This window comes from Lygodium microphyllum, chromosome 17 (genome assembly GCF_053477565.2).
Source record: "Lygodium microphyllum isolate KBCC chromosome 17, Lygodium_microphyllum_v1.1.10, whole genome shotgun sequence".
In the NCBI taxonomy this organism is placed as follows: Eukaryota; Viridiplantae; Streptophyta; class Polypodiopsida; order Schizaeales; family Lygodiaceae; genus Lygodium; species Lygodium microphyllum.
Window position 1 is genome coordinate 131,600,155 of NC_141151.1, and position 144,179 is coordinate 131,744,333.

Below are 144,179 nucleotides of genomic sequence, written 5' to 3' on the forward strand. Positions count from 1 at the left end.
TGATCCTTACGAATTGGAACTTTTGCCCACTGGCACTTGTCACAATGCTTGACAAATCGCTTGGCGTCGCGGAAAAGTGCGGGCCACCATAGTTGGGACTGCAATATATTCCGTGATGTCGTGTCCCCGCTAAAGTGTCCACTTGCAATGCCGCTATGCGCTTCTGAGAGCACATCATGCATCTCGTATTCACACACACACCTACACAGCAATCCGTCTTGCCCCAACCTATAGAGTTGGCATGCAATCAGCTGGTAGGGCTGGAGCTTCAAGATTAAGCGCCTAAGTCGTGCCTTTTCTATTGGTCGCTCAGGTAGTCCGTGCTCAAGCACTTGGACTATGTCATCTGCCCAGTATGGCGTCAGATCAGCCTTAAATAGGTCTCTCTCTCTGGACAGGTGGAATAAGTGGGCGTCAGGTAACTCGTCAATGATGCCTTGTCCAGCTGCTTCTCCTATGGGTATACAGGACATGTGATCATCCATGTAATGTTGTTTTCCCTTTCGTACCACCACAGAGAAATCGAACTCCAGGAGTAGGAGGAGCCATCGAGCTATGCATCCTGTAGCACAAGGTTTGTTCACTAAGTAGAGCAGGGCTTGATGGTCCACGAAGAAAATGAAAGGTGTGGCCAATAGATAGTGCCGGAATTTCTTCACGGCAAACACCATGGCTAGTCCCTCCCTTTCTGTTGTTGAATAATTCATCTCCGTCTCAGCGAGTTGTCTGCTAGCAAAGCTTACTGGGTAGTCCAAGTTATGCTCACCCGGTTGGCACAACACTACTCCCACGGCAAACTTAGAGGCGTCAATGTGTACGTGGAAGGTAATGGTCCAGTCCGGGGCTCGTAGAATCGGTGCCATTGTTAGAGCCTTTTTCAATTGTTCGTACGCCCGTTGGCATGCTTCTGTCCACTCGAAGACGATTAGTAGCTTGTAGTATGGCCTAGCGATCAGTGCGTAGTTCAGTACAAACCACCGATAGTATCCTATGTGACCTAAGAAGCATTGAACTCCCTTGTAATTACTTGGGGGTGGAAGGTCAACGATAACCCTGACCTTCAAGAAGTCCGTGGCAATGCCATTCTTTGACACCACGTGTCCTAAGATGCATCCGTGCTTCACCCAAAACTGACATTTCAAGGGGTTCAGGGAGAGGTGATATAAGCGACACTGTTCAAAGACCGTGCGGAGTTTGTCTAGGTGTTCAATCTAGGTCGAATGGACACACAGATCATCGACAAAGACCTCTAACTCCTTGCGAAGCATGTCCTTGAATATGGTGCACATGAGGCGTTGAAAGGTGGCGGGGGCATTGGTTAACCCAAAGGGCATGACTACGTACACAAAGACGCCCCACTCAGTGGCAAAGGCGGTCTTGTTCCTGTCTGCCGGATGCACTTGCACCTGGTTGTACCCTGAGAAGCCATCCAGAAAACTGTAAGCTTCCTTGCATGCCACCCTCTCAAGCATGTGCTCGGTGTACGGCAAGGGGTAGTTGTCTCTCTTCATAGCAGCATTCACCTTCTTGTAATTGACGCACACTCGAATCTTGCCGTTCTTCTTCATCACAATGACTATGGGTGACACCCAGTCTGTGTGCTCAATTTCGTAAATGAATCCAGCTCTCATCAGCTTGTCGATTTTCTCTTTGACAACATGAGCGTGCTTTGGATTCATGGGGTACGGTCGCTGCTTGATCGGTGTTGCATCCGACATCATGGGTATGTTGTGAGTCACAACACTTGAATCTACCCCTCGTAGCTCTTCTAAGGACCAAGCAAATACGTCTATGTACTCCCGCAAGAGAGCGACAAGACTCAACTCTTCTTCACTAGTCAAGTCCTCGGCAATGAACACTGGTCGGGGTACTTTCCCTTCCAGGGCTAGGTTTACCTCCTTAACCTTGGCTGGCCCTTTGATTGGTTCGCTTGTTTGCCCTTGGCGCTTGGCACCTAGCAGAACCACTACCCTATCCCCTTTTTTGAATTTAGTGAAGCGTTTAGGAAGGTCCTGTGGCTTTCGTTGTTCCTCTAATCGTGTATCCTTGGGACGCTTTGCCTTATCATGCCTTAACCGTCTGCACCTCGGGTGGACGGGTAAGTCCCCCTTGGTGCGTCTGGTCATGGGCGGCCTGGGGATTTCTGGGTCGCTATCAAAAGTAACTTTCGATTTAGAGTCAAACCCTCCATTTTCACTAGAAGAGGTGGTCTCCCCTGGTGGCCGTAGTTCAGATGGCGATTCGGTTCTAAGTATTGATGTCGTTCCTGGTTGGGCTAGGCCGGCTTGCTCAAGGTCTATGGCTCCTATGCATTCCAACCAAGCACGATCACATTTCATGCACACGACTCCTTGGTCCATTCTAAGGGCCTGTTTTTTCTGCGGCTTGTTGGCGTCTGCCCGTATCTGCTCAATTTCTCATCCTTTAGTGTCGTACTCTATGGTATCCACTTCACCCTCGCTTTCATCGCCGAAGGATTGGCAGTCTTCGTATTCATCACATGAATCTTTGTCACTCGATTGCTCATCGTCTCCCAAGGCTTGCTCTGCCTCGTCTCGTTGGTCGGGAACCAAGGCCTAATTATACATGAGGTTCAGCTCGTTCACCCTGGTCCACTGCCACTCGGAATCCTCCATGAGGTCCTGGAGCGGCTTGAAGTTGCCGGCTGAGTTGCCCGCTAGTTGGTCCGTTAAGTATTCCAGTATTCCTTGGAGTTTCCTTTTGTTGGAAGGAACTTGGAAGGTAACAGGCTTAGGCCCTCCATGGAGGCTTGCTGCCATCATGTAGAGTGGCGCAGGAAGTGTTCCGTTTGTCTTGCCGACCATTTTGATGGCCTGCTCGTATGCCTCCTGGTCAGAGAACGGCAGGTCAATTGTAGCGAGAACGTGCATCCAATCCTGCTCATCCTCTGGGTACGGGATATACTTGGTCAAGGACTCATAGGGCTTCTTGACCTGAGTGTTCCCTTTGAGCATAGCAAAGATGGCGTCCAGGTCGACTGGTGAGGTCTTCCAAGTGTCCATCTCTATTCGTACAGCGTTAGTTCTATTGCCAAGGAAGATCAAGCCGTTACCCCAATCTTCGATGGCTCTAGCGTTGCGCATCCAGGGTCGGCCTAACAGGACATCATAGTCCACTCCCTTCATGACTATAAAGTCAACGGAGAACTGGACACCTGCGATCTTCACTGGCCAATTTTTCAGGACCCCGAATGGTTTCACTCTCATGCCGTTTACTAGCATGACGTTAAACCTAGCAGCTTCAACAGGCGGGTTTCCCCAAGTTTGCAGCACCACGTGGCTAAGCACACTAACCCCGGCTCCCGTGTCTACGATTCCCTTCCTTGTTGCGTCAGCCAGGGTTAGGACTGGCAGGACTGCGTGCATCTCAGAGTCTTCCCAAAAGGCGTTGATGTGCAAAGATTTAGGCACAGAGTGCAGCGTTAGACTGGGCAATTGTGTTTCTGCGTACTGGTCTTGAGGGTCTACCGTGACCTGCTCTTGTGAGCCCTCGACCCACTGCCTAAGGTCTTGCCATAGGGCAGGGTGCTGCTTAAGCAGATCTCCTAGGCCAAATGTTACATGGGTGGTCACTAGTGTGGTCAGGAGATTGCTAAATACTCGTCCTTCCTTTAGCCTAGACTGTCTGGGCCAATGGCCGCGGCTGATCTGTGGCTCTGTTGCATCTAGGCTTGGTCTCAGTGGCACTGCTTGTGGCATAGTAGCCTCGGCCGACTTAGGTTGAGGCGGTGACATTGGCGTGCTTATGCTGGAGAGATCATCGATCTCATCCTCCGTGATGGGTTCAGCATCTTTGAGGTGCTGTTGAGCCTCTCTCACCCATTCCTTCACCTTTTCTATGGCCTCCAATTGTCGCTTGGGGTGCGGGTATTCCCCTATCTTAGCGCTTCCCTTTTCGGCTGTCTTAGGGGCTGAAGTCTCCGCTTCCGCATCTGAGACTTTCTTCCCAGTAGGTAAAGTCGTAGCACTCTCGGTCTTCAATGCGACCTTAGCGTCCGATCTCTTCTTTTTCCGCCTGCGGCTTTTCTTTCCTATTGAGGCTGCGTCTAGATTACTAGGTCATGGTAGAGAGATGCCGGCCTGCTTGGTTTGGGCTCGGGTCATAACTCGTAAGGGAATAGGTGTGGCCTCCCCATCGGGGTTTTTGACACCAAACAGCCCTAATGGGATGGATGGCAAATTAGCTGCGCTAGAGGGCGGCTTCCGCTTTGGGCAATCAATGAAAAGATGGGTGATTCCGCACTCTGCGCACCTTTGGTTAGCCTTGTCCCTATTTTGCTGCTCTCTTTCAGGGCAGTGTGATGAGACATGACTGGGGTGTCCGTAAGTCCAACAAGTGACTGGATCCTGTGGCTGCCCTCCTAGGCCTCTACCCTGTCCTCGTCCTAACGCCATCACCGGCACGGATCGATAATCCATGAGGACCGCGTTACCCTCGTCGTCATGTGAGACGTAAGGGTATATGTAGGTCTCTTCATCATTTGGCTCCTCCACGTAATGGATTAGAGCGTTGCTCGGTGGGTGGGTCACATAAGGACCAGGCGGTCTAGGAATGCCGGTGGGATTTATGTCCATTCTAGGGACGGCTGGTTTCATATCGTTAGGCACGGGTAGAGCCAATGGGGCTCCCCTTCTGAAGAATGGCTGCGGCCTGTTAGCTAGATAAGGCTAGCCGTAGGGTTGCGAGTATGGAAACCTTCTTGGTAGTTTGCATTGTGTGGCATCGTGGCCAAACCTCCCGCAGTTAGCGCAAGGTCTTGACCTAGGGTCTTGACACTCGGTCGGCAAGTGGTTTCCGCCACAGTACACGCACTGGATGTGCGGACGCGTTGGTCGTCTCAGCATGTCTTGTATCTTGGCTAATTCCATCTTGACCTCTGCCAGGCCTTGGTCTGTCTCGGTGGCTTTCCCCTTATCTTGGGATGATGGGTTCGATTGCTCACTAGAGGCTGGCGTTCTCTCTAAACTCCGCGGGTTGGTTTCTTCTAGATTTGAGCTCCTAGAGCTCCGCTCTTTCAGCTGGTCATCGACTCTGATGGCTTCCTCAAAAACCCTAGCCACCACGTCTCGCTGCAAGCTTAAATTGCCTGCCAATGCCTTATATAACTGCTCATCTCTAATTCTGCTGATGAATACAGTTGACACTGCTATGTCAGTCGGTCGCTCGCTTAAGGAAATTCTCTTAAAGAGACTTTTCACGTGGGTCACATAGTTGCGGATGCCCTCCTTCTCCTTCTATTTGACATTCATCAAGCGTACTAGCAGGTTGTCGGAGTATCCGGGCTCGACAAACCTCTTGACGAAGAGATCCTTGAGGTTATTGAAGTTAGCTCGTTCTATGGCATCCAGGCTTGTATACCACGTCCTACCCTTATCGCTTAAGCAAAGTCCGAATGCTTGTGAACGTTGAGTCTGGTCGTTGAGGCCATTGGCTTCGCAGACTTGCTCAAACTGCTCAACAAAGCTGTACGGATCGTCATGTGGCTGGTACTTGTCGAGTTACTTGGCCACAATCGGTATTTTGGCCTAGCTCTTTGAGCCCTGGTTTGCCCCTAATCCTGTAAGCAACGACGTTGCTAGTGTAGTGGCACTTTGCTCTACTGCGGTGTTAAAAAGCAGCCGTTTCATGAGGAGCTTGCTCAGCGTCAGGTCTCCCTCTAGTGCTATTTCCTGGTCTGTTCGGTTCCGGCCAGCCAAGTTCAGCACTCACTGCACCTCATGCAGCTCCATGCTTTGCCTTAAGCTCATGGCTTGTTGATCCCTATTATACTCGGCTATGCCTTGCAATGCCTTGCGGGCCAGCCTTCTCTCCTCCTCTAGGTCTGCAATGATTGCATTTGCCATCCTGCCACGGTGCTCGTACCGGGCATGCGTATCGTAATTGCTCACCATCTGCTGTATAGCGTCTGGAAATGCGCTCACATCGAGCTTCTCGGTAAACCGATGGTCTGAGCCTTCCTTCATCATGATCGAATTCTTGCGCCTCACTGTGCTATCGATTAGGTTGACTAGTCGTGACAGGTTCTTGTCGTTGGCGCTCCTCGCTTGGTTCTCTCCTGCACTTCACGTATTTGTTTACATCCTGGGTCCTCTCCTATTGGTGGGTTCCTTGAGCGATTTATCTGAGTGAGTCCCTTAATTACTGAATACAACTCTTAATTCATAGCCACTCTCGGTGAGTGTGTTATTCCTCGTGCACTTGTGCCCAATCAGGCTTTCAATTTCCTTAATTGTACTTCAAGTGCAAAATTCAATGTGAGTGTAGCAAGCAAGCCCTCGGCGCCTCACTCACTCTTGCTCGTTTTTGGCCTGATAGGCTTGTAGGTCCATTTTCCAGTCATTTAGTCAGGGTTTAGGACTCTTTGTATGTTTCCTTGTTTGCTTCCGATCAATCAGGTCTTCGTGGCTCAACGGCTTGCGTCCTAGTCCGTGGATCCCTCAACTGTCTACTATCCACCGCTAAGCGATTGTGTACTACAATTTCTCTTATCCCGTGTGCCAGAATCAAGTTCTGAACACCCGAAGGGTTTCGACAAGTTGCGCTAATGCGCGTTTGCCGAGTCGGGTCAAATTTCTGACAACTTTGACAAAAAGTTGCATTCGGACCAAGTGGTCCGAATTGCAGGGTTTGAGTGGGTCACTCGGACGGGCCAAATAGCACAGGGTCAAGGGCCGAATCTCCAAATCTGGCTCAGACGATTTTTACTCGGACGGGCCGAATGGCAGGTTCGACAGATTCGGACAGGATAATTCGGACGGGTCGAACTGCAGTTGACCGAGGGTCGCCGAATCCCGGGTGTGGCCGAGTTCCGATTTTGGAACTCGGATGGGTCGCTCGGACGGGCCGAATGGCACAAGGCCGAATGTGCCACGTGGTCAAAAAGTTCTGGCTCGGACGGTTTGAGTAGGGTTACTTGGACGGTTTGAGTGCCGACTAGGGTTCCGGCCGAGTGGCCGAATGGCAAGGGGCCGAAGGCCAATTCTGGGACTCGGCCCAGAAGCAATGGCTCGGACGGGCCGAAAGCGGCGCTACGGAAATAGCGCGATGTCGATCTTGCCCAGTTCTTATGATCTACTCAACCATTCCAAGCACAAACCTCCAGATCCTATCTAGGGGGTTTGAGGGAGGGATTCATATACCTGAATGGGTCGGTGAGTGCGTCGGTGATGCGATCGAATCACACGGCCTGGGGCTTTCTAGCTCTCTCTCTCTCTCTTTCCCTCACACTGAAATGGCACAAATGAGTTCTCTTTTGGCCTCCCGGTTCTTATATGCCCTCCTAGCTGTGGCGTTGACACCCTTGATCACTCTTTTGTCGATCTTAGTCCTCATTAGCGAGCATTTTGCACATTTGCATGATTTTCTCCTTGTTTTTACCCGGTTTTGAAACAATGAACCCTACCCTTTTCCGGTTCGATCTCCTAACTCTAACCTACGCTAAATGCAACAAAAATCGAAGGCAAAAAACTGGAATAGATTCTCCATGCTTTCCAATCATCAAACAACCAAAATATCCCAAAATACTTACTTGTTCCGAAGTTTAAAAGCACCCAACTTCCTACCTATCTCAAGCTCCGTTTCGGGGATGAATACCCTACTTCGATGCTCGATGTGAGGCGCGCAAGTGCTCAAGCTTGAATCCGTTGGTGGGCGTAGGATGAGATGACATCTTTCCTCATCTTGTTGTACTCTATGTACACGTGTTTTTTTTTTCCCTTTTACTCGTTACTAAGGCACATTTGTCTTCAAGTGGGAGGTTGTTGGGGGTACAAGCACCTGTGCCTAGCCACCCATATTTACTTACTATACACTGTACCTACACACTTGTATACTATAGGTGGCATGTGCATATCACTATTCACTTCATTCTTTATTCTTTCAACAACTATTGAATAATGGAAAATCGATCACATATTATGATTGTTGGAGCTCTTACATATGGTATCTCTCTCTCTCTTACTCTCTTGCTCCATCCACCATAGCTTTTGCTTCCACTTGTGTGCTTCGACTAGGGCTCTACCTTTCACTCATGCATGTCCTTGACGTTCGTGATTTCAAAGCCAAAATTGCCACCCAACTAGGTAGTGTATGGCATACACATACACACACTACATACCCAACAAGTTCGGTTGCGCTTCAGGGGTATTGAAACATCTCCTTGACATTAGTGATTTCAGAGCAATTTTGATACTCACATTTCTTGTATGTGGCTGGTGGCGGCCATGGGAAAGGCTGTGGTGAGGAAAGGAAAAGCTGGGACCCACAAGTTAGTACCGGGAAAGATGACAAAAAGCGAGGGAAAGGAACCTGGGGAAAGGGGGGGAGGGAGAGAGAGAGAGAGTCGCAAAGATGAACTCGTAGGCTAGAGAGAGAAAGACAGAGAAAAGAGAGGGGAAAGAAGAAGAGAAGGATATGGTGGCTTTATCCTTGGGTCTCGATATTCTCCGTCATTGATATACGAGGAATAGCTTAGTTGGGCTCATCATTCCTGTTACTTGCACAGCGAGATAATTTGGCCTTGAAACAGAGGAAAGCAGCAAGACAGTCTCTCTCTTTCTGGCATAAGGGTTAGCTTGCCCTGTTCCCCCTTTGACTGGGCGGGAAGCTGATATCTGTTGCATCGCCCGAAAATCTTGCCTTTCGAAAGGTGCTCGTTTTTCCTTTTCTCTTCCCCTGTTCCCTTTGAATATACCTTCATTGAGCTTTGCATCCTCAGTCTCATCCCCCAAGCTGTTGGTGGTTCCCGTCCTATCTTCATAGCAATGCCAGGGCCACTTAATTATATCGACACAGTGTGTTGGTGCCATACTTCCGCTGTTCTCAGCTCAATCCAAGTCTTGAAGTCCCATCTTCAGAGCTTTGCTCTGTGTCTGCTGCTGTCTTGAGAGCTCAGTTGGACATATCACAAACGAAGCACGTTCTCCATTTCGTCCGAGTTGATCCACTAGCAGGCTGGGGAAGATCTTGGCTTGGGAGTGCTTTGCAGGCAAACATTTCATCTAATTGGATTTCTAAAGAAGCAGCCACCGAGCGAGGATGGCTGATACACCTGTTAAAGGGTCTTGGGGCTGGGAAATGCCCAGTTATGATCCCAGAAAATCTCTGGATGCTGGTGGACTATTTCCCAAGAATGCAGATGCTGATGTTGATGAAGATGACGAAGATGCTGCTGCCATGCTTGACCAGGCTGCAGTTGCTGCTGCAACAGTGAGCCCTGCGAGCGTCATGTCCAGAAGGCTTTCCCTCCCTATTCTGCATCCTCAATCCAATCACACAGTACAGAGGACTGCAATCTCTCCTGCGATTGCAAGCAAAGTGTTAAGACTCCAAGAACAAGTTTCGGTAAGCAGTCTGGATCATGCAGTGTTTTAACACTATCTAGATAATGAACAGAAAGACACACCTTTTTAATCGTAAACTGTGGTCATATGAACCACAATCTATACAACAGAGAACCATCACGCTTTTAGCACTTTAGTGGTTAGTGGATAGTGCGACTCATTCATCTGATCATGCGAGTGCCGAATTGTTTTTCGTGCCATCAATAGATTCAGTACTTTGTTTACTCTTGTTTGTGGCATTGGCTCAACAAGACCCATGTACCTGATTGCTGGCCACATTATGGTCCTTATGACTGGTCCATCCACAGAACCAAATATATATTTGGACTTTATTTACTGAATTTGTGTGTTTTTACATGCTTACACTGTTATTCCTTGTCGACTGGTTAATTGCATGTGTGCTGCATGGTTTTATACTGGAAAAAGGTTTTCTTGTTGCCGTAGAAGAAATCTTCTGTACACAGAGACCTCTCGACATCATTACTGACAGACTCGGACGCTTAGCAGATCAAAAGGTGTTGTTGAATCTTAGTTTCATACATCTGACCAGGAGGTGCAGAAAGGCTAATGGTTTCTTGATGTAGTAGAAGGTGTCAGTTATTTGGAGTTTGAGCTTCAAAGTCACAGATCCATTGATAATGTTGTGGTATAGACATTGAAAGTAAACACCATCGATAATGACCACCTATGCAACACCAGGTTACTGAGAAACCGAGTGTAGTTTTGAGATATTTAAGTGTCTAAGTTTTGGACATTCAGTTGTATTCTAAGCAGGTTGACTTTTGTGCCATGAGTGTAAGGCATGTAGATGTTAAATTACAATCAGCTGATTGGAAAGGTCGCCTAGCTGGCTGATGATGCCACCCAGCAAAAATGCAGCTTGGAAAAGACTCCTTTTCAACAAACTCCGGCTCCCACCAAGGTGAATGATAACATTTGAGAGTGGACAGCAGAAAGGGAACAGAGCACGGAGTGAATAGAGAAGACAGAGACAGAAGAAATGCAAAAAACTGAAGGAGCAAACTGACCAATATCTGAATGATACAGGGCCAGCCTCAGTCAGACCCAATATGCTGTTCAACGTGTCAGTTTGGGCACCAAATGGGAGGCAAGAGGAAGATGAACAAAATGATGAGGAGGGCTGGCTTAGAATGAAAGTGACTAAATGAGACAGTGAGCAAAGGGCAGCCATAAATAGACTCTGACCAGCAAATTGGCAAACCTGCATTAAATGCAGGTCAGACTGATCAAATCAGTGGCTTGGAGAAAATGAGGCTGCCCGGCACTTGTTGGCAATGCATATATCTTGGGTGCCAGATCAGTGTGCATTTCACTTTTATAGTAGTGTCATTTTTAGGGCCCTGACTTTTATGGTGCATATTGTTGCTGGCTGATCAGTATGATTGAGATTGACATCAATGTAGTTTTGAGGCACCTTGGTGGTGGTTTGATCACTAACTGTTTGGGTATCGATGGTCCTATCCAACTGTCATTGCTAGTTGCACACTCAACCCATGCCATTGCATTGTTCTTGTGCCCTAGTATATGGATTGCACTTCCTGAGTCTATTCTCTGTGAGTTCTTGTGTTCTTGGTGTTCTTCGTTTTCATTGTAGTCTCTATGGAAAATGTCTCTTTGCTTTTGCTGCTCCACACTTTGAACAAAGAGAAACAGGTTGCCTTGACAATGCAAGTGTGGACCTCCATCCAAAGATGTCAGAGCTCCCTATGTCCTCATTTGACTTGGATTGAGGCTCATAGGTAGGAGATGACCACACCTGATGCATGACGGCCGTGAACACCTATTGTAGGTGGCTGAGAACATGCCACATTTTGCATGCCAACATTGGTAGTTGTAGTGGCATTCGTAGCCTTGAACATTGATCCACCCCCAAAATATCTTGGTTGCACTATATGGTTGAGGAATAGTTTGCATGTCCATAAGGAAGGTGTTGCACATAAGGAATTGTTTGCATGTCCATAAGAAACGTGCTGCACATTATTATTAATGGATGAACATGTTATTGAACTAGAGTTCCTTGTACATTTGGCATTACATGTGCTGGTATATGGAACACTTTGTTAGAGATCATAGCCAGGCAGGCAGGCAGTCTGCACAGTCGACCTGTCCTGGTTGCGCCCTATTTTCTGGCGCCCTCTTTTGCCCCGGCTGTCGGCTATTTATACCCGACGTTCCCAGCAGTCTACACACTTCTCTGCTCGCAGATTACAGACCGGTGACGTGCAGATTCTGTCTCTGTTCACAGATTTCAGACAGCAGACAGTGCAGACTGCAGCGGACTTCGAGGTGGACAGTAGGTTGCATCGTCGAGGTGGAGATACGCAGTCCAGCGCACTGCGCCCGTGTATATATCAGCATATCTTTGTATTCAGCATTCTTTATACAGCAGATCTTCATCGTCCACTGTCTCTTTCTCTCCCTTCTCTCTCTGCGTTCTCTCTCTCTCAGTCCTACGCTTCCGCACCGCTGCACTCTGACATGGTATCAGAGCAGTGTTTGAGGGCTGACTGAGCGCAGAATCAACCTGAAGAGGAGTTTCCATCGCGACACAAATTTGCGTTTTTTGCGTTTAAGGGCAGACAGGAGGGCTGCGCCTTGGAACAAGGCTGAAATGAGTGTGGGCGCACAGGAAAGGAGTACAGGTGGTGGATTTGCTGCTGTTTGATGCGGAGGAAGTTTGAGTTTTCAGCCTACAAGTGCAGGTTTTGCTTTTTCATCGCCTCCGGCGGGTGAAGAAGGTTCAGGACACGGAAGAGCCTTAGCAGGCTGAGTTTACCCAGTCAGAGGGGGCTGCTTTTGCGTTTGTGCAGGCATTGCAGGTGAAGATGTCTACAGAGATTGACTTGGAGTTCCGGGCGATTATGGACCGGAAGGTGCCTGTCTTACCGGCTCTTCCTACAGATCAGAAGCTCGACGGCGACAACTACCGCATTTGGCGCGTCATGATGTTGGCTATTCTTGAGTCCTATGATTTGGCGGAGTTGGTACAGGAGGAGATTGACCGGCCCTTGGTAAGAGATGAGTCCAAACTCTCTTCCGATGCTCGTGCGGAGTTGGCCAAGGCCCAGTCTCATTGGGACAAACTGAATGCCAGGATTCGATCCTTTCTCTTTCTATCATGCACTACAGCCGTGATCGCTCACATCGAGCACTTGACGGTGGCTCGGGAGATATGGCTGGAGCTTGATCAGATGTACAATCGGATGACCCTAATGAAGCGGGTTTCTTTGGAGGTACAGATGCGGACCTTGTCCGTAAATAAGTCTTCTTCGCTACGGGAGCACATTAACAAGCTAAGGCAGCTACAGATGCAGGTTCAGAATGCGGGGAAGCCGATTTCCTCCGAAGACATGGCAATTACACTATTGTCCCAGTTGCCGCCACGATTCGGTACATTTTACTCTGCCCTCATTGCTTCTGGGCGAGAGTCTACTCTTCGGTGGGAAGAGTTGGTTCCTATGGTCTTGGACCAAGAGTAACAGTTAAAGGGACAGAATGCTTCCAAGTCGGAGGCGCTGACAGGTCAAGCCTCTCAGAAGAAGGGGAAGGACCAAAAGAAGAAGAAGGGGGATAACAAGTCCAAGAAGGACAAGGAGAAGGACAAGGACAAAGACTCCACATGCCATATTTGTGGAAAGACCGGCCATTGGAAGAAGGATTGCCCTGACAAAGACATGAAGGATACCAAGGATTCTGTAGCGGTGGCTGCACCCTCATCAGCTGCATTTCTTCATCTAGCTGTCATTGAGGACGCTTCACCGAATGCTTCTGATGCTGCGATGACGGCTCCCCAGGCTCGAGAGTGGTTTGTTGATAGTGGTGCCTCACGGCACATGACTCCTTCATCAGATGGTGTTGCCCAGTTGCGACCCTCGCGTGGGCAGATTCTCATTGGAGACAGCTCTTCAGTTTTTGTTGCAGGTCGGGGTAAGATGCAGCTTATTCCGGATGGACGAGGTGGTATCCATACCTCAGAGGTTTTGCATGTACCAGGATTAGGGTACCATCTCCTTTCAGTTCATAACATTTGCTCCCTTGGTCTCTTGGTGGAGTTTGACAGTACTACCGTGCGAGTCCTTGATCGTGGATCGAGGAAGGTTCTCTCATCCGGATATGAGGAGAACGGCATTTACAAACTGAAGTCTTCCACCGCCCTCTCTACTCTTCTTCTTACCTCACAGTCACAGTCGGAGTTATGGCATGCGCGGTTTGGTCACCTAAACTATGACTATCTTCGGAGGGCGTCAGGTGGACAGCTTGTTCGAGGGTTGCCGGATATAGTGGTGAGCCAGCAGCCATGTGTCTCCTGCATCCGGGGGAAGCAGCATCGGGATGTCACTTCACCGATGGAGCTAGTATCTACGGATCTATGTGGCCCTATGAGGAATGAGTCCCTGCGTGGGAGCTCGTACTTCATGTTGATCGTGGATGACTACAGCAGGATGACATGGGCCTATTTTTTGGCACTAAAGTCAGAAGCTTTCTCGCACTTCAAGGATTGGCTTCTCTTTGAGGAGAACCGATCAGGCCGGAAGTTGAAGACCTTGCGATCCGACAAGGGAGGTGAATTTGTGTCTAATGAGTTTGCTCGGTTTTGTGTAGATAGAGGAATTCACCAGGAGTTTGCCAATACCAATACTCCTCAAGAAAATGGTATTCTTGAACGGAAGAACCGCAGTGTGATCGAGATGGCGCGCACCATGATGGAGCACCGACAGACCCCTCAGGTTCTGTGGGCCGAGGCTGTGGCTACTGCAGTCCACATCCTTAATCGATCCCCTACTTCGGCCGTGGAAGGAATGACCCCATTTGAGGCTTATTTTGGGGTGAAGCCAGATGTTTCTTACTTTCAGGTCTTTGGGTGTGATGCCTATGTTCACATCCCCAAGGCTCACCGTGATAAATTTGAAGCAGCTTCCCGCAAACAGGTATTTGTTGGCTACAGCTCCCAGTCCCAAGGCTACCGACTGCATGATCCCGTCAAGCGGGATGTGTACACTAGCCGTGATGTGCGGTTTGTGGAGGTTCCGGCTACTTCAACGGGTGAGGAGCATCCCGTTCTTGGAGATCCAGGGGAGAGTTGGGCTCCTTCTACAGTACCACTAGAGCCCGTGCCTTTTGATTATGATTCTGTTTCTGACACAGAGTCTACTGTTCCACCGGACACATCTGAGGAGTTACCGCCGGTGGATATTCCAGAGTCTTCTGCTGATGGAGAAAGACGAGAGGAGGTTCGGCCTCCTCCTCGCTGGGCCCGTGACACACTCCGTGATTCAGGGATCGAGGGGGTTCTTGAGGAGTGGGGACCGCAGGATGGTCCGCGGCGGTCACGGAGGCACCAGGCACATTCAACGGAGCTTGTTTGCTCCAACTATTGTTTGATGACCCGTGTTATGTAAGATCAAGAGCCCACCTCCGTGAAGGAGGCTTTACAGTCCGCACCATGGAAGAAAGCTATAGAAGCTGAGTTGGAGGCTATTGAGAGGAATGGCACTTGGTCACTCGTGCCTCGCCCCCCGAAGAAGAAGGTGATTGGAGTCAAGTGGGTCTTCAAGACCAAATACCTCAGTGATGGTACTTTGGATAAGCACAAGGCTTGCCTTGTTGCTAAAGGTTTTGCACAGCGCCCCTGTATTGACTGTCATGACACTTTTGCCCCCACAGCTCGTATGGCGACCATTAGAGCTGTTCTTGCTTTGGCTGGCCATAGGAGATGGCCTGTTTATCAGTTGGATGTGAAGTCGGCCTTCCTGAATGGTGATTTGAAGGAGGAGATCTATGCTGAGCAACCTCCTGGCTTTGGTTCTTCAGATGGGAAAGTCTACAGGTTGAAGAAGGCCTTGTATGGCCTCAAGCAGGCCCCGCGTGCATGGAATGAGAAGATTGATTCGTTCCTCCAATCTCAGTTGGGATATCGGCGGTCCAAGGCCGATCCGCAGCTGTACGTACACACTTCCGAGGATGGTTGTGTGCTGTTTGTATTATATGTTGATGATTTGATTGTCACAGGTGATGCTGCACAACAGGTCCAGGAGACGAAGTCAGCTTTACATCGGACGTTCGAGATGATGGATTTGGGTCTACTCCATTTCTTTTTAGGCCATGAGATTTATCAGTCTCAGAGGGGGATCTTTATCTCTCAACAGAGATATGTACAGGAGCTCTTGGTGTCTTTTGAGATGGAAGATTGTCGGGCCCTATCTACTCCTATGGATCCGAATTGGAAGGCCACTTCTCATTCAGCTTCTCCTTTGGCGGATGCGTCCCGCTATCGCCAGTTGGTTGGATTCTTGATTTGGCTTCTCAACACGAGGGTTGATCTATGTTTTGCTGTTGGGCTCTTGGCAGGGTTCATGAGTGAACCTAAGACGGTGCATTGGCAGGCTGCTCAGAGGATACTTCGGTATCTGAGGGGGACGTCTGATTTAGGGATTCATTACCCCGCAGGGATAGATGGGTCAGATCTTGTACTTGCAGGTTGGAGCGACTTGGATTGGGCCGGGGACGTGGACCACAGGCGGTCTACTACAGGTTACTGTTTTACTTTGGGTGCATGTGTTATTTCATGGAGTAGCAAGAAGCAGCCCACGGTAGCCCTTTCGTCTACTGAGGTGGAGTATCGGGCCGCGTCTTCCACCACATGCGAGGTTGTGTGGCTTCGGAGATTATTGGAGGAGCTTGGGTGCCCCCAGACTCGTCCTACATTGCTGCGATGTGACAATGAGAGTTGCATTGCCTTGGCAAGGAATCTTGTTTTTCATGCCCGGACGAAGCACATTGAGATCCAGTACCACTTCATCCGAGAAAAGCTTCTGGATGAGACCATCACTGTGGAGTATTGCAAGACGGAGGACAATCTTGCGGATTTGTTTACGAAGGCACTTCCTCAGGCTCTACTTCGGAGACATTCCAAATCCCTCAGGCTTCTGCCGTGCCCAGGCTCTGAGAGGGGGTGGTAGAGATCATAGCCAGGCAGGCAGGCAGTCTGCACAGTCGGACTGTGTAGTCGGACTGCCACGTGGCAGTCCGACTGCCTGCAGCCCAGTCGGCTGCATTTAATGCAGCCGACCTGTCCTGGTTGCGCCCTATTTTCTGGCGCCCTCTTTTGCCCCGGCTGTCGGCTATTTATACCCGACGTTCCCAGCAGTCTACACACTTCTCTGCTCGCAGATTACAGACCGGTGACGCGCAGATTCTGTCTCTGTTCACAGATTTCAGACAGCAGACAGTGCAGACTGCAGTGGACTTCGAGGTGGACAGCAGGTTGCATCGTCGAGGTGGGGACACGCAGTCCAGCGCACTGCGCCCGTGCATATATCTGCATATCTTTGTATTCAGCATTCTTTATACAGCAGATCTTCATCTTTCTCTCCCTTCTCTCTCTGCGTTCTCTCTCTCTCAGTCCTACGCTTCCGCACCGCTGCACTCTGACATACTTTTGATCGGAAAGATTGCCCGTGAGCCTCAATTGGCTGTCTAGAATGTGAAGTGACCTTTTTCCCTTTCACATCATGAACTAAATGCATAAATTCAGCAAATCGAGGTTGCTGAATCAACCACTGAAGGTTCATGATAGTACTTGCCCATTGAATACTTCATTTGCTTCCCAAACACCTTGTATTTGTGGATTTGCATGTGATTGAACTGCATGCTTACCAATCATATTTCTTGCTTGCTGTCCTAAAGTATTTTCAACATTTGGTGACTCCAAACCATGTGTTGAGTGCCTTTTAGGAGGGGATTCTTGTTCCTCACTCCTAGTACCAGTGTTAGACTATTTTACAATTTGCCCTTTGCTGTACACTGCTTTCAGCATGTAAAAACCTCGCTGAAACTGAATTACAGCAAGCCAAAATGCGCATGTTTGCTCCTCAAGACAACCACAAGCTCACCTACTTTAGAAAGATGGTGATGTCTCTATGATGAAACCATGAAATTGGTCTTCGGAAACCCAAAGGGCAGTGAACCACATTTTAGCAAACTCTTATTTCAAGTTTAGCAAGACAAATCGATACACAGTTGGAGCTAGAGTGCTCTTGCATTGCACATGACTCTGCTTGGTCCCGAAGCTTGGTGCCCCTTTTTATATTTCTTTAGTTTAGTTATTATTGATGTCATGGGCACATGTATTTTTATGCTTACCTTTGTCATTATCTTAGCATTATTTAATTGTGCACATGTGAGGTGCACTTTTGGGCACGGTGATGGTCCAAACCATAAGAGATGCATTGGTGTACATTGGCAAAAGCTGTGATAAGTTACATGTGGCCTAGGCAAAAAGATAAACATTTAATGCTAGATTAAGGCCAACCAAAAGTTTAAATCAAAGGGCTTAGCACACTGAATGTGGATGGGAATAGGCCAATAAATGGGTGGGACAATAGGATAATTAATTTTCAGCCATTTACAAATTTCTGAAAATTAAGTCTGGAGGTAGATTTGTGATTTAGAAGCTGTGCCCCTTGTTAGAAAGGGAAAGAACTTGCCATGTAAGCTGGCTTGGGACTGACTGGGGCTGCTTGAGGCTGGGAGAGGGCTATTTTGTAGGTGGTGAAAGTAATCTAGGGAGATTCCAGTCATCAGCCATCAATTCTCTAGCATTTGATAGTATCAGGCTCCTAGGAAGGCCCTACAACGTAGGCGATAGCTATAGAAGGGCTTGGGCAGTAGGCAACAACAGGGTCATGACCTGATTCATTGGCTGATAGCAGTTTGGGGACTTCTTGGGCTGAAATTTGATCATTTTCTCAACAATTTGTAGTGCTATAGTAACTTGTTTTTATGATATTTACATAACAAACAACGATATATCTTGTTGTACATGGAGCTAAAGAAGCTACCCAATGGATTTTCTTTTGCTGAGGGGAGAAGGTATGCTGCTGTCCTCACTCCATAAATCTATTAGCTCATGTTTTGTGGCTGAAACTTGCAATTTTTGCAGCAAAGAAGAGAAGGATGATCGTCTCCAAACTTGGGTTGCTCAAATGAAGAAGGAGAATCCAAATAGCCAAGATCAACTTTTTAAATGAGTAGGCTGTCACAAAAGCGTGGGGCAATGGAAGCAAAGAGACACTGTTGATAGAAATTGCTATGAACACAAAGAACACAAAATGACAGTAAAAACACAAATGAACTCAAAGAGGGTAGGCTCAAGAAATAGAAACTATATACCAAGGCTCCAGAGTAGTACAATTGTATGCGTTAAGAATAGCCAAAAGAGTGCACTAGTCTTCCTCTTTGCAATGGAAGTAGTGTGCTCGTATTTTAGATGATAATGACAATGGAGGAGAAGTTGCCTTCAAATAGACAATAATAATACAACATTGATGACTTATCGGCCAAAAATAAATGTAGCCCAAAATACTAGTTGGCTAGCATTTAAGCCGCTGACTAAAAAATGAAATGCACTCAGACATGAGGTCTTGACACCTAGGATATGTACTTTGCTAATACCCATTTTCAGATTGTGGACGATACAAAAGAATAAAATATACAATGATAAAGGACTCATCATAGCACATACAACAAATGACAATTAGATGGGACCATGGACATCCAAGTAGTGAGTGATCAAGTCACCACCAAGTGTGAGAGTATGCAACGAAAAGAGGAAAGTGAACATGAGAGAGAAGGAACAATGTGGCTACAGTGGCTAAAGGTACAAGGCTACAATGGTCAGCCCCAACACGTAGCTCTACGCGTCAGTGTGGGCATCAAATGGTAGCAAGGGGATGAGAGAATGAGGAGGGTTTGTTCATCACGAAGGATCAATAATGGATAATGAAAGTGGGAGGCCATGTTGCCTATATATAGGTGAAAAAGAGGAAAAACCCTAAATGTGGCCAAACCCCAAAAAAAGCCAGAAGTGCATAAAAAGAAATGCACTAATGTGCCCTCCATCTAAAGTGTCTAAAACACATAATGATAGACGAAGACAATGTTAGAGCTCTTATAATTCTTGTCTGACTCAGAGTGAGGCTCACATGTAGGAGATGACCACTCAAGACATACATGGCTGCTAACCTCCCCTCTCAAATCTAGGATGTAGGAAGAGTACTAATGCCGATGAAGAAAGCCAGCCAAGGAGCAAGGCCTTCTCTAAGAGTGCTAATGCCGATGAAGAAAGCCAGCCAAGGAGCAAGGCCCCCTCCATATAGACAACCGATCAAACAAAGGCTGCCAAAGGGTAAAGAAAGTAGAAAACTTCAGTCGGGGATGGGTGAGCCAAGCCTTGAACTCAATTTTGAGACGATAGCGAGAAACTATAAAAGGCGCCATAAGTTGTATAGAAATAGTAGAGACCAAGGGCCAAGTGGCAGGGGAGGAGGGCTCAATGACCAAGAAAAGGGGTAGCTACATAAAAGAGAGGCCCAAAAGAGAGTGGAAACCTTGAAGAAACTCCTCACGATCTTGGGAAGTCCCCTTTAAAACACAAAGGGCGAGGAAATCCACAATCGCATCACCAATATCGTCCCCCTTTGAAAAGGATGGGAGGTACGAGGGAACCACTAGAGGAGATGGTAGGGGATGGGAAGGAACCAATGGGATAAATGGTGCACAATGGGGATTAGGTGTGGCAATAGAAGGTTGCCTTGGAGAGCCCTGTGCAATGGAAAGGGAATGGAGCATATGTAGCCCCCTTTCCTACCGACTTGTCACAAGAGTGGCTATTGTAGAAGAATCCTCAATAAAGATAGTTGACTCAGTAAAGACAACGCGGGTCTTTGAGTCTAGGAAGACTAGAAATTGAGAGGAGAGTTTAGCCCAAGCTCGAAACAGGTAGGGCCTCGGGAACGAGCTCAATGGATGGCTAGACAATAGAGACAAGGTGCCAACACTACTAACAAGCATAGAAAAAGTGTCACTAGTAGTGACGATACCGGATACCCTTTGATGGACAAAGAATTTATAACAAATCACCTCAGGGAGTCATAAGACTCGATGCACCACTATTAATGAGCCAAGGTTGCTCAGAAGGGAAAACAATCATAGAAGGCTCCTCCACTTGACAAATGTGTAGAAACATGGACTCGGTGGTAATAGTGGGTGATGAAGGAGAGGTAGACAAAGGCTTCAATGGAGATCCACCCTTCTCTCTTGGATGAAGGTGAGGGTGGGGTGTGAGGTCTTCCCACAATGAGGACATGTGGGATATCCTGAACAATTCCCCACAAAATCTGTATCAAGATTGAAAGATGACTCCAACTTCTTTCTCTTTCGTTTCATCTACTTGGCTTGTCCTATACTTGTAGATAGCCACATAAGCATGGCCATGTGCACTGCTCTGAAAGAATCTTTCTCACTGTGATGTGCATCTTGCTCAAGTACCAATGCGACTAGCTTCTCCCAAGTAAAAGTCTCTGAGCTATGAGAAGTGAGAAGATTGGTATAGAACACATCGTATATTGGTGATAGAAGATGTGAGAGAAGTGTCATAGCTAGGTCCTCCGAAGAACGTTTGTACCAAGGAATGAAAGCTCATCTCGAATCTCCTCCACCTTGTGGATGTGATCCCTCATTGTAGGGGAATTTGTGACAAAAAGTTGTTGTAGCTGTTAGTAGTCGTGTTTTTCATGCCTTGTCATCTCCTGCTTGTGAGCCTAAGTCTGAGTTAGATGAGGACGTTTGGAGCTCTGACAAGTCTGTTATGTGCTTTGATGGGAGAGACTACTCATTTTAAGTGGCTATTTGGGTGCATTTCTTTTGTTTGTTTGGTTCTAGTGTGTTTTCCATGGGTAGTTTTTGCATTTTTTAGGCATTTATTGTGCCACAACTAGCATTAGCTACGGGCCAACATTTATGGCATTTTCAGATTTTAGTAGGCCAATTTAGGGGTTTTGTGGCTATTTATAGCCATTTTCCACTTGAGAGTCATTCATATCATCATCTTCATTCTTTCCTTGGTAGGTGCACACTTTGATCCTGAATCTCCTCCTTGTAGATGTGATCCCTCATTGTAGGGAAATTTGTGACAAAAAGTTGTTATAGCTGTTAGCAGTCGTGTTTATCATGCCTTGTCATCTCCTTCTTGTGAGCCTAAGTTTGAGTCAGATGAGGACTTTTGGAGTTCAGATAGGTCTGTCATGTGCTTTGATGGGGGAGGCTACTCATTTTAGAGTGGCTATGTGGGTGTATTTATTTTGTTTGTTGGGTTCCAGCGTGTTTTCCGTGGGTAGTTTTTACATTTTTTAGGCATTTGTTGTGCCACGACCGGCATTAACTGTTGGCAGGCATTTATGGCATTTTTAGATTTTAGTAGGCCAATTTAGGGGTTTTGTGGCTATTTATAGCCATTTCCCAACTTGGTAGTCATTCATATCATCATCTTCCTTCTTTCCTTGGTAGGTGCACACACTGATTCCATCATGTTCCTGCATCTCCATTGTTGCCGTCATCATCAGCCTGATTTGGTGCCCTCACTCTTCTCTCATCTTTTGCTTCCTCTCTCTCTCTACTTTTCTTTGTAGGAAAGAAGAGGTAGCACAATGAATGTGCCATAACCAAGGATAGACTATGTGGATGTAGTCCAGCTATAGAATCATTGGCGTATCCTTATGTCAGTCACCTAACATGCTAATGAGTAATATTCTACCACATCACCAAGGTTAGTGGATGCCAAAGCTCCACATCTCAACAAGGAGGAGGGGAGTTAGCTCTACTTAAACTTTGCAAATTGATCATTTCCTTGATATGCAAAAATTTCAAGAGACTATGAGAGTGCGCAATGGAAGAAGGAACACACACACACACACACACACACACACACACACACACACACACAGAGAACAGAGGATGCAGGAAGAAATACTGCACTGATTGAAGAAGAATGCTGGATACAATGATAAGGATTGATTAGTCCCCGCCCACAGCCCTAAGTGTTAGTGAGGGCACTAGATTAGGCTGAGATGATGATGGCAGCACCGATGTTGGAGTGTCAGTGACGGAGAGTACAAAGCCTTTAAAAGACAAGTGATCAGCCAAGTGTGGGCTGTGGCTATAAATAGCCAAACTCCTCAAAAACTTGCCGTTGATTGGTGTTAGGGCCTCTAAATTTGGCAGATCTATACCAGATGGTGGTACAGCTGCAATAGATGCAGTCTGATTGCTAGAAAAAATAGGAAAATGATGATAAAATATGCTAGGTGATCGTGGAGCAGATGGGCACTGGCAGGGGTTGGAGTCTAATGATAGATTAGGAAAATGCACAAGAAATGTGCATAAAATGGAAGAAATGCACGCTAAATTGTTAGAGCTCCAATGTCTCTGTTAGACTCTGATAGGAACTCACAACCAAGAGATGACCAGTTGACATGACTAAAGAAGGTAGGCTAACACCCCCTCTCAAATCTTGGGAGAGTCTGAAGATTTGCATTGTCCTTTGTGGGACAGTAGGTCACCGCCAACTTAGAATCTACAATCCGCTCTCGAGCATAGTGGTACTGAACCTTGATGTGGTACGTGCAAGCATGAAACACAAGGTTCTTGGCTAGAGCTAGAGCACTCTAGTTGTCCACATGTAACTTTGTAGGTCTTGGTTGAGGAAAGCCAAGCTCTACCAACATAAGACGAAGCCAAACCACCTCCATAGTTGTAGAACATAAGGCATGATACTCTGCCTTTGTAGAAGAAAGGGCCATAGTAGGTTGCTTCTTGTTACTCCATGAGATAACGCCAGATCCAAGGGAGAAGGCATAGCTTGTAGTGGACCTCCTTGAATCCACATCACCTACCTAGGTAGAATCACTTCAACTAGAGAGAGTAACCCCCTCTCCATACATGATCTTGTAGGATTGAGTTCCCTGTAAATAATGAAGAATGTGCTAGGCCGTGCTCCAATGCCCTTGAGTGGGAGTCTTCATGAAAGAAGACAACAAAGCCACAACAGAAGAAATGTTCGGTCGAGTGTGAATAAGCTAGCTGAGGGAGCCAACAAGACATCTGTAATGAGTGGCATCTACAAGGAAAACACTGGCTGCTAAAAGCTTGGACTCTGGTCCATGGGGCATGAAATAGGCCGATAATTGGCCATACCAAACTTTGAGAGAAACTCGGAAATGTACTTGTGCCACGAAACAAAAATGCCATGTGCCATTTGATAAATCTCCAATCCAAGGAAGAAGTGAAGGATCTCGAGATCTGTTATGTCAAAATCATGTTACAAAGTCTCCCAAGTACAATCAACTGCTTGAGTATGGCTCTCTGTAATGATAAGTTCGTCCACATACAAGATGAGCAAAACACACCTCTCACTCTCAACTTGGAAGTATAGGTTGGGATCATGAGCTGATCGATGGAAGCCACTTTGAAGAAAGAAGCGATCAATCTTGTGGTACCAAGCTTTGGGAGCTTGCTTTAGACCATAGAGGGCCTTCTACAATCTATAGACATGGTCCTCCTGTCCTTGCATAAGAAAACAAGGAGGCTAGGAAACATAAATCTCCTCAAGGACACCTTTCTAGAAGGAAAACTTTACGTCCATTTGATAAACAAGCCAGCAATGGTGGGCTGCAAGAGCTAAAATAACCAAATAGTAGACATTGGAGCCGTAGGTGCGAAAGTCTCAAAATAGTCCAACCCTGCCCTCTGAACAAAACCCTTGGCAACAAGCCTAGCTTTGTGCTTGTCCAAGGAACCATCTGCAAGAAGGTACTTGGTCTTATAGACCCACTTAACACCTATCACCTTTTGCTTCGGGTGATGCAAAACCAACTTCCAAGTTTGGTTATGCTTGATTGAATTGAGCTTCTCCTGTATGGCTTGACGCCAAATATCCTGTGCAAGAATCTCCTCAATTGTAGTAGGTTCAGTCATGAAGAAGTTGTGACATAAGAGCATAGTTTACACGAAGTGAACTATTTCACTAGGCTTTGTAAGCGAGTTGATTTGCGTGGATTTGTAGGAGAAGCATGAAAGTGAGAAACATTTGAATCTTGCATGAGGTGTCGGTACCAATGGGAAATTTGAATAGGCTCATCTTGGGGCGAGGGAGATTGTGGAGCCTTCATACTTGCAATGCACCTGTCTGGAGTAGGGACTTCCCCTCACCAAGGGAAGGTATCTCCTCATGTGAAGAAGGCTCCCCTTTTGATAACTAGGCATCCCTAGAAGACTCTGGGGGGGAGGCAAAAGGGGTGGAAGTATGCGACGAAGTAAAAGTAGTAGTCACATTCGTTAGAGGTGGTAGTGAAGCTAGAGTAGAGGATGGAAAAGGAGGAGGGGAGGAGCTAAATATGAAGAAGGGGTGCGAAGAGGCAACCTGGAAGGGAGAAGTGGAATTGAGGGTGGGGGAGGGTCAGTTGATGACAAAGAATTGCCTGTAATAGAACCATCAATAGGATCCTTGGAGGTTGAAGCCTCATCAAAGATCACATCCTTGCTTACTTTAAGCTTTTGTGTCGTCGGGTTGTAGAGGCGATAGCCCTTTGTGGTAGTGCTATAGCCCATGAAGATAAGGGTCAATCGATGACAAAGAATCACCTACAATAGAACCATCAATAGGATCCTCAGAGGTTGAAGCCTCATTGAAGATCACATCCTCGCTCACCTCAAGCTTTTGTGTCATCGAGTCATAGAGGTGATAGCCCTTCGTGGTAGTGCTGTGGCTCACAAAGATAAGCTTCCTGAACTTCGAGTCAACTTGTCTTCCTCTTCTTCTTGTCCACATGGACAAATGTATCACAACCAAAGATGCGAAAATGAGACACGGAAGGCTTTCAACCAAAGAAAGCCTCATTAGGAGTCATGTCCTATAACACGGAAGTTGGGGAGTGGTTGTGGATGTGAACCGTAGTAGCTAGTACCTCACCCCGAAGGGTATGAGGAAGACCCCAATGCCCCAGTGGGCCATCTTTAGCAAGGTCGGATTCGCATGCTCCACCACACCATTCTCTGAAGGTGTGTTCAGATGGGTATACTCCACAGAATGCCGTGATTCTTGTAAAACTAAGAAAAGAGTTAGAAGTAAACTCGCCACCATGATCTGCTTATATGCAACGAACTTTGGAAGTAGTTTGTGTCTCCACAAACACTTTCCACTTGCAGAAATGGGAGTACGTTTTGCTCTCGTACTCCAAGAAATAAGGCTACCCATAATGATTGAAGTGGTCTATAATCGGCATCAAATACTTGGTCTTCCCAAGGGAGATTGTGCCCATTGGTCCGCAAAGGTGATGTGAACCAACTCAAGTAGGGTAGAAGCCCTCCTAGTGGCAACCTAGGGATGAGACTGCCTATGCTGTTTGCCCCTCAAACAACTAGGGCACAAAGTGTGAATAGGAGGGAAATGAGGAAGTCCCTTCACCATCTTCTTTCGAGAAGCCTCTGATCGCATCAAAGTGAAGATGACCATAACAAGCATGTCAAAGCAGCCCAAGCTCGTGGGAAGACTGCGCGGCTAAGGCTGTGAGCTTATAAAGTCCATCCTCTTGGGAGCCTGTCCAAAGAATGGAACTTGTAGAAGCATCCTCCAATGTCACTGCATCCTGTGTAAAGACCACGCGGGTATCAAGTTGTGTAAGACCATGAAAAGACAACAGGTTAAAACCTAAATTCCGTACATATAGAACTTTGGCCAAAGAAGACTGCCTGTTGGGCAATAAAGGAATAGTCCCCACTCCTTAAATCGGAACTATAGAGTTGTCACTAATGGCGACTATATCCCCTTTGGCACTTAGGTCTTGAAGCCAATCTTGTCTATAGGTCATGTGAGAAGAGGCCCCACTATCAATGAGCTAAGGCTTCTCCTAAGTGGAAGAAGCATTTGTTGTATCCTCCTCGGAAAATACATGCACAAAGACAGACTTTGTTGTTGCCAGGGCAGCCTTCGAATCCTTCTCCTTTGGCTTCAAATGGGGGTACTTTTGCCAACACTTCTCCTTGGGACGAGTGCCCTTCCCACAATGTGGTCACTTGGGTTGCTTCTCCTTCTTCTCATCCTTCTTGTCCTCTTGCTTCTTATCCTTGGCTTGTGCCTTCCTCTTTTCTCCACTTGTACCTATTGTAAATGCCTTGGTGGAGCTAGAACCACGGGCCCTAACCTCACCGAGTCACTAGTCATGCTCCAAGACAAGTGATGAAAGCTCCTCCCATAAGAGGATCTTGCGGGTCCTTGATGTGATAAGGCTAGTGTAGTAGACATCGAACCTAGGAGATGGCAACTGAGTCAAAAGGATCATAGCCATGACTTGAGAGGATATCATTCGACCAAGAGAGGTCAACTCACCTCCCATGTTCTCCATCTTTGTGATGTGCTCCTTCATAGAGGAGAAATCATGAAGGCTGAGCATCCACAATTACTTCTCTAGGGAAATTTTGTGGGCAAACGTCTTATGTTGATACAGAGGCACAAGCTTCTTCCACCCTTTCGCCACAGTCTTTAACCTGTGAACATGCACAAGGAGAGAGTCTTGCAATCTCATAAAGAGGAAGGATCGACCTTGAGAGTTGAACCGATCCCACAAGGTTACACGGTCCATAGAAGTTCCATCTGTGGGATCCTTCTTAGGACGAGGGATGTAATATGAAACAAGAGCCCAAAGATCGAAGGTGTTGAGTATGCACTCCACCTTACACTACCACAAGAGCCCAAAGACCGATGGTGTTGAGTATGCACTCCACCATACACGACCACAATGAATAGTTTGAACCGTCAAGTTTGTCTTCTTTGGGTAATGAAGGTAAAACAGGCACTTGTACCGAGGGTATCAAGGATGGCATCTTCAGTGAGGATAGAGCTTTCACATTAGATGGGGCCCGTCGTGAAAGATGAGCAAAGGATGGATGGGTGTGAGGAGACTCCTCTCAACAATGAAACTCGTGATAATCATGTCTCCACTCAGAAGAGCGGCTAGATAGAAGCTCCTCATCTGAGTCTTCAAAGCCTTGAAACTGGTAAGATATCTTCCAAATCTGCAATCACCCATAAAATCGTATTTTGATTGAAATAGTAGGTATGTGAGAAAGCAATCAGCCACATGATGTGTAGATGTGCCACATGCATAAGTAAAGACTGTTGCCTGCAACTATAGAAGTGCTGCTATCTCCAAAAGATGATGATTAGCAACGGAAGCTGACATGGCAGCAATAAATGCTACCGATTGGGTAGGAAAAGGGCTGTGTAGCTGAAAATGCAGGTGTTGACCACCCAGATGCTACTGCCATCCTCCTTAGATGGCTGTGTTTGCAGCAAATGCAATGGCTAATGGCTGCATTTGATGGCTGGTATGCCCCTCTGCAACAAATTTGCACTTTGTGCTCTCTCTTAGGCAACGATACCATGTGAGAGTGCTCAACGGAAGAAGGAACACGAACACAAAGAGAGAGAGAGGAAGCAGAGGATGAAGGAAGAAATATTGCATTGATTGAAGAAGAATGCTGAATACAATGATGAAGACTGATCAGTCCTTGCATGCAGCCCTAAATGTCAGTGAGGGCATTGGATCAAGTTGAGATGATGATGGCAGCACCGATGTAAGAGAGTGCCAAGCTTGCAAAAGACAAGTGATCAGCCAAGTGTGGGCTGTGGCTATAAATAGCCAAACTCCTCCAAAACTGGCTGCTGATTGCTGTCAGGGCCTCTAAATTTGGCCGACTTGCTCCAAATGGTGGTACAACTGCAATAAATGCAGTCCGATTGTTAGAAAAAATGGGAAAATGATGATAAAATATGCCAGGCAATTGTGGAGCAAATAAGCATTGGCAAGGGGTGGAATGTAATTGGCAAACTAGGAAAATGCACAAGAAATGTGCATAAAATGGAAGAAATGCACACTAAATTTCCATAGCTCCAATATCTCTGTCAGACTCTGATAGGAGCTCACAACCAGGAGATGATAGACTGACATGACTAAAGAGAAGGGAGGCTAACAGAGACAATGTGCAAGATGCAACCAGGAATAGGAATCCACTATGACAAGAGTACAATGTTTGAGCGTTGGCTCACACACTCCACAAGCTCCCTCTCTCCACACTAAGAATTTGCAAGTACATAAATGGATAGATAATGGACAGTGGCCACACTCCCTCCTTTTATAGAGAGAAATAAAGGAGTCGTCCTACCACAAAATAGGTTGGCCAATTACCAAATAAAGAATAAAAAGAGCGCCCATAAATTAGGCCATGGGCATTGTGAACATGTGATATGATCACTTCTAACACCCTCTCTCAGAGTATAGGTGAACAAGCAATAAACAAGAATACTAAGGATGCACCATGGATACTCTGACAGCATGCACTCTGTTGCACCTTCCACCTCCTATAGCCATGCAAGCTCCATGGATAGCTCACCATGACACCAAGATTCCTCCACTAGAGCATTAGCATGCCCTTTGGGTCCCTTGATGTGAGACCACACGAACACATCATGTCACTTGTCCTAGCATGAACTTGGTGTTAGACATACCAATCCAAGGTTTGGATTGCCAGAAGATGTGAAATTGACAACACACATCAAACCTACTAATAACGAAAGATCATCAGCATGCGCTCTCTCCACTCGTACACTTGCCTCTTTTGGCTAGGAGCATGTGAGGGCATACTATATCACTAGAGCCAAGAAGAACCATCCACTCGAGCCATCGGTAGGCATTGAGCAAACCAAGAGGATGTAGACATGTACGTGGTCTCTTGCTTTGCCAAGCACGACCATGATATCCATCACACGAAGTAGCAGCATGTCTTTTGTATCTTCCTTCTCTACAAATGTGACACTATGCCACACCATTCCATCTCTTCACCTTCATATGCATGATCACAAATGTGCCACATCGTGATAGAAGTAGAGATGCCTCCAAAGACTCTAGTAATCCAACACCCTCGCTGAAAAGCATTGATTAGCATCGCAACACTAAACCATAGCTTCATGATATATGTTAGAAGAATGAATCATGCAATCACAAGGGTAGCGACACGATCATAATGAAGTGGAATTTGAAGGGAAAATTACTTACACATTACCTTGATAGGGAGAGAGATTGTGAAGAGCTTGCAAAAGATCTCAATTGATAGAACATGAACAAACTCTATAAATGTATCAAAAGACATGAGTATGCAAAGGAATAGCCTATAAACATTATCCAAAGGATTGCATATGAACCAGCCCTTTAGCGTATTTGCCACAATTGCGAGCCACCCATAGAACGCTAGTGGAAGTATGATCATTCAGTATGGCATATGTAGGTCAACACAAGTACAAAACACACTAGTAGATCACAGCTCATCAAGCACTTGGAAACCGGCTAGCAACAAACTTGGTGCCAAGGGATAGAGCTCACAATACCGTCGAGGGACTGCCAATGTAACACCAGGCACTTCAAAGATAGCCTATCATACAGTGCTAGTAAAGTGCCACTCAAAGCTGCACGAGTGAACCTGATAGGGCACGAAAACAACTAGAGGTCAATGCAAGTCAAATGTCGCAAGCAATACCTTATTGGAATAAAGGCAGGCTAGGCATGTCTATAGATGTACAAGTCAATGGTACGTTAGTCAATCAAACACAAAGAGCACAAGTGAACAAACAATTGCCACATCCACCACACACAAAGACCTCAGTGTCAACAACCCCACCTATGTTAAGGGTCAGCCTACGCAACACTCAAATGACCGCAAGTAGGTCAAATCAACACCTAGCCAAGTCAATGAAGAATAACAGCCAGCATGCCGGTCACAAAACGCAAGGCCAATCCAACGGAAGCAGCCAGTAGTTATACACACAACCAATCCCACATCTAGGCCAATGATAAGAACTCCTTCAAGGAAACCTAAACATCTGATACAATGTTAGAAGAGCAAAACACGTAACAGAATAATGAAAGGCACAAGATCAATGAAAGATACAATGTGTAAGATGTAACCAGGAATAGGAATCCACTATGGCAAGAGTACAATGGTTGAGTGCCGGCTCACATGCTCCACAAGATCCCTCTCTCCACACCCAAGGACCACACTCCCTCCTTTTATAGAGAAAAATAAAGGAGTTGTCCTACCACAAAATAGGCTGGCCAATTACCAAATAAAAAATAGGGTGCCCATAAATTAGGCTGTGGGCATTGTGAATGTGTGATATGACCACTTCTAACAATATCTACAAGAAAACAAAGAAGATGCTGCAACTGGGATGTCCTCCACCTGTACGGGGCCCATCGATATGTTGATCAGATTGCAAGGTAGACAGGGAGTATTTGAGGTGTGAGAGACAACTCGATGTTGAGCAGGAGGGGCAGATCTGCAAAAAGAAAATATGGGGCAATAAATGTTGTCAAAGCAGGTCTAAAACTTGTCGCCCAGCCAAGAAAGAGGCCATGTGGCATAGAGAGAGTTTGTCTAGTAGAAAACACAGTAGACAAGAGTTAATTTGTCCGCCTTATAGAGGCCGCCCAACTTGTAAAGGTGCTTCCCAGCAGAGAGGAAACAGTCCAAATGCAAAACACAGATTGGAATAGAGCTGATCTTGAGAATCCTGCTGAAAATGCAGGTCTGCAATGGGGGAAAACAATCGCCATAGAGGACATGGGCTTGTAGAACCCTCCTGCACATGAAACATTGCAAATAGGAGGGTGTGATCACTTGTTGAACAGGTAATCCAGCTTGTAGAAGGCCGCCCAACAAGGTAGAGACTGCCCAATTTCGGGAAGAAGAGCCTGTTTGCAAAATGCAAGCGGGGTATGGACTTGAGGCTGCTCGAAATGTAGATCTATTGGAACAAACATGTGGTGACCGAGGGGCAGTGAAGGTTCGATATTGAGCAATGGCAAGGGCGAAGAGAAAGAGAGGAGGAGTGAGCAACAATAGAGAGAGAGATGCACGGCGTGTGGGTACAAAGAGTTGTATCTCTTTTAGATCTTTGTTATAGTTATATGTAAAAGTACTAAAGTACAATTGCTAAGGGCGTATTCACACCCGAGCACGTATAAAAGGCACGGTGGCCCTTTATTCCCAACAACCTCTCTTCTAAAGGTAGCATGCCCTAAAGTTGAAAAAGAATCAACTAAGTCTAAGTATGTACAAAGTTGAAATACATATACTATCCAACTTCCATCATTTGCCGGCAATGAGCTAACCGCTTTGTTGGAAGACCTTTCGTGAGAAGATCTGCATGATTATCATTTGTATATACCTTCATAAGCTCAATGCTTTTGTTGTCAAGTATATCCGTGATAAAGTGATACTTCACTTGTATGTGCTTCGTCTATGCATGAAAAATGGGATTCCATGCTAGCATGATGGCACTCTAGCTATCGCAATGGAGGATAGGGATCTTAGTAATGCCAAGCTTTCCCATGAGATATGAGAGCCATAAAGCGTCCTTGCATGCCTTAGTGGTAGACAAGGCAACACACTTTTGTAGCCTGGAGGTCCTGGAAACTACTTCCCACGTGAAGATGAATACATACCTTGAAGTAGGCTTTCTGCAGTCAGCATGACCGGCATAGTTTGCATCCATAAAGCCAACGATAGATGCCTTTTGCTTTCCAAAGCAGATGCACAAATTCTTTGTGCCCTTAAGATATCTCATGGTATCTTTCATTGCTTTTCAATGCTTTTTACTAGGATGTGCCTTGTACCTGCTAACCACTCCCACCGCAAATGCTATGTTAGGACGTGTAGCAATCCTAGCACACATCAAGCTACTCACAGTTGAAGCATACTGAATCTTGGCTCTATTTTAGCCTTTTCATCATCAGATGTAGGCTGTCCTCTACACAGAGTTTCGCATACGGAGGCAATGGTACACAAATTGCTTTCCCCCCCTCCATATTGAAACACTACAAAATCTTGGATACATACTCTTGTTGTGATAGACAAAGAAGATTGTTTGATCTATCCCCGAGTATATGCATGCCAAGGATGTGATTTGGTTTACCAAGACTTTCATATCAAAATTGCTATGTAGGTTGTGCTTCAATTCATCCAAAGCATGAACATCTCTACCACCAATCAATATGTTGTCCACATACAAAATCAGTATGATAAGGTTGCCATGTGCCGCCTTTTTGGTATATAAGTAGTGATCCACTTGACTATATAAGTAGTGATCCACTCGACTTCTTTTAAACCCTTGAGATTGCATGAATGCATCAAACTTATGATACCATTCACGTGGCGTCTGTTTCACCCCATACAAGCTTTTGTTGAGTTTACATACCATCTTTTCTTGCCCCTTAGCCACAAAACCTTCTGACTGTTGCATGCAGATCACCAAAAGAAGGCAATCTTTACATCCATCTGTATGAGTTTCATATCTTCACATGCAACCAAGCCCAATATGGTTCGCAAAGTAGTCATTTTTGACTATAGGAGAAAAAATCTCATCAAAGTCAATCCCATGTCCTTGCTTGTACCCTTTTGCAACAAGTCGTGCTTTGTACTTGTTGGGAATAAAGGCCTTCTGCCTTTTAAATGTGCTTGGTTGTGAACACACGCTTAGCACTTGTACTTACACATATATATCTATCTAAAAACCTTAGGTACTCACTTGTCATTTGTACTTGAAAACGTGCTCACTCTCTACTCCGCGCTCTCTCTCTCTCTCTCTGTCTCTCACTAAGTGCAGCGACAGTCTCTCTCGATCTGCGTGCCTAACTGGTTCCTACAAATTGGTATCCGAGCTACGGTTGAGGCGTTCGTGCCTCTCGCAGTTCGAATAGGACAAGCGAGCAAGTTGTGAGCTGCAGAAGGTCTAGCGTGGACCATGGTGTGTGATAGGGTGGGCGAGTAGGCAACGGGAGCAACAGTTGACTGCAGTTGACGTGGACCAAGTGCGCGACGGGCAGCAGTCGACGGGCGACCTGCTGACAGCGACTGCAGCGGACTGGACGTCTCCAGCGGGGTGGGACCAGCGAGCGCTGACGAGTGCGACCAGCACAGACGGAACCGGCAGCAGGGCTCACGATGCTCGACCGATGGGTCAACGTACCTGTCATCTATTCCTTTTTCAATTTTTTTTTTTGGAAAAGTCCTCTCCCTTCTAACCAAGGTTCGTGCGCATAAGCACAAAATTCAGATTTGTGCATATTTTGGCCCGAAAATTTGGGGCTTTTCCCAGATTTGGGGAATGTGATGCATGACAAACAAATTTGTCTTAGAAATTGCAGGAATTTGTGACATTTTGCATCCGACATTTGGGGCTTTTCATGTACAAGCACAATTGGGCTGAAATTTACCCAATTTCTCGACATTGATGCACATTGGACCCTATGCAATTTGGGGCTTTTGCAGTTTGGGAAAATTTTGTGCAGCATTTGGTCATTTTATGTACATGCGGGTTGAATTCCACGCAATTTGGACATCAACACTTGGTAAAATTTAGGGGTTTTTTGTGAAATTGCTCTATTTTGCCAAAATTGGACTGTCCTATGCATGATAGAGGAAATGCAAATGTGTGTTTGATGCTTTGAGCACAAAATTTTGGGGCTTTTGACCGTTCGTGTCAAATTTTATGCCCGTGGGTACATGTACAACAGAAATTGCAACTGAAATTTTTGGATTCCTCATGTAATGTGATGCATATGCCCTTGAAACAGCTGTAATCAGTTGGATAATGCTGTAGCACATGGTTTGGTGCTTCTGAAAATTTAATTACAGATCTGAAATCTGTGTTTCTGTGTGGTCATTTATTGCTGAGTGGTACTTGTTTGTACCTTGGTCACTTGGGTGACAGTTTTGGGCCTGCATTTGCTGGTTTTTTGGTCACATTTGGGCTGAAAATCATGGCTGACAGCAGTAATCTGATACACATAAAGAAGCTTGAAGGCGCACATAACTTTGCAATTTGGCAAAAGCAGTGCTACAATATTGTGTTACTGAAGAAGGCAAAGCCGATCAAAACCAAAGGGGCAAAGCCCGCGGACATGGATCAGGATGATTGGGATGAGTTAAATGAGCTTGCACGCTCAACCATAGAGCTATCGATTTCTAATGCCTTGCTCTTCAACATTGAAGGTTTGGATTCTACATATGCTATATGGACTAGACTGGAAGAACTGTATGCACAAAAGAGTGCTGCAAGCAAAGTGTATTGGCTGAAAAAGCTTATGGATTTACGTATGAAAAAAGGTACAACAATGTCTACTCACTTGAGTGAGTTTAACTCCATTTTCAGTCAGTTGGTTGCCTTGAAGTTCATGATTGATGAATAATTTAAGGCCACTTTCTTACTTTGCACTCTACCAGAGAGTTGGGATACATTCGGGACTGCTATGAGCAATTCTAATGTAATCCTTTTGTATGCTGATATAGAGAGTGCTCTACTTATGGAAGAGATGAATCAATAGAATAAAGCATCCAGTAAGTCTTCCAGTGCTTTGCATACTAGGGGCAGATCACAGCAAAATGGCAAATATCATGGCAAGGGACGTAGTAAATCACGTGGCAAAGATGTTGAATGCCATCATTGTGGCAAGAAGGGTCACTTTAAACGTGATTGCTACAAATGGAAGAAAGAGAAAGGAAAAGGCAAGAAGACAGATGATAGCAAGGAAGAGAAGAAGGACAGCCAGCCTAAGAAGAGCAGTGTAAAAATTGAAGAGGTGAATGTAGTCACTCATGACAGTGGTAGTGGGAGTGACGTACTCTTTATCTCTTCACACTTTCGTGCACATGCTTTACTTGCAGATACAGATGATGACATGCATATCTGGATTCTTGATTCAGGTGCTTCCTTTCATGTCACTCCTCATCGTGAGTGGTTCTTCACCTATACAGGGGGTCGATATGGTGTTGACCATCTTGGGGACAACTATGCATGTGAGATTGCAGGTATTGGCAGTGTGCAGTTACAGTTTTAGTATGGCTCTATCTTTACACTTCAGGATTTTACGCATGTACCTTAGCTCAAGAAAAGCTTGATTAGCACAGGGCAGCTAGATGATGATGGTTTTCATACCACCTTTGGTGATGGAAAATGAAAGATCTGTAAGGGATCAAGAGTGATTGTCAGAGGTTGCAAGAGTGATACTTTGTATCCACTTCATGTATATCTAGTGTGCGTGACGATGTTGTTGCCGTGATCGAGCAGCCAAGCGTTTCTTTGTGGCATGGTCAGTTGGGACACATGAGTCAAACAAGAATGAAAGTGCTTTCTCGTTTGGGTTACTTGCCTTGTCTTCGTTATGCTGATTTTGAGCATTGTTATCATTGTATTTATGGCAAACATGCACATACGTCTCACAAAAAGTCTCTTTCTTTGAGATCTTCTCCTCTAGAGTTAGTACATTTGGATGTATGTCAAATGCCAAGATTATCTTTAGGGAAAAATAAATATTTTATCACCTTTGTTGATGATGTTACACGGAAAGTATGGGTTTATTCTATTTGTAGCAAGGATGAAGTGCTTGACAAGTTTAAAAAATTCTTAGCATTGGCTGAAAATCAGACAGATAAGACACGTAAGTGTCTTCTCTCTGATAATGGTGGGGAATATGTGTCCAAGGCCTTTCAGGCATTTTGTGATAGCAAAGGGATAAAGAGGGAGCTCACTGCCCCTCATAATCCACCCCAAAATGGAGTTGTAGAGCGTATGGATTGGACCATACAGGATAAGGTCCGACCGTACGATGCTGTCTCATGCTGCATTATCCCATGGTTTTTTGGCAAAGACTGTTATGACAGCCGCTCACTTAATTAATCGGTTACCAAACAGGTCTTTGGGGGAAGGGGAGTTTCCCAAGAAGCGTGGTCGGGCAAGCCACCTTCATATGCTCATGTGAAAGTGTTTGGCTGTAAGGCTTTTGTGCATATTCGTAAAGAAAAATGCAGCAAACTTGAGCCAAAGTCCTGTAAATGCATTTTCCTAGGATATGGTGATGAGGATGAAATGTGGTATAGATTGTGGGATCTCGAGAAAAGGAAAGTAGTACGCAGCAATGATGTTATCTTCCGGGAAGATCGCATGCACAAACAGTCCTGAAAAGACTGAGGAGGTCTGTAGGGTGGTTGTATTTCGGGAAGAAATACCTTTTGGACAGCAAAATGTGCCCTCTGTACAGCAGCAAATACCTGCTGTAAATGAATCTGTAAATGCAGGAAATGATACTGGAAATGATCAGCCAGCTATTGCCCATGAAAATGAGCCATTACGTGTGTAGGAACAGCCAGGACAATAAGTTGTTAATGCTGATTTGCAGGCTGAAATGCCAAGACAGTATGCTGAAAATGGAAATGTGCAAGAACGGCCAGCAAACAATGACCATTGGGTTAGGATATTGTCTAGGGTTACTAGACAACCTGACATATTTGTTCCTGGTGCAATTAATGTGGCTGATTATGTCATGTTGACAAACTGTGGTGAACTGTCTTGCTTCAAGGAAGCAATGGAGAGACATGACAATAAGAAATGGTATAAAGCCATGTTGTCAGAGATGGAATCTCTTGAAAAAAATGGCACTTGGGACTTGGTACAGTTGCCTAAAGGGTAGAAAACCCTTCCATGCAAATGGTTTTACAAGATGAAGGTCACTTCTGGTTCCTCACCAAAGTACAAAGCAAGATTGGTTGCAAAGGGGTACAAGCAGGAGCATGGAATTGACTTTGATGAGATTTTCTCTCCTGTAGTTAAGATGACTACATTGAGAACCATTTTGGGCTTGGTTGCAGTTGAGGATATGGAGCATCATACAGATGCATATAAAGGTTGCGTTTTTACATGGTGATTTGCATGAAGACATATATATGCAGTAGCTTGAAGGGTTTGTTGAACAAGGGAAAGAAAAAATGGTATGTAAACTCAAAAGGAGTTTGTATGGGCTGAAACAAGCACCAAAAGAATGGTATCATAAGTTTAATACATTCATGCAATCCCAAGGCTTTCATAGAAGTTAAGTGGATCATTGCTTTTACACCAAGAAGGCAGTAGATGGCAGCCTGATTATCTTGGTTTTGTATGTTGATGACATGTTGATTGCTGGCAGGGATACTCATGCCTTGGATTCATTGAAGCAAAGTCTTCATGGCAGCTTTGACATGAAGAATCTTGGTGATGCAAATCACATTTTTGGAATGCGAATACTTAGAGAGAGATCGAAAGGCTTACTATATCTATCTCAGTAGGAGTACATCTCGAAAGTTTTGCAGCGTTTCAATATGGAGGGGGAGAAACTTAGTGTAGAGGACAACCCTGCATTTGATGATGAGAAGGTTGAAATGGCCAAGATACCATATGCTTCAGTTGTTGGCAGTTTGATGTATGATATGGTTGCTACATGTCCTGACATTGCCTTTGCAGTGGGAGTGGTAAGCAAATACATGGCAACCCTTGGCAAGAAGCATTGGGATGTAGTGAAATGTATTATGAGATACCTCAAAGGCACAAAGGAGTTGTGCATCTGCTTTGGAAAGCAGAAGGCATCTGTTGTTGGCTTTACGAATGCAGACTATGCTGGTCATGCGGACTGCAGGAAGTCCACTTCTAGGTATGTGTTTACTTTCATAGGAGGAGCAGTCTCTTGGATCTCCAGGCTACAAAAGTATGTTGCATTGTCTACTACAGAGGCAGAGTATGTGGCTGCTACTGAGGCATGCAAGGAGGCTTTTTGCCTTTCACGTTTAGTGGGAGAGCTTGGCATCACAGAGTTACCCGTTCTCCATTGTGATAGTCAGCTACAGGTGAAGTACCACTTCATTAGAGATGTACCTGACATCAAGAGCATTGAGCTTATCAAAGTACATATAGATGATAATCCTGCAGACCTTCTCACGAAGGGTCTTTCAGCAGAGCGGTTTGCTCATTGCAAACAGATGATGGGAGTTGGATAGATATATGTATTTCAGCTTTGTACATACCTAGATTTAGCTGATTCTTTTCTCCTCTTAAGGCCCATTGCCTTTAGGTGGGAGGTTGTTGGGAATAAAGGCTTTAAGCGTTTTAAATGTGCTCAGGTGTGAACATATCCTTAAGACTTGTATTTACACATACATATCTATCTAAAAACCTAAAGGTACACACTCATCATTTGTACTTGAAAATGTGTTCACTCTCTACTCCGCTCTCTCTCACTCTCTCTGTCTCTCACTGAGCACAGCGACAGTCTCTCGATCTCCGTGCCCAACCGGTCCCTACAGTACTTTGGCGAGGAATCGTAAGTGACCTTCATCTTGTAAATCCATTTGTATGGTAGGACTTTCTGCCCCTTGGGCAAATGCATCAAATCCCAAGTACCATTTTCTTTAGAGATTCCATCTTTGACAGCATAGCTTTATGCCATTTCTTGCTATCCTCTCTGTCCATTGCTTCCTTGAAGCACAATGGTTCACCACAATTTGTCAACATGATATAATTTGCAACGTAATTTGCACCAGGAACAAACTAATCTGGTTGTTTGGTATTTTGGGTCAACCTTTGGGACCCAATGATTAGTGTTTGCTGGTTGTTCAGCCTGCAAATCTGCATTAACAGCTTACTGTTTAAAGGGTTCAGTATGTTGTCTTGCTTGTTCCAACTGTTCCAATGGCACATTTTCTTGCTAAAACTATGGTATATAGTGGGCAACCTCTTGCTGATCAAATTCAGCATCATTTCGTGCATTTATAGTCATTTACAACATGTATTTGCTGCTGTACAACGGACACTCTTTGCTGTCCTACATGTATTTCTTCTCGGAAAACAAACCTTTTGACTTTCTCTGTCTGTTCGAGCTATTTATGGATGCCATCTTCCTGGAAGATAACATCATTGTTACGTACAATTTTCATTTTCTTGGCATCCCATAATTTATATCCCATTTCACCCTCGTCACAATTTCTTAGGAAATTGCATTTACAAGACTTTGCCTCCAATTTGCTGTGTCGTTTTTTATGTATGTGTACAAATGTCTTGCAGCCAAACACTTTCAAGTGTGTATATGAAGGTGGCTTTCCTAACCACACTCTTGAGGAACTATCCCTTCCAAAGACTTGTTCGGTGATTGATTTATTAGTATATGGCTGCCATAACAACCCTTGCCCAAAATCCATGAGATAATGTAGCATGAGATAGCATGGTACGGACCTCTTGAATAATTCTATTCATAAGCTCTGCGACACTATTTTAGGGAGGATTATAAGGGGCAGTGAGCTCCCTTTTATCCCTTTGTTGTAACAAAGAGCGTAAAAGGCTTTTGATACATTCACCATCATTGTCAGAGAGAATACACTTTAATGCCTTGCTGGTCATATTTTCATTAAGTGCTAGGAATTTTTTAAACTTATCCAAAGCTCTGTCTTTACGACGGATCAGATAAACCCATACTTTGCATGTGGCATCATCAACAAAAGTGATAAAATATTTCTTTTTCCCTAAAGACAATCCTAGTAACTCACATACATTTGAATGTACCAACTCTAAGGGTGAAAATTTTAATAAAAGAAACTTTTTATGTGATGTTTGAGCATGCTTGCTAAAAATACAATGATCACAATGGTCAAAATCAGCATACATCAAACACGGCAAATAACCCAAACAAGAAAGCACTTTCATTTCACTTTGACTCATGTGTCCCAACCAGCTATGCCACAAAGATACACTTGACTGCTCGGTTATGGCGACAACATGATCACTCACACTGGATACATATAATGGATATAGAGTATCACTTTTAGAGCCTTTAGCAACAATTCTAGAGCCTTTACATATTTTTCATTTGCTATTGCTAAAAGTGGTGTGATAGCCTTCATCATCTAGATGCCTTGTGCTTATCAAGCTCTTCTTGAGTTGAGGTATGTGCCTTATATTATGCATAGTGAACACTGAACCATGTTGAAATACCAATTGCACACTGTCAATCGCTGCAATGTCACATGCATAATTGTCCCCCAAGTGGACAACACACTGTCTACTACCATTGTAGTCAGAAAGCCACTCACGGTGTGGTGTCATATGGAATGAAGCACCCAAATCAAGAATCCAAGTGTGCATTTCATCATTAGAATTTGCAATCAGTGAGTGTGCACTAAAAGAAGAAGCAAAGAGTACATGACTGCCACTGTCACTCTTGTGATTAACTACATTGACTTCCTCTATTTTCACACTGGTCTTCTTTGCATGTTGGCTGTCCTTTTTCTCATCTTTGTTATCATCAATGTTTTTGCCTTTAGGCTTGTTTTTTTAATTCCACTTAAAGCAATCCGGCTTGAAGTATCCTTTCTTGCCACAATGATGACACTCCACATTTTTTCCATGAGACTTGTTGCATGCTTTGTTGTCAGAGTTGCCCTTCTGTTGGGATTTGCCTCTAGGTTGCAGTGCATTGGAAGACTTGTTTGCTGAAATATTTTGTCTATTGAGCTCCTCCATGAGTAAAGAGTTCTCCATATTTGACTATAACAACATAGGATTAGAATTACTCATTGTTGTCCTAAAAGTGTCCCAACTTTCAGACAAAGCGCATAGTAAGAATGTTGCCTTGAACTCCTCATCAAGGTGAAACTCCCAAGCAATCAGCGGGCTGAAAATAGAGTTAAACTCATTCAAATGTATAGACATGGCTGTACCTTCTTTCATACGAAGGTCCATCAAAATTTTCAACCAATAAGTATTGTTGGTTGCATTTTCTGAGCATATAACTCATCAAGTCATTGCCACATATCATAGGCAGATTTCAATTTCTCTATGTTGAAGAGCAAGGTGGTTGACATTGAAAGCTCTATGGTAGAGCGTGCAAGCTCATCTAAATCATCTACTCGTATGGATCCATGGTTGCTGGTTTTACCCCTTTTGTCTTTATGGGCTTCACTTGTTTCTTTTGCACCAAGGCATTATAACATTGCTTCTGCCATATAGCAAAGTTGTGTGCACCCTCAAGCTTCCTAATGTGCAAAAGGTTGCTACTATCATTGCTGCCAGCCATGATTTACAGCTCAAAAGTGACTCAAAAGTCAACAAAATGAGCCCAATTGTCACACAAATGACCAAGGTACAAAGCAAGTATCAACCCGCAATGGAAATTCAAGTTTTTGCAGAAATTTCAGATGTGCAACCCAATTTTCAAAGGTTTAAAATGTGTGCTACAGCACACCACAAGCAATTGCAGTTGTGTCATAGGCTAATATATCAATTTCATGAGAAAGCCCCAAATTTTAGCTGTAATTTCTGCTCCCAATGCACCCATGGGCACAAATTTGACTCCCACGGTCAAAAGCCTCTCTGCTCAAACTGCTCAAATTACATAAAACATAACTCTTGAGTGGATTGCATAAGTCAATTTTGCCAAACTTTCACAAATTTTGCAAAAGCCCCAAATTTGTCCGAGGTCCAAAATGCTCAATTTGCATAGAAATTGCACTAAAAGTACACACCAAGACCAAATTTGACCCAAATTTTGCAAAAGCCCCCAAATTGTATGGTGTCTAATGTGTCAAAATTTCAAGAAATTGTACTTGTTCCATTGCAAATTTTGCAATTATATGAAAAGCCCCAATTTTTGAGACCCATGAGTGTGCAAAATTCCACAAATTTTAGTCAGACGAGTAATATCTTCAAGCATATGACAAAATCCCCAAATTTCAGGAGTAAATGTGTGCGAGATCTTTGAGATTTGTCAAGTTGTGCTTAGCGTGCGTGATAGCCCATAGAGCCCCCCCCAAAAAAAAAAAAAAAAAAACTTAAAAAGAAAAGATTTGTCAGCAGGTCGGGTAACACAGCACTTGTGTTGACTTGTCGACAACTGCTTGGCGACTGTTTGCCAATTGCGGCCCACCTACGTGTCGCTTGCTTGGATTACCTATACTTGCCTGTCGCCTACCTGCTTGCTGACGTGACCCTCTGCCTGCACTTGCTTGACGTGAGATGCTTGTCAACTGCTGACTGCCTGCGCTTGACTGCTGGATAGTCCTGTGACTTGACTCAGACTGATGACTTGCTGTGTCACAGCTCGGACAAGCTCGGGAAGCGCAGTCGAGATGGCCTTCAGCTTTGATACCAATTTGTGGTGATCGAGGCATAGTGAAGTTCAATATTCAGCAATGGCAATGGTGAAGAGAAAGAGAGAAAGAGTGAGCCATAGTAGAGAGTGAGAGAGAGTGAGATGCACAATGTGTGGGTACAAAGAGTTGTACCTCTTTTAGGTTTTTGTGATAGTTATATGTAAAGTACTAAAGTACAAGGGTGTGTTTACACCTGAGCACATACAAAAACACAAATAGGATGGGACTTAACGGCATCCAGGCCTTTCAAGGTTGCCCAGGCACATCAAGCAAGAACAAAATCTGCACTAAACGCAGGTGTGGCTGCCTGTAAACAGGCTGCCCAGGCTGCTATAATGCTGCCCAGCTTAGGGAGAGACTCCCAGGTGTCAAATACAGGGCATATACGTGGTTAACCACTTGGAAATGAACCGCCTGCACTTGGAAACTGGCTATCTACACCTAGAAAGAACCGGCCAGCTGTTAGGAGCTGCTGTCTACTTGAAACGGGTGCTGGACACTTGGGCTGCTAGCAAAACACATATGAAGATGGTTTGAATTGCGAACAGAGTGCTCCTCATCAAGATTTGTGGCTCCCACGTGTGGCTTTGATACCATGTGACAGTGCGGAATGGAAAGAGGAAAGTGAACATGGAGAGGAGATAGAGAACATAGGAGAGAGAAGGAACAATGTGATTGCAATGGCTGCAAGTACAAGGCTACAGCAGTCAGCCCCAACATGCGGCTCTGTGGGTTAGTGTGGGCACTAGATAGTAGTGGATGAGAGAATGAGGATGGCTAGCTAAGCACAAAAGATGAATGATGGATAATGAAAGTGAGAGGGCAAGCCGCCTATATATAGGCATAAAATAGAACAAATCTTGAATGTGATCAAACCCCTAAAAAAGAGCTAAAAGTGCACAAAAAGAAATGCACTAATGTGCCCTCCATCTAAAGTGTCTAAAAGACATAAAATGATTGACAAAGATAATGTCAGAGCTCCTTATGTCCTCATTCGACTCAGATTGAGGCTCACAGGTAGGAGATGACTACACAAGACACAAGAGTGCTAATAAGTGCGAGAGTGCACAATGGAAGAAAAGAGAATAGGGAGCAAATAGAGAAGGGGATTGAATGAAAAGCAAGAGATAAAAGATTAAATTGACAAGAAGATTGAATGCTTAACGTTGCAACGGTTAGCCCTAGCATGCTGTATGGAATGTTAGTGTGGGTGCTAGATGGAAACTGGGGGATGAGAAAACAATGAGAGGGCTGGTTGGTTTGATGGATAGGTGAGTGGATGGAGTGAGGGGGATAGGCTGCCTAAAAATAGGCAAACTGAGGCCACAATTGGCATGCAAACTAGCAGTGTGTAAAATGTAGGCGCCCAGGTCAGCCCACTCATGTGATTGAAATGGTCACTTCACCAAAAACAAAATACACTAGTACCATGTCCACTACAAGTATCTAAAACACATGAAATTGTCGAGAAAAGCGACGTACCAGAGAGCAAATAGGGTTTGCGGGGTGAAACATAGAGTGTGCATGGCAAACACTGAGAAAGAAAAGAAATTCAGAAGAACACAATGATGATGCACTGAATCATGCTTTAACGAGAAAAGCTGATATAGTGGAGCCGAAGCTCAGAAGATAACTACACTGTCCTGTTTGAATCTGGCGGCAACACGTTAGGGAATCTACATAGTGAAGGGAGGAAAACGCAGTCCTCCGGTAGTAGGGATATCAAAGATGTATGCTGAAGGTGAAGGACAACTGTCGAGGGAGCAAAGCGCAATCCTTTGATGTTATTTGAGTGAAGGAGAGTGATCACCAACTCAAGTCGGTCTCCCGAGGACATTAGATAGTAGGACAACCACTAGAAAGCTGAAACGCCAGGTGTAGAAGCCCAGTAATTGCAAAACACAGTGCCCTGCAAGGTGTGGAGTGTTTGCCGAAGCCGATCCGATGCCAGGGGAAGATCTAGCTGCCAAACGCAAGGTGCACAGCCAAAAGAGATGATGCCAAGTGTAGAAGGTTGACACTTGATGATGATGGAGATGACACCAGCTGGGAGAAGCAATGCTAGGTATGAGGAAGGCTCGAGAAGGTGTTCGACAAGGAAGGGGAGTTGGTCTCACAAGAGCTAACTCGTGTTTGTGTAGATTGTGGGATACACTAGGAGTTTGCCAACATGAATACCCCTCAGGAGAATGGCATATTGGAGCGGAAGAATCACAGTGTGATCAAGATGGCGCAATCTACGGACTATGATGGAGCATTGGTAGACACCTTAGTGTCCATGGGTTGAAGGAGTGGCCATTGCTGTCCACGTCCTTGATCGATCTCCTACATCGATCGTAATTGATATCACCCCTTTTGAGGCTTGCTTTGGTCAAAAGAGAGGTCTTTCTTATTTTGGGGTGTTTGAGTGTGATGCTTGTGTTCACATCTCGAAGAAGAATGAGGGACAAGATTGAGCTGAATTTCAAGAAGTAGGTGTTTGTGGGTTATAGCTTGCAGTCCCAAGGATATAGGCTTTATGACCCGGCTTCTTGGGAGGTATACACAAGTTGAGATGTTCGGTTCGTGGGGTTTTCAACAACAGAGGGGGGTGTTGAATCTTGTTCTTGGAGATCCAAGTGACAATTGAGCACTTGCTCAAGTGCCTTTAGAGCCCCTACCTATTGAGGCTTCATCCTCAGTGGAGGAGGAGATTGCTTCCCCACTAGATTCACCCGTTGAGTTGGCCTTGGTAGATTTTTTAGAGATTTTGGCAGAAGCAGAGTGGTGAGGGGAGTATTGACTTGCTCCTCATTAGGCTAGTGATACACTTCGTGACTCAGGGACTAAGGGAGTCCTTGAGGAGTGGTAGACGCAGGATGGCACACGATGCTTTCGGAGGAACCATACATATTCCATCAAGCTTGTTTGTACTAACTATTGTTTGATAACTTGTGCCATACAAGATAGGGGGCCCACCTCTGTGAAGGAGGCTTTATAGTCACAACATTGGAAGAAGGCAATGGAGCAAGATTTAATGCTATTGAGTAGAATGGCACTTGGAATCTATTGAGCAAAAGGCACTGAAGCAGGATTTGATACTATTGAGTAGAATGGCACTTGGAATCTTATGCCTTGTTAAATGGGTCTTTAAGACAAAATGCCACAATGATGGCACTCTCCATAAGTACAAGGTGTGTCTTGTTACAAATGGCTTCGCAACGGCCAAGGGTGGATTTTCATGATACCTTTGCATCTACGATTCAGATGGCTACCATTAGGACCATTCTTGCCTTGGCCAACTATAGGCGATGGCCAATTTATCAGCTTGATGTGAAGTCTGCCATCCTTAATGGTGATCTAAAGGAGGAGATTTATGTCGAGCAACCTCTTGGCTTTTCCTCATCTAATGGATAGGTGTACATGTCGAAGAAGGCCCTTTACAACCTCAAATAGGCTCCATGTGCTTGGAACAAGAAGATAGACTCGTTCCTCCAAGGGAAGTTAGAGTATCGGTGTTCCTCTTTTAATCCCCGATTGTATGTCCACACCTCAAATAGAGGGCATGCATTGTTCATGCTTTATCTGGATGATCTCATCATTTTGCAAGTGACCATGCCCAAAAGGTCAAGTAAACAAAGGAGGCACTATACGAGGTGTTCAAGATAATAGATATGAGCCTTCTCCATTTCTTTTTAGGTCATGTGATTTGGCAGATTCCAAGGGGGATTTTGATTTTCCAATAGCTGTATGTGTAGGAGCTTTTGGCTACCTTTGAGATGGAGGGATGTAAGGCCATTTCTACTCCTTTGCATCCAAATTGGAAGGCTATAGCCCTTGTAGATTCATTGGCGTTTGATGCTACCCGCTACAAGTAGTTGATTGGGTCATTGATATGGCTTCTTAACACTCGGATTGATTCATGCTTTCTTGTAGGTTTGCTTGTAGTGTTCATGAGTGAATCCAAGGTGGTTCATTGGCATTGCTATGAGGATTTGCTGTTCCTGAGGCGGACCCTTGATCTAGCTATTCATTATCTGGTAGGTATTGGAGATTTGGCTTCGGTTCTTACAGGCTAGATGGATTCAGAACTTCATTGCAGATTTTTGCGTTCTACTATCTCTTTTTCTCTCTCTCTTCTCTCCATGTTCACTTGTTTCTCTCAGTCCGGTCATATGCTTCCACATTCCCTGCACACTAATGCTTTGTTGTGAATGGTTGACTGATTGCAGCTCACCATCAATAGGAGCCCCACATGCAGTCGCCTACTCTTGTGGGCCTCAAAATTGCTGTTATCTGCCTGTAGACAGCCTACAAGGGCTGATGCTTGCCTCCAATGGCCTCTTGATTAGTTGGGGATAACTCGTTGATAGCCGTTATTGGCTGGGCTGATCACCAATGGCTTGGAAATTACGGCAGCAGCTCTTTGTTCTCCTCTCCCAACCTCCACAATACTGAAATGAGGCTCCACCAGCCTCTCATAGCCTTTCCCTTACTTGCACAACAAGTTTTGCCAAGTGACAGCCTTCTAATTGCATTCTTCAACTATTTTCAGCCCAATTAAACTAATTTTCAGAATATTAATTCTGGAAATTAGTATAATTATTAATTTTTAATGAGAAAAATAATAGTGCCAGCTAACAATTAAATTGGCTAGGCCAATTTGTCATCCAAGCAATCCTCTGCAATTATTAGCTCCTAAGTTGACATTAATTTATTAATTGATGCCAAATTCTTAATGTTGCTATTGACATTAATCGCTAATAAAATGATCTAGGCCACAATTTGTCACAAGGTACCATGTAATGCCTAACTAATATAACTTTTTCCAACTTTTGCCTTTGACACCCACCACTAACATCTCGGGGTCCTTCGCTTTGTGACTTAATTGACTTGCACATCACATGTGTAGCTCGCATTTGTACATTTGATTAAAAACTTAATCAAATGCTAAGCAAAGCATTAAATCTTCACATCCTCGTGACAGACCTCTTGCTTGAAATCCTTGCAATTGCCCTTGATTATACTGCAATTTGTCAAGTGTCACTTTTGGAAATAAATGTTGGCATCTTAGTCAAACAACATGTGCATCTATTTCTTAACCATGTTCATACCCTTTGCATATCTGAAATTCGAGCCACCAAACTAGTTGCGATCCATCCACATGAATCATAACCCATGTTAGAACCACACTACTTTGATCACCAAGGCATTGTAGTGTATGAACAGAGCATAAACAACACCTCATAACAATGATGCATCACGTGATAGTTGTGTATGGCATACATCAACTACAAACTAGATGTAACTTATGCAATTATACTTCTCTTGCATCACTTGCCAATGTACATTGCATACCATCTACATGTCCCATACATGCCTTACAAATGCACATCATATCCAAATATACATTCCATGTATTCCATACATACTAGTAGCTTTGTAGATATAATTCTAGAGCCTTGGTGTAAACCATACATATCTACATACCAACTCATAGTGACTAGTATATTAAATAGTGATCCCGATTGCAAAAATGCTGTAAGCACATCATCAAAATGGCTAGCCTTTTGACAATGTTGGCAGGACCTATTTTTCTTACTTGCATTCCTTGATTGGGTGTTCTTGTGTGTGATTAATTGTTTTGATTTTGGTTTTGTGCTTTCTTTTCCTTCCCTTGTTGCTCTTTTTGAGAAGTGGTATCAAGAGTCCCTTGTAAAGAGTGAGAAACATTGTTATGAAATTGCTATAATTATTAGGCATAATGCAATACTTATTGACGGCTCTGGTTGGTTCCCTTAACCAAGCGATTGCCTATAAGTTGCCGACTAATTCTTCAATAGGCATGTGGTTAGAATAAAATTGAATTATTTCTTTGAAAGTTTATTCAAGAATAATGTGAGCTCGTCACCAAGGGACTTAGGAGCCTCATAGTGGAAAATGTAGTGAGTAATCGCCAATATTCAGCCAACTTGATCTTAAGGTTATCCCGGTGAGAAGTCTTGAATTCTTGGAGCTCATGGTTAAGATTGATACAATAGGTTCTATCTCGAGCCACATAGCAATCAATCAAGTGTTCCCATGGCTCAAATGCAAATTCAAAATACTAAAGTTGTGAGTGGAATTTTGGAAGCAAACTTTGCATTAACTCAACAGTGGCAGAGAGACATTCGTGCCTTCCAAGAACAAACAACATCAGATGGAGCAAGGCAAGGGTTTGGTTGCGGTTCGAGCCCTTGCATGATGTCCCACAAGTTTTGGGAGTCAAGTACTTGTCTCATTAGGTTTGACCAAGTGGTGTAGTTAGACCCATTAAAATGAGTATTTACAGCCAGCTAGTTTGGGGCATATGATCATCATCTCTTTCTTTGCAGATTGCACACTTTGACATTCGTCTCTGTCTCCATCTTTGGTGCTGGCATCATCTTCAGCCTGGTCCAGGGCCCTCATTGACACTTTGGGCTATGTGCAAGGACCGATCGGTCCATCATTGTATTCAACATTCATTTCAGATTTAGTGCAGATTTCTCTTTCCTTCTTGCTATCTTTTTCTTCTGCTTTCTCTTCATGCTGGTGTTTCTCTTCTTACGCACTCACAGGGTATCATTGCCTAAGTGAGGATGAAACCAGCCTTCCTTCTTGGAATGGGTGGTGATAACCTGATTTAAGAGTTAATTACAACAATAAATAAATGCATTTAAAATGAAACACACACTTTACCATAACATTCTTGGATAGTAGACACCTTGTTGGCCCCAAAATTGGTGCCCCTTGCGATATTTCTTTAGCTTTCATTCAATTGGAAGGAGTACAACTTGAGATTCTTCAATCTCCTCTTGCTAACCAATTGCTCTTGCTGTCATAAATGACCAGCAAGCCTTTTGGGTCATTTGCCCCTTGATTCACCCAGGACTTCTTCTCCAGTTTGACCCTTGGCTAACCAAATGCTGCCCCAAATCAATTCGGGATGGGCTGGCTCCTGAAATCTCTTGATGATCTTCAATTATCAGTTGCTGATTTCAGTCCCTTGAGCCTTCAATCTCTGGCACGGCTCTCAAGGTGGTTGCTAAACCATAATTTTTGCTGTAAATTAGGGTTTATTGCAGAAATTACAGATCAGCCCACCAAAAATGACTGAGATCTCCGAATGGCTAAGAATTGTTGAGAATGGCTGAGCATAGGCTGAAGGAGATGAGAGAAGAGAGAGAATTTTGAGATTTGTCGCAAAGAACTGATCAAAATCAGCTGCTGCCCTACTGTACCAGCCCCAAACGGATGCACCAACAACAATAGGAGCATCAGAGACTCTGATCTTCAGGAGAAAGTGCATTAGCAGCAATTGCTAGCTTTCCAAGGTCAAGAATATGCAATCTCCATCACCAAAATAGTCTCCAATGGCTGGGAAATGGCCCCAAAAGCCGGCAGATAGTCCAACACCTCTTCCCAACAGCTCCAAAATGAAAAAACGAGATTTCCCTCTCCCTTCAGCCCTATTTAGCCTCTCCCCCACTTGCATGGGAAAGTTTTGCCAAGTGGCAGCTTTCTTAGTCCATTTTCAGCAATTTTCAGCCATTTAATTAATTTTCAGAATTAATTAATTCTGAAAATTAATTTAGCCCTTAATCCATGCCCAAAAAATTGACCTTGCCCATCCAAAAATTAATTCGCTAGGCCATTTGCAACCCAAAGTGGTCCCATGCATTAATTGACCCTTGGACAAGCATTAATCCATTAATTAATGCCTAGTCCCTAGTGTCACCACTGACACTTGATGGCCAATTAATGGTCCTAGGGGCAAACTGACACCAAAATTCACCTAGAATCTAACAAGTGTAACTTGTTACAACTTTTGCCTTTGATACCCATCTTTTTCACAGGGTCCTTTGGCCTTCAACTGTGAAAAAGTAGCTTGCATCTCACATGTGCATCTTTTAATTGCACATTTGATTAATCCTTTAATCAAATGTCAATTAAGCATAAGCAAAGCATCAAATTTTCACGTCCTCGTGACAGAGGACGTAGAGATTGTAGTGGGAAGCTAAAGTGGGTGAAGAGGGTGGTTCGCAAAGCTACATCAGTTGTCACCTTCTTTACGATAAAGGTAAAGGTGCTTGCGATTTATCATGAGCATAGCACATTGGAGTTGAAGAAGCCTTCTTCAACTCGCTTTGCTTAGATGCGGTTATTGTTGGAGCACCTTTATGAGGTGTGGTCTCCTTGAGCCAGATAATGGTGTCTACTCTATGGAATGAGTGGGATGAGCATGAGACAGAGAAGGCCAAAGCCATGCAGCACTTGTGCTTTAATGAGCAGTTTTGGCAAAAAGTCCATGCCATTGTCATTGTTGTGACTCCCTTTTATAGGGTGTTATGTTTGAGTGATTGCGAGGGGTCCACCATGGGCCTTCTCATTCACTTCTTTAGAGTGGCATTGGTGGAGGCACGCGCTTGTACGGTGGTCACAGAGACACAACGTGCACATGTTTTAGAGATAGTAGAGAGGAGATGGATATGGATGCATAAGTCCATCCATGGTTTTGCTGCATTGGTACATTTGGCCTCCAAGTTGTTGGCGGTCATGGATGATAGAGTTCCGTTCGGACCAGCTTGCTTATTTGACTTGTGTGGTCCCTGTGGATGACCACAATGCAGTGCTGGAGCTAGAATGCTATGTAGAGCAGAGAGGGCATGTGGCTTTTGCTTCTCTTACTTGTTGGAGGAGAGAGTTACTTGTGAAGCCTTTATTTTGGTGGCAAAACTTTGGATACGCATTGGAGACACTTGAGCGCTTAGCCATGAGGGTCCTTGCCGAGGATTGCTCTTTTGATGCATGTGAGAGAAACTAGAGTGCCTATTCTCTCATTCACATAAAGATTCGCAATCGGCTTAACACGACGGTTAGAGTGGCTAGTCTATGCGCTTAGCCATGAGGGTCATCCTTGCCCAGAATTGCTCTTTGGATGCATGTGAGAGAAATTAGAGTGCCTATTTTCTCATTCACATAAAGATTCGCAATCGGCTTAACATGACAGTTAGAGTGGCTAGTCTATTGCCGCATGAACTTACGCATGATGAGGGCTATGATGAGCATGGATAGTCCGAAGTAGGTAAAGTTTAAATACTTAACCATAAAATTTAAAATTTGTTGTTTTAAACTCTGAACTTGGAAGTTTATACTTTAGAATTTAGACTTTAGCATTTACAATCTTACATGCATTGTGTAGGTGAATGTTGATACATTCAAGTTGACGGGTGATACTCTTTTGAGTGTACATTAGGAGGTGGAGGAGGAGGAGGAGATGTTTTTTGCAGAGCTCTATAGAGAGCTTATAGCAGCAGATACTCGTGACATTCACAATCAGTACGCTCGTGGGCGAGGAGTTTGAGTAGGTGGTAGCAGGGGCATGGTCCTTCGACGCCCTCCAACATCGAGGAGGGGTGGTTCGAGTGGCTTGCAGACGTATGTAAGGCAAGGCTCTGGTAGCTCACATCTTGTGCCTCATGATGACATCTCCCCGTTGCCTACATAGCCGCCACCTAGGAAGCCATCATTTGATGATGTGGTAACCTCATCAGTGAGGATGAGTATGAGTGTGTCTCATCATCTGATGTCGAGGAGTCATCTTTAGACTCTCTTGATGAGCACTTAGATGGTTTTGATGATGATAATGATAGTGATGTCTCATCATAGATTCATAGGCTTCTCTCTTTTTTGTATCTACTATCACTGTATCCACATGTACGTTGCCACTATGACACTAGAGTCTAGATTGTAGTTGTATTGTATGTTTTGCGTAGCCCATGCGATCGGGATGGTCACTCTCATGTATTCATATTATTTTGTAATGAAATGGCCATTTTCACTTTAAACATGTATTTTATCATTTAATGATTTATGGTTTTGAAGAAAATCATGTTATTTTTTTTCGTACTAACATTGTACTGTACCTTATAAAATCATAAGGTACCATTTAGTACCGTATTTTATTATACCGTACCATATCATACCTTTCGTACATGACAACTATGCTCTCTCTCATGAACATCGCAAAAATTGGAGGTTAGACTCCTGTTCTAAATGGAAACCATTGCTTGAAGATTGCGAAGATTGAAGTACCCTTCTCCTTCTCTCTGTTTCTTCATGTCTTCCAAAGAGCTTGCCTATTGGCTTGAGGATGCCTAGGATTGCACCTTTTATACAGGTGCCTGTTCTTCCTTCTTTACCCAAATAAGATTGGTTGGATGGACTTGATTACTCCTTTTGGTTGTGCAAAGTGGAGTGTGTTCTTGACACATTTGATCTTTAGGCTTTTGTGACTATCCCTATTCCTCAACTCACGGAGGATCCTGTAGTTGACTTGACCATGGATCGTGCAATCCTTTGGGATAGGGTCAACTCTGGAGCTCGGTTCTTTGTCTTTGTGAGCCTATTGGATTTTATCCTTGTTCATGTGTGTAGGTTAAGGGGAGCCCTCTTCATCTTACGAGGGGGATATACCTTTATCTAGTGGGGGGGGGAGTCCCTATCCTATACAAGTGTATTGCAGGTACCAGAGATCTTACAATTTTCTCGTAGCCTAGACAAGTGTATTGCAGGTACCAGAGGTCTTACAATCTCCCTCGTAGCAAATGAGCCTATCACTATTTTTCAGTGGTATTGATGACTCATGCAGGATGCAGGAGTAACTCACTTTCCTGTGATCCCCATGCAAGATGCAAAAATGACTCACTTTCCTGTGACCCCTGCAGCCTACATAGATTGACCAAAATACAAGCTCACCAGGATAGTTTACTCTATGTGAACTATGCTCTTACATCACAGATTCTTTGAGATCATGAGTCTACTATAGTTGACGAGGCTCTTGCACAAGATGTATGGCATCGTGCTATGCAGGAGGAGCTCAATGCGATTGAGCTTAACCAAACTTGGGAATGGGTTCTGTGGCCATAGAAGTGGAAGGTGATTGGTGTGAAGTGGATTTTTAAGATCAAGTACTTGGCTGATGGCTCCTTGGTTTAGCACAAAACTAGGCTTGCTGCCAAGGGCTTTGAACAAAGGGCAGGTTTAGATTATTCAAAGGCTTTCGCACCTATTGTCTATATATGTACTATTTGGGCTATTTTGGCTCTTGTAGCCCTTCACCATTGTCTTGTCTTTTAGATGGATGTGAAGTCTACTTTCTTCAATGGCTCCTAGGAGGATATTTATGCTCCATAGCCTCTTGGTTTTCTTGTGTAGGGGACGAAGGATCATGTCTACAAATTGTGGAAGGCCCTTTATGGCCTGAAGTAAGCTTCTAGGACTTGGTACTAGAGGATTGATTGATTCTTTTTACAGAATGGCTTATAGAGTGAGATTGGTTGATTCTTCTTGTAGAGTGACTCCTACACAGGCCCACTGGAGAGATGCTTTGTGCATGTTGCACTATTTACGAGGGATTCGATCTTATAGGATCATCTATGCAGAGGGGGACTACTCTTGCTAGATGGAGTGACTCAAATTGGGTAGGTGATATGGAGTCGAGATGCTCCTCTATAGGTCCTTCTTTCTCCCTTGTATCGAAAGCTATCTCATGGAGTAGTAAGAAGTAGTCTATGGTGGCCTTATCATCTACGGAGGTCGAGGATCGTGCACTTTGTTCTATAGCGCAGGAGGCAGTTTGGCTCTGTCACTTGTTGGCGAAGATTGGCTTTTCATAGACAGGACCCACATAGCTACGCGTGGATAACCACAGTGCTTTAGCTTTGGCAAAGAACCTTGTGTTTCATGCTTGCATGAAGCTCAAAGGTTCATTACCACTTTGTATGGGAGTGGATCATGGATTCTGAGTTAGCTGTGGTCTATTGCCCCATGGAGGACAATGTAGTGGATCTCCTCATGAAGCCTCTTCCACATGCTTCTATGCTTCATCATAGGAGGTCCTTGGGTTTTTAGACACTTCTAGGATGGGAGAGGGGGTGGTAGCTTGCCATTTTTAGTCAGTTCTCTCTTGGTTGTGAGCTCTATTAGAGTCCGATGGAGATGTAGGAGCTTTGACTATTCAAGTCAATTGAGTTTGTGTGCATTTCTTTTTTAGTGTGTGTAGGTTGTGTTCACACTATGGAGTGGCCAGTTTCAGCCTTTGCAGAGGCCACTTAGCTTGCTAGATTGCAAATGGAGGAGGTTGGCTATGCAAGAGACTAGTGACAACATTTTTCGCCTTGAAATAGTCTAGTTGGCCATATTTTGAAATTTGACTGGCCAATCACATATTTTAGAGTCTAGTTTGCAGGTTGGCCAGGTTTGGTGGCCCGTGAAATCTCAATAGGGTTTGTAGACACCTTGTGAGTCAAATGCTTGTTCATTAGTGTCGGAACCTTGTGGGGCAATGTGTGAAGCTCACTTTTACTTGGCTTTGACTAAGGCGATAAAGAAGTGTTTACCTTAATAAGTTAAAATTTGATGAATAAGAAATTTTGTCTTTTTGTGTATTTGTTTGGTATTTTTATAGTGTTCAAAGTCATCTTCCCTTTGTGAGTTCTTGTTTTTGATGACGAGCTTTTGATCAAGGCCCGTTCAAGATATGCAATGGTGTAGAGAGACAATAGGGTTTGCATGGAGAAACATAGAGTATGTAGAGCAAACACTAAGAGAGAAGACAAACTCAGAAACACAAGAAGAACACGGTGATGATGCATTGAATCATTCTATGAGAAGAAAAGTTGATATATTGGAGTCGAAGCTCAAATGATGATTGCACTGTCTTGTATGGCACTGTCTTGTATGACTCATGTGGCATCATGTGTGGGGAATCTATACAATGAAGTGAGCGAAACACAATCGTTTGGGCAGTGGGCTGTCAAAGTAATCAAAAGGTAAAGGACAATTGGTGAGAGAGTGAACCGCAGCCCTTTGATGCCGTCGGAGACAAAGAAGATGATCACTAGCTATCAAGGGAGCCAAGTGCAATCCTTGGATGCCAAGGAGACGGCTTGGGCAGCAAACACAAAGTAGATATGACTTCTATGGATTGAGTAGCCTTGTGGGGTTGGCTCAACTCTCGAGCCCAATCCTTTCTCTTTATGAGTTTGCAGGATTTTATCCTTGTGCATGTTTGCAAGTTGAAGACCGCGGCAGAAGTGTGGAAGCAGCTTGCGTCTTTGTATCAGCACAAGACGTTTGCCCACAAGATTTCCCTTGAGAAGAAGTTGCAGATGCTTGGTCTTGATGATTCCTCCTCTATGAAGGAGCACATTAGGAAGATGGAGGACATGAGAGGTGAGCTTGCCTCTCTTGGTCAAATGATATCCTTTGAAGACATGACTATGATCCTTCTAACTTAGCTGCCATCTCCTCGGTTTGACGTCTTCTACATCGGCCTTATTACATTGAGGACTTGCGAGACACTCTTATGGGAGGAGCTGTCATGGAGGGAAGAATAAGAAGGCACATGCCAAAGACAAGAAGGATAAAAAGAAGGAGAAGAAGCCCAAGTGCCCACATTATGGGAAGAACACTCATCTTGAAGAGAAGAGTTGGCAAAAGTACCCCCATTTCAAGCTAAAGGAGAAGGATTCAAAGGATACGAAGACTGTCCCAACGATGAGAGTGTCTGTCTTTGTGCATGCAATTGCCAAGGAGGACATAGCCCTTGCTTCTTTTGCTCAGGAGAAGTCTTGGCTCGTTGACAGTGGGGCACGAAGTAGTTCACTTTGTGTGAACTATTCTCTTATGTCATAGATTCTTCATGCAAGTGAGCCTACTACAATTGAGGAGACTCTTGCATAGGATATTTGGTACCAGGCCATGTAGGAAGAGCTCGATTCTATCGAGCGTAATCAGACTTGGAAGTTGGTTCCACATCTTCCAAAGTAGAAGGCGATAGGTGTGAAGTGGGTCTATAAGACCAAGTACCTTGTAGATTGCTTAGAGGCCAGGTTTGGATGACTTTGAGACTTTTGCACCTATGGCTTGAATGTCTACTATTTGGCTTTTGCAGCCAACCACTGTTGACATGTTTATCAGATGGACGTCAAGTTTGCCTTCCTGAATGGTGTCCTTAAGGAGGAGATTTATGTTTTAGAGCCTCCAAGTTTTCTTGTGTAGGGGAAGAAGGACCATGTCTACAGATTGTGGAAGGCCCTCTATGGCCGAAGCAAGCTCCTCGTGCTTGGTACTAGAGGATTGATTGCTTCTTTCTACAAAGTGGCTTCCATTGATTGGCTCATGACCCCAACCTATACTTTAAGGTCGAGTGTGAGAAGTGTGTTTTTCTCATCTTGTACGTGCATGATTTTATAATTACACGGAGCTCTACTTAGGAGGTTGATCATACTCCGGAGATTTTGTGACAAGAGTTTGATATGACAAATCTTGGGGTCCTACACTCTTCCTTGGGCTGGAGGTCTATTAGATGGCGTAGGGCATTTTTATTTCGCAACACATGTACATTTCCAAGCTTCTCTCAAAATTTGATATGGCTGATTGTTGGCCTATTTCTTGCCCCATGGACTCAAAGTCCAAGCTTTTGGCCATTGGAGGCCCCCTTATAGATACCACCCATTTGTTGAGCTAAAAATGCATTAGCTTCACTTAAATAGTCCCAAAACATGCTTAATTAAGGAAGAAACCTTGTTTATTTAAAAAGAAATGTGTTCCTAGAGAGTGTCTGTATCCCATGAGCACAAATCCACTTGGGAGGGCCCAAACTTTGTGTAAATAGATATGCTGCCCTCCATTCAACCTTAATCTCGTTTTTGCAGATTTCAGGTATTGCAGCTTGCTGTCCACACCCTAAATGTGGAGGACATTGCGGTCTGAGCTGGCCATTGCTTTCACAATAGTTTGGTGAGTATTTCCAACCTACCACACATTGTTCGGAGTTGATTTCAGCATGCTAATTGCTGTTGCTGGTTTTTCTTGCGTTTTTGGTCTTTCTCTCTTCTGCAGCTTGCATTTTCTATTTTCTCTCTTTTGCAGCTTGCGTTTTTAGTCTTTCTCTCTCCTCACTTACGTTTTTAGTCTTTGTCTCTCTTGCACTGCCGTTTGCATCAAATTCAACCTTCCTTGGTTGCGTTTGTTGGTGTTCGACATCTAGAGCCTTCCTTGCTGCGATTCGGGATCTGTTTAGAGTATAATACACTCTCCAGCTCATTATCCTTGACTCGATCTTTGAGATACAGGAGTTCGAGGTACAATATTCATTCGTTACATAGTGTGTTTGCTACATGAATATTGTATATTCAATAGTCATATCACTTCATTCATTCTTTGTGTTCATTGTCTCTGAGCTACCCTAACCCTTACTGTGTTTTTTTATTAGTCTGTGCTTTGTCGTATGGTGTTATTTGTGTTTTTGTGTCAGGGTATTTCTTCACATGGTATCAAAGTTGAGTCCTTTGAGAGAAACTTAGGCCTTGACTTGCAAGCTCTACACAAGAAGCAGGAACAATAGAAGGGTTGATAACTGTGAACACTACTTCCGCACCACTTCTCACATCCGAGCTAAATCATCAAGGAACGAGTTGGAGTGGGCCTCACAGCTTGCTTCACAAGCTTCCGACATGGCCGGATAGACATTAGACTACCATGGAGTTCCACGACCTTACTAGATTACTGTAGTTGAGTACGATGTGAGACGAATCTAGAATTCTCGTCTCGCAGTTCGATTGCCGGAAAGCGTTGGGCCTCTGTTTACTCGAGATCACAAGCACGAAGAAAGCAAACACTCAAAGAACTCAAAATGATTTGATTTATTGATTCACAAAAGTTGTTAACCCAAATTCGAATTCGCTCGGCTATTCAATGCTCGGAACAAATTCTAAACACATTTCAGAGCTGTGCTCACACTCCATGATGCTCCAACTCTTTGACTTTAGTGCACATCACATAGTAGCTCACTGCAGTCACATGATTATAGTGCTTCAACTTGAAGCCTTTTTGATTGCAACAACTCTTGAAGCATTCAAATCTGTTTTATTCCCCATAAGTGTCATGACAATGTTTGGACTTCCATGTTTCTGAAGTTCCTTGTTCCAAAGGTTGCATGTTTTTTCTAGTCTCTAATGCAGCCAACCTGCATAAAGTATACGGATATTGGAACATGCTAGCGGGGTTATTCAACATCATCAACCTCTCTTGGTTGGCACCCTGCTTGAATTATGGATTTTTCCAGAGTGGCTTTCACCTCATTCGTGATCTTTGTCACTCCTCACTCTCGTTATATCAGCAGCCATGCAAGAATTAAGTGACTCTCCTACACCATTGGCTTTGCAATGTCCTTTCCATCAGCTCTTCCTTTTTGCATACAAAATCGTCCTTCATCAATGTATCAATACTGTGTTGCTCGCAAAGCCATCTTTGCTGCTTTCATAGAAGCACCTAAAGAACAAATACTTGATGCTGATCATAAAGAAGATGACCCTAAGCGTAGTTGCTGCTGCCAAGATTGTTGGATCTTCATAACGAGGAAATTGTGTAACTGGTTTTGATTCAAAACAGCCCATGAAAAGCTTGATAGCATAGTCCAGGAATCAGCAGAATAGAAGGCGTAATTCATGCAGACCATGGTGATGATGGTGCTACCCGTCATCATAATTGGACTGATTGCAACACACCATATCTATAAACTTGACGACCATAATTATCTGTTGGGACCTCCTCCTCATAAATCGGGACCTCCTCCTCATAAATATGATTTCCTCCTTGCTCGAAACAACACATGGATTAGATGCTTGAAATGCACGTACTTCAGTGGGATGGAGCTTCTTCGGAGATTGATGCGATCAAGCGACTATGGTGGAAAGAGAGCTAATGATTGATTTGCACCGCCCTCCCTTTTTTAGCATCCTCAACATATATATACCCCAAGCTTCCAATCCTTCGTCTCCCCTCCAGAGCATCGCTGCCACCCTTTTCTCGTGCGTATCCTCTCCAAAAAGCAGAGTCTCCCATGAATAGTGCTGGCTCCCAGAATAGTTTCCTTCTAGAAATCTCAAAACGAAGGCAGCGACCTCTTTCCTCAGCTCCTGTGCTGCCACAAGCTATCAAGACGCAAACACAAGTGACAACATCTGGGTCTACGCCATGCTGCTGCATTCTGTCAAAAGTGTCCAAAGCTTCGTGACCAAGCCCATGATTAGTGCAGCCCTCAATTAGCACATTCCATGATATTACATCTTTGACAGGAAGCTTCTCAAACATTTTGCGTGCTTCCATAAGCGAGTCACATTTACAAAACATGTAAATCAAAGTGTTTCCAATTGAAAGATCTATTTCTAGTCCCTTTGTGGCAATTTCAGCATGTGTTTCTCTGTCTACTTCAATAAAACCCATGATTGCACAAGTTTTTAGTATGCAAACATATGAAACAGCATTTGGAGAGATGCCATCCTGCTGCATTTGTACAAACTGGCTTAAAGCTTCCTTGTCAACAAACCCATGTTCAGCATATCCAGCAATGGATGCAGTCCATGAGACTACATCTCTGACTGCCAAATCATTAAACACTTTCTGTACTTCTGCAAGAGAGCTGCATTTAGTGTACATATCCACCAAAGTGCTGCTGATATTAAGCTCAACCTCCAATCCCTTCTTTATTACTTCTGCATGTATTTATTGGCCTGTATCTAAACCACCGATACTACCACAAGCTGCTGCAAACAAATGTGGCAACATCCATAGCAACACCTCTCAGGTCCATTTCATGAAGATAGTTCAATGCTTCCTTGTTAAGCCCGTGTTCAATATATTCTACAATCAGTGCATTCCATGCAATTCCATCTGGATCTAGCAAGCCATCAAACACATTCTGTGCTTGATCAAATGACTTACATTTAATGTACATATCAACCAATGCATTGCCTACATAGACCTCTCTTTCCAATCCTCTTTTTGTTAGTTCCAAATGAAGTTGCTAGCCTGTTTCCAGAGCTTTAGTACTGGTGCAAACTTTTAATATGCAAACAAAAGTTATTGGAAGTGGACACATGCCTGTGAGCTGCATTTCTTTGAAACACATCAATGCTTCTTCACAAAATACATGTTCAGCATATGCTGTGTTTAATGTATTCCACGAACTTTCAGTTTTCATATGAATCCTATCAAACACTTGCTGTGCTTTCGCAAGCAATCCACATTTACCACATGTCCACAAGTGTGTTCGCCACAAAAAGCTCTCTTTCCAAACCCCGTTTGATTGTTCATGTAAAAGTTGGCATGACTTTAAATCTTTTGTAACACCAACAGCTTTTAAGCACAAAGGAAGAGGGTGGCCACGAATTGTGATGTCCTCCGATAGGGGTATGGGCAGCATTGGTGTGGAGAGGGAAGGATGTTGGAGTGATGAAAGAAGAGGGGTGGAGAATGACTAGAGAGGTGAAGAATGAATGAAGTGATGGCCTATTTATAGGCCTAAGGTGTCTAGGGTGGCACATCATTGAGTGGGCACCCACTAACGAATTGACTAGATTAAGGACACCGGCCCTTTTTGGGGTTGTAGAACACCCTAATTGAAGTGTAGAAATTGAAGAAGTGGCATCTCAACAGGGCCTAGGTTTCTTTAGAGAGTAACTAGCTTTGGTACCATGTAAAGAAATACTTGAGCATAGAATACAATACAATCGTACAACAAAGCACAAATTGATAATATAACTCAATAGGGTTAGGGTAGAAGATAAATGAATGAATGAATAGATACAATGCTCAATGCAATAAACACACTATGTAGAGCGAGTGCAAATCTTTGAACTGTCATGTCTCTAAAGGACCGGGGTAGAGAGTATGAGCTGGAGAGAGTGTTGTACTCTCTACAATTCCCAAAACACAACAGGTAGCTTCTGGATGTCATCACATCTGCAAACACAGATCTGTAGAGTTTGGATCAGGCTGAACATGCATTGGTAGCTCTGAACAGTGGGCAGCAAGTTGGAGAAGAACTGGAGAATGAAAGTGGCAGCAGTTGGCTGCAAAATGCAGCTGTGAGCTGCTGCCCTTGGAGGAGAGGGCAACTGTTGTAAACTGCCAAATGCAGGCTGAAAGTGTTTATCTATAGCAAATGCAGCTGTCTGGAGCCTCTTTGACATTAGGCAATGGCTGGGAAGAGTGCAAACAGGCTGGAGAGCTGCTGCTTGCAGCAAATGCAAGGTGTAGATGGTAGTAGACTGATTGCCAGGTGCTGAGGAGGACTGGTCACTGCCACGAACTGAGGTATCCGCCAGGGAGGGGTGTAGACAGCAGTGGAGAAGGAGGCAGCAATAGGAGGAAGACCTGATAAACGAGATGGGGCTGAGTGGACAAGTTGCCTCCTAGTTATAGACGAGTGGATCCTCCCAAATTAGGATTTGGCTTATGGGACATAGACACTTTATAGGAAAGTTTGATAATTTAATGAAAACTTTGGTAACAAGCATGTTTTGGGGCTGTATTGAAGAGGTAATCAGTTTATAATGCATTTTTAAGCTTAAGACATTGAGCAAAATGGGCAGCAGAATGAGATTCATTTGGCAGCAGACTTGAAAACAGGACGGAAAACTTTTTGAACTGGTTTGCCCTCGCCACCTTTGCTGTGGTCTCAAAGTTGTTCTTCTATACTAATCCTTTGTGAAGTCAAACATAATGTGTGTAGGAGTAGCAGGTCCATTTTATATGTGCTGTTACTTCTGCTTTCTTGCTCTATATGCTAACGTTTTTTTTTTTTTTTGGTAATCTAATGGATTCAATGAAGTCCATTATCATATCCCAAAGTTTAACTCACTTTAGTTGAGGATTAATATGTTCTCAGACATGTACTTACTTTTGGTATTTACATTTCAAAGGTGTCCCAGGAAGAAATGTTGGAGCTAAGGCAAGAAGCAAGCGATTTGCAAGAGTATTCAAGTGCAAAGATTGCTCGAGTCACTCGTTATCTTGGTGTTTTGGCTGAAAAGGCCCACAAGCTAGGTATTTGTGATTAGTCAATGCCATTTCCTTGGCTTCCATCCTTGGTGTGTTTGAACTTTCTTTTTGGTTGAATCAAGCTTGGACTTCTACTTGCAACTTCAAGTGTAGTGCTGTGGATGACACACGGGATTTTTAAGGGTTATAAATTTGTGTCGAATAAGTTTTTCTAGAGGTGGTTTTGGTGACTGGTTTTGTGACTTCCTCTTTAATATCAAAGTGTGTTAATTATTTTCCTAGATGTTGTTACAAGTTTATGACTTTCTATCTGAATGTCTAACATATTTGATATTTTGTCTGTTGGTTAAGCTTGTGACGGCTTTGTTGTTTACAAGCTTCTATCGTAGAGGCCTGTAGTTGCATTATCCGATTCTACAGTGTTGTTAGTAAATTTGCATCTGGATTCTGCACGTTTGATTACTGTTTTGTTTCCTGTTGGATAGCAACATCATTAACAAAAATTTCTGTATATATCAAATTCTGTGATAGAAAATTAATGTTGCATCATATTGACACATTCAGCCTGGATGATAATCATTAAGCTCAGCGCTTGTAAATGCATGACTTTGTTGCAGATCAAGCAGTCCTAGAAGGGGAGGCTCGTTTATCATCTATGAGGAAGGAGAGAATAAAGCTCTTTAATGATCTTTTAGGTGTAAAAGGTAAGATATGTTTCTTCAATTAATTTGAGCTGGTTCTGTCTATAGTCTGCCTGATCTGTATTCAAACAAATTGGAGGATCTAATTGAGCAACTATGAACAGGAAATATCAGAGTATTCTGTCGTGTGCGTCCTCAATTTGAGCATGAAGGCCCTACAGCAGCAGAATTTCCTGATGATTTTTTGATACGTATAAACACTTTATCAATGACTGGTGGGGATGTGGGGAGCACGTCAAAGAAAGAATTTGAGTTTGATCGAGTCCATGGTCCACATGTAAGCCAAGGTATGGAAATTTATGCTTAGTTCTTTTCTTCATACTAATCCAAAACTGTTGAAGAGTAGAATTAGGTGTATAATTGACATTTTTTAGCTAGGGTTCTTTTACCATTTTAGGAAATGACACAAATCCTTATATTTCACTCCCTATATTGATGATTGTCAATATGATATTTAATGCTGGTCCATGTGTTGATGAATCCTTGGTTATGTTTTTTGATAGAAAAGCATAACGAAGGATTCAATTGATGTGTCAAAAAAGAAGACCACAACTTTTTTGTTCAGCTCATGTACAGAAAATTAAGGTTCCTATTTACAGCAGGCCTCGTTACAGAAAATTAAGGTTCCTTTTACAGCAGGCCCTGTTACATTGAGTTCCTCTTGTAACTGTAGAGTTGGTGGAAGGTTAACCTTTTATTGTTTGTGCAGAAGTGATGGTGGCCAGCATTGTTTTTGTAGAGTTAATGCTTTGTCAAAGTTCGATACATTCCTGATGTATCTTTGGAGCTGCAGTGAAGCATGCAGGCTTACTGTCTCTTTTCATGAGGGACAGGTTAAGACAGGAACATAGTTCCTTTAATGGGATTTTGTGTTGCTGACTTCTTTGAAGTTGGAACTTGATTTTGCACCGGTTGAAGTTGTAGCACAGTAGAACTGAAGACAGCCAGATGCAAACACAAGAATATGTAGCCTTGTTGCGGAGATGTGAATAGGAGTTCACTTTTTGATGTAGATATTAGGTTTTGGTACTGTCCTGTCAAATAGGAGGCACTTATGGATGACTTGTTGGGAATGATGAAAGGAGGCAGTTTACCGCATTAAAAACAAGAAAAAGATGAAGAGAGTCAGTGAGAGATCAATTAGGCTTTACTATATCAGTAGCTGTCTATGTTCAATGCCATACATGATCTTGACAATATAACAATTTTGTACTCCCAATTCTCTTGTATGCAAAGTGAATAGTCGTTTGTTAGTACATTATCTTTGGTGCTTGACACTGGAGCTGCTCAATGTATGTGAATAGAGCTCTTTATGAGAACTTGTGTGGTCTTTTGTCAGGATAATTCACATTTCCATAGTGATATTTTATCACAACCTTGGGTCTGGTTACAGGAATGGATTTGTCAAGAGTTCTAGCTGGCTTGATTGTGTTTGTTGGAAATGTAGTTCATAAAGTCTTCTAATGTTGGCCCAGGTTTAGACTGGCATGACTGGCTTAGATGGGTTGAATTAGCAATGATGTATCTACTGTAGGGTAGCTGCTTCTAGTACCTTGCACATGGCATTGTTTGTTTCGTGGTTGCTCAAAAAATTTGATTCTTGGGGATTGGTGAGTTGTTTCTGAGGCTTTGAAAACAAATGACTTGAATTGCCATAACTCAAGTTTGAGTTTTTACGTGCCTGCTCTGTGAAAGGACTCACAATGAGCATCAGGTCTTTGAACACAATAAAGGTCCGATCTTGCAGTTAAGCTTTATTTTCTTTTTGAGATTCTACTATCTAGTCTAGAGGTCTCAAGGAAGTGTATTCTTCTTGTAAGCTGAATTGGTCTAGCTACTGTGAAGCAGAATGAGCTTGCATTTCTGTAGATGATGAGTGCACTTAACCCAGTTTGTTTGGAGACTTTGGTGTGATTATCTCCATGTTGTGATGATGATAAAAGTAAATTTTCCCCATGAAGGCAAGAAAACTATAGTAAGGGGTGAGAGCTCATGTCACAATGCACCTCAGAATCCCAACAGGACCTGTTTTACTTTTGCAGGAGATTTCTTTCAGGATGTCCAACCATTTGTGCAGTCTGCTTTGGATGGATTTAATGCTTGCATTTTTGCCTATGGTCAGACTGGATCGGGAAAAACCTATACCATGGTATGCTTTTATACATGTTTCAGGTGTCTCAAATATCTCACTTTGCCACTCGATGTAAGATTCCATCTTGATAAATATGAAATCAATATCTGATTGTAGGAAGTAGCCATCCTATAGCATGCCATACAAATACATATGCTACCAAGCTCCTGATCTGCATGCATGCTTTTATGAAGCTCACAGAATTCAATGACATATCACAACTTTTATGTATTGTCCATAGAGTATTCTCTTATTTTCTTATGTAGGCTTGGATCCACCTGCATAATTCCAGAGGTTTTTCTAACTAGTAGTGATTCTGACATCTTCCACTTGGAACCTAACTGACAGTACCATTTTTAACCATTGCTAATGGAAGGAATCTTGCAGACTAAATCATTGAAAAGGACCATTAGATTACTTTTGCATGGTTTCTAAGTGCACGATGTATTCAAATGTCTGATTTTTTGTTTTCAAGATCTGTTACAATTTTAGGTTGAACATTCCTTTGGTTTCTTAATATTTTCTTTTTTTTGGCAGGAAGGGCCTAGCCATGATCGAGGTGTTTTCTTTCGAGCTTTTGAAGAGCTTTTTGACTTATCCAACATGGAAATGACATCGACTTCAAGGTTTTCTTTTACTGTGACAATGTTTGACCTCTATAATGAGCAGGTTAGTATATGGCAATTATTTCTTTTAACATTGTACTAAGCGATGGACATTTTGTGTGAGTGGATGGCTGTAGCTAAAGTAGTTAGCCTTAGTTGCAGGAGTTGCAGGAAAAACCTAAACAGCTTCTTAACATCTGCAAAAGCTTGTCTCTTGTTGAAATGATAGTACAAATGATATTATAACTGCTTAATACTTGTACACAAGTGGCAACCCATTTTCACCGTGTAAGGGTAGTATCACATCAATATCCTTCATGACTCTGGAGATCAAAATGATGAGCGTTATTGGTCCATGGTATGTCTTAATAATGCAAAGACAGAATGCCATCCAGTTGTACAAGTGCCTATAGTACCTGCACTATGTGCACAACATTATGTTAGACAATGAATTCTGAATACATCACTAATAGTGTGTGCTAAGGTACATCTCCTTTATAATAATTCAAACTATATAAATTTTCATGGGTTCAAGAAAATTTCAGAGCAGTGGATGTGGAACTGTGCGATAGGACTGAAAGAAAGAAGTTAACACGGAGAGAAGACAGAGAGAGAAAGAGATAGGAGTAAGCTGAAGATTGCAAAGAATGAATGCTTTATACTAAAGGCAGAAATGTGCAAGGGCTGTGTGAGTATAACCGGTTAGAGATCTCTCTCAACTGCACACAAACTGAAGTAACTGCGATGCGGGGGCAGGCAAGACGAAATTGGCTGAAAACAATAAAATAAACTTGTCCACCCTGATGAGCCTGCCCAAATTGCTACCCAAACCTGGCTTCTGCCCAAAACTGCTGCTCTACCTGCTCCTGTACAATGCGATGCTGCACAAACTGCCCTTATCTGCTCTATAAGTGCCTCTGCTCATCTCGGAGGTGACCAAAGGTCTAACAGAAAACAGTTCTTTTTATAATTTGTACTTTGTGGTCTTATTTTGTGTTTGTGGAAAGCTTTCCTATATGTAGCAGTTGCTTATGGTTTGTCTTAGAAGTTTTACTTACAAAAATCATAAAAACAAGCCATTTTAAGTCTGTAAGTGTCGCCATTTCAATATCTAAACTGCATTCAGAGTTGTAGATTAGAAGCTTATCCTGTAATTTTATATCTTTAAAAAAAAAGGTTTTATTCACCCAACAGCTCATCTGTTTTTTGTAAAACTTGATAAATTGTCACCACCAATTTGAGCAAGTCATCATGTCAAACATATGAGCAGTGGACTTAGATACTAGGCTAAACATTGCTCTCTTTTCCAGTCGAATCATGGCTCTCCTTTATTGCTCCCTCTTTTCTTCTCCTTCCAGGTCTTATTCACTGAACCAAGACCTTTCCTTGGCTGTCAGTTCTCCCTTTACTGTCAACGATGATGCTCTGAACATACAGGCCTGTTAACATACATAGATTGCCTGCAGGTGCGAGATCTACTTCTCAGCTCTGTACGTACCTCTGGGTCAGTTCAAATGGGCTACAGTGGAAAAACTGTGGAACTTGTACAAGAACGAATAGAGAGCCCAACAGATTTTGCTAGGCTTTACAAGATGGGCTTACAGAGCCGACCTAAAGATGCTACAAAGACCCGTGCACATTTGTGTGTTCTTTTCCCTTTTTCAAGCTCTCAATTTTTAAATTTCAGAATATTAAACTGAGAAAGAGGGTTTTCTTTGTGTCATTGGTAGAATGCTGGACACAAAAGTTGCTGATGCAAAATTTTATTTTTTTGATATGCATGCTTTGTTGATGATTGGATGCAGAATTCTGACAGTCCACATCTACTACACAAATAGTTTTTCTGGAGAGAGTTATCACAGTAAACTTTCAATGGTGGATATGGTTGGAAGTGAGCGCCTATCAAAAGAAGAGGCAACTGGTGATCGACTCACAGAATTTCTTCATATCAATAAATCCTTTTCAGCGTAAGCTTTTCTGCACCCTTGTGCTATTTCAGGTTAAAAGATGCCTGAATGAAGTCTATGTCTAAGTTTTGGCTAGGTAGTTGGAAGTTACTGCGTAATTCTTCTTGGATAGTGTGTTCATTTTCTTGCTTCTGTGAAACTGCTTTATAATGTGAAATATTACTCACAAAATGACAAAAGTTGTGGCCATATGGTAAATTGTTGGCTTGGGCCAATTCACTATCCACTTAAATCAACAGTTTAATTTACTTTCATATCATGAAAGTGCATGCTTTAGACATGGAAAGAAGCTGAGGAAACTGGAGTTTTGAAGTAGCTCAATTGTTTGTATGTCAGGCTAGGGGATGTGATCTCAGCTCTGACGGCAAAAAAGGACTATGTGCCTTATGGAAACTCAAAGCTAACACAAGTTCTGGCCGACTCTTTGGGTAAAGTTCTGCTTTCTTATATTCTCCTCTGTCTGAGGTCTATATTCATAAATTTAACAGCTGATGGCTTTCTTTTACAAATGTATTAACATAAAGTTCCTTGCTCTTGAGAATTCGATTCATCTTGTTGCTTGTTAAACAAAATGTTAAAGAAAGAGCAGCCTTTCAAATATGCAGGTGGGGATGCAAAGACCCTATTAATTGTCAATCTTAGTCCTTGCCAAGTGGATGTTCAGGAAACACTTGCTTCTCTTCATTTTGCTGCAAGGGCTCGAAATGTGGAGTTAAGCCTTGGGAACCGTGATACGATAAAGAAGTGGCGGGACATGGTAAATTTCTGGAACTCCCAAGGACACTCTGTGATGGACCCTGATAATTCTCACCTTTAAATGGAGCTTCTACTTGCTTTTTATACAATAACTAACTTTTTTCTCTGGTGAAAACCTTGGTCTGCTTGCAAGGCCAATGAAGCTCGTAAAGAGCTGTATGAGAAGGAGAAAGAGGCCTCTGAATTGACCCAGCAGTTGATATCTTTGAAAACAAGTGTTAAAGAGGCGGATGATCAATGTCTTCTCTTGTTCAATGAGGTCCAGAAAGCATGGAAGGTGGCATTTACACTCCAAGCTGACCACAAGGCAAGGCTATTTATGGCATCTTCCTGTGTTATCCTTAACAAATATGGTAAACTGCTGTGATACTTATCTTCTTAAAATACCTGAACAGTCTCAGACTACAGCTCTCATTGAGAGAGAGAAGAGTGAAAGGGAGCAGAATATGCAGCTTAAGGCCCATGTTGCTGAGCTTCTGAAGTCTGACGAAGAACAAAAAGCTCAGTTGCAAGAATACTCCAGCAAAGTTCAACTTCTTGAGGTTGGTATGACTGGAACCAAAGCTCTTAATGTCTGTATGGAGTTTGTCATTTATGACTTGATTGTATGTTCTTTGAGATGTAAGCTTTCAAGCATATGCTTTTTACTTCTAAATTTCCCGAATCATTCCGAATTTTATTGGGTTACGTGGCTTCATAGTGCCACTAGCTGGGTCAGTACAGATCGTTACTGCTATTTGGACCAAAAAACCCAATGATTGTTAGGTGGCTTTTTGACTGTATAACTTCTATGGTAAATCTAAATATTGAATTCTATACCCACCACCAAAAGGAATAATGCAACTGCCTTTGTTTTTACCAACTTTTCCATAGTTCAAATGGAGAGTTAATTTCTTATTAAGGAATTTATCTTGTCCCAAGTGCAGAGCAAAGTTATAGAGCTTAATCAAAAGCTCACAGAGGCTCATCTTGCAAAGGAGGGTGACATGTTCTCCAAGGTCAGCTCAAAGCAAGTGCGCAGAGTGGATGATGGAGATCGAGTCAGGGATAGGGTTGACAGTGAAGTTACTAAAAGACTAGAAGAAGAGCTGGCAAAACGTGATGAGCTCATTGAGGTGCATGTCTATAAGCTCAGAAAAGCTATATTAGAGTAACTGAGAAATCCACCCAACATGATTAAATGAAGCGGAACTATCTTCCTCACATTCTATCTGTAGAAGTCCCAACCAAACGATTTCATGATTTGTGGATAAACTCCCTGTGGAATATTCTGTTTATACATTCTCCCCCATTGTAGAAGTAGGTGGTATGATTGCCACTTTTGCAGGTTGGAATGGCAGGATTTGAGGTTCTCCCAATTAAAAATAAAAATAAAAATAAATCTTCTCCTGCTCTTCTCAAAAAAACAAACGAAAGTAAGAGTTTATCAATGGAGATGAGACTCTGAATCTACTTGTTTTCTGGACAGCGACTGCATGAAGAAAATGAAAAGTTATTTGAACGGCTCACAGATCGCAGTGCGTCAATTGATTCACCAAAGGTATATTTTCTTTTGGACATCAGGAACTGCTTTTCTTTTGTCAAGTAACTGGTCTATAACAATGCTGAATGGCTCTGTTGTGAATATTCTGCAGCTTAGCGTAATGGATTTCTCCTAGCAGACCCAGATTGTGTAAATCAAAGTCTACTAGGCCTAGGTTAAATTTAAAAACTCTTTTAAAGGGCATATTGTCTGTGTGTAGAGTAAAGAAAGGGAAAGGGGTGTAATGCAGAGAGACAGAATAGTGAAAGAGACTTGAAGCCAATGGTAGGGCTGTGATCTTGTGGTTGTACAGCTAAGGAAGCTATGGCATCTGTGGAATGCAAAGGAAATTCAAAAGTGTGTTAAAAAGTTCTGTGAAATTTCATAGCAAAATGCAGGCTCTGAAATAGAGGAAGCCGAATGGTAAGGGTGATCCACATCAAAGGAGTACTTTGAGAATCATTAGTAATAAAAAAATTCACTTAAGTCTTAAGGTCTGTGCATGCTGCCTTTATATGTATGTTGATAATAGATCTTTGGAGATCACTTCCATTGCAATGGAGATGTCCTTAATGACTCAGTTGGAGCAGAGCATAGGAAACAACATATCCTCAATGACTGCGGTAATAGAGTCATCTGGGTGTATTAAGAGGAGGTGCAATGGAGAGGAATTTGCAGATGACGGGAATATACGACATTTCAAATGTATCTAAGAGTACTGAGCTTCTGATTTTGGATGATATTTGAGATTTGAGCTGACAAAGGAGATGGTTTTTTGGCAACATGAGTTATAGACTTAATGCTCTCAGAAGTGAGGAACTTGCAAGTATTCAGCATAGATACCAATGAGTGTGACCAAGCAAAAGGAGTCTTAAAGAGGAAAAATTCCTTCGAAAAGGCTGCTGTTGGAGGTTATAGTTCCTTACAATCAGCTTGCACAAAAAATTCTTGCTTGCATCTCCTCTTCTTACCACCTCAAATTTGAAGAATCCAACTGTCTTCTTGGTCCTTCTCAAGGTTTTTGTTTGATGTCTCAACATTTCTGCCCGTGTTATCATCTGCACTATTGTTGTTCATGTATTTGAAACTGTTCGACATGTCACAATAATGCAGATAAGGTAGGCAGGCGATGGTATAGCTAAGTTAAAGAGCCGCTAGGTAGGTAGTGCTTTTGTTTCTGCTGCACTGAACATTCAAATTGTTGATTCAATGTTTCAGGTTCAAAGATCTGAGACACGGGGTGTTGATGATTTTCAGCTAGATGGACCTACCAGGTGTCACATTAATGGTCCCTTTCTGATGTTTCTCTAGCCTTCATGTTCTATTTTGTATAGATTACAACTGGCATGCAGTTGATTTATGTAGATGACTGGCTTTTTTTAATTCTATGCTAATTCTTATTACTTTCTCAATGGATTCATTCAAGGTCTTCGAGGGCTATGAATTTGGACCCTTCATCTGGCACCCTTGCCTTAGCTGGAAATATGGCATTGGTAAAGTCAAACTCGGACAAAACAAAAACTACTCCTGCAGGAGAGTATTTGACAAATGCCTTGAATGATTTTAATCCAGATCAACTGGAGGGGTCTGCAGCTGCAGACGGAGCAAATAAGCTTCTTATGCTTGTAAGACTCCAAAACTAAGCTTCTATTTTCAAAAATCTGAAAGAAAATAATATTGTCCCCTGCTGACATACATAGATTGATGTGGATTTTATCTGGTATGCAGGTATTGGCTGCAGTTATTAAGGCTGGTGCTGCAAGAGAGCATGAAATGTTGGCTGAAATTCGAAATGCTGTGTTTGCATTTATACGAAAAATGGAGCCAATGAGAGTGATGGATACTATGCTGGTTTCAAGGGTTAGAATCTTATATATAAGGTCTTTACTGGCACGAGCTCCGGAATTACAATCTATAAGGGTAAGGTTTTCTTATTGTTGAATGCTTTGCACAAAACTAGAGTAACATGGATAGTGAGTGGATGCCATTGAACTCTTGTTGTCTAATCATGGCTTATGTAGTGAATGGCACTTCTTCGTTTTTTCCTTTCCTTCACTCCACAAAACCCTTTACTAGTTGAGTCATTGAATGATATCTCCCCACTTTCAGATCTATGTTTGCAGTGAGTCTAGAAGTGTTTGATCTGATGGCCTTGAGGTAGACCTGTTTTGTAGAAGAGGAAGAAAATCAGATGCTTTTGCAAATGTGGCCTTGGAAATGGGTGAATCCTTGAAATAGAATATGCATTTGGATGTTGTGGAGTATTTTTGTATTGCTATTTCCCAAAGAAGCAGTATGTACTAGGACCCTACCAGATATGGAGAACTTCCTTTGGAGGACTATGCACTAGAGGAGGAAGAGGTTAAAGTTGTGAGCAGTTGGAGGCCCAGACAATGGGTCCTTTAAGCTTAAATTCTACAGAGGATATCCTGGAGCATCATGAATTCAAGCAAGTAGAAACAAGTGGTGGGAAGTGCTCTTCCGATTTGGTGAGAACTATGCAGGCATATTGCGTGCTTGGTTATTCGAGCTTACATTTGTTGTTTCTCTGTTTGATGATGGGCTATGCAAGATTCCTTAAGCAAAGAGTTGTTGAAGTTAGCAGTTAACCCTTATGAGGCAATGTACCATCAGGATTCAATCAGAGTGTTTATTCTGGATCAGCTAGAGAATCAAGATGGAGAGAGCTCATGCTTTGTTTTGGGAGGTGACTCAATGGATGGCTAGATAGCTGGCGAAGTGCTACTATCCATGCTTTAGGAAAGAGGGGGCCCTTGGGGCTCATCTTTGGGTGGTTTTCTTGTGAAGATGTAGGGGAAGTGTGTCAAGTAGTCCTTGAAGAATGGACGAATGGTGCAAGCATAGAGAGAGCATTTTTTTGAAAGTTCGGGAGGGGTACAACCTCATGCTCAACTTTCATGGGAGACCAACATGAGCCCAATTTTTCGGTTACAGACTTTTTTGCTATGTTGGTATGCCTTTCTTGGATGAAGCTTTGTTCAGTGATCCTTGATGATTTGGGAGCTTCGATTGTGCTTGTTCATGGGAGGCAGGGTGGAGTTGGAGTTGAAGCTTTGGGTGAGGTGTTCATGAATATTAGTAGCAAAGGCTAAGTTGCACATACTATTTGCGAAGCCACGTATGTCCAATCTGTATATGGGGGTTTAAGCGATCATATCTTTTGATTGGTGGTTTATGTATCACCACAAGCTTGGATGGTGCTACATCCTTGGACATGTAGGATGAGTGCCCGTAGCATTGGTCATACCCTTGGGTCGACAAGGGACTAGGTGTGAACATGTCCAATTTGGATAATTAAAGGGTCTTATAGTGTGAACACACTAGGGGCACTTTAGGGTTTTGGTAGTCAAGCTATACAAATAGAACTGGAGGCCCATTTGTGCACATCATTCTGTGATCATTGTACTTGGACTCTAAGTCCAATGGCCCTTGTGTCCATACATTGGGATAGTGAGGGTTGGTCATTGATGGTATGGGATGCCAACCCTTCCGGTGTCAGTGTGGGCCGATATTTTGCAACACAAGGCAGAGGCTCAGTTTTATGATGGATATGGTGGTTAGACATCACCAATGATGAGAGCACTTGCAGCTTTTTTAGATGTTGAGGTGGCTGGCTAATTGGAGCCACGGTGATCATGATGCGTGTGGAGCGTGATCAACACAATATGTAAAGCTCACACCAGCAGCCAGTTGTGGATGTGTTGTTTTTCCAATATGTAGGCTATTTAAGCCTCAACTTTTAGGAGCCTGCCCTTTAGGTGGGTGGGCAGGCAGGCCCCTTGGGGTGGCCAAATCAACAACAAACAACTAAAATGTTGGGAATAAAGGGCCATCGTGCCTTTTATATGTGCACGGTGCACTCTCTACTTTGCTCACTCGCATTCTCTCTGTCTCCCTTATCGAACGTAAGGTTTGTCTACCTCGATCTTCGTGCCTAATCGATTCCTTCAAAGTGGTATCAAAGCGTAAGGTGTTGAGTGTCCTGAGCACGATCGTCAGTCAGGCTGAGACAGTCGTGAGCTGCAGAAAGCGGACAGGCCGTGGAGACTGTGTACTTGGCCCAGCGTGGAGTGGCGGGAACTATAGCCGTGTGGCCCCAGCGTGGAGTGATGGGCGACAACTAGTCGAGTAGGTCTGCAGTATCGCAGTGTGGCGGAACGGTAGACGCGCTGCCTTGAGGTGGCAGTGAGGCCACTCGTCATCGGGGGAGTGTGACGGGATCAGCAGGACAGGCAAAGACAGGCCTGATGGGGCGCGCGACGCCAGCAGGCAAGGACGGGCCTGATGGGGCGCGCGACGCTAGCGGGCAAGGACAGGTCTGACGAGCCCGCGACGGGGAGGACGTGAGATAGGTCTGATGGGTCAACGGACCCGTCATTTGAAACAAAATTTTTCAAAAAAAAAACTTTTTCTCAAACTTCTTCCTCTAACCAAGGTTCGTGCGTGCAAGCATAAAACAACAAATTTGTGCAATTTTGGCCTAGAAAGTTGGGGCTTTGCCAGACTGAGCACTTTTCGTGAAAAATTGAGGCATCTGCGTCGGAATTATAGACATTATGTGCATTTGAATTGGGGATTTCGCCAAAATTGTTGAAATTTTACTCATCTGAGTGAAATTTCTCAACTTTTAGCCCAGAAATTTGGGGCTTTTCCTAGATTTGGGAAATTTGATGTAGGACAAGCAAATTTGTCTCAGAAATTGCAGGAATTGTGACATTTTGTCCCCGACATTTGGGGCTTCTCATGTACATGCACAAATTGGGCTGAAATTAACCCAATTTCTCGACATTGAGGCGCATTGGACCCCGTGCAATTTGGGGCTTTTGCAATTTGGGCAAAATTGGTGCAGCATTTGGTCATTTTATGTACATGCAGGCTGAATTCCACGCAATTTAGGCATCAACACTTGGTAAAATTTGGGGGTTTTGCTGAAATTGCTTTATTTTGGCAAAATTGGACAGTCCTATGCATGACAGAGGAAATGCAGACGTGTGTTTGACACTTTTGAGCACAAAATTTTGGGGCTTTTGACCGTTCGTGTCAAATTGTATGCTTGTGGGTACACGTACAACAGAAATTGCAGCTGAAATTTTGGGATTTCTAATGTAATGTGATGCACATGCCCTTTGGAACAGCTGTAATCAGTTGGATAATGTTGTAGCACTTGGTTTGGTACTTTTGAAAATTGAATTACAGATCTGAAATCTGTACTTTTGCATGGTCATTTATTGCTGATTGGTACTTGTTTGTACCTTGGTCACTTGGGTGACAATTTGGGCCTGCATTTACTGGTTTTTTGGTCACTTTTGAGCTGAAAACCATGGCTGGCAGCAATGACAGCAGTAATTTGATGCATATAAAGAAGCTTGAAGGTGCACATACTTTTGTAGTGTGGCAAAAACAATGCTACAATATCTTGTTACAAAAGTAGGCAAAGCCGATCAAAACTAAGGGGGCAAAGCCTGCGGACATGGATCAGGACGATTGGGATGAGTTGAATGAGCTTGTACGCTCAACCATAGAGCTATCGATTTTTGATGCATTGCTCTTCAACATTGAAGGTTTGGATTCTGCATATGCTATCTGGACTAGATTGGAATAACTGTATGCACAGAAGAGCGCTGCAAGTAAAGTGTATTGGCTGAAAAAGCTTATGGATTTGCGTATGAAAGAAGGTATATCAATGTCTACTCACTTGAGTGAGTTTAACTCCATTTTCAGCTAGCTGGTTGCCTTGAAGTTCATGATTGATGAGGAATTTAAGGCTACTTTCTTGCTTTGCACTCTACCAGAGAGTTGGGATACATTCAGGATTGCTATGAGCAATTCTAATGTGATCCTTTTGTATACTGATGTAGAGAGTGCTCTACTTATGGAAGAGATGAATCGGCAGAACAATGCATCCAGTAAGTCTTCTAGTGCTTTGCATACTAGGGGCAAATCACAGCAAAAGGACAAATATGATGGCAAGGGACGCAGTAAATCATGTGCCAAAGATGTTGAATGCCATCATTGTGGCAAGAAGGGTCACTTTAAATGTGACTGTGACAAATGGAAGAAAGAGAAAGGAAAATGCAAGAAGACAGATGATTGCAAGGAAGAGAAGGACAGTCAGCCTAAGAAAAGCAGTGTAAAAATTGAAGAGGTGAATGTAGTCACTCATGACAGTGACAATGGGAGTGATGTACTCTTTGTCTCTTCACATTTTGGTGCACATGCTCTACTTGCAGATACAGATGATGCCATGCATACTTGGATTCTTGATTCAGGTGCTTCCTTTCATGTCACCCCTCATTGTGAGTGGTTTTCCGCATATATAGAGGGTCGACATGGTGTTGTCCATCTTGGGGACAACTATGCATGTGAGATTGCAGGTATTGACAGTGTGCAGTTATAGTTTCAGCATGGCTCTGTCTTTACACTTCAGCATGTACGGCATGTACCTCAGCTCAAGAAGAGCTTGATCTAGGGTTATTGCCAGAGGTTGCAAGAGTGATACGTTGTATCCACTTCATGTATCTAGTGTGCGTGACCATGTTGTTGCTGTGACCGAGCAGCCAAGCGTTTCTTTGTGGCATGGCCGGTTGGGACACATGAGTCAAACAGGAATGAAAGTGCTTTCTTGTTTGGGTTACTTGCCTTGTTTTCGTTATGCTGATTTTGAGCACTGCATTGTATTTATGGCAAACATGCACAGACTTCTAACAAAGTCTCTTTCTTTGAAACCTTCTCCTCTAGAGCGAGTACATTCGGATGTATGTTAAATGTCAGGATTATCTTTAGGGGGAAAGAAATATTTTGTCACCTTTGTCGATGATGCTACACGAGAAGTATGGGTTTACCCTATTTGTAGCAAGGATGAAGTGCTTGACAAGTTTAAAAAATTCTTGGCGTTGGTTGAAAATCAGACAAATAAGACATTTAAGTGTCTTCGCTCTGACAATGGTGGGGAATATATGTCCAAAGCCTTTCAGGCATTTTGTGACAGCAAAGGGATAAAGAGGGAGCTCATTGCTCCTCATAATCCACCCCAAAATGGAGTTACAGAGCATATGAATCGGACCATACAGGATAAGGTCCGTACGATGCTGTCTCATGCTGCATTACCCCATGGTTTTTGGGCAGAGGCTGTTATGACAGCCGTTCACTCAATTAATCGGTCACCAAACAGGTCTTTGGGAGGGGGAGTTCCCCAAGAAGCGTGGTCGGGAAAACCACCTTCATATGCTCATCTGAAAGTATTTGGCTGCGAGGCTTTTGTGCACATTCGTAAAGAAAAATGCAGCAAACTTGAGCCCAAGTCCTGTAAATGCATTTTCCTAGGATACGGTGATGAGGGTGAAATGGGGTATAAATTGTGGGATCTCGAGAAAAGGAAAATAGTACGCAGCAATGACGTTATCTTCCGGGAAGATCGCATGCACAAACAACCTGAAAAGACTGAGGAGGTCCGTAGGGTTGTATTCCGGGAAGAAATACCTTTTGGATAGCAAAATGTGCTTGCTGTACAGCAGCAAATACTTGGTGTAAATGAACCTATAAATGCAGGAAATGATGCTGGAAATGATCAGCCAGCTATTGCCTATGAAAATGAGCCATTACATGTGCAGGAACAGCCAGGACAGCAAGCTGTTAATGCTGATTTGCAGGCTGAAATGCGAGGACAGCATGCTGAAAATGGAAATTTGCAGGAATAGCCAGCAAACAATGACCATTGGGTTAGGAGATCGTCTAGGGCTATTAGACAACCTGTCAGATTTGTTCCTGGTGCAATTAATGTGGCTGAGTATGTCATGTTGGCAGACTGTGGTGAACCGTCTTGCTTCAAGGAAGCAATGGATAGACAGGATAGTAGGAAATGGTATAAAGCCATGCTGTCAGAAATGGAATCTCTTGAGAAAAATGACACTTGGGACTTGGTGCAGTTGCCTAAAGGGCAGAAAACCCTTCCATGCAAATGGGTTTACAAAATGAAGGTCACTTTTGGTTCCTCACCAAAGTACAAAGCAAGATTGGTTGCAAAGGGGTACAAGCAGGAGCATGGAATTGACTTTGATGAGATTTTCTCTCCTGTAGTCAAGATGACTACATTGAGAACCATTTTGGGCTTGGTTGTAGTTGAGGATATGGAGCTCATACAGATGGATGTAAAGGCTGCGTTTTTACATGGTGATCTTCATGAAGACATATATATGTAGCAGCTTGAAGGGTTTGCTGAACAAGGGAAAGAACAAATGGTATGTAAACTCAAAAGGAGTTTGTATGGGCTGAAACAAGCACCAAGAGAATGGTATCATTAATTTGATACATTCATGCAGTCCCAAGGCTTTCATAGAAGTCAAGTGGATCATTGCTTGTACACCAAGAAGGCAGCAGATGACAGCCTGATTATCTTGGTTTTGTATGTTGATGACATGTTGATTACTGGCAGGGATACTCATGCCTTGGATTCATTGAAGCAAAGTTTTCATGGCAGCTTTGATATGAAGGATTTGGGTGATGCAAATCACATTCTTGGCATGTACTGAGAGATAGATCTAAAGGTTTACTCCATCTATCTCAGCAGGAGTATATCTCTAAAGTTTTGCAGTGTTTCAATATGGAGGGGGCGAAAACAATTGGGGTTTCATTGCCTCCATATGTGAAACTTAGTGGAGAGGACAACCCTACATTTGATGGTGAGAAGGCTGAAATGGCCAAGATACCATATGCTTCAGCTATTGGCAGTTTGATATATGCTATGGTTACTACACGTCCTGACATTGCTTTTGCAGTGGGAGTGGTTAGCAAATACATGGCAACCCCTAGCAAGAAGCATTGGGATACAGTGAAAGGTATTATGAGATACCTCAAAGGCACAAAAAAGTTGTGCATCTGCTTTGGAAGGCAGAAAGCATCTGCTGTTGGCTTTACGGATGGAAACTATGCGGGTCATGTGGACTGCAGGAAGTCCACTTCCGGGTATGTGTTTACTTTCACAGGAGGAGCGGTCTCTTGGATCTCCAGGCTACAAAAGTGTGTTGCATTGTCTACTGCGGAGGCAGAGTATGTTGCTGCCACTAAGGCATGCAAGGAGGCTTTCTGGCTTTCACGTCTGGTAGGAGAGCTTGGCATCACAGAGTTACCTGTTTTCCATTGTGATAGTCAGAGTGCTATCATGCTAGCACGCAATCCTGTCTTTCATGCAAAGACAAAGCACATATAGGTGAACTATCACTTCATTAGAGCTGTACTTGACAGCAAGAGCATTGAGCTTGTCAAAGTGCATACAGATGATAATTGTGCAGACCTTCTCACGAAGGGTCTTCCAGCAGAGCGGTTTGCTCATTGCCAACAGATGATGGGAGTTGGATAGATATATTTATTTCAGCTTTGTACATACTTAGACTTAGCTGATTCTTTTCTCCTCTTAAAGCACATTGCCTTTAGGTGGGAGGTTGTTGGGAATAAAGGGTCATCGTGCGTTTTATATGTGCACGGGTGTGAACACACCCTTAGCACATTGTACTTTTATACATATATCTATCTAAAACCTAAAGTGGTACACTCGTCATTGTACCGAAAAAACGTGTTCACTCTCTACTCTGCTCACTCGCACACTCTCTGTCTCCCTCATCGAGCGTAAGGTCTGTCTACCTCGATCTTTGTGCCTAATCGATTCCTTCATAAAAGCCTATATAAACCCATTGGGAGAGTATGGAGACGATCTGATGGGAGCATGAGGCATTTGAGTTGGTGGATTGATTATAGTAGAGGAGATGAATCAAGCTAGGAGCTTCCTCTTGGAGGAGTTCAAGATGCTCTTGAGGCGAATCAACACTGGTGATTTGAGTGAATCCGCATTTGAAGAGGAGCTTCTAAAGGTGACTAGCTTGGAGAGGAGTGAGAGTTTTGCAATGGAGATTTTTGAGTGGAGAACAAGCATTGAGCCCTTGAGTTGCCCGAGGTCTCATCCTTTCCACTTCTTATCTCTTTTGTTTCATGCCACATGTTTTGTATCTATATATTTCATGATAGCTCTTATAATACCTAGATGTTGTGAAGATATGGTAGGGTTTGCATTGAGAAAGCACAAAATTTATGAACATGACTAAAACGCAATGACTCAGATAGTCATGCAATAAACTCAAAACACAAAACCACAACCTACAAATAGAGAAGAAAGAGAACCTTGAAGTGAATGACTCAATGCCGTGAATGATAGAAATAATGTACAAGATGCTCAAGGGTAGAGCTGTCCAACAGCTCATGGCTCTCATGGGAGCAAGTTGAGGGAGTAGTCAGAGTGTGATGTCCACTCGAGATAGATCCGGAGTGTCAGAAGTGGTGCAACAATTGAAGCATGGACAAGTGCTGAACATAAGATAAAAGAGAGAGAATAGAAAAATGTTGCAAAGCAAGAGAACTTAGAGATGTGCTCGGGAATTGGAATCCATATACCAAACACAAGAATGACGCATACAACTGTGAGTCTTTGGCTCCTAGGCACTAGCACCGGCTCCCTCTCTCCACAAAACCTGTCGTCAATGATGATAATTTGAATGAGGGAGCCGGATATATAAAGAGGAAAATAGTGCCAAAATAGGGGCATGTAAGCTAGCATGTAATGCTGGTCAGCCAACTGAAAATGCCCCAAATAAGCATACAATGACCATAATAAAATGCCTAAATAACCTAGCCATGCCCGACATAGGTGAGAATCACACATGAGCTGTCTCGATTGTTAACACCCTCTCTCAGTTCATGGGTGATCCGATACAATACAAGGATACAATAATAATGGCAAATCATAGTCCGTACAACAAAGAATTATCAAACTAGAACCATAGATACCCAAGTAGTGGGGGTGATCAAGCCACTACCAAGGTGCCTTGGAGAGAACCTGATGTTGACATCGATGGTACTAGCTCTTGAAAATAGAGAAGAGTCATAACAAATCTCTATATTTGTTAACAATGTCTTGCAGTAGCATACAAGACCATCCTGTCAAAAATGCCTTTGAACATATGTGGTGATGGGTTCCCCACCTTTGGCCAGGCCACCAAAGTGTCCCCTCATGTGAGCTTAAACTAGGAGCCACTCGTTGTCTGGACTGCTAACATTGAGTGTTGAAATCATGAGTTGGAGCTGAAAGAGTGCTGAATGTGGAAGGGCAGCATGTTGGTAACCAAAATACATCAGTTTGGAGGCTGAAATCTGGTAAACGTAGTAGTGTGCCACCCATCAGAGTTCGGAAACTGATCATGGAGCTGTTAAGAATAGAGTTACAGCTGTAGGGATGTGTGCTGATGCATGGTGGCCTGCAGAACAACAAAACACAGGTTGAGAAGTGTCGCCTGAATACTGATGTGGCAAGCCATGCAGGTTAGATATAAAATGCGGCTGTTTGGCACTTCCTAGGAGCAGGGTACTGGTAGGAAAATGGGCACCAGGGGTTGGAATAGTTGTGGCTGCAGTTGATGATGTCTGGACAGCAGATGGTGATGATGTGGCAGCAGTTGCGTGAGGCTGCATAGCCACTAAGGGCAGGTTGCAGGCTGGAAACAGGGTGCCAACAGCAGCAGAGAGGTTGTAGACTGGTGTAGCCTACAAAACAATGATAGGCTGAATGTTCGGCAGCTTGTCCATTTGTAGATACAGAAGGTTCCTCCAAATTAGGGTTTTGCTTATGGGACACAAAAACTCTCTAGGAATAGGTTTCTTTTTTGATGAAAGTTTTGGTAATTATATATTTTGGGGTTGTTTAAAAGAGCTAATCAGTTTGTAATGTATTTTTAGCTCAACACATGGGATAGCTTTGTACTTTGCTTTCACGATTATGTAAATATGTTGTGGTGTTGCTCTCAATTTTTGTGTGTTTTGAGTGTTTATTGCTATGGGTTGGTGCTTGGATCAGGCTGTTGTGTCATAGTGTATTGTGCTGGATCACAATGACTCTACTTAAATTTTAGACATATTTACATCTGGTGTGCACTTTTTAGAAGTATGCTAAACTTGAAGGTATTCTTATGTGAAATGTTCCAAATTATATGGAATGTGTTTACATCTATGGTTTTTAAGACGCCTTCCAACTCTAAATAGTGATACATCAGCGTTTCTATGGTCTTCATGCCATGCATGGTCATGAACGTCTCCGTTGTCCTCATGACAAAAAAGGCATTGGCTTCACATGCCTCTGGCACATTTGTTTTTTAAACAGGTGTTATCAAATGGGCAAGCAAAAGAGCTATAGCATAGGTAGCAACTGAGAAAAACACAATGATTGGATTGTTAGGGCACTTGAATGCTGAAGGCTGCTGGTAATTAGTCTTGTCAACTGCTGATGAAACAAGACTGCTGAATCAGGCCTGCTCTGGACATCATCACTGATGCACTAATTGGTGGTTTGTTGGGGTCAGTGAAAAATCTGTTCTTTCAAACAATTTATGAGGCATATATACGATCAAGATGATTTTTGTCATTTTTTCTACCTTAAGCAAATTTTATAAGAAGTGTTCTTGAGCCACATTGAACTTCTAGCCCTTCAATAAGCCCTACACACTCTGTGACTGGACAGCTTTGCCATCTGTATACACCCAGTAACTTTTGAATTAGATTCTGTGATTTTATGTAAAGCTAGAATTAAATGATCTTTCTTGTATTATACTTTTGTTGTTGAATGTGAGAACATTCCCTTGGAAGCACCAGGTCTGGCTTCTACATGTTGAGTTTAGCTCTTCAATGTTGTTCCTTTTCTGCAATCTCTTCAGATGTCATTATATGTTGAAAACATAACTGTGTTGTCAAGCTACAGATATTTCCTTTTCTAAATGATATGATTTGAATCCGTTTCTGTGATGGCTATGTTGCTGATGGAGATAACACTCCACTGGAGTACTGCTTTTGTTAAAGCATGTACTGTGCATTGTGTATTGTGGGAAACCTCTTGTCAAAGCATGTACTGTTTGTGTCAAAGCATGTACTGTGCATTGCATATCGTGGGAAACCTCTTTGGGGCTCTGTCAAACTATTCTCTGTGTATCATAGGATACTTCTTTGGAGCTTTGTTAAATCTACTGAATAAGTTTGATGATTGGATAGGTACCTCCCGTGGAGCGCTTTTTAGAAAAGGTTGAATCTTCTGGCTCAACTCGCAGTAGAGGTTCACGTGGAAGCAGTCCGGCCAGGTCACCTATTCGGAGTGAATCAAATATTAGGAAGGATTTGATAGATGAACATATTCAAGGGTTTAAAGTACATATCAAGCAAGAAAAGAAATCGAAGTTCTCCTCTATGGTTTTGAAGCTTCGTGGCATTGATCAGGTATTGTGTGTGTATGCATGTGTCGCAACATAGCCTTCTTTGTACGTTAGCCTTCTCTAGAGTGTTTTGTTAAAAACAAAACTGTGTGCATGTGTATGCACATGAGTCCACAGGGGCGTGTGTGATTGGTTCAAAAAAAAACTGTGTGACTGTTTTCTTGTTCAGAAATTGGTTTCCAACTTTTAAGTTTTTCGTCGGACAATGCAATAGTATCTGAAATAGTGTCTGTTGAAGTAAGAGCCATAAATACTGTCAATATCTGAGACTTAATCTGGTGAGCAGTCTGGAGGAATTTTTTATTTTTCTAAGAAGTGGCTTGTCTTCAAACAAATCTAGGAAACATGGAGGCAACATGTAACTGGTGGAAAGCTGCGGGAGACCACTGAAGAGGCACGTAACTATGCCCTTGGTAACAAAGCGCTTGCTGCTCTTTTTGTACACACTCCAGCAGGTGAATTGCAACGTCAAATCCGCAGCTGGTTGGCTGAAAACTTTGACTTTCTGTCACTGTCTGGTGGTGATGCGGCCAGTGGAACAGCGGGCCAACTGGAGCTTTTATCAACTGCAATCATGGATGGATGGATGTCAGGACTAGGGGTTCCACAGAGGTCTAGTACTGATGCTTTGGGACAGCTTCTATCTGATTACACGAAACGGGTTTATACCTCACAACTGCAGCATTTAAAGGTATTCATAAATGATTGGTTTGCTAATCTATTCCTATGTTGTGATGTTGGAACATCAGCATTGCCTGGGATAAGGAAAGTCTGTAGGAATTGATCTTGCAAACAACCGGCAATTCTTTAAGGTGCTTCTGTCTTCAGAAAGATCAAAAGAAGGATGCATTAAATTGACCAGCAGTGCATAATATCAGTTTTTCTGACAAAGGCCGCCTTCTTTTGTGAATCTTCAGTTTTATTTGGAGTCTTGACCATGCTAGTTGTCTGAATTGGTGTCACCCAAAAAGGCTTGCAAGCCTCCAGTTCTTGTAATTGATGTTTTCAATCCTCCGAGATGAGGTGCTAACTTCAACAAATTTACCTGGCAGGATGTTGCAGCTACACTCGCAACAGAAGAAGCAGAAGACCTTGGGCAAGTGTCAAAGTTGCGATCTGCTTTGGAGTCGGTTGAGCATAAGCGAAGAAAGGTAAGCAGAAGGATTCTAATCCTACCTATAACTGACAACACATCATTCAATGGAAGGCCAATTTAAGATATGTCCATTACGGCACCACCATCATCACCACCAACACATGCCCATTAGAGTTGAGAAGTAAGGTTAGATTAGCTGCCCATAGAACGGTTCCAACTGCTGCCAATGTGGTCATGAGTGATTTGGGAGTGCCACGTTGAAGGGCCTTCATAGATGAATGAAGTGGATATCCTAGACTTTCAATTGCCTTTGCAAGAGTAGACTTTGTTGTTTCTTGGCACGTATCAGAAGCTTTATTTGAAAACTGCAGCTGTTGCCTGGTCAGAGAATGTGCATTTGTAATCCCTTTGTTTGGAGTTGAAAACACACACACACACACACACACACACACACACACACACACACATATTTAGATTAGCTGCCCATAGAACGGTTCCAACTGCTGCCAATGTGGTCATGAGTGATTTGGGAGTGCCACGTTGAAGGGCCTTCATAGATGAATGAAGTAGATATCCTAGACTTTCAATTGCCTTTGCAAGAGTAGACTTTGTTGTTGCTTGGCACGTATCAGAAGCTTTATTTGAAAACTGCAGCTGTTGCCTGGTCAGAGAATGTGCATTTGTAATCCCTTTGTTTGGAGCGGAAAACACACACACACACACACACACACACACACATATATATATATAAAGAGAGAGAGAGAGAGAGAGAGAGAGAGAGAGAGAGAGAGAGAGAGAGAGAGAGAGAGAGATTTACGAAAAAAAGAGAGAGAGAGAGAGAGAGAGAGAGAGAGAGAGAGAGAGAGAGAGAGAGAGAGAGAGAGAGAGAGAGAGAGAGACACCGGGCGAGAGAGAGATCGCGATGGCGGGGAGATGGATCGCGATGGCGCCGTCTGCTTCTGCCGTCCTGCCGAAGGTCGTCTGACCTGTCACGTTTTGCCATCCGCTTCCTCCTGCGCCCGTCTGCCCTGCGCGTCAGGGTTTCTGCCCGTGCCCGACCCCTGCCCTGCGCCGTTGCTGCCTCGCCCGTCCTGCAGTCGGCCCTGGGCCCTGTTGACAGTCGCCGCCCCTGCCTTCGTTCGTCGCCTCTCCAGCCCTGCCGTCCTCTGCCCCACCTGTGGTTCGCCCTCTTGCACGTGCACTGTCAGGGTTGTGCCCTGTCACTCGCGATATTGGGACAGGCTATGCCTGACGCCGCTTCTCCAGTGCCTGTCCTGTTTTGCCTGAGAAGGCGAGAGAGAGAGAGCGAGAGAAAGAGAGACGCTGCCCTCGCCCGTCAGCCACCGTGGTGGTCGTCCCAGACTTTTAACGCCTGCAACCTGTCCGTGTGACGTCCTGCGGGTCGTCTTCCGCCGTGTGCGCAACCAGCTTCTAGGGGTGCAGCTTTCTAACGCAGCTGACACTGATCTGCACTGTCGGTCAGTCCTTCGAGATCAGCTCGTCGTACACGATGGCTGGTTTGGATCTGGATTTCATAGACCAAACGGTGGCAGCACTTGGCCCGGACTCTGATGCTGAGGAACCGGAAGATATGGTTCCGTGCCCTGAAGAATTGCCCCCGGGTCCTGACATCCAGCCTGCGGGTAAACGTACCAAGCATACCCCGGAAGAGATAGGTGTTATTCCGGATCGTTCCTATGCGCAGGTCACTTCGGATCCGGTGGACTCTCAGGAGGTGGACTGGGAGCATCTGTTGGAATTTGCCAACACTCTGCTTGGTGAATATGTTCAACATAATCAGGAAGCCTTCTCTCACGCTGCTCCAGACGATGTTCTGGACGCTACCGTTGACCCAAAAACTGTCCTATGTTCCTTTTCGGTATTTTATGATCGCGCGGTGATACTCTTCTTCACTGGTCGCATCCCGCTACTTTCCCGTATTCGCCAATGGCTGCAGAGTCTGCTACAAGGGGAATGTGTTGAAGAGATTTTTGTTGGATCCCGAGGTTTTTTTGAGGTCCTCTTGAAAACAGAGATGCACCGTGCTGCTCTCCTGTCTAAACTGCCTTTGTTTTTTGATCGTCGGTTGGTTCATGTGGTTCCTTGGCGCCCGATGGCAGATTTCCAGCGCCTCCTGCAACGTGAATGCCCTGTGTGGGTAGAAGTGGAAAATTGTCCGGTTGTTTATTGGCCGCTATTGAAGGATGCTATGGCCGCTATGGGCACGGTTCTGGTCCCTCCCAGTCTCAGGGCTGTGAATCGCAACTGATTGTGCATGTTATGGGATACTGCAAGGAAACGGCCTGCGTGGTTACGCCTCAACTGCTCTGGTATGCATCCGTTACACTTTCGTTTGAAATGGGCCAATTTTGCAGGCCATTGCTTTTCCTGTGGACAGTTGGGGCACTTTGCGGCTGAATGCCCCGAGCAACAACACGTTTCAGATGCGGGTCATGTTGCTCCGCCCATGGAAGATATGGTGTGTGATGCTCCGTCGTTGGATACTATCCCCCCGCCCCAAGTTCGGGCCAAAGGCAAACAACAGGTTTCGGGTCTGGATTCCCGTGCCATTGATTGGGTTGAAGTTCGTCCCAAAAAAGGCAATAGGATTGGTGCTGGCATGGAGAGTACTGTGCCTACTACCTCACAAGATTCCATGCAAACCTATATGCGCAGGAAGGAAATGATGTCTTCCGAGCGCTCTGCTCCTGCTATGGTTTCTTCAGCTCCCCGTCATCAGCCCGCCAGGAAAATGTATTCGGATCGTCTAAAGGGTCCACTTGCCCAGTTGGCTTTTGATACCAGAGGCAACGTCATTACTCCGTGGGACCGTTGTTACCCACATTCCAACCCCAAGCAAGCAGATATGCCGTCTACTTCCAAATCTGGTCCTCAGAACTCTTTTGCGGTGTTGGCGGATTTTTTGGATGAGGGAGTCTTGGACATTCTCGCCGACAAAGTCAAATCGAGGCAAGCTGTGCCTCGTACCTGATTGTGTTTTGTATACACATGAAAATAGCCACGTGGAATGTGCGAGGAATTTTTTCTCGCCACAAGCAACATGCCATGTGGGCTGCATTGTATGAGAATCAGTGGGATGTCCTGTGCGCTTTTGAGCACAAGAGTCATGGTGATGCCGGTAAAGTTGTGGATTGTCATGGCTTTCGTTTGTTCTATGCAGGAACACAGGCCATGCATTACTCGGGTGTGCTCATGATTGTACATGCCAAATATCAGCTTGTTCTTATTAAAAATGATGTTCATGGCCGCTTTTTGGTGATTGAAATCTTATTCGAAGGGGAAATCCTATGGTTACTTGGCCTCTATGCTCCGAATGATTCGTTATCTCGCCGGGAGCTTTGGCAGACTTTGCAGACTTCCTTGTCACTTGGCAGATGGGGCTTCTTCATGGGGGATTTCAATATGTGTGTTGATTCTTCCCAGTCTACATCGGAACACTCGGTCATGGATGCGCCGGAAAGTCGTATGTGGCAAGAGTTGGCTCTTGCTGTTCTTAAGCAAGATCTTTGGTCATGGCTACACCCGTCTTCTCCAGGCTTTACTTTCCATTCGGCCCAGTATGCCACAACATGGTCGCGGTTGGATCGTATATATATCATGTAGAATGATGATTTTCTGCCGGAGATGCTCGAAATAAAAGTGTTGCAGCAATATGTCTTGTCGGACCATTTCCCTCTGCAGTTCGAATTGCTTGCACAACCCATTGCCCCTTTCAAGCAATTTCTGGAGAGACTCCCTTTGCGTTTCAACTCGTCCTACTTAAAGCATACAATTTTCCAGGGCTATATGCAGCAATTGCTTGATAGATTCTTTTTGGACTTTTCCGCTCAGGGCATTGCGTCATTTGAAAGATTGCTCTCTAATGTGCAGCGGGTTGCTCGGCAATATGGGATCTATCATGCCTCTCTTTGTCGGCGCCGACGACAAGCAGCGGAGGACCTGCTGGTTTTGGTTCGCTCCCTGCTGGTGGACACTCCGGATGATGCATTTCTGCTTGCACTGGCCATGCGGGTGGCCGATCTTATTAAAGAATTCCAGTTAAAATCGTATCAGCAGGCCAAATTGCAACATCTGACAGAGACCTTGCAAGATAGTACATGTCAGACCCATAAGTTCTTTCGAGCTCTCCATGCCTCTCCTGCTCGAGAGAATATGACTAGACTCGAGGATGCACAAGGCCACCTTATCCTGGATCCACAGACTATTGTGCATATGTGCAGGAATTATTTCCGTGACCTTCTCGGTTCCGTTTCTCCTCCTTCCGCCCAAATTACTCAGGCCCGTTCGGTTTTTTATGACCTGGTCCGCAATTAGCTTCCGCAGGACATGCAAGCTACTCTGGAGTCAGATATTGGTGAAGCAGAGGTTATGGATGTCTTGTTACACTTGCCCAAAGATAAAAGTCCGGGTTGGGATGGTCTCACCAATGAGTTCTTTGAAGCCTTCGCTACCCAACTGGCGAAACCATTGCAGGCCTTGTTTTAGCAGGTGTGGGAAACGGGGATCATGCCTCCCTCATGGAAACAAGGACTTATTAAACTGCTTCCAAAAGTTCCTTCTCCATCTAAGTTGACACAGTGGCGCCCCATTTCTTTGATGGGTTCAATGTACAAAATCTTTTCCAAAGTAATGGCGAATCGGCTCCATAAGCATCTCCCTGCCCTTGTGCACCCTCTCCAGTATGGTTTCATTAAGGGCCGAAATATTCTACACAATGTTTTGAATGCCCAATTGGCCATTGATTATGCCCGGCATTCTAATCAGGAGGTGGTACTGATTCAACTGGACCTGGAAAAGGCTTTTGACTATCTGGACTGGTCTTTCGTTGCTGACCTTATGTCTGCTATGGGCTTTGGTGCTCGGATGTCTCGTCTGATCTACACCATTAGTGCTGCGGCGTCTTCGCGAGTCATGCTGAACGGAGGTGTTACTGAGCCATTTGTACTTGCCCGTTCTGTCCGACAGGGGTGCCCTTTGAGCCCTTTATTCTTTGCCCTTGCGACACATCCAGTTCTTTCCATGTTATCACACATGGCCGCCTCCTCCCAGTTGGCCGGACTGTCGCTTCCTACAGGACAACACTTCATTGGCCAATCCTTGGCGGATGATACTTTTATGATTTTGCGTGCGGACAAGGATAACCTTCGAAAAGCATTGGATGTTTGGGATCTCTTTGGTCAGGCGTCAGGCCTTCGTATCAATGCGCTCAAATCAACCATTCTAAGCTGTACGGAGTCGGATTTGCAGTCCTTGGACTGGCAGGGTCTGGTTGTTCCTCGAGGTTCCATTGTCAGGCATCTTGGATACCCATTGGGTGTTGATGTTCCCCCAAAGCAGCTTCTGCAATGGATTTCTTAGAAAATGGTGGCCAAGTTTATGTATTGGATGTCTCAGGCCTGGCCTTTTCATGTTCGCCTCAAAGTCGCCCAGATCATTATGTTGCCAATGCTCACATATTTCTTGCCATTGTTGCCCTGGACTCCTACTACTCTGAATGCTCTCACTCAGTCTATTTGCTTCATGCTATGGAAGAAGGACTCATTGCATGCAGGCATTTCCTGGATCTCCTGGTCGCATGCGTGCACCCCCAAACGCATGGGTGGCGGAGCTATTTTAGATGCCCAAACTCACATGCAGGCACTTCGTTGATCCCTTTTCCGCGCCATGTGCTCGGATGATCATCATCCGTGGGTCGCTATCGCCCGGTATTTCCTCGAGGGCCATGGGCTTCGGCATGGCAATACCCAACTCCGGAGTTCTTGGTGGCATGTTCTGAATGCTGATTCGCGGTTTTCCAGTTCTTCTTCATCGCTGCTTACTCATTTGGTGTCTTCCTGGAAACACGTCCTTCAAAAGGCTCAGTGGCACCCACCGGAGGATCGCTTGGCTACTAACTCTTTTCAATTGGAATTACTGGCAGTCTCGCGTTTACTTTCGTGGGAAGGTAAACATGAGCTTAGACCACAATTCAACCGAATGGCGCGTTTGGGCTTGTCTTTAGTTGCGGATGCCACCCTTGCCAGTCGCAATGTGCTTATATCGTTTCGTACTGCTAGGCGGCTTTTCAGGATCCCTCGTGGATATAGGCCTTTATGGGAATAGCTATTGACGGTGATCCAGAACAGACAACCCTTTCCTGCTCTTGCTTCGGATCATCCCTGGCAGGATTGGGACCTACAAGGCCGGCTGCATTTGAGCAAAGCTTCTGCCAACCAAGTGTATCATCTTCTGATTAAAGATAATCAATGGCTAGTTACTAAAGCGAATGCTTTATGGGGATTGCGCAAATCCCGGTCATGGTGGAGGCCAACGGTGATGGAGGGCTGGGTCAACAAGACACCCTTTAAATACAAAGTCTTTCTTTGGAGAGTGATGATTGGGGGTCTTCCGCTTGCTTCGGCTCTTTCCAAGCGACGAATCTCCAATGGCACCTGTTTCTTTTGCACCACTACTATGGAATCCGCCCGCCACCGATTTATTTCTTGCCCCGTCGCTAAGAAAGTCTGGTTATTTTTGTCGGCCGTTTGGCGAGGGGTGGTTGGTATCACACTGCGCCCCTTTGATTGGGTTTTGGGCCAGCCCAAATACCCTACTCCCGCACAGCCACATATGAAGCTCATGTATCACTTTCTTCGCTACTGGGGCTGTTGGCATAACTGGACCATTCGGAATGCTTTTCTGTTTGACTCCGCCCATAATGTTCAGCGGCATATTGTAAGGCTTAAGAGCCTCTTGTATTGGCAGTTAGCTCTTCTCCATCGTTCTGATTTGCTCTCTACGGAGGACTTCCGTCCTTGGCATATGGCAATTTCCTCCGCATCCTTGCCATGAAATTGTAACTTGTAGTACTTAGCACCTTTTCACATGATGGCTTGGATTGTCGTCATGTATCTTGTAATCAAGTAATCTTGTATTTTTTTCGTAATTAATACAATTACCTTTTACGAGAGAGAGAGAGAGAGAGAGAGAGAGAGAGAGAGAGAGAGAGAGAGAGAGAGAGAGAGAGAGAGAGAGAGAGAGAGAGAGAGAGAGAGAGAGAGAGAGAGAGAGAGAGAGAGAGAGAGAGAGAGAGAGAGAGAGAGAGAGAGAGAGAGAGAGAGAGAGAGAGAGAGAGAGAGAGAGAGAGAGAGAGAGAGAGAGAGAGAGAGAGAGAGAGAGAGAGAGAGAGAGAGAGAGAAGAGCTGAATGAGGTCGCGATGGTGCCGCCGGTGCGTCCCATCCTGTCGTCGCCTAGACCTGTGCGCCTGAAGCTTGCCGCCTGAAGATCCGCTTGACGACTGCCTGCGCGCCTGACTGCCGCCTGATGCTTGCCTGCGCGCCTCACGCCTGCCTGATGACTGCCTGCGCGCTTGAAGACTCGCCCGCCTGACGACTACCTGCGCGCCTGAAGACCCACCCGCCTAATGACCGCTTGCTTGCTCCGCTTGACGACCCACCTACATGTATTCGTCTATGGCCGCCTGGTCCGCTTGTGCCTACCTGCTCGCCTGACGCTTGCCGCCTGAAGCCTGTGGTCGCAGAGCACAAGCTTAGCCGCACCCTGCTCTTGCTTGCTTCTTTGTGCGTTTTAGGGTTTCGACCACAGTCGCCTTTCGTGAAACGTGATGCTGTCCATGGCGCACTGTATACCTGCGGGCCTGTGAGGCGCCTTTGACATACAGCGCAGAGCGGAGTTGCGCGTTTCTGCCTCCCATGAGATCTTCACTCGGCCTCTGTCCGGTATACGCAGTGATACAACATGGCTGGTCTGGATTTGGATTTTATAGACCAAACGGTGGCAGCGCTTGGTCCGGATTCTGATACCGAGGAACCCGAGGATATGGTTCCGTGCACTGAAGAGATGCCCCCTGGTCATGACCTCCAGCCTGCAGGCAAACGCACCAAGCATACTTCGGAAGAGACAATGGATCATCAGGACTGTTCCTATGCTCAGGTTGCTTCGGATTCTATGGACTCTCAGGATGTTGACTGGGAGCATTTGTTGGAATTTGCCAACACTCTGCTTGGCGATTATGCTCAACATAATCAGGAAGTCTTTTCTGACTCTGCACCTGAAGACGTTTTGGAAGCCACTATGGACCCGAAAACTGTCTTGCGCTCCTTTTCAGTGTTTTATGATCGTGCTGTGATACTCTTCTTCACTGGTAGAATCCCACTGTTTTCCCGTATTCGCCAGTGGCTGCACAGTCTGCTACAAGGGGAATGTGTTGAAGAGATTTTTGTTGGGCCCCGGAGTTTTTTTGAGGTGCTGTTGAAATCTGAGATGCACCGTGCTGCTCTCCTGTCTAAACTGCCTTTGTTTTTTGATCGCCGTTTGGTCCATGTTGTACCATGGTGCCCAATGGCAGATTTTCAGCGTCTGCTGCAACGTGAATGCCTTGTGTGGGTTGAAGTGGAAAATTGTCCGGCTGTCTATTGGCCAGTGTTGAAGGACGCTATGGCCGCTGTGGGCACTGTTCTGGTCCCTCCAAGTCTAAGGGCAGTGAATTGCAACCAGTTGTGTATGCTATGGGACATTGCAAGGAAAAGGCCTGCTTGGTTATGTCTCAATTGCTTTGGCATGCATCCTTTACACTTTCGTTTGAAATGGGGCAATTTTGCAGGGCATTGCTTTTCCTGTGGACAATTGGGGCATTTTATGGCCGAAACATTCTGCACAATGTATTAAATGCGCAATTGGCGATTGATTATGCAAGGCATTCTAATCAGGAGGTCGTAGTGATTCAATTGGACCTGGAAAAAGCTTTTGACTATGTGGACTGGTCTTTCGTTGCTGAACTTATGTTTGCTATGGGCTTTGGCGCTCGGATGTCTCGTCTGATCTACACCATTAGTGCTGCAGCGTCTTTGCGAGTCATGCTGAATGGAGGCGTTATCGAGCCATTTGTCCTTGCCCGCTTTGTCAGACAGGGGTGCCCTTTGAGCCCTCTCTTCTTTGCCCTTGCGACTCATCCAGTTCTTTTGATGTTATCTCATATGGCAGCTTCTACTCAGTTGGCTGGATTGTCGCTTCCTTCTGGACAGCACTTCATTAGTCAATGCTTGGCTGATGACAGCTTTATGATTTTGCGTGCGGACAAAGATAACCTTCGCAAAGCATTGGATGTTTGGGCTCTCTTTGGTCAGGCGTCCGGCCTTTGCATCAATGCGTTGAAATCAGCCAATCTCAGCTGCACGGAGTCGGATTTGCAGTCATTGGACTGGCAGGGTATGGTTGTTCCTCGTGGCTCCATTGTCAGGCATCTTGGGTACCCTTTGGGTGTTGATGTTCCCCCAAAGCAGCTGCTGCAGTGGATTTCTCAGAAACTGGCGGCTAAGTTTCTGTATTGGAAGTCTCAGGCCTAGCCCTTCCATGTTCGCCTCAAAGTAGCCCAGACAATTATGTTGCCAATGCTCACATATTTCTTGCCATTGCTGCCTTGGACTACTACGACTCTGAATGCTCTTACTCAGTCTATTCGTTTCATGCTATGAAAGAAGGATTCCTTGCATGCAGGTATTTCCTGGATTTCTTGGCCGTCGCATGCTTGCACCCCCAAACGCATGGATGGAGGGGCTATTTTAGATGCCCAAACTCACATGCTGGCACTCTGTTGGTCTCTTTTCCGCGCCATGTGCTCGGATCATCATCCGTGGGTCGTTATAGCCCGTTATTTCCTTGAGGATCATGGGCTTCTGCATGGCAATATCCAAATCCGGAGTTCTTGGTGGCATGTTCTTAATGCTGATTCGCGGTTCTCCAGTTCTTCTTCATCGCTGCTTACCCATTTGGTATATTCCTGGAAACTAGTTCTCCGGAAGGCTTAGTGGCATCCAACGGAGGATCGCTTAGCTACTAATTCTTTTCAACTGGAATTGCTGGCAGTCTCGCGGTTACTTTCATGGGAAGGTAAACACGAGCTTCGACCACAATTCAACCGGATAGCACGTTTGGGCTTAACTTCAATCGCGGATGCCACCCTTGCCAGTCGCAATGTGCTAATATCGTTTCGTACAGCTAGGAGGCTTTTCAGGATCCCTCGTGGATATAGGCATTTATGGGAACAACTTTTGATGGTGCTCCAGAGCAGACAACCCTTTCCTACCCTTGCTTCGGATCATCCTTGGCAAGATTGGGACTTTGAAGGCCGGCTGAATTTAGGCAAAGCTTCCGCTAACCAGGTGTATTATCTTATGATTAAAGATCATCAATGGCTGGTTGCTAAAGCGAATACTCTATGGGGATTGCGTAAATCCCGGTCATGGTGGAGAGCAACTGTGATGAAGGGCTGGTTGAACAAGACACCCTTCAAATATAAGGTTTTTCTTTGGAGGGTGATGATTGGTGGTCTTCCGCTTGCTTCAGCTCTTTCCAAGCAATGAATCTCCAACGGCAACTGTTTCTTTTGCACCACTAGTGTGGAATCCGCTCGTCACTGATTTATTTCTTGCCCCATCGCTAAGAAAATCTGGTCATTCTTGTCAGCCGTTTGGCGAGCGGTGGTTGGTTTCTCGCTACGCCCCTTTGATTGGGTTTTTGTGCAGCCCAAATACCCCACTCCGGCACAGCCACATATGAAGCTCGTGTTTCACTTCCTTCGATATTGGGGCTGTTGGCATAACTGGACCATTCGGAATGCTTTTCTTTTTGATTCCGCCTATAACATTCAGCGGCATATTGCTAGGCTTAAGGGTCTCTTGTATTGGCAGTTAGATCTTCTCCAGCATTCTGACATGCTCTCTCAGGAGGACTTACGTCCCTGGCATATGGCAATTTCCTCTGCGTCTTTGCCATGACTTTGTAACTATTAGTACTGGAACCTTTTCACATGATGGCTTAGTGTCATCATGTATCTTGTAATCAAGTAAACTTGTACTCTTTTTCGTAATTAATACAATTACCTTTTACGAGAGAGAGAGAGAGAGAGAGAGAGAGAGAGAGAGAGAGAGAGAGAGAGAGAGAGAGAGAGAGAGAGAGAGAGAGAGAGAGAGAGAGAGAGAGAGAGAGAGAGAGAGAGGGAGGGAGGGAGGGAGGGAGGGAGGGAGAGTTGAGAGAGAGAGAGAGAGAGAGAGAGAGAGAGAGAGAGAGAGTTGAGAGAGAGAGAGAGAGAGAGGAGAGGTCGCGATGGTGCTCCTGCGTCGTCCCGCCCTGCCATCGAATGATCTGGCGCGCCCTGCTGTGGTCCTCGTCTGCGTTGTCGCCGCCTGACGCCCTGCCAGACGCCACCCCTCGTTCGCGCCCGCCCAGCCTCTGTTCATTGGTAGGTCGCGCTGTCCATCGTCGAGGGCTACATCGCCGCCTCTGGTTGATAGTCGCGCCTGCTCACGGAGCTGTCCCGCCGCCCTGTTTCTGCCGCCCTATCCACGGCAGCCTGCCCCTGACGCCGTGAGTCAGCGGATCCGCCTCTGCCTGTCTCGCTGAATCATCTGAAGCCGCCCTGTCAACTTCACCTCTGCTGCGGCTCGAGGCGCCGCCTGCGTGTGCTCCTCCTTTCGTGCAGAGGCGCCCAGTTCTTGTGAAAACCCTGAACCTGACCTTCGTCAGAGAGGCAGCGTCCGGGATCGCGTGCCCTCTGCTCTGTACACAGAGAGAGAGAGCGAGAGAGAGAGAGTCGGTCAGGCCTTCTGTGAGATCAGTTCGTCATACACGATGGCTGGTTTGGATCTGGATTTCATAGATCAAACGGTGGCAGCACTTGGCCCGGACTCTGATGCTGAGGAACCCGAGGATATGGTTCCGTGCACTGAAGAATTGCCCCCGGGTCCTGACATCCAGCCTGCGGGCAAACGTACCAAGCACACCCCGGAAGAGATAGGCGTTACTCCGGATCGTTCCTATGCGCAGGTCACTTCGGATCCGGTGGACTCTCAGGAGGTGGACTGGGAGCATCTGTTGGAATTTGCCAACACTCTGCTTGGTGAATATGTTCAACATAACCAGGAAGCCTTCTCTGCCTCTGCTCCAGACGATGTTCTGGAAGCTACCGTCGAGCCAAAAACTGTCCTACGCTCCTTTTCGGTATTTTATGATCGCGCGGTGATACTCTTCTTCACTGGTCGCATCCCGCTGTTGTCCCGTATTCGCCAATGGCTGCAGAGTCTGTTACAAGGGGAATGTGTGGAAGAGATTTTTGTTGGATCCCAGGGTTTTTTTGAGGTCCTCTTGAAAACAGAGATGCACCGTGCTGCGCTTCTGTCTAAACTGCCTTTGTTTTTTGATCGTCGGTTGGTTCATGTGGTTCCATGGCGCCCGATGGCAGATTTCCAGCGCCTCCTGCAACGTGAATGCCTTGTGTGGGTAGAAGTGGAGAATTGTCCGACTGTTTATTGGCCGCTATTAAAGGATGCTATGGCCGCTGTGGGCACGGTTCTGGTCCCTCCCAGTCTCAGGGTGGTGAATCGCAACCGCTTGTGCATGTTATGGGATACCGCACGGAAACGGCCTGCATGGTTACGCCTCAATTGCCCTGGTATGCATCCGTTACACTTTCGTTTGAAATGGGGCAATTTTGCTGGCCATTGCTTTTCCTGTGGACAGTTGGGGCACTTTATGGCTGAATGCCCCGAGCAACAACACGTTTCAGATACATCTCATGTTGCTCCGCCCATGGAAGATATGGTGTGTGATGCTCCGTCGCTGGATCCTACCCACCCGCCCCACGTTCTGGCCAAAGGTAAACAACAGGTTTCGGGTCAGGATTCCCGTGCTACTGATTGGGTTGAAGTCCGTGCCAAAAAAGGCAACAGGATTGGGGCTGGCATGGACAGTACTGAGCCTACTACTTCACACGATTCCATGCGAACATATATGCGCAGGAAGGAAATGATGGCGTCTGAGCGCCCTGCTCCTGCGATGGTTTCTTCAGCTCCTCGTCATCAGCCCGCCAGGAAAATGTATTCGGATCGTCTCAAGGGTCCACCTGCACAGCTGGCTTTTGATACTCGAGGCAACGTCATTACCCCGTGGGACCGTCGTTACCCACGTTCCAACCCCAAGCAAGCTGATATGCCGTCAACTTCCAAATCTGGTCCTCAGAACTCTTTTGCGGTGTTGGCAGATTTCTTGGATGAGGAAGTCCTGGACATTCTCGCCGACAAAGTCAAATCGAGGCAAGCTGTGCCTCGTACCTGAGTGTGTTTTGTATACACATGAAAATAGCCACGTGGAATGTGCGAGGAATTTGTTCTCGGCACAAGCAACATGCCATGTGGACTGCATTGTATGAGAATCAGTGGGATGTCCTGTGTGCTGTTGAGCACAAGAGTCACAGTGACGCCGGTAAAGTGGTGGATTGCCATGGCTTTCGTTTGTTCTATGCAGGAACACAGGCCATGCATTATTCGGGTTTGCTCATGATTGTACATGCCAAATATCAGCCGGTTCTTATTAAAAATGATGTTCATGGCCGTTTTTTGGTGGTTGAAATCTTATTCGAAGGGGAAATCCTATGGTTACTTGGCCTCTATGCTCCGAATGATTCGTTATCTCGCCGGGAGCTTTGGCAGACTTTGCAGACTTCCTTGTCACTTGGTAGGCGCGGCTTCTTCATGGGGGATTTCAATATGTGTGTTGATTCTTCCCAGTCTACATCGGAGCACTCGGTCATGGATACGCCGGAAAGTTGTATGTGGCACGACTTGGCTCTTGCTGTTCTTAAGCAAGATCTTTGGTCCTGGCTACACCCGTCTGCTCCAGGCTTTACTTTCCATTCGGCCCAGTATGCCACAACATGGTCGCGGTTGGACCGCATATATATCATGCACAATGATGATTTTCTGCCGGAGATGCTCGAAATAAAAGTGTTGCAGCAATATGTCTTATCGGACCATTTCCCTCTGCAGTTCGAGTTGCTTGCACAACCCATTGCCCCCTTCAAGCAATTTCTGGAGAGACTCCCTTTGCGTTTCAACTCCTCTTACTTAAAGCATACAATTTTTCAGGGCTATATGCAGCAATTGCTTGATAGATTCTCCTTGGACTTTTCCTCTCAGGGCACTGCGTCATTTGACCGATTGCTCTCTAATGTGCAGCGGGTTGCTCGGCAATATGGGATCTATCATGCCTCTCTTTCTCGCCGCCGTTGACAGGCAGCAGAGGACCTGCTGCTTTTGGTTCGCTCCCTGCTGACGGACACTCCGGATGATGCATTTCTGCTTGCACTGGCCCTGCGGGTGGCTGATCTTGTTAAAGAATTCCAATTAAAATCGTATCAGCAGGCCAAATTGCAACATCTAACAGAGACTTTGCAAGATACTGCATGTCAGACTCATAAGTTCTTTCGAGCTCTCCATGCCTCTCCTGCTCGAGAGAATTTGACCAGACTCGAGGATGCACAAGGCCACCTTATCCTGGATCCACAGACTATTGTGCATATGTGCAGAAGTTATTTCCGTGACCTTCTCGGTTCCGCTTCTCCTCCTTCAGCCCAAATTACTCAGGCCCGTTCGGTCTTTTATGACCTGGTCCGCAATCAGCTACCGCAGGACATGCAAGCTACTCTGGAGTCAGATATTGGTGAGGCGGAGGTTATGGATGTTTTGTTACACTTGCCCAAAGATAAAAGTCCGGGTTGGGATGGTCTCACCAATGAGTTCTTTGAAGCTTTCACTACCCAACTGGCGAAACGATTGCAGGCTCTGTTTCAGCAGGTGTGGGAAACAGGGATCATGCCTCCCTCATGGAAACAAGGACTTATTAAACTGCTTCCAAAAGTTCCTTCGCCATCTAAGTTGACACACTGGCGCCCCATTTCTTTGATGGTTTCCATGTACAAAATCTTTTCCAAAGTAATGGCGAATCGGCTCCATAAGCATCTCCCTGCCCTTGTGCACCCTCTCCAGTACGGTTTCATTAAAGGCCGAAATATCCTACACAATGTTTTGAATGCCCAATTGGCCATTGATTATGCCCGGCATTCTAATCAGGAGGTGGTGTTGATTCAACTGGACCTGGAAAAGGCTTTTGACTATCTGGATTGGTCTTTTGTTGCTGACCTTATGTCCGCTATGGGCTTTGGCGCTCGGATGTCTAGTCTGATCTACACCATCAGTGCTGCGGCGTCTTCGCGAGTCATGCTGAATGGAGGTGTTACTGAACCATTTGTCCTTGCCGTTCTGTAAGACAGGGGTGTCCTTTGAGCCCTTTATTCTTTGCCCTTGCGACACATCCAGTTCTTTCCATTTTATCACATATGGCCGCCTCTTTCCAGCTGGCCGGACTGTCGCTTCCTACAGGACAACATTTCATTAGCCAATCCCTGGCGGATGATACTTTTATGATTCTGCGTGCAGACAAGGATAACCTTCGAAAAGCATTGGATGTTTGGGGTCTCTTTGGCCAGGCGTCAGGCCTTCGTATCAATCCGCTCAAATCAGCCATTTTAAGCTGCACGGAGTCGGATTTGCAGTCCTTGGACTGGCAGGGTCTGGTTGTTCCTCGAGGTTCCATTGTCAGGCATCTTGGATACCCATTGGGTGTTGATGTTCCCCCAAAGTAGCTTCTGCAGTGGATTTCTCAGAAGATGGTCGCCAAGTTTATGTACTGGAAGTCTCAGGCCTGGCCTTTTCATGTTCGCCTCAAAATAGCCCAGATAATTATGTTGCCAATGATCACATATTTCTTGCCCTTGTTGCCCTGGACTCCTACGACTCTGAATGCTCTCACTCAGTCTATTCGCTTCATGCTCTGGAAGAAGGACTCATTGCATGCAGGCATTTCCTGGATCTCGTGGTCGCATGCGTGCACCCCCAAAAGCATGGGTGGCGGAGCTATTTTAGATGCCCAAACTCACATGCAGGCACTCCGTTGGTCTCTTTTCCGCGCCATGTGCTCGGATGATCATCATCCGTGGGTCGCTATCGCCCGTTCTTTTCTTGAGGCTCATGGGCTTCGGCATGGCAATACCCGACTCCGGAGTTCTTGGTGGCACGTTCTTAATGCGGATTCACGGTTTTCCAGTTCTTCTTCATCGCTGCTTACTCATTTGGTGTGTTCCTGGAAACACGTCCTTCGAAAGGCTCAGTGGCACCCAACGGAGGATCGCCTGGCTACTAACTCTTTTCAATTGGAATTACTGGCAGTCTCGCGTCTACTTTCGTGGGAAGGCAAACACGAGCTTAGACCACAATTCAACCGGATGGCACGTTTGGGCTTGTCTTCAGTTGCAGATGCCACCCTTGCTAGTCGCAATGTGCCTATCTCGTTTCGTACTGCTAGGAGGATTTTCCGGATCCCTCGTGGATATAGGCCTTTATGGGAACAGCTTGTGACGGTGCTCCAGAACAGACAACCCTTTCCTGCTCTTGCCTTGGATCATCCCTGGCAGGATTGGGACCTACAAGGCCGGCTGCCCTTGAGCAAAGCTTCTGCTAATCAAGTGTATCATCTCCTGATTAAAGATAATCAATGGCTAGTTACTAAAGCAAATGCTTTATGGGGATTGCGTAAATCCCGCTCGTGGTGGAGGGTCACTGTGATGGAGGGCTGGGTCAACAAGACACCCTTTAAATACAAAGTCTTTCTTTGGCGAGTGATAGTTGGGGGTCTTCCGCTTGCTTCGGCTCTTTCCAAGCGACGAATCTCCAATGGCACCTGTTTCTTTTGCACCACTACTATGGAATCCGCCCGCCACCGATTTATTTCCTGCCCCGTCGCTAAGAAAGTCTGGTTATTTTTGTCGGCCGTTTGGCGAGGGGTGGTTGGTATCACACTGCGCCCCTTTGAGTGGGTTTTGGGCCAGCCCAAATACCCTACTCCCACACAGTCACATATGAAGCTCATGTATCACTTTCTTCGATACTGGGGCTGTTGGCATAACTGGACCATTCGGAATGCTTTTCTGTTTGACTCCGCCCATAATGTTCAGCGGCATATTGTGAGGCTTAAGGGCCTCTTGTATTGGCAGTTAGATCTTCTCCATCGTTCTGATTTGCTATCTACGGAGGACTTCTGTCCGTGGCATATGGCAATTTCCTCCGCATCCTTGCCATGAAATTGTAACTTGTAGTACTTAGCACCCCTTCACATGATGACTTTCATTGTCGTCATGTATCTTGTAATCAAGTAATCTTGTTTCTTTCGTAATTAATACAATTACCTTTTACGAAAAAAAGAGAGAGAGAGAGAGAGAGAGAGAGAGAGAGAGAGAGAGAGAGAGAGAGAGAGAGAGAGAGAGATTTACGAAAAAAAGAGGAGAGAGAGAGAGAGAGAGAGAGAGAGAGAGAGAGAGAGAGAGAGAGAGAGAGGTTTTTAGAGAGAGAGAGAGAAAGCTTGGAGAGAGTTGCGATGGTGCCGCTGGTGCGTCCCGTCCTGGTGTCGCCTAGACCTGCGTGCTTGAAGACTGCCGCTTGAAGACCAGCCTGACGACTGCTTGCGCGCCTGACTGTCGCCTGACGAGTGCCTGATGACTGCCTATGCGCTTGACGACTGCCTGCGCGCTTGATGACCTACCCGCCTGACGACTGCCTGCGCGCCTGACGACCTACCCGCCTGACGACTGCTTGCGCGCCTGACGACGTCTGAAGACCCGCTTGTATTCGTCTGTGGCCGCCTGCTCCGCCTGTGTCTGCCTGCTCGCTTGATGCCTGCCGTCTGAAGCCTGTGGTTTCGGCTGATAACGGACCCGTGCCCTGCCCTTCGCCCGCCCTGCCCGTTAGGGTTTCGGCTGATAACGGACCCCTGCCCTGCGCCCCAGACTGTCCTGCTCTGCCGTCGATTGCCTGGCCGTTGCTCTGCCCTCCTCCCCTTGCACTGTTAGGGTTGTGCTTTGCCACCAGGATTCTTGGGACAGGCCACGACTAAGGCTGACAGGTAAAGCTTCGCTTTCATCAACTGTGCGTGCAGAATACACCCCTGGACAGCGACTCTGTTAAGAAAAGAGGGAGCGAGAGAGAGGGAGAGAGAGAGAGAGAAGCCTGCGTGTCTTTGCCCCCCGCGACTTTTTCGCTCCGCCTCTGTCCGACATACGTACTGATACAATATGGCTGGCCTGGATCTGGCTTTCATAGACCGAACGGTGGTAGCTCTTGGTTCGGATTCTGACACCGAGGGACCAGAGGACATGGTTCCGTGCACAGAGGAGATGCCCCTTGCTCCTGACCTCCAGCCACCGGGCAAACGCCAGGGCAAACTCCCATGATAATGGATCACTAGGATCGTTCCTATGCTCAAGTTGCTTCTGATTCTGTGGACTCCCATGAGGTTGATTGGGAGCACCTGTTGGAGTTTGCCAACACTTTGTTGGGCGATTATGTTCAACATAATCAGGAAGTCTTTTCGGACTCTGCAACGGAAGATGTTCTGGAAGCCACCGTGGATCCGAAACATGTCTTGCGCTTCTTTTCAGTGTTCTATGAATGTGCTGTGATACTTTTTTTCATTGGTAGGATCCCGCTGCTTTTCCGTATTCGCCAGTGGCTGCACAGTTTGCTACAAGAGGAATGTGTTGAAGAGATTTTTGTTGGCCCCCAGGGTTTTTTTGAGGTGTTGTTGAAATCAGAGACACACCGAGTTGCTCTCCTGTCTAAACTGCCATTGTTCGTTGATCGCCATCTGGTCCATGTGGTGCCATGGCGCCCCATGGCAGATTTTCAGCGTCTGCTGCAACGTGAATGCCCTGCGTGGGTTGAAGTGGAAAACTGTCCGGCTGTTTATTGGCCACTGCTAAAAGACGCCATGGCCGCTGTGGGCACTGTTCTGGTCCCCCCAAGCCTAAGGGCCATGAATCGCAACCGCCTGTGTATGTTATGGGACACTGCTCGAAAAAGGCCTGCTTGGTTACACATTAACTGCTCTGGCATGCATCCTTTACATTTTCGTTTGAAATGGGACAACTTTGCAGGTCATTGCTTTTCATGTGGAAAATTGGGGCATTTTATGGCTGAATGCCCAGAGAAGCACCACACTTTAGATGCTGAGCATGTTGTGCAGCCCATGGAAGATATGGTGTGTGATGCGTCGTCGCAAGATGCCACCCAGCCACCTAAAGTTCTGAATAAAGGTAAACAACAGGTCTCGGGTTTGGATTCTGGTGGCAATGACTGGGTAGAAGTATGCGCGAAAAAAGGCAACAGGCATGTTGTTGGCATGATGGATACTGTGCCTGTTGCCTCACAAGATTCCATGCGTACGTATATGCGCAGGAAAGAAATGATGTCTTCAGAGCACTCTGCTCCTGCTATGGTTTCCTCTGCTCCCCGTCAACAGACAGCTAGGAGAGTGTCTTCAGATGGTTCTAAGGGTCCACCCGCTAAGCTGGCTTTTGATACTTGAGGTAACGTCATTACCCCATGGGATCGTCGTTATCCCCGCTCCATCCCCAAGTCAGCGGATATGCCATCCACTTCCAAATCTGGTCGTCAGAACTCTTTTGCCGTGTTAGCTGATTTCTTGGATGAGGGTGTCCTAGACATTCTCGCCGAAAAGGTCTCATCGAGGCAAGCTGTGCCTCGTACCTGATCCTCTTTTGAATCCACATGAAGATAGCTACGTGCAATGTGCGAGGAATTTGTTCTCGCCACAAGCAACATGCCATGTGGACAATATTGCATGAGAATCAGTGGGATGTCTTGTGTGCTGTTGAGCACAAGAGTCATAGTGAAGCAGGTAAAGTTGTGGATTGCCATGGTTTTCGTTTGTTCTATGCAGGGACACATGCCAGGCAGTATTCTGGTGTGCTTATGATTGTACATGAAAAATATCAGCTGCTTCTTATCAAGAATGATGTACATGGCCGCTTTGTGGTGATTGAAATTTTATTCGAAGGAGAGATCTTATGGTTACTTGGGCTCTATGCTCCGAATGATCCTCTATCTCGCCGGGAGCTTTGGCATACTTTGCAGAGTTCCTTGTCCCTTGGCAGACGGGGTTTTTTGATGGGGGATTTTAAATATGTGTGTTGATTCTTTACAGTCCACATCAGAACATTCGGTAATGGATGTGCCGGAAAGACGTACGTGGCAGCAGTTGGCTTTTGCTGTTCTTAAGCAAGATCTCTGGTCTTGGCTGTATCCTTCTTCTACAGGGTTTACCTTCCATTCTGCCCGGTATGCCACAACATGGTCGCGGTTAGACCGCATATACATCATGCAGGATGATGATTTCCTTTCTGAGATGCTCGAAATGAAAGTGTTACAACAATATCCATTGTCGGATTATTTCCCTCTGCAGCTTGAGCTCCTTGCACAACCCATTGCACCTTTCAAGCAATTTCTGGATAGACTCCCTTTTGCGTTTCAACTCGTCTTATTTGAAGCATGCAATCTTCCAGGGCTATATGCAGCAATTGATTGATCGATTCTTATTGGATTTCTCATCTCAGGGCACTGCGTCCTTTCAACGATTGCTCTCCAATGTGCAGCGGGTTGCTCGCCAGTATGGGATCCATCATGCCTCTCTTTGTCGGCGGCGCCGACAAGCATCCGAGGAATTGTTGGCTTTGGTTCGTTCTTTGCTGGTGGACACTCCCGATGACGCATTTCTGCTATCACTGGCAGCGCGTCTGGCTGATCTTATTAGAGAGTTTCAATTGAAATCCTATCAGCAGGTCAAATTGCAACATCTGACGGACACTCTGCAAGACAGTGCTTGTCAGACCCATAAGTTTTTTCGAGCTCTCCATGCCTCTCCTGCTCGAGAGAATATGACGAGGCTCCAGGATGAAGAAGGTCAAATGGTTCTTGATCCGCAGATGATTGTGAATATGTGTAGAAATTATTTCCTTGACCTTCTTGGTTCTACTTCTCCGCCTTCAGGCCAAATTACTCATGCTCGTTCAGTTTTTTATGATCTGGTCCGCAATCAGGTTCCTCAGGACATGCAATCTACTCTGGAGGTAGATATTTGTGAGTCGGAGGTCATGGATGTTCTGTTACACTTGCCTAAGGATAAAAGTCCTGGCTGGGATGGTCTTACCAATGAGTTCTTTGAGTTTTTTGCCACCCAGCTCGCGAAACCTTTGACGGCTTTGTTTCAGCGGGTATGGGAAACGGGGATTATGCCTTCCTCTTGGAAAGAAGGTCTTATTAAACTGCTTCCAAAAGTTCCTTCCCCATCCATGTTGAGACACTGGCGCCCAATTTCTTTGATGGATTCTATGTATAAAATCTTTTCCAAAGTTATGGCGAATCACCTCCATAAGCATCTTCTTGCCATTGTGCATCCTCTCCAATATGGTTTTATTAAGGGCAGAAACATTTCGCACAATGTCTTAAATGCGCAACTAGCAATTGATTATGCAAGGCATTCAAATCAGGAGGTCGTACTGGTTCAATTGGACCTGGAAAAGGCTTTTGATTATCTGGACCGGTCTTTCATTGCAGAACTTATGTCTGCTATGGGCTTTGGTGCCTGTATGTCTCGTCTGATCCACACTATTAGTGTTGCAGCATCTTCGCAGGTCATGTTGAATGGAGGCGTTACAAAGCCAATTGTCCTTGCCCGCTCTGTCAGACAGGGGTGCCCTTTGAGTCCTCTCTTCTTTGCCCTTGCGACTCATCCGGTTCTTTCGATGCTATCTCATATGGCAGCTTCTACTCAGTTGGCTGGATTGTTGCTTCCCTCTGGACAACACTTCATTGGTCAATCCTTGGCTGATGACAGTTTTATGATTCTGCGCGCGGACAAAGATAACCTTCACAAAGCATTAGATGTTTGGGCTCTCTTTGGTCAGGCTTCTGGTCTTCGCATTAACGCCTTGAAATCGGCCATTCTCAGCTGCGCGGAGTTGGATTTGCAGTCATTGGATTGGCAGGGCATGGTTGTCCCCCGTGGCTCCATTGCCAGGCATATTGGGTACCCTTTGGGGGTTGATGTTCCCCCAAAGCAGCTATTATAGTGGATTTCACAGAAACTAGCGGCTAAGTTTCTGTATTGGAAGTCTCAAGCCTGGCCCTTCCATGTTCGCCTCAAAGTAGCCCAGACAATAATGTTGCCAATGCTTACATATTTCTTGCCATTGCTACCTTGGACTACTACGACACTGAATGATCTTACGAAGTCTATTCGTTTCATGTTATGGAAAAAGGATTCCTTGCATGCGGGTATTTCCTGGATTTCTTGGTCGCATGCATGCACCCCAAAACGCATGGGTGGAGGGGCTATTTTGGATGCCCACGCTCATATGCTGGCGCTTCGCTGGTCTCTTTTTCGCGCCATGTGCTCGGATTGTCATCCTTGGGTCGTCATAGCCGTTATTTTCTTGAGGATCACGGGCTTCTGCATGGTAATACCCACATCCGCAGTTCGTGGTGGCATGTTCTTAATGCAGATTCTCGGTTCTCCAGTTCTTCCTCATCTTTGCTTGCCCATTTGGTGTGTTCCTGGAGACTGGTCCTCCGGAAGTCTCAGTGGCATCCAACGGAGGATCGTTTAGCCACTAATTCGTTTCAAATGGAACTGTTGGCGGTCTCGCGGTTAATTTCGTGGGACAGTAAACATGAGCTTCGACCACAATTCAACCGTATGGCACGTTTGGGCTTAACTTCAGTCGTGGATGCTACTCTTGCCAGGCGCAATGTGTTCATGTCGTTTCGTACAGCCAGGAGGCTGTTCAGGATCCCTCGTGGATACAGGTGTTTATGGGAACAGCTTTTGAGGGTGCTTCAGAGCAGACAACCCTTTCCCGCCCTTGCTACGGATCGTCCCTGGCAGGATTGGGACTTTGCAGGCTGGCTGAATTTAGAAAAGGCTTCAGCTAACCAGGTGTATCATCTTCTGATTAAAGATCATCAATGGCTGGTTAATAAAGCTAATATTCTATATGGATTTCATAAATCCTGGTCATGGTGGAGGGTAACTGTGATGGAGGGCTGGTTAAATAAGACACCATTCAAATATAAGGTCTTTCTTTGGAGGGTGATGATTGGTGGTCTTCTGCTTGCTTCAGCTCTTTCAAAGTGCCGAATCTCCAATGACAATTGTTTCTTTTGCACCACCACTATGGAATCCGTCCGTCATCGTTTTATTTCTTGCCCCCTTGTTCAGAAAATCTGGTCATTCTTGTCAGCCGTCTGGGGAGCGGTGGTTGGTTTCTCGCTTCGCCTGTTTGATTGGGTTTTCGCGCAGCCCAAATATCCCACACCGACACAGCCACATATGAAGATCTTGTTTCACTTTCTTCGATATTGGGGCTGTTGGCACAACTGGACCATTCGGAATGCTTTTCTTTTTGATTCTGCTTATAATGTTCAGCGGCATATTGCTAGGCTTAAAGGTTTCCTGTATTGGTAGATAGATCTTCTCCGGCACTCTGACATCCTCTCTCGGGAGGACTTACGCCCCTGGCACATGGCAATTTCCTCCGCGTCTTTGCCATGATTTTGTAACTATTTGGCCCTCTGGTTCTTGTAAAGAGTCAGTTTGTACACACGATGGGGTAGAGCCATCGTGTATCTTGTAATCATGAAAACTTTTTCGTAATTAATACAATTACCTTTTACGAAAAAAAAAGAGAGAGGTTTAAAACTTTAGACTTGGTTTCAATGTGAAGTTGGTTGTGAGGTGCATCTGCTATCTATTATTTAAAAGCCCAAAAATTATAGAAGTTCTTGTTAGTTTCTGTTAGCCATTACTTAGATCATTTCCTTGGTATGCATGACAGGTGTTGTCCTTCTTTGTTCTTAGAATTTTGTAAGGAAATTTGCTTGTTCCTTCTGTAGGTTTTACAACAGATGCGATCAGATGTTGCACTTTTGACGAAAGAGGAGGGTGGATCTCCCATCAGAAACCCATCCACTGCAAGCGAGGATGCACGGATAGCATCTCTGATGTCCCTCGAGGATATTGTTAAGCAGGCAGAGGTAAGCTCTGATATATGGCCAATATGTGCTGTATTTGATTGTGCATGCATGCACGTGCGTGCGTGCGTGCGTGTTATATTCTCACCAGGGAATGGCTTGATTACACATTAGATAAGAGAGCAGTGCTTTCACTTTAAAAAGGCTGCACATGTTTGTGGGTGTCTTGGTGCCTGTGCATGTTTGTACACGTGTGGTGCCTGTCCCAGTCACCTTCAATCATGCTTATAGAATGTATGCCTGTTTGTGAATCCTCAGTTGTGAGGGAGTATAAGGAAGCTGAAAGTTGATGATGCTTGCAGGAAATCAAGAAGGAAGCTCCAACCAAGGCGATTTCTGCTGCAAAGAAGCAGATGATACTTTCTGCCTTACATGCTTTGTCTGATCGGATGCCATCTCTCCTGTCTATAGATCATCCCTGTGCACAGAAACACATATTGGAGGCAAAGAAAGTTGTGGAGGTGTGTAAAGTAATCAGTGGTTTTGACCTTTCTCTGGTTGCTATGCCATTGTGATTGTTCTGTTTGTGTTGGTTAAAGACCAAAGTTGTTGCTGATCTTTGCATGCTAGTCCTGATTTGTCTTTAAGTTCCTTATTCATACATTTAGGCATTTTGCACTAAGTAATTGTGTTATGTGCTTGCTTCCTCTCACGGGCTTTCTCATGACATGAATATGGCTTGCTTAATACAGTGGTTAGAACTTCAAATTTTTAGTCAGAAGTCAGGATTGGTATTGCATTGTGTATGGAAGCTGAAAAGATTTGGGCTATTATTTGTAACCGTGGTCTGTTTAAAGTGTCAAGATTTTAGAGGAAACAAGAGTAAAACTCCTGAAATGCAAGGTGATATCCATGCATTGGCAACCATTTCAACATGAGTTAAGTACACTGGGTGGACAACTATGAGACACAGAACTTAAATCTACTTCTTGTTCTTCTGCAAATAGAAATTTACAGGCAGAGTAGGCCCTAGTGGTTGTAACTTGTGGTCAGACTAAATTTTTTTAGTGCAAACATATAACTTATGCCTGTTTATCTGAAAACCTGTGAAAAGGAGGCAGCTTGCCCATGGCACATTCTAGTCTTTCAAGTCTTTTTCCAACGTTTGTATGAGGTTTATCACCCTGGGTGAGAAGCTTAGTTATATTGGTTTAATCTATGCAGATTCTGATTAGAATTCTGAGTTGTGTGTCTGCCTCACTATGCTCTTTGAATTTGTCATTTGGTTTTGCAGTCAATAGTTGAACAGAGAGAAGGTCCTCATCATACACGAGCAAGAGGTTCAGGCGATAATGCTCCTGGAGAGTTGTCTGCTCTATCAGGTGACTGGGGGGAAAGTGCAATGATAGGAGCGGATGGTGATGTCATGCAATGGAGTGTGTTACAGTTCAATAATGGATCTGCTAGCCCATTTGTGATCAAGTGCGGTGCAACATCGTCTTTAGAATTGGTTGTCAAAGCACATGCCAAAGTTAATGATAAGACTGGGAAGGAAGTGGTTTCAATTGTGCCAGCACCGTCAACATTGGCAGGACTGTCCCTGGAAGAGATCAAGCAAGTTTTGTCAAAGCTTCCAGAAGCCTTCAGTCAGTTAGCTTTGGCAAGAACGGCTGATGGAACTCGAGCAAGGTATGCACGATTATACAAAACATTGGCTGTCAGGGTTCCTGCTTTGAAAAACTCAATTCCTGACCTTGACAAGGACAACTCACGTGAACTATCAACCGCTTCTTTGTCCTTCAAAAGGGCCAGTTGATTAGCAGTGCATGTACTACTTTGGTATGCTCAGTGTAGATAAGCGGTTGGGAAGCATGTAAATGATGTGTGCATTATTTTCTGTAAATCAGGGATTTGATTTATTCAGTTACCATTGTATTGATCATGATAAAACGGGTTGAAAGAAAAGATCCCGTGGTATTAAGCTTGCCACATGGCCATCTTACTGAAGATTGGGCCAAGAGCCTTATGCTTTGTAACGTGGTTAGAATGGGATCAAGCACTAAGTTCCTGCTAGCTTGAGTTTTGGACTCATTATTTTGAAAGTTTGCGTCTCGTACGAGGCAGTTAAATCTATGAGTTGTAAGCTAACACAGATCAAGCATTGGCTTGCTGGCAAGCTTTCATAAGATAATAAACATCGGATGAAGTTCCTTGTAGAAATAAGCTTGTAACTGATATTGTAACTGGTATCAGTTTCTACATTGGATTTTTCCTAGTTCATCTTTATTTGTTTGTAGGGAGGTGCAGTGAGTGAAGCTATGACTTTTTTAACATAACAAGAAAGTTTTAAGCTTAAAAGTTAGCATCTCAGTGACGAAAGGATATCCATGTTTTGTGAGGTTCAGCAAATACACCCTGGGAATCTTTGCTAAGCTGCTTGGGTCTCTCTCTCTCTCTCTCTCTCTCTCTCTCTCTCTCTCTCTCTTTGAATGGGTAATTGATTGATTATGAAAGAAAGATGTACAGAGATTGCTACTCTCTCTCTCTCTCTCTCTCTCTCTCTCTCTCTCTCTCTCTTTGAATGGGTAATTGATTGATTATGAAAGAAAGATGTACAGAGATTGCTGGACTTAGTATTAGCATATATGCTCATCATAATGTCCAAGGATTCAAACTTGAAATTGAAGTGAAGGGCTGCAAACCAGGGGTGAGCCTGTTCCTTGGTTAAAGTGCCAGTGGTGAGATATGAAGTCACTTGCCAAAGTGGCATGCCTCCCGAATGTTGAATGTGTGTTTTCACTTCCATTTGTTTTCCCTAAAAGTAAGGCATTTTGTGTGGCCCAATTTATATGGCAGTCCCCAGTATCGGAAGATTAAACATAAAGATGGATGCAGAACTGCAGAGAGCATCCAAAGACCCAACTTTGTGGGGTCATATGCACACTAGCTACTTGGGCCCAAACAATTGAAATAAAAGACCAAATATGATGTGCTACTAAGCATCCAATAAATCTATGACGAATGGACTCTTGGCATATAGTGCAAAAGAAGCATGTCCCAGCCATCACATGTGTGCGCGCTCGCACACACCCACACACAACTAGTCCTTTCTCTTCACTTTTACTCTATACACATTATTGACATGTGGTGTGTCCACACACAAGCACAACCCTATCTATTCGGTATCACATATTTGTATACTTATGAAGATTGATATCCATCTCACTCTTCCCTCATATTCAGAAGGATTGTTATACAATAGTCGGATTCTAGTAGGGTTGGGATATTAGACATGGGTAGTGCACTAGGTTATGCCACTCCTAGTTATAATGCTTCCACATGTAAACACATCATGTTTTGGTTTGGTGACTTATAACATACGCGCGTGCACACACACACACACACACACACACACACTCTCTCTCTCTCTCTCTCTCTCTCTCTCTCTCTCTACTGGTCCTTGAACTCTTTTACAAGCCACACACATGTTCTTACTACTTGACTTGGGTACAATTACTAACCCCTCCTTTTCTCTCACACCCCTTTATTGTCTCAAAACACACATGATTTTTGCTTTGCCTAACATTCTTAATCATGCACATTGCTCCAATCACAAACAACTTGTACAACTTTAGGAAGGTTTACATTCCCATATACAAAATACATGTCCATCTTCCCCTTTGTTTATACATGTATGCACATTCTTACTTATGTTTCATGGACTGATTTATTGGCTTACATTGTAATATAGTATGGATGAAGCCATGTTTTCTAGCTAATTCTTGCAATTAGTTTGGCATAGTATTCACTAATCTTAGGCTTTTTATACGTCATCATATATATGTATTTATATCTCATCTCTAATCAAAGCTACTACAATGATTCATGAGGCCTTGGTTATTGATAAGTCATCACACACACACACACACACACACACACACACACACACACACACACACACACACACACACCTATTACTCTCTTTAAAGCTCGTACTTAAAAATGAGAATATTATAACTGTTGTGATGGTATGTAAATACGGGTATTGTTTGTTCCACTGTTTTCATTTTAATATTTAATTCATATCTCACTTGACTAAATAAAATCTTAGAACCTCTTCGTTTAGTTAACACTTGATCAATTCTTACTCGTACCCTTTACCTCTTACCATGTAAACCTATTCTCTTGACCCGTGGTAACCTTAGCCCATGGACCATGTTCCTAGCTATGATGGGATAGATACTCAATAGCCACTCTTTCCCCTTTATAGTAAAGGTAAAGACCCACCCCATACCACTATACTTGGTAGCGAGTTCTCTCACTTATGGCCTATATAAACTACCCCAAGGCTTTATCATACTCCAAACTTATCTCAAGTTCATACATTTGCATATCCTCACCTCAAATGACGACAATCTTCCACTTGTGGCCTCAGTAACCTTATGGACATGAACAAGGTACACTTGTTTTATGAGGGTGACAAGGATGGCAATTAGGTATTGCCTTTAACACTTGCAACACAAAATAACTTATCTAGTTCTTACTAATAGGCCATGTGTTCGGTTTTGCAACGAGTAACAAGCGGTACCCCTCCCTCTTGAATGCATTGTTCTTGATTATGTCTCTCTATATCATGCTTCTTACATTTCCTTATTGGTTGGTCTTATGTAATGCTGTCAATGTGCACAATCTACTAGATTTTAAATAAATTTTGGTTTATCTGTCATGTTCAATGGATTCCATGTTGTAACACACACACACACACACACTCGCGCACACGTGTGCACGAACGCACGTGCACACACAAAAATTGTGTCCCAGTTTGCATGTGTACTCACATTGAAAACCAAATTAAAATGCCAATGGAAGATGGAGAAAAGTCTACCTTCAATTAGGGGTGTTCATGGTTGTATGATGTTTGAGCTCAAATATGGTCATGCCATGTTTCAAAAAATGGCTCACATGTTTTCTAAATAATGCAGGTGATTTCATGTGAGTGCATGTGGATGATTTTAGTGTCTTTGTTGCAAGCATAAAACATCTTTATCATCTCACTCTTTTAATGTTGGTACTAGAAAACTTCACCCAAAGGTATGCATTGACGATCACCTTGAGCATCTTTCTTGGCAAAGTTTCTAAAGAGTGTCTCAATATGGAGCCCAAAAAGGTTGAAATGAGCATCAAAACATGTGACCACCTTGTAACTTTGCAAAACCTGAGGGTTGACACTGGTACGCTGGGTTCTTTTAAATAATGGGGCATATTTAATCTCTACCTCAATATGCAGCTTTTTCTTTCATGTATTCATTTTACTATTAACAGAAACGAAGAGCCTACTTGGTTGTCACAAGAGGTAGATTGGAGATGCACAGAGAGGCATACAAAGGTGCCAAGGGAAAGGAGGGTGTAAGTAATTCACTTTGTTAATGAAGGTTACATAAACACAGAGAAGATGTCACAATAGAGCCATGAGAGAGTATAGATATGGGGGGAAATAGCTCAGAGGGTAGGGATGTCCAAGACTTTTCGTATTTTAGATATTTCTATTTTGCCTCCAAAAACATCTCCAAAAAACACGAAATTTGATCCGTTTATTTGTTTTTTGACCAAAAACTAGAATATAAAAAATCCCCAAAATATCTTAAAAGGAACTTTCGAAATTTCATTCATCTACACTATCTTGAGCATGTGGCTTCTCTCCTCAACCTTTTATGCAAGGATGCTAAGTTTAAAATATTATGGTAATGTAGCCAAATAGTCTTCTAAGTCAATAAATTCTCTACATTGCTTTGGTAGTTTTAGCAGAGTAGAGTTTCCCTGTTCAAGTCTTTATACATCAATTGTAGGATGAGTCCCTATGCATTGATATGATACAATCTATTATCTCATTTAGTACGCAAGCAAAAAGATGACTCTTGTGGAAAAAAATGTTGAAGTATCCTCATAGGTAGTTCTAGACAAAAGAAAAGTACATATGCAAGATAGTTCTAGATAATGGTTGATACAAAATAAGTACCTATGTGAGGTAGTTTTGCATATTTCTTGATAGAAAGCAATGTACTTATGCACAAAAGGAAACTACCTATATAGATATTTTCAGACAAAATATGTACTTCTATAAAGAAGAGTAGCATGCCTATATCTGGAGAGACCACATCATCATGGGATTACATAACATAAATATATTCCATCTTGAATCTATCATTTTACATATGGATAGTCAAAGAACTACCTAGACCTAATGTTTCTCAACAACACAACTATCTACCTTTCCCTACACTTTAGAGATAAGAACATACACCTAACTTCGAGAGTAGATATGGAATAATCCAATTGTTGGGTCAACCTAACATCTTTTAAGAAGTTGTTTCCTATTCATGATCTATATCCTCAACTCAAAGTTTTTAGATTCTACTCCACTGAGAAAAAATCAACATTTATTGGTATGTAGATTTCAAACAACAAAGCAATCTATAATATATGATGTTATATATTAAGCAAGTTGCAATAACTATGCATGAGATATTGTATGAGGGATTACATGAACATTGTATGAGAGTGAGGGAATATGAGCAAACTTACTTTATCTCTCTCTTAGTTGTATTAATTATCTTGAATCAATGCATAATGTCTTTGAGTGTATCAAAGCACTTCTACTACTGTTACATATTTTACTTTGCCTGTAATCTACTTGATTATGAGTTCATTCCAATCAACTATTTGTGTCATCTCCTTATTATATAGTGTCAATTGAATTAGTTGAGGTGTTGGGTATCTAATTCTTAAAATTTTATGATGGTATTAGAGTTAGTCATATTAAGTATTTAGCTTAAAATTAACACTCTTTCTATTTCATTTAAACCTAGCAACAATAGGCTAGAGGTGTTCTTCCTAGCTCTTGAGTAGAATTATTCCTAGCATATTTTCTTAATATCCATTTAGAAAATATAGTCTTTAAATATCCCTTATAATCTAAAATGGCTCCAAGTGACATCTCCTTTTCTAGTGATGCAAACAAGCTTGACAAAAAAAACTAGAACACATGGAAGTTTAAGAATACAAACTCTACAAATGATTAAGGACATGTGGAAGATTGTTATAAGTGAAGAAGGAAGAACGAGTCATGAAGGAGAAGAAAGAAACAATCGGGATAGAAGAGCAACCCAAGCTCAAGGCTTCATCAACATCACTATAAGTGATAGCATGGTTGGCTACATTCAAAATGCAACAAGTGCAAAAGAGGCATGGCCATCTTAGTAAAGATGTTAGGGAGTTATAGCACCATTAGAGTGATGAATTTGAAGTTTAAGCTAAATGAAACAACTAAAAAGACAAATGAAAGTATGCACGAGTACTTGCTAAAGGTTAAAGACATTAGAGATGAATTAATTGCATTGGGTGAGATTGTCAAAGAGGAAGTGATATTAAACGTTATTCTCAAATGTGTGAAGAAAGACTATAGAAAATTTGTCACTTCCATTGATGTGAAGAAAAGTTTCCTTCACTTGGACCTCAAAGCCCTTATTATTCACAAGAAGAAGAAATGATCAAGGAATACACATCCATATCTAACAAATAAGAATCAACCCTAGTGATGGTAAGAGGAGGAAGAACATTCCCACAAGGGAAAGATATAGAAGAAGAAGAGGAATCCACTTCAACAAACAACTCAAGTTTTTATAATTAAGAAAATTATTTGGCAAATTAGCACACATCAGCCCACCAACTATCTATAAAGCGAAAGAGACAACTATATACAAGCAAGAGGAAGAGGATATCCACCAAGAAGACAAGGTCAATGCAACTATTGTGGCTATGAAGGCCATTGGGAAAGAGATTTCACAAAAAAACAAATGACTAATTAGTAATAAGTAAGAAGGCCCCCTACTTCAAAATGGACCACTCAATGGAAGAGTTTTAGATACCAACTACATGGCATTAACCTCAAATCAAATCAACGATGGTGATGAGTAAGTTTTCATATCCACTTGCATAAGCCACTCAAATTAGCAACTTCAAGATGAATGGTACAACTCTGAAGCCTATAATCATGTGACTCATCAGTAAAAATAGTCTAGTTTAGTTTAGACTCTCGGTACCACACAATTAGTTAGCATAAGAGATGTTTCACAACATAGTATTAAAGTACAAGGCACTATTCTCATTCAATTTTCCTTAGGCAAGGTAAAAGACTTGTCTAATGTCCTTTTAGTTCCTAACATTATTAGGAACTTACTTTTAGTTAGTTTTGAGCAAGGACTTGAAGTTAGATCCAATCCAAATGGATGTTTTGTACAAGAGTTCAAAGAGAATGGCAAACTATTGGCATAATGAGAGAAAACTAAAAGGCTATTCAAAATGAAGACATTTAGACCTCAACAAGCAAACTACTTCAACAAGTCTCCCTCTACCTCAAAAGATAGCTAAAGGGTTGCTCATACTCTAGTTTATGGAAGACAACCATACATGTACCTCATGCTAATTTGGGAACCAACAAAGAACGAGGTTCAAAAAGAGCACCTATAGAGAAAAGAAAGACAAAATTATCCGTACAAATATATGGGGGCTAGCACAAATAGTGATTGTAAGTACTTCATCAATTTTCATTGATGACTTGTGAAGGAAGGCATGGATTTATCCCATTAAATAGAAATTTGAAGCATTCTTTATGTTTCAAAAGTTGGAAGCAATAGTAAAGAAGGAATGTAGTGCATATATCAAGGTTTTAGGATCAAATGGAGAGGGGAGTTTATCTCAAATTAATTTGAAGAATTTTGTTGGAAAAAATGGTATAAGAAGGTATTACTCTTGTAGGCATACCCCTAAGCGAAATGGGGTTGCAAAGAGGAAGAATAGAATTATTGTTGAGCATGCTAGATCTACGTTAAGTGATGATAATATTTAAAATTCTCATTGGGATGAGGCTATAAATACTTTGGTGTGCCTCATGAATATAAGTCCTACAGAAGAACTTACCAATCTTAGTCTAGAAGAGGAATATATAGGCAAAAAACCAAATGTATCTCATCTTAGAGTGTTTGGTTGTGTTGCATACATATATATTGACGATGAGTTGAGAAGGAATATTGATTCTAAGTTTCAAAGATGTATTTGTATGTTTCATGATTCATTCCGAAGGTTAATAGATTGTATGACTCGTACTCTAAGAAGTTTTTTCTCTCAAGAGCTATTGCGTTTGATGAAGATGACATGTGGTATTCAAACCTATCAAGTTCCTATCACAAAAATGACTCACATGGTAGCCATATTTTAGAAAATTCAGCATCTAGTTCAACTCATGCTAATGTTCATGTATTTTCAAAGGAAGAATTTGGGAATGTAGTTGACAATTCAGCACAACCAATCATTAGAAGATCTAGGAGAGTCACTCATGGTCCATAGATGCTTAGCTATGGTGCTCATCTTGCTGTTGCACATGTTGCATTTATGTAAAGTCTCTTCCATCATTGAACATCACTCATGCATAAATGAGAAATGGAATTCAACTATGGATCAATAATACAAAGCTCTTATGGATAACAATACATGGGAACTTGCTGATCTACTAGTGAGTAAGAAGTCCATTGGATGTAAGTGGGTCTACAAAGTAAATTTGAATGTTGATTGTTCAATCAATTCATACAAGTAAGGTTATGTGCTTAATGGTTTGTTCAAGCATATGGTAAAGATTATGAGGAAACCTTGTCTCTAGTTGCAAAAATGGCAAGTGTGAGACTTCTAATTAGTCTTGCTAATCATTGTTGATAGCCTTATGCCCAATGGATGTAAAAAATGCTTTCTAGAATGGAGTTTTGCAAGAACAAGTTTACATGCAACAACCACTCGGGTATGTAGATGCCAACTATCCAAACAAGGTATGTAGGTTAAAGAAGTCTATGCAAGCTCATGGATTTTGGAACATCAATATTGATCCTAATGTTTACATAAAGGATCAAGTGAAGGATACCACATTGATCATTATCTATGTTGACGATCTCATAATTATTGGTAGCAGTCTTGCAAGCATGGATGCTATCAAATGAGCACATACCCTTCTATCTCAACATCTAAACCTTGTCTAGATTGTTGCTCCACTTGTAAGAGAAGGCCCATGTAATTAACATCTTATTTTTACCCTTGAGATTGACAGTATTTTTAGTCAATTATTACCTTTTCAATTCCAACTAATCCAGCTTAAATTGTTTGACATAGTAAGCACCTTGCCTTCATCTTACTTATGGGATGTTTGGAAACTAGCATTGGAATAACAAGTGCACTACAAGGTCCACAATCCATTTTAGAAAGTGGAGCCCCAAGTAGAATGGGTTTCAAGAAGACCTTTAGGTTGCAACAATATGACTACCATCGATTTGACAACCTATTGGCTCTATCATATTCATTGTCCAACTTCTTATTGGGTTTCATTAATGCTTTTGAGTTAGATACTTGAAGAAGAAATGCGAGATGTTGTTGCCTTAGCCTCATCTTCATGTTTGACTGCTAAATGATAAACTTTCTTTATTTGGTTTTTGACATAGTTGATGAACATTGTTGTTCATTCAGCTTGTGTTCATCAAGTAGATTATGGATTAGTTGATGATAAACCTACATGATCTACTCCTAGATTTGTTAGAAGATAAATGTTGCAAGAGACAGTCTTACAACTGCATCACACAAATAAACATTCTTCAGCCAAGGTACTAGAAGTGAAATTTGTCAATCTTAATAGCATACAATCCATGAGAAGTTGTTTATAAAATAAAATATATCCATGGCCTTAAAATCAAAGATGGATAATTATTTTTCTCTTGCAAAAGAGGCTCCCCATAGCTCCCTAGGCCAACCTATTTCCCACTCTGTCTTTTTTGTTCATCTCATTACTAGTTGTTGAGTGGGCCCTTATGTATGGGGGATCCATCAATGCCACCTAGTATCCAAGGTTGACATTGCACGTGCACACACACATGCATGCACGCATGCACGCGCGCACGCACGCACGCACACACACACACACAGAGTTGTGAAACTAGAGGACTTCTTGCAAAGACTAGGCTAAATTTTGAAAGATAATATCACATTTTCAAGGGCTAAGCCACTCTTTCTCCAAAACTAGCTTATTTTGAACAATTTAACTGTTTAAGGTTTTGGGCTACTTTTTCTTCACAAGACTATTCTTATTGGGTATTAGAGCATGGGATCATGGTGGTACATTTCATCTCAATACACAAGAAAAAAGGCTAGATTAATTTAGAATCACAATTAATCTTAGGGATTGTGGGAGACAAATTTACAACGGAGATAAAGAAAAAAAAGCATATGAGGAAAACACTAGGGAGCATGAAAAGTATGTTATCATATTTTGATAGTGATGTGTGTAAACACACTTACACTATCGAGACACTTTCTTCCCTCTTCAAGAGGCTTTTCTCCCCTTGACCTTGTGTGTATGCCTATTCACTTTTAGGGCATACTTAGTATTGAAAATCTTCTTTATTGATACTTTCTAATACAATTTGATATGTGCTCTCTAAAGTTTCTTCTTCTACAAGTTGTGTACTTGCATTCCTACAACCCTAAATCCAATAATTGGTATTAGACTAGGATTTGACCTCTTGGACATAGTCATCAATACCCTCTACTTGCGTTCCCTTGATTAGAATAAGATTTAATGAGTGTTCATAGGTTGCCAAATAATACTCGGGTGTGTGAAGATATGTTAGGGTTTTCATTGAGGAAATATAGAATGTGCAACCACGTCTAAAGCACAGACTCAGATAGTGATGTGAAAAACTCAAATCTTAAACACAAAATGCAAAATGCAAAACTTAGTATTCAAAGCACAAAACACACAAACACAAATAGAGAAATGGGAGGACTTTGAAGTGAATGAATGAATGTAGTAAATCAATGAGAGAATGTGTTGAATGCTCAAAGGAAAAGCTATCAAATAGCTAGTGGCTCTTGTGGGAGTAGGTTGAGGGAGGTGTCAATGTGTGTCATCCCTTGGAAACAGATCCTAAGTCTAATAACCACTAGTCAGAGTAGGCTAATAAAGAAAAGTGTTGAAAACACATAAACAACCCGATTAGATGATGATAGTTGAACATGAACAACATTGGGAGGCTAGGCAATAGCTATAGACCTTGTAGCAGCAATCACTAAGGGTTAGATACCTAGTGGAAGAGGGCTGATGGGTTGAAACTTGCAAGATAAGGATGGGGCTGAATTGTGGACAACCTATCTAGCTATAGAGGTGGAAGGATCCTCCCAAATTAGGGATTTGTATGTGAAACACATAAACTCTCTAGAACCACCCCCCATTTAATGAAGCTTTTGGTAAATTGCTATTTTGGGGCCGTTTTAAAGCACTAATCAAGATGTAATGAACTTGAGCTCAATACCCCCTCTTAGGCCCAAAAGTGGAACCAAGATGGGGCTAGAAGAAGACTCGAGCCCATTATTACCCTAAGGATTCCCACCCTGAAGTAGCTAGGGTATCAGGCAAAGGGCACTTAGTTACCCACTGGCCTAGTAAGACTATAGAGGTCATGGTTATCTTACAAGGGGGTCCAAGTAGTCACCCTAGAGAGGACAAGGCATTAAACAAAGGGTGCATGTTGGCTACATAGTGGCCTACCAAGTCATGCAAAGGAGGATGGAACCACAATGAACCTTTTTTTTTTGGAGAATAAATATGGTTTGTGGCCTTTCAAGTAATTGTGCACCATACTGAGAATAAAAATGGAAGGTTAGATCCAACACATCACAAAACAAACAAGGAAACCCAACCACTTGAGAGTGTTGTGATGAGAAAAGGGTGATGAAGGAGTAAGGTGGTGAAGAACCATTGGTGGAGACAATGCCTAGGTGTGCATTGCACAACGAGGTGCATAGAGGAGCTTGCTACATAATGAGAATGTGCATGCAGTAGAGCTGCCTCGTGAACAATGTTCCTCGAGGGAAAATTTTTCACTTGCCCAAGTGCCCTTTACAAATATTATCAAATCATGTAATGCAAAGGAGAAGGTACAACAGGGGGGGTCAATGTTGAAGACAAGTGCCAAAACTTATAGAATACTATGAAAGGCTAGGAACCCCCTCTCAACCCTAGATGTTGATGACAAAAGTCCTTGTAGTGGCCACTCATAAGAAGCAGCTAATTTACCAAATGGATGTTAAAACACATATTCTTGAATGGAGACCTCAAGAGAAGGTGTACTTGGCTCAACCACCATGGTTTGGGACCCCTCATTTTGAGAACAAAGTTTGTAAATTGAAGAAGGCATTGCATGGTTAAAACAAGTCCCTAGAGTATAGTTCTAGTGGATAGATAAATTCTTTTTAGGCTTGAATTTCAAAAGATGTGCCTCAAGCGCTAACTTGTATGTTTACATGGATGGTGAAAAGTTTGTAGTGATTGTCGTATTATATGTGGACGACCTTCTTATTACATGTGAGTATGAAGATATGATCCATCAGTCTCGAAAGGCTTTGAGATCTGAGTTTGAATTGACAAATTTGGGCTTATTGCGTGCACTATTGTCTACCCTCATACCCCAAAATGGGGATCCATGATAAGTCCGACACCTACAATACAATGCATGATGCCTCGAGTTGCTATGAGCAAGACTACTCTATCTAAACCAAAGGCTAGATCCACAAAGGTCACCTTTTTGCCATCCGGTCACATAGACCTCATTTGACATACAAGTGAGGACCTAACTAATGTCTATGCTCACACATGACCTTCTTCTCATAATTAGGGCCTTACAACTTAGAGCACCATGGATCATCAATGGCACCTTACGAGGGTGGGGCCTTGAGCATATCTAATACATCGAGTGTGGTCTCAACACAACTATGTTTGAATGAGGTGATTAATTATCTACTCTCGTGAAACCTGAGTTGCAATGAGTTCCTTGGCAATTGAGGTAGCCTTAGTGAAGACGAATTCATATTCCTTCCATGAGTATGATAGAGACTTCACATCATTTGTGGTATTTTCATCAAGGAGGTCTAGCTCAAGTCATTCATAACTGCGTGTGAATAGAGTGAAGGTGTTATCCATTTGTTTGAGTACATGTGATATGTTGTCGTTAGTATTCACAACCATGCTAACAACTAGTTCCAAGAGAGACTATCTCTCGTAAGAAGGTCATAGACCTAGGGAAAAATTGGGCTTTTGGTGATGGTTGATTTAATCAAGAGTCATGATTGCTTAACCTTGGCTTGAAGGGATTGAGTTGAGGGTGTTTGTAGATTTAGATATGAGTCTCGTTATTATGCTGGTTGTGAACTTGGGTTTGAGAATGAGAATGAGGCATAATTCTAGTGGTTGTTGGCTTCTCTTATAGTTAGGGATTGCTAGCCCATGTGGGTCTTTTAGCTTAGTGAAAGGTGGTTCCTTGTGGGTTGTTTGACAGTGTTTAGAGCTTGGGCTTTTTGTAGGATTGAATAGTAGTGCTTGTGGTTCTTTTGTTTTGTAGGTTTGTTGAGGTATAGCAATGGGTGTTGGTGGTCGTGGTGCTTGTCTTGTTGGTTGTGGAGGCTCAATGTTGTAGGATTTTTGTTGAGGGGATATTAGGGTAGCCTCGTGTGTGAGCTTCAACAACTAGATATGCTTGTTGCTAGCATAGTACCCTTGTATCCTGAGTAAAGATTTAGAAATCCATCAAGTTGGATTTGGGTCATAATGTTTGCATCGCCATCGTACTTAGTTAGGGGTTGGTTTTTGTAGGTGACCCAGCGCATGAGAGAACATGTTTGCCTTTTCTATTTATCATTAGAACCCACTCTTGATGGTTTGTATTGGAGTGAGGTACATGAGTGATTAATTTACTATGGTCTAATTGAGCTTTGAGAAATTAATTGAGGAGAGCATCATTGCTCTTTTTAAAGAGTAAAGTGGGCATTAGGGCCAAAAACGCTTCAAAAAAGGCACTTGTAAGAAAGTGATTAAGTTGCTGATTAGTTGAGATTTAGGAAGAATGAAACCTCTAAATTTAGTTGTCCAGATGTGATTAATGAGAGAATATTTGGTTCATTGAAGAGGTCGGCCATTAATTGCCCTCATATTTTAATCCAGGTCAGGGGTCACCTTTTTGGCTGTTTTTGTCTTGGAAATTGAGAGATTTTGTATTTTCGAGATTTTTGCACGAAAATCACTTTTGTTTGCTCCCGCGTTTTGTTTCTACACACTATTCTCTTTCCCCATTCTTTTTGTTGCACTTGCTTCCTATCAGTGTGAGATTCTTGCTCGGTTCATTTGCTAAAATGTCTAGCAATACCTCTTCAAATAACGCAGGCGCAAGCACACGTAAATACAAGCTAATCGTTCAGCTAGATCCAATTTACACATCTTGGAGAAGTATACATCATTGAGTATTGATAGATGAGATCGAAGCCAACACGTTGCAAACACAAGGAATGAAGCATATAGATTTGTGGGTGGATGGAAATATTTATTCCATGGATCCTTCTACATGTAAACCACCTCCTTTTTTCAATGTCCATGACTATATAAGATATGTTGGAGAAGGTTACAATGGGATGCTTGGCTACTGTATGAGGTTATACTTTGCATCTTACACATATATAGCTCAAATGCATGAAATGAAAAAAGCACTAGAAATTGCACAAACAAATATTTTAGAGTTGACAAGTCAGATTGATGTTTTGAAAAATGTTAACAAGTCATTGTAGGATAAGCTAACATGCTTGAGAGAAACTCCAGTAGGATTTAGAGAGAGGAAGAGACCATTAAAAAATATAACCAACTTGTGTGAGAGAGCAAAGAAAAGGAGACTAAATCTTACAAAGAAATATGTCTCTAACATATTAGGCATCAATATTCGAGAGAATGAGGAAACAATCGAACTTTTGAAGGAAACCATGAATAAGAAAGATATTTTGAGGATTCTTAAGTCACCCGAAAATGTGGATTTAAGAGGTCCAACTCTCAAAGAGTTAGTGAAGGACTTAAAAGGCACGGTGAAAGCAAATGAAATTGTAGAGACGTGTGATACTGTGGATATAAGTCGGAAAGGTTATTGTGCTATCTTTGGATTATAGTTTAAAAATCTTAGACGCAATAGGATAATTGCATTTTGATTGCCTCGAGCCCTTGCAGTTTCAATTGCAAGAATTGCCATGAATCGCAAGATTCCACATGTTTTTGCAGAGTACATTCACATCGAAGGGTCTATGTCCTATGAAAAACAAAAAAAAGGCAATTTTTGATTACAATGCATTTAACAATATATGGGTTGATCTAAAAAAGTGCAAATTGCAATGGTTCACACGTATAAAATCAGAGTAGAAGACAGTTATGGCGGTCTAAAGTTTGCCTTGAAGTTGGATGAAGCACAGATTCAAAAGGGACAGAAGATGGAAAGAGTTAGCATTTGCCTCATGAACATGGCATTGGACCGTTGCAATGGTGAGGGCCAAGCTCCATTGGATAAGATCCAATCCGAGATGGAGATTTGGTGGATTGGTGCAGCCCAGGTACCAATTGAAAATCATTAAATGTTGAAATGATTGTTCAACCATACAGGTATTCCAAATATCATTAAGTCTCAAAGTGAAGGCGAAATGTTGGTAGTTGATGGGGTTGGTAATTTTAATGTGGAATGACATATGAGTGCTGATTTAAAAACTATCAAATGTATGCTTGGAATATGTAATGGTGCAAATGCAAAATATCCTTGCATTTATTGTATGGAAAGTGTTGGATCTAAAGATTGGAGTAGTTTGCGACCAGTAAGAAGAGCCCCAAATAGAGACTCTATAGATTTGAGTAAATTTAAAAACATAGAAATTTGGGATCCCATTCTTTCAATCTCTCTTAAGAATGTTCATATTTGTACTTAGCATGCAGAGATTAGAATAATTGATAAGCTTCTCAGGTTGCATCTTGACTACGCATATTCCATTAAGCCATTATCTTTATCAGATGAGTGTATTGATAAATGCGAGGCATTACTATCGAAAATGGGATTTCATGGAGGCCAAGTTCACTTGAGAAAGGATCCAACACTTTCAGGAAAAACAAGAGATATCTTGGTCGATGTCTCTATGGGAGGCTCAAAAGCTAGACGATTCTTAGGAAACCATTCAAGAAAGCAAGTGAATGCGGTTGGAGAGAGCTATGTGAGATCACAACAAATGTTGCAAGCACGCCGAGGCTTGCATTTCTTAGAATGGAGGTTTGGATACCTTGATGTTTTTCTGAAACTCCTCAGGCAACATAAGACAACATATACATATGCGGAAGAGTTCAAAAGATCAATCACAAATCTTGTTCGTGCGATAAAAGAGGCATGGGGAGAAAAATATATCACTTTTTATATGGTAAAGTAACAATTATTTAATATGGGTTTATTTTGACAGGTTTTTCAATTGGTATAAAATGAGTGTTACTTTGTATTGCAACATATTCTTCATATTCATGGGCCTTACTTTGTGGAGGAGCATGGCCCCTTAGCAACTTATAGTAGCCAAGGCATGGAAAAATCCCACTATCAAGCACGCACAAGTTATTTTCGAAGCACAAGGCATGGGGGAGGAGTTACAAAAAGCAATGCTTTGGAGAAGCTATTCAATTGGTTTTTTCGACGACAACTTCAAAGAATGCAGATAAAAGATGGCAATGACACATGAGCAGTCACACTTTTATATATAAGATAGAATATATACAAAGCTAGCTTTCCAAAGCTCTCACTGATTCTCTTCCTCCTCAGGGATCTTTTCTCTATAACGTAGAAATTTTATTCTCTTGTAGCTAGCTATGGATTTTACATCAGTTTGGTTTGCAGCCAAGGTGTAGGATGTGAAGGCCAAAAAGTATCTTGCTCTAGAAGCAGAGTAACTTGGACCGTAGCCAAAAATCCTAATTGCTGCAGTCTTTTCCAAAAACATTACTTTGTGGGCATTATATTATAATCTTGAGAAACCTAGAAGCCTTGTAAGAGCTTTAATACAAAGTATGGGCCATGCTGCATCCTCTGAGAAACTACTATGAAGTACTAAAAAGGAATTAGGATCAATCCTAGCTAAGTAGTAGCCAAGTGCAATGTCTTTCAATGTACTATCACCAGCTCTCGATCCTTTGCCATGTCCCAAGAAGTTATCTGAATCAGCAATCTCCAACTGCAAATAACACCCATACCAAATGAGCGTGGAACTCAAACCTACCAATGTGTAAAAGCAAATTCGAAATAATCTTACCACTTGGTTTTCATCGTACTCCAATTTAACTGGATTCCATAAATTTATTGATGATGATGTCTCGTTGGTGTTTATCAATTCTTTAACGTACTCAGACTCCTCTCTTCCAAAATTGGAAATCCCAAGTTGGCTTTGCATGCAATCGAACTCCTCATCAGTAATACTTAACTCTTTCTCAGCATGTTTTGCCTTGTCAAAACAAAGAGAGATGGCTTCACCAGAATCAATAAACTTATCATCTCCAGTTTCGGTATCAAGTTTGAGTATCTCTTCCTTTGATTCATTCTCTGCGTCAACTATCCCATTTGCAGCATCAGAAGCCTCTACAATAATGGCTAGACAATAATCTTCCCTAAGATTGAAAAGTTTTTGAATATCAGACAGTAATATGTAATCCTTCTCCTTGAAAGGTATAGATGGTAGAGAAGGAACAATATAGTGAAAACTCTCATCAGTTGTAGGGTTTGCATTTCCTTGGCTCTCCTCAATGATGGTCTCAACTTTGAACTGAGCAATATCTAGCTTCTCAAATAGAAGCCTCAAAATCTACATCTACAACCTCCTCTGTTTCCTTTTCATCTGCCAGGTCATCTAACGTACAAAAGCTAGCAAACTTTGCTCCTTCTAACTGTTGCTCATAAGCTTTTATAGGATATTTGACAAGGGTGAAAACAATAAAAGTAGCAGACTTTGACATAATCTTGCAGTTCTTGGAATGAGTGGAGCACAGTATGTCTCTTGCATAAAACCTGTCCGCACCACACCTCCTAGTAAACACTGACTTTTCATCGCCTGTTGACCCAATAGGAACATGGACATATTCCTTTGTATCAACTTCAATAGCAGGACTTGCTAGATTTTCAAACTCCAAAAAGTCCTCCAAAAAATATTTTTTACAATATTGCAAAACACTGTCAAGATCCCAATCAGGATTAAAGACATTCTTAACAACTCCATAGAAAGAGAGATCCATGCCATTCTGAAGGATAAAGTCAAGAAGCCTCTCTGATGGAGTGACATTAGTAAGCTCTAATACTCCAAGAAATCTCATTGCAGACTTTCCCTTCCCTGGAGATGTCCTTGGCATTCTGACACTGGTGGTGGAGCATGGGGAAGAAACATAATGCACAGGATCATCACACGTTGAAGTCCTTGAGACTGTAGAAAGCCTTCTCCTTTTCCTACTCCCTAGCAGAACCTTGGAACCCTCAAAATCTCTAGGTTCAGACATATTTGCAAGGCTTGCATGATACGGCGTGATGAGATGCAAACGCTAAAGACGTATGTTGCTACTCGCACCATATGGTGAAAAGTACAACAGTAAACAGTCAAAGGTGAACGGAAACGAACGAGAATCTGGGAAAGCAAAAGGCCGCACCGAATCGAGACAAGAAGAAGGCTACGCCTGAAACGATGCGAGAAGGCAAACCTAACAAAAATGAACACTCGCCCTCGTGCCGTATCGGGAGACGAACCAAGAAGTCTGAAAAGGTAGCCAAAAAAGCTGTATAGATGACCGACACCTCCTTGTATAGGGCATGCAATTATGCCACATGGCACTAGCCGTTGGGTGTCGACACATGGCATCCACGTGGCAGCCATGTGGAACTAGCCGTTAGGCCAAGACACGTGGCACTGCCGTGATGCGACACGTGGCCAGCAAACACGTGGCAAAACCGGGGTGCAACACGTGGCAAGCCCGAGTTGTGACACGTGGCAAACAACACATGGGATGAGACACGTCAGCAAAGCATGTGGCAAAATGACACGTGGCCCGATCGTTAGTCGACACGTGGCATATAGACGTTAGGCAGACACGTGGCACAATGAATGTGAGACACGTGTCACGACACGTGGCATGGTTGACGAGGGTATATAAGGGACCCTTTTGCTTACGTGTACACTTTACATTCTCTCGAGCTCTCGTGCCGTGCTTGACCGATGCGGAGCGATCCCACTTCTGCGCCTATTGCGTTCCTCTCCTGTCGCATTGTATCAGTTGCCCTGCCCGATACGAAGCGAGGGTGCTTCTACGTCTTTCTCGGTTTCCTCCTATCGTGCCGTTTCATGGCCCCTTGTTCGATATGGAGCAAGGACGTCTTTCAGTGGTCCATGTTATTGCCCTCTCGCGTCATATCAGGCTGGCTTTTAGCGGGCGTTGGAGTTCTTTGCTTTCACATCTATTTTGCTCGTCTCTGATACGGCGTGAATGCTCAGATCTGTCTTTCGCATATGTTCCTCCTCGCGCCGTATCGTGCCTGTTGCTCACTAAGCGAATGCTATCTTGTCAAAATTTCTAGAAAATTCCTATCTCTCTTTTGTCTTTCTGGCTCTTTTATTTCCTCCTCTGCATGGCAAGGACAATGCAAACTACAAGAAAAGTTTATGTAGATAGGAAGAACACTAGGGGTAGAAGGAACTTACAAATTGATGAATCTGAGGAGGAACTCCCTTCAAATATTGCTGAGGCTGGGCCATTAGAGGCCATGCAGGATATTGCCACAGAGATCCCCCCCTACACTAGGTGTTGGCCAGGCATCTTCCATGGAGTCAAAGTATTCCAATGCAGAGAATGTTTCTTCTCCTAAAGTTGAAGAAGCTAAGGGTGAGGCTTCCCCTGTGAAGGATTCATCCCCTCCAATTGCACCCGAGCCAACTTCTGCTGCAGCCAGTGAGCCTCCCAAGCCACAAAAGAAAAAGAGGAAGTCTCGGTTCTTCTACATGCAGAGGTGTTTCAGTGAGATTAGAAAAGCCCAGAAAGCCACAGAGCACGTGATTCCAAAGGCTGCTTTCATAAGAGTTGTAAAAGAAATCTTTGACAGATTGTCTAGAGTGGCAACTCTCAGCAATTCTTGCTCTACAAGAGGCGGCAAAACATTTTCTCATTGATTTCATGAACGATGCTTACATTGCCGCTGCACATGCTCATAGAATTACCCTAATGAATAAAGATTTTAGCATGATTAGTAGAATCAAGTATAGGTTCGATAAAGTGTTGAGGCCCTTACCTTCCACCGATCAAAAAGCCTATGACATCCTTAATATTCCCCCAAAATTGTCAAGGAAAGGGAAAAAGCCAAAGGTCGAGGATGTCACTCACCTTTACTCTACAAGGGGGTGCCACTCAGCAGGAGTCTATCTTGAAAGAAAAAAGGTAGGAGGTCTTGGAAACTGAAGATGAAGTTTACAAGAGGAAAGCCGCATCACTTTAGTCCCATCAACTACGAGAGGATGGGTAAAGTGTATGGGCAAATAATTGTGAATGTTTCTGCGGAACCTGAGAAGGAGAATTACCTTAGTATATCTCCCGAGGACAAGCCCATGTTGGAGAAAAGGGATGTCCAACTATCTGACTCCGTTGTTTTTTGTTGCATAAGGTAAGGCTTAAAGGTTCAAGTATATTTTATATGTAATTTGTATTGATTTTGATCGATTCAAATAGCTTTTGCTATTGACTGTAGGGCATTCGTCTCCTCTCTCACTCTTGATATCCGTAGAGCCATATATGTTGTTGATTCACTTCTCTCAGTGGAACTATTTGCAAGATCTGGGTCTAATATTGCACCATTCTTTTGTACTTTTGATAGTGTGATAAATTACCACATCTGTTTCCCTTATGTAGAAAGGTTTTTTTTTTCTATAGAGAAAATTTTATATTCATTTGTTTTCACCCTTTTGCTCACCTCTATTTTGAATTTACAGAGGGCATTGGAGTCTTATCTATATCAATTGTCTTAATAGAGAAATTATCTTTATGAACTCTCTCAGCGGTGTTCATGGCCAAGTACGAATGTATGTTGAAAGAAAATTACTTGCTTTGATTATATTTACAAATTATATTTTGAACTAACAAAGCTTCCTTTTGTAGTGTTGGTAGACTTGTTTCTACATTTTTGGATACTACATATGAGGATCTTGCTGATCCTCAAAAGCCTTATAAGTTTCTTCTACAAGAAGTACCATTGCAAAGTGATGTGCATTCTTGTGGATGGAGAGTTATATCAAATATTTGTAGGACATTGGATTCAAAGTTGCTACAAATAGAAGGAGTGAATGTAAGTTATTAATTTCATTTGATTTTTGTGTGACCCTTATCATGATGTATTTTCACTAACTTATAACATTTATTCTTACAGTGTAGAGACTATCCTAATTCGTATGTTTGGTGGATAAGGGAGAGATGCATTGAGTTGATTTTGGACAAGGCAATCTCACCGTATGATCCTGACTCCCCTCTTCCTCCCAAAACTTCAATGGCCAAGGGCACAAGCAAGGGAAAGGGCAAAGGCAATGGTAATGGCAATGGCAAGGGAAAGGGCAAAGGCAATGGTAATGGCAATGGCAATGGTAACGCAATGGCAAGGGCAAGGGCAAGGGCAAAGGCAATGGCAATGGTAATGGCAAGTCAGCCACAAAGGCCACTGCTACCTAGTCTAAAAGAAAAGGAATGCCAATGCTTTCTCCTCTGAAATTTGATCCATCCCCTCTTAACCCCCAAGAAAAGAGAGTACCTGTGAAGGTGAAATTCTTTCAACAATCAAAGAAGAAAGGCCCTATGAGAAAAAACATCTTTGAAGAAATCGATAAAGAAGCCACAAAGCCAACAAAGGAGAATGCAGTAGATAAAGAAGAATCAAAAGAGCAAACATAAGCATACACAAGCATTATTATTTTGGTTTTGTATATTTATATGACATTTTTGTACCTCATGATGTAATGAACTTATTTTTCACTTATAAATCGAATGTAATGTACATTTATTTCTATACATTCGAAAGGCAACTTGCTTCATGATAGCTTATGAGTTCCCACTAAGAAATATCTTAAGGACAGTCACTCAATTAAGATAAATTCCTGCAAAGTTTTCATTCTCAAGGCTCAAAACTCACAATTGTGGGAGACAAACAACTCGTACAAGAGAAAGAGCGCTCAGCTCTTTTACCAATTGTTACGCCATTTACTTTGAACTTATATCTAGGGGATGTATTGTCTAGCAATTCCAAGGTATCCCTCACATCTTTCAGACTCCAATTGGAAGTAACATTCACCTCCTTTGCTTCTTCATGTGGCAAAACTTGCATCGCAAGTTTATACGGTGTGCAATTTGTATCGGATTCCAAGGGAACCCAAATACCCAATCTTAGTTTGTATCTCCTGTAATCAAAGCCCAAAGCAAGAGTTTGGCGAGGGATAGTGTAAGCCAAAGCCAAGGATTGAGGGCATGCACTGCACCTCAAGATATCACCCTTATGGTCGCACTCTCTAGATTTCCAAAGCGTCCCTATAGTGTTGTCCAAATCCTCTTCCAAAAAGTTTCTACTTAGCCAGGATACCTTCGTTCTTTGTAAATTTGCTGTTTTGAAGCAAGCCACGAAGATATGGAGGGGTACAAACCATGATAAACGTATTCTTCTTGAGATCCTTTCAGCTGTCATGGACTTTTGAATATCCTAAGATATTTTGAATTTGAAACTCTACACCGTTGCCTTGTCAGGAATCTCCCAATTTAGAGATGAAAGACTTGGCAATGGAAAATCTTCGATATGCCCATACCTATCCGCTCTAGAGGGAACTACATACTGTGCATAATATATAAAAACCTTGCATTCACTAAAAAAAGACATAGTTTGATCGACATAAATAATGTTTGTCAATACCTTATGAATGGCATGGAAAGTCCCACTTAGGCTTTCCACAGGTTGGCATTCAATACTTGTTGACGGAAAGATATCTGCAATGATGAATCGATTGTTAGTACTTGCCTAAATGGAAAAGAATTACATACGTTATTTAACTAATAACTTACAATGTGTTTGTTGGGGAACACGTTCGTTTGGAGGCAAGTGCATATCCTTGGCCATGTAAACATGTTGCACCTTGACAAACCACCCTTCGGGCATAATTTTGAAGGCAATGATATGCCCCTTCCAGTGATGTTTTATATCATCTCGTTTTCTTCTTAGCCCTTGCAAGATGGCAGCATGGTAACCCAATCGTTTACACTAAAGGTTTTGGGCTCCCAATTTCCATATGCTCCCTTGCTATAGACTGTGCAAGAGTGTATTAATTGAGAATGGCGTCGAGACGAAGCCATGAAAAGAATGAAAGCGCAGAGAAAGAAGCTCAAAGAGGGGTGAATGAACTAAAAAGTAGCGTCAAGAACACAAATGAATATGTATTGGGTGCCAAAAAGAATATTGAAAGATCTCCTGACTTTCAAAAAGCTCATTATTAATTTCATCACATCTCTGTCACGTATTTTGTCAAATTTGTGAGTAAATAAGGTCTTTGGGACTCCAAAACATGTCAGACTTTGGGGATTTTGGCTAAAAAAGAAGAGAGAATCACGAAATGGACTCCACTATCTCTAAAAAAGAGGAGACAAGAATACCATATTCTTGCACATGTGGCAAACTCTCTTTGGTATGTTTCTTAATCCCGTGATTAACAAAAGTGCATTTTTGGAAGTGTTTTTGGCCCTAATGATGTGTGGGGAGGAGTATTAGTGGTACTGCCTTCTCATTTGAGGTGTTTATATCCTTGTTGAAAGTTGTGATGATCTTGACATTGCTAGTTATTTAAATGGGTCCCAAGAATACCTACCTCATTACCAACTTCTTCAATGCTAGGCAACACACTAAAGATGGCACGTGGACTTTGTCTTGATAGTCAACATGATTTGACATTTCCTTAATAATGCATATAAGGAGATCTTCGTATGGAATTGCTTTTGCAGTCACTGATGTGAGTGGTGGTTGCCCAATTCCTGTCTAGTAATTATATGTCAAAATGTTACAATCAATACATTCATTGATTAGGGTAGTGACTTTGTGATATTTCATTGCAGTCATTATGATACATAGGTAGGCTACGAGTATGGGGCTTTCGTCTTTAAGGTTGAGCTCAATGATTCTAACCACCCATATGGGAATAGGCAGTAGTGCCATTGGGTGTTCATGCATTAGATGTGCAAATGGATAATATTTTTTGATTCGGCTTCTATTGAAGAAGCCTATGCCTTTGTCATCTAATGTTTCGAGCTCAACATTACTAGTTTTGCTAATTGCATGCACTCAAAAAGGGCCCATACCTTGGAATTTCATTTTATGCTTGTGATTTTTGATGGAGTAGACCATCACAAGGTTGCCTTTCTCAAAATACCATTTCTTGATGTGTTGAACTAAGCCTTTCATCATGCTTGTTTATAAATAAGGGTATGTGCTACCAATAACCACATTTTAGACAATCGTTTTAATTTTGTTAACCGGTTGGTCCTAGCTTCCTATCTTGCCCACACAGCTCTTGCATAGGCACTCTCAAGCTAGGGACAATCGTTCCAATAACTAGATTTTAGACAATTGTTCCAATAACTAGTTGGTCCAAGATTCCTATCCTTTTCATTGCTCTTGCATAGTTGCTCTCAAGCTAGGGACAAAGAATTCAAATGGCATAATTGCATCGGTACTATAGGTCAAGTTAAAAGGAGTTTGGCCAAATGACAATCTTGTAGGTTGTGCGATAAGCCCACGGCACTGCCATCAACATTTTGTCCTAGTCGCTCAGAGAGGTGGATACTGTTTTGGTTAGGATGTTAATCAAGATTTTGTTGGTGGCTTACCATTTTCTCGTGGACAGTATGGGGAGGATTTTCGATGGATGTGGATAGCAAGTGCGAAATCACCTCATTAATGAAGTGTGTGCCTTGATCACTCACAATCTCAATGGAGCAGTTGAATTATGAGATTACATGTTTCCATGAAAAATTTGATGTTATTCTTAGATCATTCTTTCTTGTGGACCTATCCTCAGCCTTTGTTTAGGTAATCAATAGTAACGATAATATATCTAGCTTGATATTATTGAGAAGCAAGACTTATAGGCCCTACAAAATCTAACCCCTACTTTTCAAATGGTTGTCATGCAATCACTGCTATTGGCTCGATTTTCTCCTTCTTGACTGGAACTTTCATGTGTTGGCATTCATTACAACATTAACCCCCTTCAATGGACATATAAAAGCATGAAAATTCAAAGATTTATGTATTCTTCAAGCACATGGCTGAATCCTTAATGATTTATACACTTGTAATGGTCACTTTGATTTAAAGTTTTAAACCCCAGTGGACTTGAATGATGAGATCCACATGTTTCATGGCTTGCGTTCCTCATAAAAAATGGTTTAATGGTGGCCACAAGGATCAATCATCAAGTCAACTATTCAATCTATTCGAATTGGTCAAGTGTTATTTGGTCATTCATGTTGATTGCAGAACGATGGTCTATCGAAGTACATAGGGAATTCCCTTGCCAATGCACTTTTCCTTGTTGCTCATCCCTCACTATGCTCGTGCTTTAAGTCCACCCTTCAGAATGTCTAATTTTTCCCACTAAATTGTTGTGCAATTGAGTGGGTGCGTCACTAGTAGCAACTTGGCCAATACCATGTAAAGTAATAGGTTTAAGGCAAACTTCCTAGGCTAGTCTCGATTATTTGAGGTGAGCGGCTAATTGAAATGAGTAATACACTATTGAGTCGAGGTTTGAAGAAAATGAGACAATTGATTGAGCTTAGTAGGCTCCCTGTGGAGTCATTTTAGTGGGTCAAAATAGATGAAATACTTGATTAGTTTCTTCCCAAGTGCACCTCTTGATGTAGTTGACTTTGTGTTTATGCATGCTTCAAATTTAGCATTTGCTGAATGTGGTCCTTTGAGTGCTTTCAGTACGTGGAGCTTAATTCATGTGTAGGGCTATGCAAGCAAACTCAAGGCATGCAAGAACCTAATTTGCATGTGTATGAGATGCGGGTCTCTAATAACCTAGGCACAGGTGCATTAATAGCCCAAGTAGGGCTCTAATAACCTAGGCATAGGTGGATTGCTCGTAGTCATGATGCAAGAATTGTGCAAATAGTGATAAGAGTTTGATGGTTCTAGTTGCAAGTGTTATACCTCTGTCCCTCACCTCAGGGTAGAGGCTCTAGAATTTCTACGAGTTCTTAGGGAGTAAGGCGAGATACAAGCTCAGTGATGTCCTGATGTTCTCAAGGTTTTGGTTGGTTGAAGTGTTGCCCATTATCAAGATTTTCCACATCTCTCTTTTGGTTGTTCCACTCTCATAATTTAGCACCCTTATAGTTATTGTGTTGTCCTATTGCCTCGAATGTGCCATGTGAGTATCAGTAGGCCGATCATCTTGGACTTTGTGCCCACTTTAAAATGTGGCTTGACAATGACTCAAAATTAGCACCTTACTCTTGACAACTTGGTCAACCCCTCTACTCTCTTGAAGTGGCATTGGGATGGTTTGAACCTAGCACTTGGTGGCTTGTTTGGATGAAAGTAGTGGGTCTTGTGCCTAAGGGCCTTAGCAACTAGAGTGTGTTTTGAACTGTGATGCTACGTGATGTGTGCCAAAGTAGGCCATGCCTAAATGCGGTGCAAGTTTATGAGGGTTGAGTCTAAGAGGTTATCCTAATGAATAAATGACCTAAAATAAGGTGCACTAGAATAGGACTTACAACATGGGTGACTAACTACCTCTAAGGAAAACAGGGTATGAGTAACTAAGTGTCTCTAATGAAACGGAGTTAACGCGGATGGAATCCATGAAGGATACAATGTGTTGTTGGGTGTGATTAAAAGTGTACATATGGTTGCACATATATGTGTTAATTCTTAAGGTGTTTACTAACCTTATCTAAGGGTACATGTGAATGGGCGGGCCAAGCGTACACCTCTTAAGTCATGGTGTCCCCACATGTAATGTCTTATGAGCCCTAGTGTGTCTGCCCTAAAAGCAAAACTCTATCCTTGAACTGTGGGTGCTTGTGAGTCCTAGGAAAGAGTGTTAGATGCTCATGGTTGGAACCCAAATCCCACCCATGCTAAGGCAAGAGATAAGCATGAAGGATATCAATGCACAAGAGATGCTTGAGTGAAACGTATGCAATGGTGCAATGATGTAGGATTCGTAAGTGTGAATTGGCAACGGTCTCTAGTCCACCTATGTTTTTGTACAAGAAGTCTAACACCCTTAAGGTAAGAGAATTTGTTTCCCTGGGGTGAAGGGTTTTACTTGAGGTAAAACCGGTCACCCTTGTGGTCACTAAGGCCTTAATGAACTAGTTTCAAAGATGGTTGCTCCAACATGTCTTGGCCTTACTAGGCTTTGGCTCTCACCTACTTGGTCGAAAATGGATGATTTCTCAATGGAGGAAAACAAAAGATAAGTTGAAGCGAATGAAACCTATCGGCGAGAGAGATAGGTAGATCTCCCACAAGAAGCTGCAGAATAGCCAAATGGAGTGCCACGTGTGTAGGGGTCAAGTGGGAATGAAAAGGTGGAAGGTGTAAGCTTTATTTGGCTTTTCATTGAAAAGCAAATAGGTCAAAATTTGAAGTCCACCCGATTTGGCCCATGGCTCTCACCAGCTCCATGTGAATCCAGTTGCCACGTCGACCATCATTCTTCCGATGGCCTAATAAGCTATAAAGGCGAGACGAGAGATAGCGTGACTCTGAATAATGTAGAGGCGAGGCAGCGAATCCATGGCCTAACTTCCAGGCAGGCAGCCGAATGACCGAGCCTTCTCTTCCCGAGACATTAGGAGCCCACATCAAACACAGCCTTATAAAAAGAGAGAGTGAGAGAGGACCTTCGAGACGAGATGGACTCCTTATATCCCCTGGAAAATTGAACATTAAGCCCAAAAATATGAAGCGAGGATCTCATACTCACTTCCAGATTCCTAGTGTGATCTTCTCCTCTTCTTCCCTTCTTCTTATAAACTTTGTAAATCACAAGCTTTTTCACAGAAAGCAAATGCAAAAGGCACACGCACGCAAGGCAAGAACTCATAAAGCTAAATCATAAATAAACAACAGGAATTATACATCGATAGATGTTTCCCAAGCCCCTTGCTTGTGAGCCCCCCTGCTTTTGCTTTTCAGTCACAACACTAAAGGGTTAAGACTTTATATCATTAAATTTTTTTTTTCTAAGGCTTGCTTCTACCTTCTTACAATTCTCTTGAAAATTTTGATACACAGCCACAACTAAAAGACCAACACATGTGAACGAATCAATTGCCTCTCGATCCACAATCAGCATGGTCTTTCAAAGTATGAGTGCCTATATCCATCACACAATGTAGAGAGTATGTGCCTAGTTGCTCAAATCTAAGTTCGACAATGGAACCAAAGTGTCATTCCTCTCGCGCGCTAGAGTGTCAGGCTTATAGACCGCCTATTATTTCAAGCATTTTACGTAGTGCAGCTATGGCTACCACTCACATAGCCATTATAAGATCTTCAAACAAATGTAGGGAACTCGTTGATTTATCTTCTTGTTGTAGTCCATCCATGAAAGGCTCGCCGATGGCTATATGATCCTTACAATGTGCCTAAAGAGAGATCCACCTCCTTTGCTTTGACGACTGTGCAAGCTCTGCAAAGAAGAAGGAAGAGAAGAAGAGGAGGAGGAGGAAGAGGAAGAAGAAGAGAAATCAAGAGCTTTTCCAATCAGTCCCTCACTCTACCTCACACTCCCCCTCTCTCAATCTCTTCCTCTCTCACACAAGCGAGAAGCAAGCAAAAAGTAAGAAGATGGCTCTTAAGATTGCACACTACAAGAATGACCTTATCCATTCACTTTCTAGTTTTTATACATATCCTCAATTTTTGGGCACCCTCCTTTTGCATTTGCCTAGGCCAACCTTCTCTCACTTGCATACACCATTTACATTCTTTCAATTGTTTTTTGACTAGCTCTATTTTTACAATTTGCACAACAGCGAACCTGGTGCTCTTTTACAAAAATAATGCCAAGTAATTTTCTCATTTTCAAAATTACACATGCTAAGCTATTTCTTTGTTTTACTTTTCTTGTGCCTTTGTAAATTTTCAATTCTTCTGCTGCCTTCTTTTGCATGGTCCTTAGTTGCACCTTCGTAGATGGGGTTAACAATGGACTCTGAAATAGAATAGGAGAGGGACTCAAAACGAGTGTGAGCTAGTATAGGGAGGATAGATGAAGTAGGAGAGAGAAGATGATTTTGTCTTGCATCTGTGTAATTTGTAAAGAGCCTGCTTGCAAGTCCAAACAAGTGGTTGCAAAAGTTAGGGGTTCAAGTTATCCTGCAATTGATTGTAGCTTTTGTAAATTGAGGGAAAACTAAGCTTTGTGTATTGAATTGTCTCTTTGAGCTATTGGGGCATGGACAAATCATTCTTCATCCTATTAAAAAATACTTATGCTCTAACCTCTTGGACGTCTGTAACTTCTCCTTGCTTGAGTACTTAGATTGGTTTAATTCATGGATGTTTTCCTCTTGTTTTACAACTTCTACTTCCATCTTCCAAAACTCCTTAGAGTCTAATTTCAAGACCTCTTCATTCAATCTATTAAGGGGTCTACACCTTAACAAGGCTATGAGCAAAGGCCATAAGGCCCTTAGCAATAGCGAATTTGTGAAAAGTCCCAAGTGTCAGGTTGAAAGGTCATACACAAAGCATTGGCCTCAAAGGCTAGATATAAGGAATTAAGGCCTTAAGCATTGAGAATCGACTAAAAGGGATTTTTTTTGCTTTAAGGGCTTGATACAAGGCTCTCTCAAACTAGACTATTTGGCTTTGATGATTCCCATTCAACCCATAATTAGGGGCCATGTGATGTTTAAGCAGCTTGAAACCTTCACGAGTGCCATTGGCCAATTTAGGCCACGAGATATTACTACAAGATCTTTTGGGCCTCGTCATATTCCATGTTGCCTATTTTAGGCTATTGGAAACATACTAAAAGCCCCTAGTCTTTAACCATTTTAAGATGTAATCTGCTAGGCCATTCGGACGTTAAGTGGGCAATTGACCACCATCATTTGATGAGTAAGGCAACCCACTACAAACTTGCTCCCTACCACCTTCATGCAGACGACCACCAAAGCAGCATGGTTCATTGACTCATTTGGCCCCACAATCCAAGCTTAAACACACCCAACATCTCGAGCCTTAAGCATGGCAAAGTTCCTCGACATACCCCCATCGAACTCGAATCCACCATCATTGTGTCCATCACTAACATTGCAATCACCACCCATTCCCTCACTAGCCCATTGCCACCCATCATTTCCTCGCTAGCTGGCAGACACCTTCTCTCCACGCCCCACCACATGAGGCATTCCTCCCCTTAGCTATCGTCACCGCCGCTAGTAGCCAATGTGTATGTTTGGCCACCCACCAACTTGTATTATTCAACTACCCCATCACACCCTTCCCATACATCAACCCTCCACGATGTGTCATAGCCGCCATCCTCTCGTGCAAAGAGCCACACTGCGGGCCCACACATCGGCCACCAAACCCCCAAGTAATCCATCTTTGGCATTATCGAGCCTGAGTCCACATGACATTGACCAATGATATTCAATCATTTATAGCCACCGTGAGCAACTTGAGCCACATCAACCTATTAAACATCTCACAAATTAGGGAATGGGTTGCAATGAGCCGAGTTTGAGATAGGTGTTCTAGTTCTACTAGGCAATTTGTTGATGTTTCCTTGCCATCCCATCTCTCTTGGATCACTATCCTCAATGAAGAACTCTACTAGTAAGATTGCTTTAGTTCCATAGGTTAGCTTGAATGGTGTTTGCCAGATGGCCATTTTGTAGACTATCTTGTAAGCCCATAATGTTGCCATTAGCTTATTATCCCAATCATAACATCAACAGTAAACAATTGCAAAAGCTACAAAAATAAAATCTGAGGAAGAGATTGAGAAGTTGATAGACCTGACACAACCATTCCATAGATATCCCCATTCCCACTTCTCCCAAAAGCACTAAACCTACAAATGATTTTGAAAGTTCTAAGCATTCTAAGCAACAAATAGGTGCTTTCAATTGTTGCAAATAAAAGTTAGTTCACTAATAACAAGATGCATGATGTCCAATCATGTGTGGAAATAGAACAGTCACACCCATTATTTGTGATTACAATTGTCACATCCGATAAGCAACAAGACATGGTGGCCACAAAGGCTCATGATAAATAGAAGAATTCTAAAAGCACAATCAATCCTACACTCCTTCAATCTTGCCCATCTCAACTTAAACCTCTTGCTAAACTAAAGCCTAAAGTTGCTATCAAAACCCTAGAAGAAATGGTAGAAGATCAAACATGCTTAGAAAATAAGAGTGCCATTGAGTGCCTCATAGAATTGGATGCTAAGTTGAAGTTGCTTGCATGCATCTACATCCACACTGACATGGGCGCATTACCTTAAGAACATGAGGAACACCCTGACATGGGAGGAACAAGAACATCTTGGTGAGCACTACAATGAGCTTCTAAACAATATTCTATGGCACATCTCTAATGAGGAAGCCAACAAAGAGCACCAATTACTAGTTATGTTCAACAAAGTGATTTGTTAGAATGATGTGTACAAGATTGAGAAGTTCAAACAACAAGTTGAGGGATGAAACTACTTTGAGAGTATAAGAGGTTTTCCCATGAAAATACAAGTGAACGTAGTAGCTTGCAATTTCCACCTCCAGCTAACATCCTCTCTAGTTCCTAGCTTCAACCAATCTAATCGATTCCAAATAGGCTCCCACCAAGAGATCCTAATTCCATGAGTTGCATTCAATCCACATTACCACTTTCTACTTGGCATCCAAAGCACAAAATAACTCCAATTCCCCCAATGATCTTTCAATAACTTTGGCATCCAAATTAAGCTCCAATAACAACCACCATTCTCCTCACAATGATCCCACAACTTTCTTTGATATTCTTCGTATTCAATGCAAACTAAAGTATGCTACCTTCAATAAAGAGTGCCATGGGACTAGCACTCATCTATTTAGGAGGGGGGTAATGTTAACCATAAGATGGAAGTTAGCAAGATAACAAAAGTAAATTGTCAAAGATGTGCAAAGGCAAACAAAGTAAAGAGGAGTGCAAATCAAGTGAAGGGCATAAGGCATATAATTTTTGTTCAAGTCCCATAATCATACAATTAATTATAATACTTTTTAAAAAGTGGGCTGTAGCACCAATGCAAGTTGTAATATTTTCTAGTGGATACAAATAATCGTAGCTCAATAAGGGCACATGCACTAGCTTTCATTTAGTTTCGTGATGACAATCAATATAATCTAAAAATGTATGCATAAACTAGGAAAGACCAGCCAAGAGAAAAATAGGAGAGATGGGCACCCACCTTAAGTGGAAGCCCAAATTCCAAACCCCATTTATAAAAACCAAAAAGTGAATGTAGGATAGATCAATGAGTGTGGAGGATGTACATGCTATATGTGAGAGGTAGCCATTGCCAAATCAAATGAAGCACTTAAAGTAATAAGTGTTTCATCAAGTCTAAAGGTTGAGCTTGCAAAGGCACTAATAACTTGAGTTGAGTCTTCAAAACATCCAGCTCATCATGAGAACTTCTAGCAATCAACATATCATCGATATATAGCACCAAAATGATAAGGCTACTTGATGGCCTTCTTCGTATAAAGGTAGGATCTATATCAATCTAAAAGGTAGCTTATGAATTCATAAAGACATCAAACTTATGATACCATTCCCTAGGTGCTTGCTTATGTCCATAAACACTCTTTCTCAACTTGCACACTAGGTGTTCCCTACCTTTTTCCTCAAAGCCCTTAGGCTATTGCATATAAATGTCTTTAAGCAAGTCCCCATGTAGAAAATGTATTTTACATCCATATGGTACAAGTCCAAATCCATCTATGCAACCAAGGCCAATACCAATCATAAGGTAGTTATCTCGACTAGGGAAAAAAATGTCTCATCAAAGTCAACTCCCTTCTCTTGCTTAAAACCCTTAGTAACCAATCTAGCATTATATGCTAGCTTGGGGACCGACTAAGAATACTCTTTAACTTATACACCTAATTGCATGGCAATGCATGTTTTCCATTGGGCAAAGGAACCAAATCCCATGTATGGTTTTTTTGCAATGAATCATACTCGGACTACATGGCCATCTCCCAAGAGAAACTATCACCTTTAGGCATAGCTTCATCATAAGTGAGAGTCTCATCAATATCAATCACCATGGCATAATGCATAGAGAGCTCAAAATGATCAAGATAATGTGAATCTCAAGGTGGAACATCTCAAGACTAGTTGTGGGAATTGTGTCGCTTATCCAATATCATGATTCTGCACAATAGGCAGATCCTAGGCCACTATATCCTTAACAGTTGCAGTAGGCTATCTAAGTAGGGTTGGTTTTACTATAATAAGAGGCTCCTCTTAACAGATCACTTTGTGTACCTCAATCATCTACTCTAGTCTCATATGTATCATCTTGTCCTCATGGAATATAATATCATGGCTGTGGATAATCTTCCAATCTTCTAGATCCCAAAGTCGATAGCCCATCTCATCTGCATTATCATATCCAAGAAATATGTATTTCACAAACTTTCGATCCAACTTATTGCAGTTGTCTTTGGGAATATGACAAAATGTCTTACATCCAAAAACACAAGTGTGCATAAGGAATGTTTACTAGATTGTACCTCCTTTGCAACTCTACCACTAAGAGCAATGCATGGGGATCTATTAATGAGACAAATGATAATAGCAATTGCCTCAACACAAAAGTCTACAGTAAGCTTCCTTGAGTAAGCGTACTATGGGTCTTTCCTAAATAGTCCTATTCGCACTCTACAATACCATTTTGGATGACAGTATATGATGCATCCAATTTATGCTTAACTCTTATCGCAAAGCTACTCAAATGCCTCAAAGATATATTCACTCCCATTGTTAAATTATAGGCATTTCAGCCTATGCCTAGACTAGTTCTCAACCATGCAAGAAAGTGTTGAAACATACATAAAACATCCAATTTTTGCTTAATACAATAGGCTCAAAGGTTATGATAATGTAATAAAATATTCCATGCCACCTAATGACTGATAGGGTGGCATGGGGCCATAAATATTTGAATGAACAAGAGCCAATGGCTCATCCACACATATAGAACCAAAATTTTAATGAGGGTTACATGTCTATTGGCCATAGAGACAATGAACACATGAATCAAAACATGAGTAATCAAGAGGCGAAAGATATTGAAAATGAGTAAGTACTTTCATTCCTTTTAGGGACACATGCCCAAGATGGTGATGCCAGGGAGATACATGTAGAAGTTTGGTCACATCCAAAACATGGCTAGTAGACCCAAAGATACGCAAGGAATAGAGGATCATCTAATTGTCTAGCTAAGATAAGGCTTTTAGTCAAATCCAGAACATGATATACATCTTGAAGCACAAAAGGAGCACCTATATCAAACTAACATAACCTATGCCAATGATAACAAAATGATAGCTATGAAACCAATGATAATGTGAGATATTATGGATTGAAATTCCTTGAATCAAGAAGCCAATATTGAGAGTAACAAGACAAAGCATCATTGAACTAAGTAGCATTAAGTAATAAAGCAACAAGTATGTAATTAACTGTACTCCAAGGCATTTACCTCCTTTATCTTCACACTGGACTTAGGCACAATTATTATGATAATGAAAATATTTAGCATTATCTTACGTTTTTCCTTTACCTTTTTTGTGTGCCTATCATTGAGCATTTTATGGCACTCTGTTCGAACATGACCATGCTACCCACAATAATGTCATGCCAAAGAGAACTTAAGACTGTGAGACTTACTATGTGATTGCTCACAAGACTAAGACTTACCCTTGTTGGGCTATGAGTCTCTACCATGGTTATCATTCCCATTTTTACCAATTCTACCTCTAATTATAAGTGCATGAGAAGTGTGGAATATATCAATATTCTTCCTATTCACTTCTTTTATAAATAAAACACTATCTACATCACTATATTTAAAGCCATCTTCAAGAGAATTAGTATTTGTAGTAGTACATAACGTATCCCATGAACCTAGGAACAAAGACTTGATGCTATCCTCAAGCTGAATGCCT

General features: G+C 43.3%; 1 protein-coding gene across 1 annotated transcript; it reads left to right on the forward strand.

Annotated features, from left to right (window-relative positions):
• Positions 1-8,351: 8,351 nt before the first annotated feature.
• On the forward strand, positions 8,352-110,087 carry LOC148022359 (kinesin-like protein KIN-14B). Its single transcript, XM_087697979.1, has 23 exons — positions 8,352-9,363; positions 62,048-62,171; positions 62,744-62,830; positions 62,932-63,114; positions 64,870-64,976; positions 65,496-65,627; positions 67,030-67,205; positions 67,369-67,530; positions 67,867-67,958; positions 68,136-68,287; positions 68,420-68,593; positions 68,682-68,828; positions 69,213-69,401; positions 69,755-69,826; positions 71,027-71,082; positions 71,235-71,433; positions 71,537-71,728; positions 82,910-83,131; positions 83,468-83,818; positions 84,180-84,278; positions 107,879-108,019; positions 108,319-108,477; positions 109,251-110,087. Exons 1-23 carry the CDS (start codon positions 9,058-9,060, stop codon positions 109,770-109,772), a joined length of 4,044 nt encoding a protein of 1,347 aa, XP_087554105.1. The 5' UTR covers positions 8,352-9,057; the 3' UTR covers positions 109,773-110,087.
• The last annotated feature ends 34,092 nt before the right edge of the window (positions 110,088-144,179 follow it).

Excerpts from the sequence above, each read along its gene's own strand:
- LOC148022359 (XM_087697979.1), top strand. The coding sequence starts at position 9,058 with ATGGCTGATACACCTGTTAAAGGGTCTTGGGGCTGGGAAATGCCCAGT. Across the intron at positions 67,531-67,866 it reads ATCAATAAATCCTTTTCAGC|GCTAGGGGATGTGATCTCAG; the intron begins GTAAGCTTTTCT and ends TTTGTATGTCAG. Across the intron at positions 68,288-68,419 it reads TAAAGAAGTGGCGGGACATG|GCCAATGAAGCTCGTAAAGA; the intron begins GTAAATTTCTGG and ends TCTGCTTGCAAG.